Here is a 144,179-nt window from a genome sequence, read left to right as displayed (position 1 = left end):
TTGTGATTCGATGCAAGCATATCATTTACTATGGTTGATATTTTTTGATGAGGAATTAAGGAGTATCGGGTACTCTGGTCAACAATACTACCAAGAGATTGTAATTATATGAAGTGTAATTACAAATGTAAGGTATAATGATTACCAATTTTGAGATCACTAAAATCCATTGCTTTGCAAACATCCAACAGTCTATTACATTCTGTGGCCTATTACCAATATTTTTCTGAAATGCAAACTACTAGAAAACCAAAGTGTATGCAGTATTGGACATGTATTTGACTTCTCAGAATCATTAACTGGTACAGGATGGTTGGAGTGGTTGCCATAGAAACAAGAGTCTTTTTGTGTAACCAAGTAACGTTCCATTGATGGTTTTGACTTTTCTTTAGAGAAATTAAAGTGAAAAGAGTAGACCTTTCTAGCTTTGACACTCCTCAAAACAAAATTTTGCGTTTTCATCATTCAACATGTTTTCCTTTATGGTAGAGAACTTTTGTGAACAAATTTAGCGCTATCCTTTCTTGGGAAAAAGAAATACTCCTATGTTCATTTACAACTTGACTTTGTCAAATACAACAGCAAATGAAAACATCATGAATACAAGGCTGATTATGAAGTTTCTCACAGTGTGTTGAATTATTTCCAGGAGTGCAATCGCTATGCCTCATCATTGATCGCATAATGCCTCTTCTACATCAGTATAGTGGAGTTGTGCATCATCATCTGACAATGGTACTGGCCAGTCATCGTACTACCTGTAAACTCCTGTCAGTGTTGCTGGGCATATTCTCAGAACTTGAATCAAAGGTATTGAATGGTTGATGTAACCAAACCATGTTTGCTAAATGTCACTTCTTACTGACGTTATTTCAATAATCTCATTAAAATGAAAATCTGCAAGTCATACGTTTAACAAGGGCGGCAGTAGAAGTGCTTGATTAATATTCATAACAGACCACTTTTTGCTAAATTTCATTTTTTTAGCTTCCTGATTTTAATCTTTTCATTGAAACTGAAAATTTGTAAGTCATATGTTGAGCAATTGCAGCAATTGAAAGACTTGGATGGTGATATTTTATATCAGACCATACTACTCACATTTTATGAAGTGTTGTGGACCTTTGAATGATATTGATAAGAGATCGTTTTAACTGCTTTATAATGAATGATGCATAAGCTGTAACTTTTAATTTTTTTTGCAATTTTTGTTTTGTATGGTCATAGCAAGTTGTTTATTTACTCCCAAATCATGTTGGAACACCACGTGTAAATTCACTGTTATTGTTCACACTTGCATTCTAGTCTGGACCAGAATTCACTTGTCAACAACAGCAAGGCAGTTTACAAATAAATGCACAGGCTGAGTTGACAATCTAAATAATGACTGTGTATCCCCATGTGTTTTAGGAGTAGAACAAGAAACCATAGTTGATATTTAAATTAAAGCTACTAGCTCTTTAAAACTGAAAACAGAATAGCTATAAGACTATTTTCATTCAGTCTGATCACTTTGAAAGGCAATTAAGGGTTTTTCTGTCAATTCTGAAATGATCCCATGATACCACACTGTTATTTACTTTCATCTAGGGATTCTGTATACCTGCTGAGTTGAGTGATGAAGCAGGGTGTGAGAGCGCTACTCAGTTTGAGGACACTGCAGCTGGTGGTATTGGTGATGGGGAAGGTGTCAAGGATGTCAGTGATCAGATTGAAAATGAAGACCAGGTGAGACGAAAAATCCAGAAGAGAAGGATGATAAAATTCATTGCAAAATATGTTGACGCCCTCAGCCTTCAGTACAACAGAAATTGATGCAATTTGCCATTCAGGCTGCTGGGACATCTAAAAATACGCTTGATATTGCTTAACCTTTGCCTGAAATTGCAGTAATTGTTGGTGACCTCAAGCTATGCTGTGATGAAAACACCCCACACAGCAGGACTCACATATAGCATGTGTCAATACTGGCTTAAGTGTAGCACTACTTTTACTATATTCATTGATTTTATATCTTTCACTGGTCTGTGTGTATGGATGTGCAATAGATATACAATGTATGCCAGGGTTAAGGCTTACTCTGAAAAAGTTTTTTTTTCAAGATGGCTGCCAGTCTCAAACAAGCTGAATGTCGCTGATAATAGTTACAGTTTCAAGTAAACTTTCAGTAATTTTGAGCAAATATTCAAAATATTCCAGCCATGAAAATTGTCAATAGCTATAATTTTTGTGGTAAAACCAAACTTACGCATCAGTCTATTGGGACAGCTATGTCAGTTTATAAGATGAATTATTACAATAATTAGACATAAACATAGTGGTTTCCATAGATTTATTTAATGAGATACCTGAAATGCTGCCAGTTTGTAAACACATGGAAATCCATCTTACAAAATTTCATATAGGAAGTTGAAAAGGTCAAGAAATCAAGATCATTACAGTGTCGTGTGTTTCCACAGACAGAATGTTTTACAACAGAGGAAATGTTCTGTTTCAAGAGACTTCATCTAGCATATTGTGGGAAATATGCTCTGCTTCCTAAACGTCTTCACTCAATTTCAGGGGGGTGGAACAAAAATAAAAACATACAATGAATTTTCAGGTTCAAGATGTCAAAAAGCCAGGGGATGAAGAGAAGGAAGATAACTTTGATGATCAACCAGACATTGAAGATGAAAAAGAGGGTATTGAGATGTCGGATGACTTTGAAGGCAAACTTCATGATGTTGAAAAAACAGGTATTTTAAATAAAGTACCCTTTTCCCAGTACAAATCAAAGTTTACCTTTCATTGCTAAAACATCCAGCAATTCTGTAATCCTGAAAAGATTACATGATGATTCAGTTGTTATCTGTAAGGACAACTGTAATATCATTCACTATTGTAAACTGTAATTTTACCAGAACTTTTGCCGATGTGTTGGATTTGAAATGTATAATTGACATTGCAAAAAAGTCGTCAAATCCTCAGGACAAATTGACACATGTATAGGCTATGTAACCCTTCACTGAAATTCTTTAAGCACTCCATACAGTATTGCTAAGATTGTTGCACGTTTGATTTGTCATTTGTGGTCAAGAACAAGATGAAGGGTCAGAAGGTGAAAGTGAAGATGATGAAAATGAACTTGACAAACAGATGGGTGATGTTGGAGATGAAAACGAGAAGTTGGATGACAGAATGTGGGGCAGTGATGATGAAGATGATGGAGATGGTGACTAAGATGACGATAAGAAACAAGAAGATGGACCCGGTATGGATAAAGAGAAAACCCAAACTGTTGCTAAAGATGATAATCAGGGTAAGAGAACTCAATGATGTGATACAGCTAGAAAATAAAAATCTAAAAAATTAATTTTGTTGTGTAACCTCTCAACCACACAAGTTTCATTTTGTTTAACAGACAGATTGATTCTTGTCTTTGATATAACTGATTCTGTCATCAGAAAATCAATGAAGATTTTTCCTTTAGTTTGACTTTGTGATTCATTCAGGAATGTTAAGGAAATTGATATTTGATAAAGAATTGACCCTTTGAGTGCTGTAATTTTTCCCGCCAAAACTTCAGTGCAACATTTTGTCAATTCTTACAAATTATTATTACTGTATTTTTTAAAATAGTTTTGGAAAAAATGGATTAATATTTCATTGGCTACAGTTTTTTATCAAAATTTTGGCAAAAATCTGAAAAAGTTTGACTGAGGTATAATCTTTAAAGCCAACAAAGATTGACCTTGGTGCTCAAAGGGTCAACTCATACAGAAGACAATCTCCCTTTCCGAACTGTGCAAATTTTGGATTATTAACTCATTCAAGACTTTTACTTACCAATGTAAGATACCTGAACTGTCATCTTGTTTCATTCACAGACTTTTTACTCTAATTTCGAGTTGTTTCCTTTAATCTTAAACCCTCTGTAATAATCTACAATCTTCAACTGGATTTCGCCATTTATGCCCTTGCCCATGGGACTTGTGCAGTCACTGAAGCCAGATGAATGAGATCAGACTGGGCCTCACAAGCTCATACTACCTTGTGTATTTGTATTGTGCTAAGATTGTCTTGCTATTTGTGTTCACATCAGGTGCAGTTGATGATGATGATGAGAATAAGAAGAGACAAGATGAAGAGGAAGAAACAGAGGAGAAAGATGTACAGCCTCACAATCTTGAACCAAAAGATGAAGTAAGCTTTGTTTCAGTGACTTCTACCAGTATATTGCGCAAAAATTAAATTAGCCATAGGATAATTATCTCTGTTTAATTCAATTTTTCAGAGAAATAAATAAATCACCAGTATACTGATAAGCATGTAAGTTGTCAAGTGTAAAGAATTGTCTGCCTCATATGTCAATATGTAAATTTAGCCTGTTTGGCAGACAGCAACCAATCTAATAAATCTTGTAATTTTGTTAAAATTGAACCTTCCCTTTTCTTCCTTCAGAGCGAATTTGATGATGACAAAATTGATCCAAACAACACCAAAAAAGAACCTACAGAAGAACCGGAAGATCTGGACTTGCCGGATGATCTCAACTAATGATGATGAAAAAAGTGAAGATGACACTGAACAAGGTAATGATTGTATTATCTGTTTGTGAAGTCCTATGTTGATGAAAGGCTCGTGACACGCTCTTGTTTGCAAATGGTAGGATCACTCCTTGTGGCCCCCGAACATGTAGCTGTGGAAACGCAGCTATCTGTTGGCGGGGTAGCGGGGATCGCTATGCGGGTCAAAGGTCAACCCCGCCACGGATAGCTGCGGGCCAACTACCAGTGAAAGTGGGTCTATTACGACGACACAACATGTATCGGAACTTTGAACGGCAAAATAAACCAAAGTGAGCGTAACTCAATAAAATGACCTATACCTGCATGAACTCTGATTATTGCTCATTCCCTAACTCCTTTTGTGAACAAAATTTCTGGTTCGTTTACGTAATTCGGCTGATTTTCCAAGGAGTACTCAAGATTTTCACTCCACAGCGAACTTTGACTTCTATTGATATGCTAATAAGGACGTCGCTCGTTCGAACGTGACAGCCGTTTATTCAAAGTGCGCCTCCAGGGGCAGGTAAATTCTAAGGTAGTATGCGCTTCATTGACAGACTTAAACTTTGACTCCAGCTTTACTCAAGCAATATTTCAACCATGCTCTTTCAAAATTAAGAGTAAAAATTGGGGGTCACCGTGCAAACTTTTTCACCAGAGAAATTACAAATTACTCAAATTTTACCGATAATTTCAATTAAAAACGCAGCTCCAGAGTCAGGTAGACTTTAAGGTAGTATGCGCCCTCATGAAAGACTTAAACTGTCGCTCTATCTTCTCTCAAGCAATATTTTAACCATGCACTTTTAATCTCAAGAATAAATATTGGGGGTCACCGTGCATGTTTTCGCACTAGAGAAATTGCAAATCGGCAAAGATTTGTCGATATTTTCAATTGAAAGTGAGCCTCCGGCGGCAGCAAGACTTTAAGGTAGTATGCGCCTCAATGATAGACTTAAACTTTCATTCAAGCTTTTGCAAACAATATTTCAATAATACTCTGTCATTATCAGGAACGAAATTTGGGGATCACCGTGCAAAGATTCGCACTCGAGAAATTACAAATTACCGAAGTTTTACTCATATTTTCAATTCAGAGTGCAGCTCCAGAGGCAAGTAAACTTTAAGGCAGTATGCGCCTCAATAACAGACTTAAACTGTCGCTCAAGCTTTTTTGAAGCAATATTGTAATGATACTCTTTCATTATCAGGAATAAAATTTAGGGTCACCGTTCAAATTTTTGCGCTACAGAAATGACAAATTACCAAATTTTGCCGATATTTTCTGACATCACTGCTTTGTTACTGTGTTTACTTGTGTTTACTTTGTAAAAATCTAATAAGGTGGGTTTTCGTCTACACGCCACCAGACAATTATGACCACAAATTTAAGAGCGTCTTGAATCTGAATATTTGAGCAGAACTGATATAGAGAGAGGTTACTTAAGTAGTGAAAATATATTTGTGCTGTCATTCATTTGATCCAGGGTCAGGATCCTTCGAGCCGAGGCCAAGCATCCCTGACAACCGAATGGCTCCTTCATCAGATGGCTTCACCATAGAGGGCAGCAGACCAGCAATGTCTGGGAGACAGAAGCCAGGCAAAAAACAACTCTCATCTCTAGCAGCAGGGAAATACCAGAGACGACCTCAGAAACCCAGAATCAGGAATTACAATGTGCAAGATTACGAAAGTCAAAGAGGGGGAAGAGACTTTCTATTGATCCTTAGAATGAAGCAGGGACGTTGAAAATTTTTTATAGGTGGCAAAAATAAAAATACAGGCGGCTACAAGTACTGTATGTGCACATTAAGTTTGTCCAAAATGACCTGTTTTTTTACCAAAACTAAATTTTCACAGCTGGCAAACTTTTGTTGACAGCCGGTTGTTTTTGCCGGCTGCCAGCTATTTTTCTACATCCCTGGTGAAGGTAAATGTACCATATATATTAAAATGAAGCAGTACAGTTGCATTCAACAGTGAGGAAACTCAGAGTTAAGATTTATAACAGTTGATGTCAGACTGTGAAACAATTCAAAGATGTGAACCATCCTATGGACACAATCCATGTCAGTTATATGGCATACAGCGGCAGGTTCTTGTGTCTCTGAACATTTGTAGACCATTGTTCTCTTCTTTGGTAAAATTTTCACACCATTTCTTTTGAGCAGGTCCAAGATAACTATTGATATAACAGGTTTAGATCAGACTGTTTGTCATGAAAGGGTTCAAAGCAACAATAACATGTCTCAACCATGAGTGTGACACTAACCTTTGAGTGCCAAAGTCTATTTTTGTCCCCATTATAAAATAAACCCAAATTAATTTTTCTCAGATTTTTGCCAAAATTTTGAGAAAAAACTGTAGCAAATGAAATGTGATGTCGATTTGGTCCAAAATTATCAAAAATTACAGAAAATTCATAAAAATTGGTAAAATTTTGCACTTAAATTATGGCGGGAAAAAAATACAGCGCTCAAAGGGTTAAAAATAGTCTAAATATGATATCGGTGCTGTGAGTGACACATCAACAGTGTATAATTTTTAAGTCTGCAAAGTTTCAACATCATACCTGATGCCTGTGTGAGCAAACATAGAGCATTGTGCACAGATTTTACAAAGCATTGAATTGTACTGAAGATGTTTGTCTGATGTTTTGTCCATCTCAGATTTCTCTGTTCTGTTGTATATTTTTCTAGTCAATACTCTGAAAATTTGTTTCCTTTGAATTCTACTAACTATCAACATCAATACTTATCCCGTTCAACTGTATTTTTCCCTGATTTGCTCTTCATCATCTTACTGAACGGTTCACATGCAATTTTTTTTTCAACCTATTATGCAAGAATATATTGTACATTCTGTATATTCCTTTATACTCGTAATGGAAAATTTGTGAGCTTTCTAATTTCTGAATGCTACCATGTGTAATATGATATGAAATTTATCTTTTTTTTTGAATTATCATTTTTTATAATTGTCATTTTAAATGAATAATACGAGATCAGTATATTTGCCAATGATATAAATTTCTAAATGCAAAGATTACAAAATGACATTCTCATAGAAATGTAATCATATTTCTTGCGTGACTTTTTTCCAGAGTCCAAGTTGCTCAGGTTTGAGATATTTAACCTTTTCACCCCATTTCCCTGTGTAGAGGTCCACACTTACCATTGATAACAATGGGTTTGGACCAAACCATAGTGGTGAAAGGATTAAGGTCTTACATATACACATCACTATTTGATACAGCCGCCCAGCAGGTCAATTATCGGGTAAAAAGTCTCCAGAGCCAGGTTAACTTTAAGGTAGTATGCGCCTCAATGAAAAACTTTAATATTTGCTCAAGCCTTCCTCAAGGAATATTTCAACCACACTCTGTCAAAATCAAAAATAACCATTGGGGTCACCGTGCAAATGTTTATACAAGAGAAAAACCATGGATAGGGAACCCCCATTATTTAAACAGTACGGTAGTTTATACCTGATAACCACGTATAGAGTACTTCTGTTGTTTAAACACTCAGACATGCTATACCTCCAAACCACATGTAATTTTTTAGTCGTAGGGATATAAATTCAGCTGAGGAGAGCTTCACAAAATGCTGTCCTCTGAAGGAAACACAGTTTAACACTTGGCAGTGTGATTGCATTTCGGGGCATTTACCGCCAAGAAACAAGGTCCGCCGGAGCAGTCAAAGCTGCTAAAATCGGCCAAATTTTTCCATTTTTTCGCCTGAAATTCAATGAAAAAAATCGCTTTACTAGTCAACTTGTAATTCAAGCATGTAATTGACTTTTCTCGACATATAGCCGCCCAGCATGTTAATTATTGGGTAAAAAGCCTCCCGCGGCAGGTAAACTTAAAGGTAGTTTGCACCTCAATGAAGGACTTCATGCTTTGCTCAAGCTTTCCTCAGAGAATGTTTTAATCACACTCTGTCAAAATCAAAACTAAAAATCAGGATCACCGTGCAATTCTTTGTACTAGAGAAATTATAAATTACCCAAGATTTACCAATATTTTCAATTCAAACTGTAGCTCAAGAAGCAGACAAACTTTAAGGAAGTATGCGCGTCAATTAAAGACTAAACGTTTGCTCAAGCTTTCTTCAAGGAATATTTCAACAATGCTCTCTCAATATCAAGAATTGGGGGCCACCTTGCAAATGTTTGTACCAGAGAAAACCATGTATAGGGAACCTCCGTTATTTAAACACTACAGTACTCTATACCTGATTAGCATGTATAGGGTTGTTCCACACTATGTCTGCAAACCAGGTACAAAGTTTTACCCTTAGGGATGTATAGATTCAGGTATAGAGATCGCATCAGAAAAGTTTGTCCCCTAAAGGAAGCAGAGTCGAGTACTTGGCAGTGTGAAGGCGTTTTGGGGCAAACCAACCAATAAAAAAGTCTGCGGGAGCAGTCAGAGCTGCTAAAATCATCCAAATTTTTCCCTTTTCTCTTGATGTTCAAGGAAAAAAAAATCGCTTTGAATGTCCACTTGTAATTCAAGCATGCATTTTATTGACCTGTTCTCAACATACAGCCGCCAGCAAATCAATTATTGGTTAAAAAGGCTCCGGAGGCAGGTAAAAGTTATTGTAGTCTGTGCCTCAATAAAAGACTTTAACTTATAATTATGCTCAAGCTTTCCTAAACAAATATTTAAATCATACTCTGTCAAAATCGAAACTTAACATCGGTGTTCACCGTGCAAATTCTTGTAGCAGGGGAATTACAAATTACCCAAGATTTACCGATATTGTGAATTCAAACTGTTGCTAAAGAGGCAGACGAACTTTAAGGTAGTATGCGCCTCGATGAAAGACTGCAACTTTTGCTCAAGCTTTCCTCAACGAATATTTCAATTATACTCTCTCAAAATCAAAACTTAAATTAGGCGTCACCGTGCAAAATTGGTACTAGAGAAATTACAAAGCTATTAGGCGCTCAAACCTTATTTCTCGCCGACCTTTCAAATCTGAAACTCAAGTTAGGCAAGTGTATCGGTCAGGTAACAGACAACTCAAAATCAGGCACTGCTTTCTTTACGGACTATCTTCGTAGATAAATTACAAATAACAAAAGATTTACCGATAGTTTGACTTCGACACACTAAACCTGCAAACCACGTACAGTTTTTTAAGTGTTAGGGGTGTATAAATTCAGGTGAGGAGATAGCTTCACAAAATGCTGTCCCCTGAAGGGAGCTTAGTAGAGTACTCGGCCGTGTGATGGCGTTTTTGGGCAAACCGGATAATAAAAGGTCAAAACTGCTAAAATCAGCCGAATTATTCCGTTTTTACTCTTGAAATTCAAAGAAATAAACTCGCTCTCAAGGTCAATCTGTAATTTAAGCATTTAATTGACTTTTTCTCAGTATATAGCCGCCAGCAAGTCATTTATTGTCTAAAAAAGCCTCCGGAGGCAGGCAAACTTGAAAGTAGTATGCGCCTTAATTAATGACTCCACAAGGAATATTTCAATCATAGTCTGTTAAAATCAAGAATAAAAATTTTGGCAAATTCAATACAGCCTAACTATACATGTGCGTTGCAAATTCAAGACAGCCTTACATTAGGCTGTATTGAATTTGCAACGCACATGTATAGTTAGGCTGCTACGCACATGTATAGTTAGGCTGTATTGAATTTGCAACCCATAATTTGTTCTTTTCTACAAATACTATCAACAACAACAATAACAACAACAACAACAACTTTACTGAGTCCGATTATATTTTTATTTTTCTTCATTTTTAATGTTTAATATCATCATCGTCACCATCTGATCATCATCATCGGAGCCTGAATTCCCTATGATTATCGTAGCATTGCCGATATTTTAAATCTATAATGACTGCTATACCGTCCCTCTGTTTACAGCACGAGGAAAATATTAAAACCAAAAATCCAAACAAATAAATAAGACGGTAAAAACGTCGTTTACTAAACAGGCTTTAAAATTAAACCAAACAAGCAGAAAACGAGGCAAGTATTGTAAAACAAACACGGAGAGACACCATCTCTCCCTGGTGACGACCTTTGAGCTCAGTTCCGACGACTGTATTTCCTTAAAATGACTTTAATTATGCCTTCCATGCATGCAATGTATAAGTATCATTTGTAGAAACTGCCATGTTGACTTCCTGTATGTTTTAGTTACTTTGCTGTGTTTCCATGATAACATTGCCATAAGTGAATACGTAAACAAAATCACTTCATTCGTTTCTACTGACTAGAAAAAGAATGAGTTACATTGTAAACTTGAAGTTTAGTAAAAACGTTAGACTGGAAGATCCGTCGCTCGAGGGCGCTCTCTACGCTCCTCTTACGAGGGGAGCCCAGGGAGCGTCCTCGAGCGACGGACCTTTCAGTCTATGGAAACGTTTACTGATTCTGGAATTCTGCCGCAGTGTTTGCTGCACATTTTGCTCAATTGTGAATTTAGCATGAATTTATTTGTTGGACAATTAATCTCTCGTTTCGTACCGTGTAGCAGTGGAGTTTAAATATCATCATTTCTGTAAGTTTACTTTGTACTAACCTCTTTGTTGGTGGCAAAAAATCGAAGGAAAATGGTGGCGCCCTATAAGAAATGAGTGAAAGGTGTATGTTTAATCAATAATGTAACTAACACCCCTCCCTCCGGCCCATCTAATGGTGAAAGCAAACTTTGCACGAGCCGATTACATTACGGAGTGCAAAGTTTGCTTGAGTCCATTATTGGCCAGGAGCGGGTATGTTTATGCTATAATTATTTTGGTTTTGGTAAATGCCATTTAATTTATAGAAGTAGAAAATATATGGGGCCACAATCCTGGATAATCGAATACATTATCGGTAATAATGTGGTGGATGACGACACAATGTTTACTTGTATAAAGCTACAACAATAGATATCTTGGCGTGCAAAGGCAAATAAAACAGAAAAGTAAAATTTTGGGACATTGCCGATTGATAATTTAGTTTATAACATGAAAGACATATAAGATTAAAGGAAGCTTTAGACTCAAATATTTGTTCATTTGTTCAAATTGTCACCATCTCTCTAGTTTTAACAGGAAATTTCTTTCGCGTGAACTCCAGCATGCTTAAAAGTAATGTCAAAGCTGAACACTCCATGCTTTAAAACATGGAATTTCCAATTGCATCATTGTGAATGAGTCAACACTTTGCATAGGATACCATCCTCTATAATCTTGAAAGAGCTAAAAAGAATCACTACCTCAGCAAAAATGCAAACGGCAAACAAGTAGACAACCCGAAGCGGATTGTTTATCATTGCCACAGCAAGATGTACCACTTGTGTCGTTGAGAATACCACGAATGATATTATTGCAGATGCAATCTTCTCACTGCAAATGGAAAGCAGTTGGAAACGATATACTCTAAGACATACACCACCATTTCTATAGAATGAGGAACCTCATTTTTGCGGAACAGTGGACCCAGTAGTAGGAAAGGTCTCACTCTAAAATACCCCATTCTTTCTGAGATGGACTTATCCAAAGCATCCATATCATGGCTCCGGGGAGCAGCGGCTCAACTATGATGGATAATTTTCTAAATTGATTGGAAAAACTGCTCTCTAATGAAAACCTGTCATACCTTTGTCTGTCATGAAGAGTACATCACCCATTTATTATACAGAGGGGCTGCGTATACATCGGTATTTTCCAAGGCTGTGTTCTGGTAACGCACGGCCACAAGGAGGAGGAGGGGGGGGTAATAAGCGGCGCTGCTCACAAGAAAGAGTATAGGTTATAGGTGTTTCATAACATGCTAGGTGTTCATGCTGTTCTGTGTTACTTTTTATGTGCTTGGATGCATGCACTGCAACAATATGTTGTGAGAAATTAATGGGAGAGCTCTCAACACACTGATCATGTTGGGGTAGGGATTGGTTTCACCAATTTTTTGGGTGGCTTCACTATTTTCTAAATTTGATTTTGTTCACTATTTTAGAAATGATGGGTCCACTTTTTGTTTCCAACTTTTTTGTGGAGTGGGTCTTGGTCCAGTGATTTTGTTTTTCATTTTGGGAGTCCACTTGGTCAACCATTTTAAGAAATTGAGAGTCGCACTATTTTATCTCATTTTTTGGGTGTCCACTACTCTTCAGAAGTCGACAGTCCACTATTTTCTTTTAATTTGCTGGGTCCACTATTCTCTAGAAAAGGTAGGCCCACAATTCTATATAACCAGAGGTCCACCGTATTGAAATAAGGGGCCCGCATTTTTTCATTAAGTGTGGGATACCTTCTCTTCTTTAGAATGAGATATATCGTTAGATTGCAAGTTATTTTATTAAAGACGACCTTTATACCATTCCTATCGCAATATCTCCTCTTCCAGACCGCGAAGTATCTTTATCAAGTCACCACACAGTTTACAATTATTCCGGTATACCCATACCAGCTCCGTTGCCTGAAATGGAAGAAGCGAAATATTTTAATCATGCTGAGAATAAATACCGGCCAAGTCCGATAATGTGGTCATTGGTAAATCTTAGCCAATGATTAACAAACAATTTTTCAGGGACATACGCATCGCACTGTCTATATGGTGAAAGCATTTAGTCATGTTTATGATTTTGTTTCGAATCTACGTTTTTTTCTATCCCAGTAGTGTTTACTGAATATGTTGATTGTGTGGGAGAAACCTTTGGATTTCTCAGCTCATAGTTACCTTAAGTAACCTATGACCTGAAACGAGAATGTTGTAAAACGATTTCGTTACGTTACAGCGATGATACTCTATACGTACCATGGTTATCATCACTAATGCCATTTCAATGAAGATAACAGCACTCGCAGGATGTGCTTCTAGACAACTGTAAGGAAAAAGAACGAAAATACATAAGCCATCTAGCAATTGATTGGAACCTCCGACTATATGCACTGAGTTTGCTTTCGTTTGACTCCGTATCAAACACTGCTACATCAAGTGAAGTTACAATATTGTAATCTATTACATTTCTCTATAAACAAAATGTTCTACGCCAAACCTTGGAATTTTAATGACAGTTTGTCTTTTCCAAAACAAACATTCACTTCTCCGCTCAATAGTTAAATGTTGTGCTTCTCCGCTCAATAGTTAAATGTTTTGACCTGTTCACACATAAAATAAAGAACTGTAGAAAAAGAAAATTTAAATTTCATAAAAAATCCAAAAGGAAAAAAAACTGGCAATGACAGTATTCTGCCTGTCTTAACAGCCTGTGTGATTTGTTTTCTCTTTATTTGAATTGAATTAGACTGTAAAGCACAGTCGTGTGCGGGCGCTCCGTACCTCCGCCCTGAAAATTTTCGGAAGCGGAGGTACGGAGTGCCACACGTCAATTTTATCTGAGCTGCGTTCTTCCTCGACAAGCAGTTATGATTATAAAATATCATCTCAGAGATAGAAGGCATTTAATGCTAATTGTGATCACCTGTTCATGTGTCGATTCACTAGCAGCCTTTAAAATACCCAAATGCAACGAACGGTATTATCCAACCACTTATGACATAATAGATTCTGAAAGCAAATAAATGTATTGACTCATTTTTCCGGTATGTTATACAGCACATGAATGTAGATGTTATGTAAACTATTATGTAAAACGCATTTCCTAATTAATTACTGCAACTATATGATATATAAACAACATCAATTCGACATTAGGTGACACAACCTTGTTATAATATGCGCAGTACTATTGGTAAATACCCATCCAATCCATCTGAACTGTTCCATTGTTCATTGTAGTATGTGAAATGTGACGATCACCTTGCAGTTTTACGCCGATACGCAAAGTACTTGAGACGAATGAAGAATTGGATACTAAGTTTAACATCCAGAAGGCATTGCTCAGTAACACAACTTGATTGAATACCACTAGCAATTCACACGGTTTCTGTTGAAACAACAACAACAACAACAACAACAACAACAACAACAACGAAGTGTTTAAGACAGGACGAAAGTCGTCAACTTGTCCAGCCTTTGATTAAATAGAACTCGTTCACGGTCCTATTGAACCAGAAAACATTCTCACGTAAATATTTCACTTGACTCTAAAACTGTTAATTGCTGATGATATAAGTCTTCGAAGAAACTTGAGGTAAACGTTACGTCATTAATAAACAATCCACTTAACAAAGGGAGATGAGTGCGTAGATAACAGTCCAATTTATGGACGAATCGTATAGGAATTTATGACATCTCTGGTAAGTTCTGGTATCGCCAATCGCCGCTGAAACTTTTAAGTAATACTTTATAAAAACTACGCAATTTCATTGTGATAAGTTACTCTTGTCAACATTTATTTCTCTGTTCTTTCCTAACAAATATTGACAACATTTTACATGTAATGCACATGCGACCTACCATCGTGATCGTATTGTTGGCGCTGACACCAAAAGCCTTTTTCGCATCATCGATAGTATCACTGGCACAAAAGGCGCCCTGTCTTCGATCGTCCCGGACTTTGATCCGTCCACCTTGCCGGACACCTTTGTCGAGTTCTTTCGCGCAAAGATTTTAGAGATCCGTGAGAATTTGCTTTATGTTCAACCGACTGATCCGGTCATTAATTCAAGCTTCAGTTTGAGTTCCTTTGATCCACTGACTGTTGAACACGTTGAAAAGCTTATCAATTCTCTACCAGCAAAATCCTCGAAGTTAGATCCCATACCTACGATATTGATTAAGCAGTGCTTGCATCAAGTTGCTCCCACGCACTGTTACACTTATAATTAATTCTTCGTTTGCGACAGGTGAATTCCCTCATTCATGTAAATCTGCAATTGTACGTCCACTTTTAAAGAAGCCTGGTCTTGATAAGAATTCCCTTAACAACTACAGACCAGTTTCTAATTTAACAGTTATTTCCAAATTAATTGAAAAGGCAGCTCTTCTTCAAATTAATTCATATTTATGTAATAATAATTTATATGCGAAGTGTCAGTCTGCTTACCGAGAGGGTCACAGCACTGAAACTGCTCTCCTTCGAGTGCACAATGATGTGCTGTGTGCTCTAGATCGGCAAAGTGATGTCATTTTAATTCTCCTGGATCTCTCTGCTACTTTTGACACCATCGACCATGACATTTTAAAACACAGGTTACGTTGCAGGTTCAGAATTGATGGTACTGTTTTACAATGGATCATTTCCTATCTAAGTGACAGGACAATGAGGGTGTGTGTTGGGTCGGTGGTGTCAACAGCACAGTCGCTTGACTGTGGTGTTCCTCGGGGATCTGTCATTGGACCTGTGCTTTTTAGTTTGTATACAGCACCCCTCGAGGACATCATAGAAAAGCATGGTTTAGAATCCATGTTCTATGCTGACGACTCCCAACTGTACATTACTTGCTCCCGTGTCTCCACACCGACAGCTAATATTGAGAACTGTATCGAAGAAATCAGACACTGGATGTCTGCCAACTTGTTGACTCTGACTGATGGCGAGACTGAGGTGATTAGACTCTCGTCGAAATTTAGTGATGGATGTCAACCACGTATACGTACTTGTGATCTGCGGGTTGGGGGAGTTAGCGTTCATTCATCCCCTGTAGTTCGTGATCTTGGTGTTACACTTGATGCAACAGCATCTATGTCGGCTCATATCACAAATTTATGTAAGTCTGCTTCATTTGCTTTATGGAAAATTGGAAAAATCCGTAATCTTCTTGATACAAGTTCTGCAGAAAAATTAGTACATGCTTTTGTTACATCAAGACTCGATTACTGTAATAGTTTAATGTTTGGCCTTCCGAATTATCAAATCAGGAAGTTACAACTTATACAAAATTCAGCTGCACGTCTAGTATTAAAAATAAAGAAAGCAGATTCCATTCAACCAGTACTACGTAGTTTACACTGGCTACCTATTTATAAGCGAACAGAGTTTAAAATTTTATGCTTAACGTACAAGGTTTTAAACGACACGGCGCCGAGATACATAAAAGAGCTTATATGCGTTCGTAATCTGGGGCGCTCTCTTCGGTCGACTGCTGATGGTGCAGCGATCAGTTTACATCAACCCATCGCTAACACTGTGTTTTACGGAGATCGGTCATTTTCTGTTTGTGCTCCGCGACTTTGGAACAGGCTGCCATCGAAACTCAGATTTGTTGATAATTTTAACGTTTTTAAGTCTCATATAAAAACTTACCTTTTTAAAGAGAGTTACTTGTGTGACTTTTAACCATTTTCATTGCTCTATTTTTATAACTGAAATGTAATGCGCCTTGAGATGTCTTTTACATGGAAGGCGTTTTTAAAGCAATAAATATTATTAAAATATTATTATTATGCCATCCATGGTATCAAAGACATGCTGCCTTCCCTTGTGAGGACATCATTGTACTTGATGTAAAGTATCTGGTGAATCTGTACAAGTATATTTTTATCGTCTTTCGCTATTTGCAGATGATTGTTTTAGAAAAAGTGAGCTAAATGATACTTCAGTGAATCGGCTTTATATATGTTTCTCCTATTAAAACATTTTCTTTTAATTTTAGGACTTTTTTCTAGAGTGAATTCATTGAAGACGTTAAGTAGAAGTGGCAAATAAAGAGACAGTTGTGTGGATTTACAAAATTGGCATGTGTCGCCGTTTTGTGAAGTAAATTTTCTCATTACGGTCATATGACCGTACTGGTTACAAAAATGATCGAAATATACAAAATATGTGAAATATGCAAAAGGCACTGACGTCCACTGACCAGATTTTTCCTGCTGTCAAGCTGGGTATCGATCGGAATTACGAGTGGAAAGAAGGCTAGCGATAGAATAGCCTGTGTAAGCACCACGTGGAAATCTGATGTTAATCTGCATATTATTGAGAATGAAACATTAACTGGCTGTCCCCATTCAGATACCATCTGGATTTCGCTGAGTGCGTACTTGATAGTGCAGCATCCTTCCATATTTTGATTGAAATCTACACTATTACCGTTTACTTGTCATTTGAAAAGATAGCCTTGACTATATTTTATATGCAGTCACCTTATACATGTATGCTGCAACGGAAAGCCATCTGCTGAAAACTCTATCATGCTTTCCTAAAATAATTTTGCGGGAAAAGAGTGCGCGTATTTTGTGAGGAGCATGCGCCCTTTATCCGACCTCTAATAAGGTCACGTGACCTCAGAACACCTGGCCGTGTCAATGTACTCAGTTTGCCATGCACACGCCAACAAAACTAATGACGATCAGCATAAACGACACCACGCAGCATATTGTCAAAACAACTTCTACTGCAGCTTGAAGAAAAGGCTGTCAGGATGAACAAAGAACATTATTTCCTTCAAGCATCGATATTCAAATTTCAAGAAAATACGGTGTTTTCAATCGGTTCGAACTCACAGGAGCAAGCGACCGAGCGGAGAAGCAACAGACAGACCACTCGACCAAATCCCCAACCTCAAAGTATAGCGGTTCAATAACCGAGCTAAGATTGAGTGAACAGTGTTATTTGGACGTGTTTATTGACGAATCTTTTCCTCATCATAATTCGCAATCATACTGGTAAGTCAAGCTATGCATTCTGTGTTCAAAACATTTAACACGATTGGAATGTTAATTCGGGATAATTGAATGGTGAGGTAGTGTCGATTTAATCTGCAAATGTAGCGTCATCCACTTTTCTTTTTACACATACACTTATTTTTATGATTAATTTGCAATATTGCAACATTCAGCTATAGGGCACCAAACACTTTTGAGAAATTTGAAAAAAATAAAAGATCCAATTATCCCAAATTAGTTCCAATCGTGTTATTTCAGTATATCTCAGATGTAGCTGTCGGAAAACAGACACACGTACGTATTGTAAAAACAAACCTCCATGTACTTGCCAAATTGTCGTGGGCCTTATACTTCCCCCACAGTATCAATAACAACGTACTAAAACCCCAAATATTCATGCTCCAAGCATAATGAAATGTTTGATTGTCCAAAACGGAAGTATTTAGAATCTTGTCAAGTGAGATTTTCACCTTTGGTTCTTTTCCTATGGTCATAGTGACAGCAAAGTTGCCAAGACGGTCACACACACACTCCACAAAACTCCATTGGCTGTTTCGACCTTGTACGATCACTCTGCAACCGTCGGTACACCATATACTCTAGAGAGAGAGAGAGAGAGAGAGAGAGAGAGAGAGAGAGAGAGAGAGAGAGAGAGAGAGAGAGAGAGAGAGAGATGTTTAATATATGACTTTCGAATCCTAGACCATAACATTGATAACATTCTACAAGGACGCAGTGACATCACAGTTAGATCTCGGAAATCTTCAGTGTAACTATTTTAGCTGTCTACATACCCATGGCTAGCTCCAAGGTCCATGTATGAGCATTGTGGAGAGTATCCTTCCTGTGGATGAAGATCAAATCAATCTGTTTTTTGTAATGTTATTTCCAGCTGAAGTCCACAACTCGTTATTTAACTAATAGGCAATGATATTCGTACTTTCTTTACGACCTGTATTTAGTTCGTATTTTTTTTACTTTTGCCCTACACCCATGTACGTTCGTTCTCTGTAGCATTACACGTCACTGCCACATTTGAGTGAAATATTTGTTCCAAAAAACATTCCATGGTGTTCGTACCGTTTGAAGTATGAGTTTTAATGATAAAAAGTGCTATTTCCCCAATGATGTAACAGGGTGTCTTTTCCATGATACAAAAGACACAGACTCCACTGGACTTGTAGCCATGACAACACAATCAATGGACCCGTGAAAAGATCTGATACTAATAGATATCGTGAACTGAAATTTAGTCTGTGAATCGTGCACAGAGATATCGCATGTAATGTATGATTTGGAAATCGCCAGAAACTGATGAGTTAGCTGTTGGGAGACATCAATTTCAGAAAAGCATCGATATTTGAGTTGTAATCGTTTTTTACGACATCCTTTCAGCACCACGCCAATAACCGCAAGTAAGACAACTTAGATCAGCCTTTAAGAAGAAATATCCTGCTGATACAGTGAACCACTCTCATGATGTAAATAAAAATCCTTCTGATCACTTAGCTCTTTTACGCGCGAATAATTTGAAGACTTTTATTCATTTTTTAAATGACAAAATTATTTTTTTTCTGTTGACTTGACTGATCTGTAAAAGCTATTAAGGGTCAAAACACCATTGAGAAATTGAGTATTTGCATTTTCGATTTGCCGATGTGTGTTAGATGAGTATATGCTAATCTGCATACAGCCTGAGCCGCACCTACCGGTTACAACGACATCTTCGAATGACATCATTGAAATAGGAAAGTAAATACGTATGCACGAAAGGCTCGAATAAACGCGTGTTTCTAAAGTCACTGTTAACGCTACTGCTCCGTTGGTGATTAGTTTCTGAGAAACGGATATTTCCGCCGGGATTACAAGACTCCTTATGGAAGTAATGCTGCTTTTCACAGACTTAGATATCCCTTCCACTATATTTGAATGTTTCCTGTCTGAAATTAAGGTCTCAATGTACACGATAATCAAAATTTAACATGAGGAATCCAACAATAACCTTAAGCTTAACACTATCAGTCCTTTGTCCGGTATATTCTCAGGCGGTTCCACATGTCATCTTTAGGGCGATAGCCTTTCCATCGGACACGATAGTGTGTTTCATTGCGACCGTCCGAATTTGTAAGGCCGTAGCCCGGGGGGTGGGGGGGTAGCAATGGTTGCTGCCCCGTGGAACTTTCCACACTATCAATGTATAAATTTATGTAAATTACTCAAATCCTGGCAAAAGTTAGGTCAGGCTACGGTCCCAACACTATCTTCCCCATTCTATTAGACTGAAACTTCTTGATTGGAATATTACTGAATATAAAACAGATAAACCACAATTTCCCATAATATGGTGAGGAATAAGACTAGTGTACCTCTTTCTCGTAGAATCTTATCCGTACATTCAGCTTGACGTCTTCACGAATTCTTGGATATAATCTCAGTGATAGTACGGGTGTGTTCACTTTTTTGACTCTTTTAACTGCCGTTATTGACCTGACCCATTGGGCATGTTGTGGTCTTGGGAAAACTTTGAAATGTTCGAAACGAATATTAGGGTAAGATTGAAATAGGAAAGGTAATAGGTGTGAGTGGATGGACGGCTAAACATGTAGGAAGGTAGGGTAGCGTTAGCAGGCCTGATTGGAAGATTTTGCAGTGAAGTAAGTCCGCGTGATGTGTAGAGAGGTGTTCAAAAAAACTGAAATCGTATCGACGATAAACAACTGAGTATAGGTACATGTCAGTAATTTGGTTAATGAAGAGTGACAGTTATTATTATTATTATTATTATTATTATTATTATTATTATTATTATTATTATTAAATTCTTATAAGAAAAGCGCACTACACATACATCACAGTGTGCCTTACATGACATACAATGGAAGTACACGATAAAAGAACAATAGCAGTTCATTCTAAATAAGCACAGAGCATTCAGGGAAGACCAATGGACTGCCAGATTATAAAAATTTAAAAGTAATACTGGTTCAAAAGATAGGTTTTCAAGCCACGCTTGAAAAATTCAACATTTCTTGCAGTGCGGATCTCTGATACCAACAAGTGCCACAGTGTCGTATAGACATTAAAAGAGCCGTGCACTGCAAAGGTGGCCTGATTAATACCACAGGGCTGATTCAGGCGAATGCCTTACCTTTTGGTCACTGCCACTATACCATTGGTATAATGTCTCCTGGATTTAAGTAAACATGCACGATTATGACAAGTGGCCCCTCTATGATAAAAGAAATAGAGTGGAGATTCGTCAAACAGGCAGCAATGTCAGCTGAAAATACGACTTTTGGATACACAGATTCATCAAAATACTAGGTTTACGTCACAGGAGTTTTAAACATTGATTTATATACTAAGTAATGTACACGATGAGAATTTAAGTTTAAATGCATTATGAAACGCAAATTGTACCAGTAGTCTTCAAAGCGATTATCTTTTTCTAATGTCATCCTGGGTACTTGTATGAAACTATCTTGGATATCATCTCTCGGCCATTGCAGCAGACGGCGCCTCGTTGGGTTTTCCTTTCTGGTTAGCTTGATGATAAAACCTTCATTTGCCTCAACAAAGATTGCACGGAGTTCTGTTCAGACAGAAAATAATAAGTGAACGCTAACAGTCTCCATTCTTAGTTGAAGCATAAAAACATGGATTCAGTTGGTTGATCGAGCCATGTTATAACTTTAATGCCGTTGTTTGGTACTTAGTCGATAAAGTGTTGTTAATTATCAGGGAAAAATTAATTTCAAGATAGTTACGTACGCAATAAATCGACAAATTTGTAGTTTTTATGCATACAGCTACCGTTTAGACTGGATTCTTTCATTTATCATGGAATTTTAAATCGTCATATATTCGTATTTCTTTGTGATGAAAAATGAAGCTGTATGACATAAAGATTGCGATGCCAGTGTACAAATCGGAAATATATTATGATTTTGGGAGACCGTACATTCTTTATTTCGTCGTGTAAGACAAAACTTATTCTCCGTGTAATTCATAATACGCATCTAGAAATAGAAGATTTCAAATTTTTGATCAAACCTTCCCTACGAAAACTCTAAACCAGTCTTTCATAATCAAGAATAACAATCGTAGCTCACCTTTCAAAGTAAAGGATGAGAGAGCAACTTATCTAAAATTCATCCCATATTCGAATTGGAAAATTACAACAATACCATTTGTAAATCTTTAGGGAAAATAAAGTTTTAGATTTTCGCAAAAACCAGGTGATGAAAACTAGCTCAATAGGCTTTAAAGTGAATGCTGAAACAAGTGATGTCAGAATGCGTGTCCAGAAGTGCATTTTACCATGATTAGATATTAATTCTTGTCAAGCAAAAATGATTGGTCCGTGATGACTAACGTCATATCAACTTGCCGATTGTGTCACTTGCTATTGATACTTCCTGCCCGGAATTAGGAATGACGTCATAGAGAGAATCTTTGAATGTTGCTATGGCAGAGAATATCTCAAACGGTCCAACGTTTGATCCATATCCCTTAACGTAATGAAAATATAAAATGAGGACTGACTGCTTAGAAGTACCTGGACACTGTTCCTTTAGGGGGATCGTCTTTAATAATGGCTTCTATACTGTGACAATTATTTTTGAAATTATTCAAATGGTTCTTAGAGCTTTTTAAGCCGTAACGTCTAATGTGTTTTCTGTTATACATATTAAGTGAGTAAAAACGTCTCTTATTCTACTCTCCAAGTCAGGTCAAATGTCCATTGTTCAACGTGCCCTCACAGACTGTATCCATGATGCCCAATGCTATTGTTGACACCGTAAGCTGAATTTCAAATCGGACCAGAATACTCAAATCCGTATTTCATAAGTCTAATACTTTGTATTTAACTTTCTTCAGGATAGGAAGAATATGTAATTATTTTTGGAACAACAATAATGAAATGTTGTCAAAAGTTCGAGCTGTTATTTCTGTACATATAATACCCATTCATTTGCATGACTTGCCACAACATCACTCGTTCTTAAGAACGAAAAATATGTTTTTGTCTTTCGCTTCCTTAACCATGTTTGTCTCTATCGGTGTCTAATGCTCCTACCGAAAGTAATTATGAGGAAAGGTATGATGGCCCAAGGGTCAATAATAAGACAACTGTGTCTATATATGGCTACGAACATGTGTTATATAATAAGCAGTTGAGATTGTGGTCGCTCTGTACGATGCAGCATGTGGTCAACACTTTCTTTTTACCTAACTTCATTGCAAGGGAAAGCGGATAAATATTGTTTATCTCCTCTGTAATTGTAACGCATCACTTTTTTATCCAACCATAATTGAGCGATGGGAGAAATGGCGCAGTATGTGTCCATAGGATGGCCTACCCTTATCCCATAGCATACATTTCATCAGTAAGATTTCACAAGGTTTGTCTAAGAGGTCGATATACAGCGACCTCGATTGATGATGAAGGGAACCAGATTTTTCTTATGCTACATTATAGCTGTAAACGGTTAGATAGATAGATAGATAGATAGATAGATAGATAGATAGATAGATAGATAGATAGATAGATAGATAGATAGACAGACAGACAGACAGACAGACAGATAGATAGATAGATAGATAGATAGATAGATAGATAGATAGATAGATAGATAGATAGATAGATAGATAGATAGATAGATAGATGTGTTCAGGAGAGTCGCAAAGAAAGTGTCTCAGAAAAAGACAAAGACAAACCAGTCTGAAAAGAATGTTTACTCTAGTAGTTATGATTCCGGCTCCATAAATCGAGCCGCAGACTTTCTTTTGAACAAAACGTGCCCCTTACCTACGGAACCATTTGAACATGAGATCCAAGGTGAATAACGTCTAGATGGTGTTGCTTCAAAGGCTCCGTCCTCAGGGCAGAATTTACCCGTAGTCCCTGAAATAAACACAAAGCATGGATACATAAAGAATCCAATAATATCTATCGAAGTTGGTATTTGAGGAAAGTGTTTGCAGTAACTATCAATACCTTACCTGTTTCATCGTTGTGGATGTCATCTTCTGTCGACGACAATTTTGGAACACAAAGACCGCGCTCCTCTTTGTAGCCATGGTGACAAACAGATCTGTAGCTACCAACTGTGTTGCTGCACCGTCTTTTCGAATCACACACATTGTGGCCATCCACACATTCATTCACGTCTGTCAAAGACAAAAACCATGAACCGTCAATGGAATAAGCCATTCGCTTAATGTTCACCATTCAAACAGTTAAAGAAAACATGAATTGGCTGGTTTAGTCCTTACCCGTACACAGGTGTTGTTGATGAAAGTCAAAAGAGCCATCGTTATAACATGTACTTGACATTGGCGGTACTTGTCTGAAACTTGATGTAGTTTTCAAACACATGTCATATTGGCAGGTTTAAGCCCATCTGGACACATGAATGTCAAAGTCGTTCCATGCTGTGTTTCAATCAATATCCCAGGCGCGATCTTCGCAACATGTAGAGAGCATGTCTTGGCGTTGACATCTGATGGTATAAGACTAGTTAGTGGTAAAATCTCCGAGTGAGTGTCAGCAGATGCTACTTACCATATGCTGTCTCGTCTTCGCCCGCAATTAAAATTACATGGTCGACAGTGACGCTCTGTTCAAAGTCAAGTCGCACATACAGTATAGTTTGCTCGAAAATGATTGTAAAGTCAACACAATGTTGTAGCATTGCCATCTGTCAAATTTCTACAGTCATCGTCTTTCATCACAGGAAGAACGTTGACGAAACAGTGAAGAGCAATATTTTCTGTAGAAGTAGTTGTGGTACACATTTACCATTTCAAAACGACGACATAACGGAAATGCTCAATAACAAATCTGCAGGTAGTGTCACCGAACATGTCATTTTTTTTTGTATTAGCTTATAATAGTCATTTTAGATCTGTACCGATACAAATTTGTTTTCCTGAAGTGATTTCATTTAAATCCTAATTCAAGTATTGTCTTATTCATATCTTGTAGTGCTAAGCCAATGAAGGCTTGCTTTCCCTCTCAAGAAACAAACAAAACGGCCCAACAAAGTATTGGGGGGGGGGGAGTGTTGTACCAATATCACGTGACTTGTCCATCATCTCGTGTCTCCAGAACATAAGTCCAGCACACTGCCAAAGATGCAGGTGACAAAGATTTGTTTTTTAGAGGAATATGCCTTATGATGTTTGAAAGCTGTAGAGTTGATTTGTGATGTTTGGTAGCTGTAGAGTTGATACTGTGCCCGTATTCGATAATCGACTGATTAGAATTCACCTTGACAAATCTGTATTAACAGTAGCATTGTTACACGAGGCGGAAATACACATGTTTCCGTTCTGCTAGATCACTGTGGCTATGGCACTAGCCTTTCTTTGACCGCAACGCTACTTTTAGTGTGAATTTTTCAATCCACTTCAAGAAATCAGTTGTGAACGAGCGTACAGTGAACAAGCACATCAAAGAAGATGGAGGTTCTGAAATACGACTGACAAAATTAGACTGGAAGATGCGTCGCTAGAGGGCGCTCTCTACGCTCCCCTGTGGGGGAGCGTAGGGCGTCCTCGAGCGACGCATCTCTATGACAAAATGTGTCAGTGAAATCATTTTTGTATATACGGTTATTAATTACAGTGATCGACTAGAACCCTTGCCTATGAGTGACGTAGATATGAAAACCGTAACTTAACATAATTATAATGTTGTTGATTTGCTTTATTTAACTGTGAAAAGTGTCTCTATGGTACATTCAAGAATCTTCTAGAAGTTATGTCAGTTACAATCAAAGACATGGTCAATACTAACATGACTTCACAATAGGCATGCGTGCCCGCTTGGACATTGCGTGTCCTAAAAATTGATGGAAAATTACTAAAAAAGCTATAAAGTGCCACCTCATAATATTGTAAGACGTTTTTATTTTATCAATTGTGAAAAAAACCAAACAAACAAACAAAAAACAAAAACAAACAAACAACAAATAAAAAAACAGAGCCACAGCAAGAATCCATCTTTCAAATATTGCCAGTGCGTCATAGCTTGGCTGAAAATTGGAATGCCACTTTGTTTTACCACGTCGATAGAAGAAACATTTTTACGTCTTTTGATACCATCATATCAATTGTTAATCATGGCAGGTATACGATGAGTCCTTTGCTTACAAATTGGCATAATGTCGTCACATGTACAGAATCATGGATACAGAATTAAGTAATTATTGATCAAGTAAAATGTATCTGAAGACACACTGTGTACACGTAGGAAAATCGCGTTTTTTCAGCAATATTTTTCTCCTTTTGTGTTTTCTGTTTCATCTTTTTATTGTACCCGCTCGTTTGTCCAATTAATCATAAAATTTTCGAGTGTTTCTTTACGCCTGATAAAATAATGCGTGTAGAATCTTGTCCAAATGTCTGATACAAACACGCTCGTATTTGAAAAGCCGTAAAGAAAGTCGTTAAAACATTGTAAACTCACCGAAAGCTGTTGCTCGATAGCTGGATAGAAGGCCAAGTAAACTTATAATGTAACAGCAATTTGCCAGCCCCATATAACTCATTTTATAGTGACTGTCGGGACTTACGTGCTGCTTACAATATTATGGCTTATCGATGATCACGTGACTTTGATATGGGATTGCGTGCCGCGCGCAGTTAATAACATGTAGCAGTCTGACTAAAGATTTTTGTGCTCTTTAGCCAACATAGCTGATTCTTAAAGTTATCGATACATACTAACAGTAATTGATTGATCAACCAATCGATAAAATTATCTATCACTTAAATTAAATCAGTCCAATATTATTAGTTTATTAATTGGCTCACGTGTTTGTTAACTGATTGATACATTGATTCCATTTACGGTAGCTTATTTTATAGCCACATCGAACTGATCCCCTCAATGACATGCTACAAAGATTATTAAACATTATAGTTGCACAAACAAGTCAAGATGAGATACGAAGCACCGCTAGGTTGCCAAACTTTCACACCATGTAAACAGTTATCAAGCCGCGCCTTGATGGAGTTTTTAACTTTGATGCAGAGAAAACAAATGAACGCTTATAGATATTAATTGAAATGGTGTCTTGTTCAGACCTATTGATAGAGGAATCGCGACGGTAGAATAAATGCATCAAGAAAGTATCTAGAATTACGGCTTTCTAAGACTCTCGTCACCTATATAGTACTGGGATAGAAAGAAAGCCTTCAGCGAGCAGCTGCACAATGCTCATAGTGAGATTATCGCCACAAGCAGGAGTAATAAAATTAAAAGAGAGCTTCCCACTCACTTAAAGGATCGACATAAAGTATACTTTGTAAGAGAGTTCTTTTCTGACAGGTATCAATGATTTCATTGATACGATATTTTCAATTATTTAACCCTAACAGACGAAACGCATACACTAGGTGTACATCCTTTGAGGCGGTGCTCAGGTTTTGAGCGCCTTTCATTTTTTATTAAATCATACTTTGAAGATACCGACTCAGCTGCAATATCTAGCGGCCAAACTATTGCTATTGATCTCATAACTTAAAAATTGAAGTATCGCCCCAGAGGAATGAACAGTTACGCTCGTGGAAACGTAAAACAAATAACTTGTTGATTTGGTAACATACCGTAACAAAGTATCGACATGTTACGCTGTAGTACACGGCAAGATAATGCGCTGTTCCTAGTTCCAACCAAAATATTCCGAACGATTTCAAGTACATGTACTTTTAAGGCAAACGTATCCTTGACCATGACGCAAAGTGTCATGAACACCACAATATCCTTTTTAATACCACGATAACCTGTTGTTCAATTTTATTACATGTACTCATTTATTTATTTATTTATTGCTGATTAATTTAGTCATTTACTCATTCATTTGTCTACGGTCACTTTTGGGAAGAGTAACCATGATTTATCCATGGTCTTTGGGAAGAGTAACCATGATTTATCCATGGTCTTTGGGAAGAGTAACCATGATTTATCCATGGTCTTTGGGAAGAGTAACCATGATTTATCCATGGTCTTTGGGAAAAGTAACCATGATTTATCCATGGATCATATTTGCATGACAAAGGTTAACAAAAATGATAAAAAAACGACAACAATAATGACAACCAACAAAAAAGAGTAATTGTTTGCGGTTATAAATTTGTTACTAAATATACCTGCAAACACGTGACATTGGACACTGATGCTTAAAATGCGGGTAAATTTGTCAGCGCTGCATGCATGGCTGTTGTTGCCCCTTGCATTCTGAACCGTAAATGTGTTTAAGTATTCATGGTAACACTAGCAGTCACCTAACAGATTGTACTTTCGTCGTTCTTTCATGTCTTATTTCCAAAAGAGTACTCTATAAGTGTAGACAAATATTTATTTATTTCAAGCTTTCGGCACAGTATGACGTAAGCTTATAGGAGACCCTGGCCTCGATACCTTTGAAGTTGAGAGTATAAAACTTGACTCCACATTGAGACACGGGTTTGAAAATTTTTTAGAGATTGGCGCCGACTGAGTGCAATCTTACATCAAAAGTTTCCATGTGATGTTGCGAGGACTTGAGAATTTTTAAATGTTTCTACACCATTTATGCTCCTATCACTATTTTGGCATCCCGACACTCGCCTTCAATGTCCTTCATTTCATCATTTCATTTTTGCATATTATCACCGTGACTGCTCCTTGACCAAAACGAGCATAAAACAGAGGAGAGGTATTGTGTAAAAGGTATTATGTCTTAAACTCTTACATTTCAAATCTAAGATCTAAAACTATTAATTATAAGTGATGCGTTATTAACACCACCAGATGTCACTTATTCATTGCAATAACCTCCATCTCCAGTTATATCCACTTTTTCTGTGACGCTTTCATTTCCAACTGTTTTCGAACTGTTCTTCAACGATCTGTATCTCCGTTTCCCTAGTAAATTTATGAAAACTGAAAAGGCGCACCCGTCAGAGTTTACATTCGTGCAGCGCCCTCTTCTGGCAGTAGTATATGACATACCTAACGACAAATAGGACGATTGGAGTGAGTAAAGATGATTTTATATTATACAAGCAAAGTGGAAGGTGCAATTGTGCTTTATATCGAACATTTCTGATGTATCTTCATAATTTACAAAGTAATTCTTCTCCGAAGCTTAAAGTAAGGATATTCAACCATGAATAAATAACTCAATATAAACAAAACGATATCATAACAAACACCATCAGAAATGTAACTAGCTGTGTATTGAATTGTTACAATTGCAATTTATTATAATTCTTTGTGTTAAGCAATTTTGTAATTTTTCCTGACAGGGTTTTAAACTTCTGACGGTAGTCCTTGTACAGACGATAAAACCCATCACGCACAATGTTGGTGTGATACATACAAAATACATGGTTAACAAGACTTTGCATACAAATGTCACACCAAAGATATGATCATCATCAAACGCAAATACTGGATTATAAATTTATGTCTTAACTATATAATGCGTCAAATTTTTTCCACCTTAGAGCAAGAATGATTTTATCAAGTTTACTAATTTAGATACAATGTTTAGTTAAAACCATTAAATTGAGTGACATCTCTGGTATCTGCGAATGCGGTCACATTACCTTCCACGCTAAAATATTTAACATAACTAAGTTCACTTTATTATGCAAATTGGACGGCGCTTCTGTTGACTGGTCTTCTGAACAAACGGTCTGAACAGTCACCATCTGATAATTAAAACGACTGATCGGCTATGAAAGTAATAAATATCAGAACACAATCTTTGGCATTCTCTCACAGTGAAAATTTCTGATCTCCGAAGAATGTGTTCCTAAAAAAACATGAGTCTTATTGATATATTGATATGGTGAGCTGAAGTATACACTCTCTGTGCATTTTGCACGGAGATGGTGCTACTGTACAAGTCAAACACATGAAACTTCATAACGGAATAGTTTACCGTGAAAGAAAAACAGCTCTAGTGATCAAAATCACCATGGCTCTTGGCATAGTGACACAAACTAATGATCCCATCTAACAACTGATACGTCATGTTTGGTCAAAGTGATTGCTATGTTGCGAGTTTCCTGACTTCAATCAAATCCCCGACGTGTGAGCACCCTGTGTACACCCTGTACTTTGTACTCTCCCGTACATTTGAGTTAAGAATTTGTGAATAGCTACTACGGAAAATTGACAATGGTCTTCTGGAGTTAAAGCGTCTTCTATGTCTTTGTATAATCATTAAAAATCCTATTTGAAATTACTTGAAAATTAGATTATCTGTTCGTTGTCAGCAATGTTTGGCTAATGGCCTCGTCATCGTAATATTTTTACTAGAAAATTAACATCAGACATCGATCTAATCACAACACTTCACAGATAGCTGTAACGTCTTGTACCATCAGTCAGCCTCTAACGAGGAAAACCTTGAAGTAAAACCGATTGTATTCTGTTCTGAAAAGTCGGTAACCAACTCAAAAAATCTTCCGTTGATACTTCGCTCTGCCGTTGAATGATGTCACTGTGTTTCTAAGGCAAGAGTTTTGAACTTTTCCGAGGCGAAGCCTGAAATGTTCAATGGACGACCATTAAAGTAAAGCATAGAGAGATACAAAAGATAGAGAAGGTTACAGATTGTGCAAGAATATTTACTCTACCAAAATTGACGCTCTTTCGCAAAACGAGTTGGGTAAACCTTTTCATCGTACAGGGCCTGCCTACTTTCTTCGTCGTCTTCAAAGTATCGCACTCTTAGAACAACCAGAAGCTGTGAATAAATTAGTTTCGGATGTCAGTCGTTATCATAATATTATATCAGCTTAAAGTCTTTCGATAATTTGCAAGTAGCATGAACTTGTTTCCATTGTATCTGTTCAAACCATACAGCTTTTCATAGTTTATACGTTTTGGCCGGTTTTGTACACGAGGAACGCCAGCTATTCTTTGTGTAGCGCCCTCTCGCAGTCGTTTTAAAGCACATCAGCACGAATCATCAAGCAAGTACTCACGAAAATTTGAGGAAAGACAAGCCAAATACCAAGTTCACTAATTATAATAATTATTCGTTTATCAGGACAATTCCAAGTAGTATTATAGAACCCTAAGTAACGAGATTTTATAAAAGAGAAAATGATGCGTCAAAACGTTCCACGGGTAAGAGAGACTTTGATGAGACTTAAAGTTTGTGTGAGAATACTGATATTATATGATTAGAGTAAGTTTGTAAAGAGTGCGTGTTTCAGAAACATTCGTAATTTCTGATGTAAAAATTAAATTGCAACATATAACAAAGATAGAAAATATATTTAGTGACACTACATCTAACTCGACATTGTCGCTACCATGTTGTAAAACTGATTTTTATGCCATTCAGAGATACTCTGGTAGGAGGTTTCTTACAACGAACATCCACACCATTAAGGATGAAGTGTAAAAGTCGCCCTCATCCAAATGCAACATGCTAAGAGATAGACGGTTAGAAGATGATAGTCTGTGGTTCCCATAACAACAGTTCTTAGCCTCGTTATGATGAAGATAGAATGAAGTAAACTGGTCGATTCCATCTTCTCACTGAAACAAAAACAGATATTATAAAAGATACACAAATAATCAATAACACTCAAAAAAACAAAACAAAACTGTTATAAATGGACCTAAGGCCAGAAAGAAAAAAATAAATTGTTCATCGGAATCGAAGCCGCTTCTACTTTGCCCGATTTGGATTTTTTTGTTACTGCAAATTCATACTTCTGCATTGCAAATACTTTAGTACCGCCGCTGGCGGCGCCCTACGCTTCGTCAGGTTTTCGCCCAGGGTTTTCTCCGACATGTGGGATTCTGAATGAGACTTCCAACGTGTCTGCACTGAGCTCTGTCAACAAGTTGTTGCGACGTCTGAATTTTGCAAATTACGACACAAACTGGATCAGTTTTTAGCTGAAATTCCACCATTAATTCCACTATTAATTCCACTATTAATTTGAATTCCACTATTAATTTGAGCGCCAGCAAAAAATTTAAAAAAATTCGCTCGCCGCTCCTGAACCTTGGTCCAAAAAATCTGATGAACAAGATATTTCTCTGACCTAAACAATATCCTATATTTATTTATTTATTTAAATTTTGACATATTTACACTTTTACACTTTTTTACTGAGCGACCGAGTTACTCGTGGCTCAAATATACAGAGAAAAAAGCAGCGAATATCAATACAAAGAGCAAAAAAGTCAATACAAAGAACAAAAATAATTACAGAGGAACATTATGAATTGTTTCACTTTCACCTTAAACGTTGTTATTTATTTATTTATTTATTTACACTTTTTATGAGCGACCGTTTTACTCTAATGAGTAATATTCTTCGGGGCTCACGCCAATAAATACAGCAAACATAAATTGATAGGATACAAAAAAAATAAATAAAACAAACAAAAAAGCAAAAGTTCTTTTACAACGAAATGCGAGTCACAATAAAGTTTTTCAATAAATTTTTAAACTTATTTTCATTACATGCGAGTTTTTACATCAACTGGTAGGCAATTCCATGCTTCTGTCGCTCTATAATGGAATGTTCTTTTGCCAGCATTTGAAAAACAACTTGGACCGTAGAAATTTAACTCTGAAGCTGACCGTGTAGAATACAAATTTACATGACTTTGAGGAATAAATACATTACAGAGATAGTGTGGAGCAGTATTTGATATACATTTGTACACTTTAAAGGCGAGGAAGTAAAAAAAAAAAGCTGCCTTACTGACATCACATCAAACATAGAAAAGAGGTCAACAGATGGATAATCATAGGGTAAATTAAACAAGACACGCAATGCTCTCTTTTGCAAGATGAAAACCTCATCCAAATTATATTCCGTAGTGTTACCCCAAACAATGATACAGTAATCAATCGAACTTAGATTATTATTATTATTATTATTATTATTATTATTATTATTATTATTATTATTATTATTAATCTTTATTTCAGGCCATGAATGCCCATAATATCAAATAATAGAAGCAAAAAAATATACAGAAGTTAAAAAGAGCAAAAACTTAGTAAAGAACCTTTCTACAATGTTTCCAAAAAGCTGAATGAAAATACGAATCAGACTCTACACAGGTACGGATAACTGGGTTTTCACTCACGGACAGACGCTTGCAAAATGCGAACAGCAGTCTTCGGTGAAGGGAAGCAAAATTAAAGAAGAGCACCATAATATAACAAGATTCGATTATTAAGTGGGATAAATGGGCGAAGTCTGCGAATTAGACCAATCAGTTGACTTAGTTTCTTACATAGATTATCGAATGAATGCTCCAAGATAAAGTTTCATCAAGAACCACTCCTAATACAGAACCATGTCGTACACAAGATATTTCACAACCTCCCATCATTACAGATACATTGTAAAGAATCAGCATTTCTGATACGACCCAACTTATGTTGAGTTGTTATAATAAAACACTTGGTTTTAGAGACATTAATACGCATAGAATTAGAGGCTATCCAATTAGAAATTGAACGAATTTCAATATCTTTTGCATCATTTACTTCTGTAATATTTTGACCTTTAGCAAGAAGTGTTTGATCGTCTGCATACATGTGTTAACTTGAAATATTGACAGATAACGGCAGATCATTCATAAAAATAATGAACAAGAGAGGTCCCAAAATTGAACCTTGCGGTACACCAGTATTAACATTAAATCTCTTGACCCATGTAATTTACAAACTGCTCTCGATCACAGAGGTAGGATTTAAACCATTCAATAACACTACGTGATAAACCATACATTGACAACTTATCTAGTAAAATATTATGATTGATGAGATCAAAAGCTTTCGACAAATCTAGAAGAAGAGCACTATTTATATAACCATTATCAATATTGAATAAGATCTCATCAGTCAAACGAATCAAGGCAGTTTGACAAGAAAAGTATTTTCTAAAACCAGATTGATTGTCAAGAAGCAGGCCCATACCAGAAAAATAACTAAATACAGCATTGTGGATATGTCTTTCCAGTATTTTTGAAAGTGCCGGTAGCACTGAAATGGGACGATAATTAGACATATCATTAATATTACCCGTACCTTTGTAAAGTGGAATAACCCTGGCACATTTGAAGGCAGTAGGAAATACAGAATAAGTTATGCACATATTAAATAAGTATGTCAAAATATCAGAAATACAGATGCTCCAATTCTTAAAAGTTTACTATTCACATTATCTGCACCAGTAGATTTTGCTTGTAACAATGAATTGTATACAAATTCTTTCCTTGTAGGAGGTATTTCAAACAAAGGGAAACCTTCCAAGCGACTCTCTGTAAATTGCCTCAGTAAATCAAAATTATCAGTCCGACTGGACGGTGAAAAACAATCAGTAGAACGTGTGAAAAGGCGTACAAATAAATTGGCTATATCATCATATTTTTATAGCAAATATTTTCATTTGTAAACGCTGGGTTTCTCGAGTTATTTGAGTTGATCACACTATTGTAGACCCGCCAAATTGTAGCAGGTTTAGAGTCATTACTGGTCAACATATCATGAAAGTATTGCTTTTTAGCCTTAGTAATGAGGTGCACTACATAGTTACGGTTCCGTTGGTAATCGTTCCACAAAGCTGGTGATGATGACGTCTTGGTGTATCGAAGAGACACGTCTCGCATCTTAACAGCTCCCAGGATGTCACAGGTCAGCCAAGCTGGTTGTCCAAATCATCTGATGGGACGCTCAATTACAGGACAATTCATATCTCAAATCTGATTGAATATTGAAATCCACTTATTAAAAGGGGTAAGCCTAATTCACGTGCCACGTGCCGCGTGCCAGGGATTCGTGAGAAATTATAGGGAGGGGGAGGGCCTAATTAAAAAGAGTATACGGAATCTAGGAATTGCGTTAGTTTATACAACACCACAATACCCATCTCAACACTACCTTTGTTACGACAAACTTACAAAAGTCGGGGAAACAGCCTTTCACAACATGCGTTTCAAACACCGAAAAGCAGGCACCAATATCGACCTGAAATCTATTACAAAGTCCATGAAAAATTGACACAAAACCAAAAGTTCGGATAATCGATTTAAATGCCTAAAACAAACTAATCGTTGACAGATTAGTACAACATTTACTGTTAACATAACGAGCACTAGCAACGCTCAAAATATTTAAACAAAAAACCTTATCAGCGTCCGGAAACTCCGGTCGATGCTGGGTCATGTTAATTATAATATGACACCACACACCGGATCGCTCACTATAGAGTCAGTCAATAGTGGCTAACTCTCTCAATAACGAATCTGGCTTCTCCTCTTCGAGGACGAAGATGACTTCATCACACAACCAAGCGGAGGGGATACAAAACAAGAGAGCGACTGATGAAGGAACCCAGTTTTTGGTTCCGAAACACCGTTAAGACGAATCACTCAATCAACAAACCGGTTTACCTGGGACCCAGATCACATGACTAGGGTCAAAGCACTATCGATTCACCGATGTCTCGCCATATGTATTCCACACAAAATAAATGCAATGATCCTTTTATTCACCATATCGTAATATTAAACAAACTTGGTAGAGCCGATGTGTGGAGTTGCCCTCATTTTCCTTTATAATAAACCTGTTTGCAACGTTTTGATTGATACCTGTCAATAGGCTTACGCCCATACCAGTCACAGTTCGATAGACACCATAGGACCTAGATATTTGCCATAAAGCAATCTTAACATATGATCTACAAAATAAATGTACAGAATTTTGATTGATCAATTTTTAATGTTACAAATTTACGGGCAGTGTGATTTTGAAAACTACTGGCCCTCCCTCCCTCCCTATAATTTCTCTGGAGTCCCTTTCTGCATGTGCACATTTCGCTGGTCATTCGCTGATCCCCAGTTCATGCATTTAGAAGAGGGCGTTGAAGCCCGAATGTTGATTTATTCATGAAAATGAATCAATGAATTAAATTGAAGTGAAAATGCACCTACTTCTGCCTCGCGGCACGTGGCACGTGAATTTGGCTTACCCCATTAAAAGCAGCATTCACATCATTATCAAAATTCAATAAATACCATGGACCATCAAGAAGATCCTGAATGAATTTCCGCTCCTTAAACTTTTTAAAAGATCTATAGCGAACATGAATATGACTACCAGACTGTATGCGATGGCCATTCAATTTACGACAAGTTAAAACAGGAAAATGATCTGAGAGACCAATATCAGAAATGCAGGTATTCTCGAAATTTTCATCGTTTGTTACTTACATATAATCCAAACAGCTTTTAGACGCCGGGCGTGTAATACCTTACCCTAATTCTACTACATTAGAGACATCAATGAACGAAATAAAAATTTTGAGAACCCTGATCAGATAGGATATCGACATTAAAATCCCCACAAACAATCATTTCATTGCCTTCAAAGAAACCCTTTTCTAAGTTTTGAAAAATAAGACGATCAAAATCACTGGGAGAGCTTGGTGGAGGATAAATATTAGCTATGAGAAAACATTTAGTCTGAGAGGGCTTCATTTCAATCCACATGATTTCTAACTTATCATTTTCCAAATAATAACGTCTAACATAGTGGATTTCAGATTTGATATAATGTGATCAGACCGCCACCATGCTTGCCGACTCGGTCTTTGCGTTCCAAGTTAAAATTATCGATAAGAAATTCTGAGAGTAAATTGTTCTAGGATAGAAAACTTTCGACAATACAAAGAACATCAACATCACATAAAAAACTGTTTGTAATAGAGTCAAGTAAAGTTTGATCTAGTCTATCTTGTTAGGTATATGTTGAACATTCCACAAGCAAAGGGTGATGCCATTACTGTTAACACTGTATCCGGACTCGGCATGATCTTCTTCGCCAAGCATCTAATGGTTTTGAACTTCGTTACAAAATCTCGCTTTGTGTCCTTTCATACCGCAATCAATGGCGGCTCCATGTCGACACTCTCTGCACTTGACCCTCTTCTCCGCAAAGGAAACATTTAACTCGATGATTATTAGCGTTGTTAGAGAATCTCAGAGAATTGTCAATATGTCGACGAGTTTTATAAACTCTGCGTTGGTTCCCAACGCGACGCTGATCGAATATTTGTCGATCAGAGACAGTACGATTGGCATAACGAATATTACGAACGGCTTCCATTTTGAAATGAGCTTTCCAAAAGCTCAATTTGAAAACGTACATCTCTAACATTAAAATCGACATTCAAGGCCGCACACACACCGAGATGTGTGACTTGAACACTCAAGCCTATATCCATACATCACAATTGGTGACTGATTCAAGGCAACTCACATAGATCTAAATATTGAACGATCTAAAACTTTGAATAAATTAAGCTCTTCACACACAGAATCTAAAACGAGAACATTCAAGGCAGTGCAATCTGTGTATTAGACTTGAACATTTTGAGAATTTTGAGATTTGGAGCATTCAAGAAAGACTGTTCACACACATGGAAATATTGAGTTTTGCTAGTCACACATTAAGATCTGCGGCTTGAAAATTCAAGGCACTTCAGACATCAAGATCCGAGGCTTGAACATTCAAGGCTATTCACACATCAACATCTTGAGGCTTGACATTCAAGGCACTTCAGACATCAAGATCTAGAGGCTTGACATTCAAGGCACTTCAGACATCAAGATCTAGAGGCTTGACATTCAAGGCACTTCAGACATCAAGATCTAGAGGCTTGAAAATTCAAGGCACTTCAGACATCAAGATCTTGAGGCTTGAAAATTCAAGGCACTTTAGACATCAAGATCTAGAGGCTTGACATTCAAGGCACTTTAGACATCAAGATCTAGAGGCTTGAAAATTCAAGGCACTTCAGACATCAAGATCTTGAGGCTTGAAAATTCAAGGCACTTTAGACATCAAGATCTCGAGGCTTGAAAATTCAAGGCTCTTCAGACATCAAGATCTAGAGGCTTGAAAATTCAAGGCACTTTAGACATCAAGATCTTGAGGCTTGAAAATTCAAGGCACTTCAGACATCAAGATCTTGAGGCTTGAAAAGTCAAGGCTCTTCAGACATCGAGATCTGAGGTTTGACAATTCAAGGCACTTCAGACATCGAGATCTCAGGTATTTCAATCCAAGGCTCTTTAGAAATCAAGATCTTGGGGCTTGACATTCAAGGCTATTCACACATCAAGATCTAAGACTTGCACCATAGACAGTAGAGATTCTCTACTGTCTATTATTGAACATTCAAGACTGTCAACTCATGGAGATAGGTCAATCTTGCTCAATCACAGCAGTTATTGACATATTAGACTTCAACGTTCAAGATATTAACAAAGTGAGATATGAGACCTGAATATTCAAGGCTATGTGCTCTTGAAGATCACAGACTTGACCATAAACGCATGGAGATCTGACTTTCATATACAGGGCAGTACGTCATAGAGATCTAACACTTGAACATTCAACGCAGTACGCTCAGAGAGATCTGCCGTGATCTGAACAATCAAGACACTTATATGAAGAAGTGAGACTTGAAAAATTCAAGTAAAATATCATGAAAGTGATTTTAAATAAAAAATATACAACAAAATTTTATTATTGACAAAACAATAAAACTTTTGAAATAATTTTATCTAGGCGACATTGGTCATTGCAAAGATCTGCATTTGTGCAGAACAGTATTTGTTCAGGATATTTAATGTTTCTTTTTTGTATAGCAATTGCTTGTGATCTCAGCTTGAACATAAAAAGCAGCAGCCATGCTCAGTATTAAGCATTATGTAATAAGTGACAGTGCAAAGGCAGACAAGCTGAAAATATTTTATGAAGATTTTTATTTTTATCTACTTTCCGGAAAAATTCCACAAATGCTAGATCTTTTCCACATGACCAAAATCTGCTGCAAACACAAAAGTATTCTAGAGCCGATCTTTCTGCTACATTCAGGTTTGATTACAGCCCTTCATTCTAATAAGATGTAGTTTATGTTTGAATCTACTTTTTCCTGTTTATATTTACTTTAATACACTTGTAGCTCTTGCTGTGTATTTCAAAGTACGGGTACAATTATTCGAAATTTAGGACTGGTAATTTTTCCCTTTCGTGCAAGTGAAAATGAAAATTCACTTGTCCCAGAGCTAGTAAGTTTGAACAAGTGACCTAGCGGCCAACACACTCCCCTGCATTATGTAGATAACAACTTTTGATTAAGAAGGTGGAAATTTTCGATAGCTCATTTCAAGATGGCCTGACCAAAAAAGGCAAAAGTAGCTGCAAAAAAACAAAAGATTTTTGATAATCTAAACATTTCGCATTAAGATCAACTCTCAGACTGATTATCTAGAGAATCAATTTATTTGATCCAAAACGGTAAACATAGCCCAAAATAACCAGTTGAAGTTTTAATTTTTTTAAGTGTTCTACCTAACATTATAAGAAATACCTTAAAATATAAATTCGCATAGTCTATCAAAATTTGAAAAATCTGAATTAGGCGATCCCATGTGACCTATATACCAAAATATTAAAGCCGTTGGATCAGATGTTAAGGAGGAGATTTTGTCCAAAGAGCAAAATTAGCCTTGAAAAATTACAAGCGACCTAGCGTCCGATATAGCTGCTCTGTGTTATGTAGAGAATAAATATTTGACACATCTGTTAATAAAGAATGTGGAAATCTTTGATAGCTCATTTGAACGGCCTTTTTAAATGCCAACACATATTCAAAAGGGAGAGTTACCGTATCAACACTGTGCCATGCCTCAACACTAAAAATGTACACTATTACACATAAAATTACAAAATAAATAGAAGGGGTCAACATCATAAGAGGGCACAGAAATAGAGCACAAACTAAACATATTACATCAACAAAAATGTCGCATTACACGAGCACAAACCAAAATTAACATCAATACACATAGCAGCCTCGAATTCATCTGAATTTCACCTTCCTAAACACGTGGGCATGTGATCAAGAACACTATCAGAAAACGGTGAGATACCAATCAAACCGTTAGATAAAGGAAGATGAATGACATTCTACACACTAATAAGGAAGCGTCAAAATAAACTCGTCAACCCGTGATTTCACACAAAGATTACAACAGACAACTTATAAACACAGAAAAAATTCCTGCATTTTGACAGAAACGCACAACATTAAACATGTTGACGATCACATATATCTATCTCTCAATCTAGTAAACAAAATACGAACACGACCCTGAACACGATAGAACAAAATTAGACATCCTAGCTTCCAGAATGAAAGAACAAACTTCCAGTGGGACAACATAGGAATACATACCATCTGCCAATATACTACACAATTTATCCACTGAAGATGAACTTGAGGCAATTGATGAAGAAAGTTTGGCAAACTTCCGAAATATAGCGTCAAAGAATCGTAGTGTCTTACACAGTCTCTCCACAGACTGCACTGACACACGGAAAATGGAAAATGTAACATGAAAATGGAAAATGGAAAATTAGACAGATTTGACAGATTAGACACTAAAAACTTACTGTGTGTGAAAACTGGGAACATATAGAAAAGGACGAAACATTTTATTTCCTAAACAACCGATAATCGCATACAAAAGGAATACGAACATCAGCGACACATTAACTAAGGCCAAAGTCCATTGCATTAGAAACAAGTCAATGAACGAACGAACACACTACGATCCAAACATAAGCATTCTGGCCTCACTGCTAGAAGAACAGGAGATCAACAATATCGACATGACATAAAACAAAACAAGATATACATATACAGCATTCGAAACGTGGGGATAAAAAAGAGTCACTGCTGTCAAGGACACATCTGACTACGCCCACGTCTTGCCATGGCTTATTTTAAAATTAACGACTCGTTTGTTAATTTTTACACTAACAGCCAAAACACAACTCAGACACTAAACACACCAAAGCACATACAAGACGAGATGGCTGATGTGTGAAGCCACTTTCCCTTTATTACACTACTATCTACATTCTTTGGAAAATGCTGATGAAAACTTCTAAATTCGGTACATTTAATAGTTCAAAAGTGCATAGGCGATACAAACGTCTATTTCATTGTAGCCTAGGAAAAAAGTCAGGCCACATCGATATGACCTTTGTCAAACTCCTAGACGAAGCGGGAAGCGGTCACAATACTACACACCCCCTGTATAACTTTCCTTTCGAAGTTTGGTAGTGCTTAGGCCGCGTTCAAAAAATGGTGAGGGGGGGACGGCCTGGAGGAATTCAGGGAAGATTCGAAAGTTTTTGGGGTAGTCGAGGGGGGACTTGAAAGTTTTACTCTACCTATAGGGGGACCTGAAAATATTTTGACTCCCAACATTTTGATGTCATCCAATGGTTCTAACGTTAGTAATAATTAAACAAAATCTAGAACCGTTTTGTCACATTCTATGTCTTTAATCTCGAAAAAATCTAAAAATGTATGAATGCCATTAAATTTTCGTAAAACAAGTTGGCCTTGTAATGGGGCAGGAGCTGCAACTGTTGATAATTTTTCAATATTTCTATGCAATGTATCAAACACAGTTTCTTGGTGTCTCTCTACGGCATGCTGGAAAACACAATATTCAGTTTGTCAACAAAACCTGTTTGTCTAAATATTGGTGATAATTGAATGATACAAATGCATGGTACACGTAAACTGTGTCAGCAAGCTGAATATTGGACAGCTCAACATGCTGTAGGGAGTAGAACAAGAACGCATTTGTAAAAACTGAACAAAAATATTCTCAAAATAAAAAGTTAATACAATTACTGCCCTGCTACTTCATACTGGCAGTGACAGTGATACATGTAGCTCTGATTCTGATGTAGTTTCGGTCATAGGAGTCATAGGACACTCAATTGACAGTGAAACATACATCTACTTGTACACAAGATCCAGCCACAGAGCAATACATAGAAGACTAGGGGACTAACAGTTACCATGGATTTTTGAATTCTGGCATATGAGAACAATCAAATATTAGAGAAAAAAGATGGGGTCACCATACTTGATTTTACAGTAAGTTTTTCTAAAATCACTTAAAATCAATATATAAAACCATTCATTTCAAGTTCATGCAGTGGTAGTGTTGAAGAGGTAGTGTTGAACATCTGCGTGCAGAACGACACATTACATGTTTGTTTCTACTCTGCGTGCATTCCTAATAAATATGCGGCTATATGGTAATTGGGGGGGGGGCTTGAAAATTTTTGAGGGTATTGAGGGGGATCTGAATAAAAATAAGATTTCCTCCAGCCCCCCCCCCCCCCACCATTTTTTTGAACGCGGCCCTAAGCTTTCATCCAACATAATCGGTGATCTTACAGTGGCTTGTGACCTAGTACTTAAGTTGAGTTAAGTTGACACAAATGAATCAGTAACTGCAGCGAAATAGCCTTTTCGTATTGTAGTCATTTGTCCGTAATTCGGGGATATATGTATGATTGCAATTCTGATAAACTGAAAAATATATCACGCAAAGGAGGCTAAGGAGTTGACAGGAGACCGTACTCAACTCTCTGGCTACTAGTTTTTGTTGTACGCATCATGTAGCGAAATATATAACGGCCGATATGCATCACTGCGGCAAAACAAAAACTTGCACATCTGAGCTTTCTGCGACGTCTACAATTAGGATAATTCACAAAATATGTTACCTCTACGAAAGACAAAATGTTATTTATAGACCGACCAGCCTGTGATGGGAGGTACGTCACGGTGACATCACCATTATATCTTGATTCTAACACTTGAAACTTGACATTAACTCTGAGAAAAGAATTGGTGCAAAAATAGCCTTTCCAACCACCTTAATGCTAAATTAAACTTAGAAAAAACTAAGCGATTAAGTTTTGGTAAACCTTAATGAAATTTGAAATCCAAAAACGTCCTGAAATAATCATCATTGCAGAACAAGAATCAATAGGGTTGTTTAAATGCTCTTTTTCGTTGTACTTTAGAATGAGTTGACGTAGTTTAGTTTTACATCTAAAAGAGTGACTTTTACCTTTCAGTTTGTCTTGCATTTTGTGTTCTTGTATATTGCAACATCAATTCAATTCTAATAAAATACCACAAGCCTGTTGTTGCAAGAGGGGTTCACTGTAGCCTCTATGGAAAACGTCATTGTTATTTATAGACCGGTTAGTCTGAGATGGGAGGTTCGATCGTCAAGGTGACGTCATCAGTCCGAAATAATAGCGTAAACATATGACAATATCACTGGCCTGTGGTGACAGGTCACTGATCGCACTTTCGTTTTTTTTAACATGACATTGTATACTGATACGGTATGATTTTCATTGCTGCAGTAATATTGGACTCGGCTGAGTCGATGTCGGCATAGCCGAATACCTTGGCGGTTGAAACTGAAAACACAACAATACAATTTTCTGCTGTATCGGGTTGTAAATCTACGTTCTTTGGAAAATGCCAATATAAAACTGCTAAATTCGACACATTTCAAATGTTCGTCGGCGTTACAAACGTCTCCTACATTAAAACCGAGGAAACGCCTGTCAAACGCTTGAAGGAACCGGAAAGAGGTCACAATAGAGGTACACAACCCGTGTATAACTTTCCTTTGGCAGTGCGTGCATTCAAATAGCCTAGATTCCTTTTCCGTCCGCTTGCCTCCGTACCTCCGTCCCCACTAGTAGTGGGGACGGAGGTACGGAGGCAAGCGGACGGAAAAGGAATCTAGGCTAGCATTCAAAATAATCGGTGATCTTACAGTGACAATCATAGACAGCTGAGAAACAGGATGGGAAGCTGCGGTATTTCCTTTGAACGAACTATGCTGGATAAATTACGATTGGTTAAACGTTGGTTGGAGTGGAATTCCCGGAAACACGGAAAATGAAACATGGAAAATGGAAAATTAGACAGATTTGACAGATTAGACACTAAAAACTTACACTACGAAAAACAATCAAAATTAAAGTAGCAAACTAACCTACAATAAATATATGAATAAAACATATGGGAGAGGGCCCCTTTAGTCAAGCAGCTGAGGAAGGGTCGTTCATGCAGTGAATGAAATTTTCATATCTCATTGGTCGACTTCTTCAAGTAAATTATTCATTAAACTAATAAGAGAAAGTTTGGCACTATATCTTTCTCGGAAACGATACCGATGCTTATAGAAAACACCATGCATGTTTATTCAAATAGCCACCCGCGCTGAAACTGCCACAAATAAACGGCGCGACTGATCACAAATTTCAGTCGGAGGGGCAAAGTAAGTTTTTAGTGTCTAATCTGTCAAATCTGTATAATTTTCCATGTTCCATTTTCCATTTTCCATGTTTCCAGGAATTCCACTCAACGTAATCAGCTCTATACACAAGACAGTGTAACAAAAAATACAGACTACTTTGTATACATTTAACGCAAAACCACCAATATATGAACGATGTGTGGAGTTGCTTTCCCTTCACTAACTATGACTCTTACTTATTCCTGCTCTGCAAGTTTAAGTCGAAAGCTTACGTACACGAGAATACTTTTTAGGTATCCATCGTCATATACATACAAGCGTAACACTAGCTGTCCCAACAATCATATACGGATTAGGCAATACACAGCTCGATCGACAGAAAATATAAACATTAATGTCTGCAGATCAAAACCCAGTAACGCTAATGGAAAACACAAGATTCTGAAATCGCAAAAAAATACAGTGCCTCAGTTAACAGCCAATAAAATGCGACTAGAAAGAAAACTAACCAATCAAAATGAAAGCGGAAACAAGAGCAAACAACACCCTCAATACAAATTTGATAACAAAAACGTAACGGTTAGTATTGGGGCGCATAGACGCGGAGCGCTAGCGGAGTAGACCTCATGTGACTGTGACGAGTGAAAATCAGCAAGACAAGATCCTAGGCCGTACAATGAATCGACAAGAAACCTCACTGCAGCAACAGTAAACGTTGTGAATAACGTACATAAGGGGTGAACCATTTGATTTCTGGGGGGATGGAGGAAATGGGTGGGGCAACAATTTTTTTTTCCCCATGACTGTGACAGCAATTTTTTTTTCTATTGTCAGTCCTGCATCAAATTATTTTTTCTGTATGCAGTGGCAAAGCAAATTTTTTTTTCTCGCTTGCCAATTTTTAATACAATATGGTATACATACACGTTATTGGTTCACAACCGGATGTTTTAATAACTTGTTGTGTTCATGGTTCTGCTATTAAAATTTTATGTACAACAAATAACTAGTAAAAAACAAGACTGACAAACTTGACCTGCTGTACTCAAGCTGTGTAGCAGACGTGGAAAAACTCAACAAGAAATCTGCGTCATCTCAAGAAAGTATGGTTTTCTACCACTCTCTACAAGCCAAGGTCAAGGCAGTTGTGCAAATGGTAAATGAGACCAGATATGAACTGTAAATGCTCACGTGTTTCATTATATATTGAAGTTATGTGTAAATTTGAACCTTTGCCACATGTTTGCAACTTCATTGAAAGTATTATGATCAACATAATGAACAATATTCACCACAGATTAACTTTATAGGTCATTAAGTATTCAAATACGCAATTAGCTGAAATAGAAATAGTTAATTTCTTTGACTGTTGTATCACCACTTTATATAGCAAGTGTAATTGCATGCCTTTGGTCAAGTCCTTCAAACTATATATTCCAAACTTTGAAAGCTCATTAGATATGCGAACTATAATTAGCTGACACGAAAACTTAAGTGCGAAATGACTATCAATATTGTTGTGCCAATTTTGATCAAATAAATCAAAGTATATATCCCTAATTAGGAAAGTTCATTAAATACACAAATTAGGAATTGGCTGAAGCAAAAATGCTTAATGCCTTTCAATAATGTTAGCCTACATAATAGTATCTTTAATGTACATAGCAAGTTTTATCAATTTTGGTCATGTAAATTCAAATATATATCCCTAATTTCAAAAATTCATTAAATATGCAAATTAGGAGCTGGATGAAGTAAAAATGCTTAATGACTTTCAGTAACGTCGTATCATAGTATATTTATGTACATAGCAAGTTTCGTCAACTTTGGTCTAGTCAATACAGATAAATATCCCAAATTATGAAAGTTCATTAAATATGCAAATAAGGAATTGGCTAATGTTCAAATGCTTAATGACTTTCAATAATGTTCTATCATAGTATCTTTAATGTACATAGCCAGTTTCGTCAACTGTGGTCTCGTCAATTCAGATAAATACCCCTAATTAGGAAAGTTCATAAAACATGCAAATTAGGAATTGGCTGAAGTAAAAATGCTTAATGACATTTAATAATGTTCTATCATAGTATCTTTAATGTACATAGCAAGTTTCATCAATTTTGGTCATGTAAATTCAAATATATATCCTTAATTTCAAAAGGTCATTAAATATGCAAATTAGGATTTGGATGAAGTAAAAATGCTAATTGACTTTCAGTAATGTTAAATCATAGTATCCTCAATATGCATACCAAGTTTCGTCAATTTTGATCGAGTAAATTCAGATATATATGCCTAATTAGTAGATTTCATCAAATATGCAAATTAGTAATTATCTTTCACGTCACCCCTTAATAACTTGCACAGCTGATATATCTTGATGTGACAACATTTGTAGCAAATCTCATCAAATTGTGTGCAGTCGTTGTCAATATATCAGTTTTTTCTAAAATCATTAATTATGCAAATGAGCAAAAAGTAAGCAAGCCACACCCACCAAAAACTAATCAGTTCTTGCCATTTGCAAATTGAATCTATGTACCAGATTTGATTCTGATCTGATGAGCCGTTTTTGAGATATTGAGCACACAGACAGACAGACAGACAGACAGACAGACAGACAGACAGACAGACACACAGACAGACAGACATCGCTGCGACATATGCTCACGTGTGTCAACACGTGAGCAAAAAATGGCCACCATATCAGCTGGCATGAGAAATACAAAGAACTGTACGGAGCTAGCCAGCAGGCAGCAGCCAATAACAGGAGAGCTGCTAACGAAAAAAGAAGGAAGAAGAAAAGAGCTTCGATGTCAGCATCACTCAATACATGTACCAAACCACATGTCAAGGCAAATTGCCGAAGAGAGATGGCAAAGGACATCCACCCAACTGACATTGTCACTTTATTCAACAGACAAGAAAGGGGAGACAAAGGTAGTCATATCAGCAGATTATTTTGAGTGATGACTTTGTTTATGTTGGAGTAATATAAAAAAGCATATAAAAATCACCAATATTAACGCTTTGTCCCTTTCCAAAGTGAGAAACCTTTTAATCAAACACAAAACTACTGCAGACAATTTTTAATAAAAATAACAATTTTCCTTTCTTTCAATTTTCCTTTCTTACAGGTGCTCAGCAGGTACCTGCATGTACCGAACCAAAAAGATATGGGATCTGCCTACTGTCATCCATGAAGCCACTACCATAGTCTCCAGTAGAGTAATAGTAGCCTGGTTAAACCAGACGGCTGATCTGTTCCATCCACTGAACAGATCAGCCGTCTGGTTAAACCAGGCTGATAGTGACTAGTATAGAAGTGTAGTGATCATACAAAGTCAGTACTATAGCTGTGTTTAGTATATAAAATCAGTACTGTCAACTTCTCAGGAAAGAAGTCATGTTTTACAAAAGTTGTGTTTGTATTTCATTATTTGTTATTGTATTTTCATTGCAAGGAAAGACATATATTTTGAGAATAGTATATTGCTTTTAAAAGTAGTCCATTGAATCGTGTCGTTTGTTTTAAATTTTCAGTAGATACAGATCACAGCAAGTCCAATGGTTCCCCTTTTAATACTGACTGTGTCAATGCTTTATTGCAACATATTTAAAACACTGTCATCACAATGAAACTTTGAACATTGTGTAGTATTGAAGTTTATTTATATGCCAGATTTTTTACATCAGGATTAACTCTAAAATATTGAAAATATTAGTGCCGCCGTAGGCGGCCGCCCTCCAGCTTTTTTTTTAAAAATCAGTCCAAAATTTTGGTGATTTTAGCACATGGCGACAATTTTTTTTTCTCTCCTGTCTGTTGGAACAATTTTTTTGTCTCAAGCCATTGTTGGATCAATTTTTTTTTCTGTCCCTCACCTGCCGACAAATTTTTTTCCCCCCAGATCCCCCATCCCCCCCCAGAAATCAAATGGTTCTCCCCTAATTGGATACAGCATGAGCCAAACAAGGAACATAATATATACCAAACGGCCCTTTTAAAGGCCAAGACAAACTCAAAAGGGAGAGTTACCGTATCAACACTGTGCCATGCCTCAACCCCAAAAATGTACACTAAAATTACACATAAAATTACTAAATAAATACTGGGCGGTAACAGCCTGAGCCGGCACAGAAAGAGAGAACAAAATATGCATATAACGTCAACAAATATGTCGTATTACACGAGCACAAACCAAAATGAACATCGATATACATAGCAGCCTCAAATTCATCTGAATTTCCCCTTCCAAAACTCATGTCGAAGGCATGTCATGAAGAACATCAGAAAACGGTGAGATACCAATCAAACGGTTAGATAAAGGTAGCGGATGACATTGTATAGACTAATGATTACATAATAAGGAAGCGTCAAAAGTAAATCGTCAACCAATTATTTCAAACAAAGTTTACAACTAACAACTTCTAACACAGAAAAAATACGACATTTTGACAGCACAACATTAAACATGTTGACGACCACATATATCGATCTATCTCTCAATCTAGTAAACACAATACGAACACGACCTTGAACACTACTGAACAAAATTAGACATCCTAGCTTCCAGAATAAAAAGAACGTACGTCCAGTGGTACAACACAGGAATACATACAATCTTCCAATATACCACACAATTTATCCACTGAAGATGAACTTGAGGCGACTGATGAAGAAAAACAGGCAAACTTTCGAAACATAGCCTTAAAGGATCGCAGTGTCGTACGCAGTCTCTCCACTCTGGAGTACAGTCTGCACTGACACGCAGATTACAGCTGTGTCTCGCCGTGCCTAATCGGTTCTATACACAAGACAGTACGAAACAAAAAATACACACTACTATACATTAAACGCAAATCACTAATATATATGAACGATGTGTGGAGTTGCTTTCCCTCTACTAACTATGACGCTGCTTTTCATTTGTATGAAAATAAGGATTGTACGAAGTGACAACATCTTGACAGAAGGAACTATCTGGCAATATGTAGCATCCATCAAAGAAATAAACGGTGTTATCTTTGAAGACTTGGAGTCTCTACGCTGTTTCTGTGTCCCGACATCCTCTCGCATGGCGATTCCCCGGGGAAGATAATTGTCAATGGTAATAATAATTACATGCGCACAGACTTTGAGCAAGTCTACACCATTCTACTGAGACTGAAGGCAGACTAAAATATGTATCTGAGGTTGAATTGACCAATAGCCGGCGATTATTAATTTATGTAAATGTATATGCAAACTCACTCATCAGCAAAAGTATGCACAATATCTGGTATGTGTAGATGTGGCTAACATATGTTTTTCATATGCAAAATTCTGCATGCTCTGCAGCCACCAAGGGAAGAAATAGACCACACGTCTGTACTCAAAAGCTATCTTTAGCGAAATATTGGGGTTAACCAGAGACACATTGGAGGAAGTCGCTTTAATTATTAGACATCTACTGTATATAGTTCAACACATCCGTGACAAAAAGTGCAAAAACTTGAACATTTTAAAAATACAGACAAAAAAGCATATCGTGTAGAATTTATAATGGCGACATCTTTAATTACGGCAGGTCACTGTGGGTTTTACTAGGTGATCTATAGCACTAACAGTTTTTCTTTGTGTCATGTTCGCAGCAACGTATTGTTATCACCCGAAATCATTGTCTGTTAATGAAATTCTATCAAGTGAAGAAAAGGCAACCTGCTTTATTTGCAGTCGCTGTTATATACCTAGCAATGTTTTCCCAGGGGTGGGATGCGGGATGACTAAGTAAATTGGTTGCAAATCGCATCCCGGAGATACGCCCAGGAAGGGGGAAAATTGTCAATGCCGCAAAATTTATCTTTTATTTTTTCTATGACAGTCACCACGTTCTGCGGTGTTTGCCAACATTTTTCAAAGTGATGGTCAGTAGAACCTATCTGAACGTCAGCTCGTAGTTAGTGCAATCAGCTATTAATAAATAATATTAATAATTTACTTCTATAGCGTGTAAATCTACATAAAAACAGTGATCAGAGACGCTTAAAATACACTTTAAAAAAGTAAATGAACAAAAGCAATTTTAAAAATGTCTACAAAATTGAAATTTCAGACATTAAAAAAATTAAAATCATACACAACCTAAAAATCCAATTTAAAATGCAAGTCTAAAAAGGTAAGTTTTTAGTAAACGCTTAAAACTATTAACGTTTTAACATAAACGGATGCTCAGAGGAAGAGCGTTCCACAATTTGGGAGCACTGCGGCGACACTGAAAGCTCTGTCACCATATTTCTTTGTTCTCACTCTGACCGAACACAACTTGAAATGCTCTACCGAACGTAGATTACGCCTTGGGGTGTAAAGACTTAACATTTCTGTGAGATATTTGGGGGCAGAACCATGAACACATCTGAAAGAGATTATCAAGAGTTTTAAAGTAATCCTTTGATGAACTGGCAACCAGTGCAATTCCTGTAAAAGTGGAGTAGTGTGAGCATGGCGATTTGAAAGGTAACAATCCTGGCAGCAATGTTTTGTATGTGTTGGAAACGACTAATTGAATATTGAGGTATACCGTACAGCAAAGAATTACACATGTCGATACGGGAGGTTATTAGAGGATAAGCTATTGAGTCTCACAGCAAACAACTCACTCGTAGAAATTATTGCAAGAAAATAACGTGAACACCACGCTATTCCAGTAAAACAACTAAACAATATAGAGGCAAAGAAATCCGTATACTCGTACCACACTTTGTAGAATTTCCGATCGTATAGTGTCACTCCCGGACGCGTGATGCACAAACTACACTTTTTCGTACAGTTCTGCCGACACAATAAGATGACAACTCTTTTGAATTTTTTTCACAGGTCACCAAACAAGTTCCCTATATCTTGGTAACTAAAATTGTACTGCCAGTGCAGAATAAGACAAAAAACAAACACTTGCGGCAGACAGAAACCAGTCAGATTGAATATGTCATTACTAATATAAGCTGAGAGAAACAATTTGAAGGCTCTTAGAGTGTGAACACCATCAGAAACTGAAAGAATCGATCTTAGATGAACTGTGACAATGAAAGACAAACAAATACCGTATATGTGTGATTGTACAGTACTCCACGATAGATATCTATTCTCTTAATCAACGGCAATCATGACTTTCTTCATTTGGAAACTTTACAAAAATTGTGCCTTCGAGTATTGCAATGTTTATTTCTCATAAGTGAACATATAACATGCTGACACTGACAGACATTGTTAAATAGTCAGTTGCTGTGATATTGCTCTGTATCCATGTGTGTCAAGACTTGCGACAGTCGATTTCAAAATTTGAGTATGCAAAGTTTACAAGAACAAGGGGAGTGGAGAGAGATCGGAAGAAGATTGTAAACCTGCTTTTTATACTTACTTAGTTACTACAGTGAGATAGGAACATCACTAAGGACTGATAGGGACATTACGCTGCGTTCACAAATAACGGTGGGGGAGGGGGGCTGGAGGCATCGGGATGGAAAATCTTATTTTTTCCATATCCCTCAGTGCCCTCAAAAGTCCCCCCGTCTACATAGTCAAAAAAATCTAAGTCTCCCGCTATTATCACATAACGGCATAATTATTAGGGATTCACGGAAAATAAAAATAAACATGCGTTGCGCAGTTCTGCTCGCAGATGTTCGACACTGCGTGTTATTAGCAGTTGTAGAGCAAACGCATCAGTGGACTTTTTGAATTTATCAGTCTGAGTCAATTTGAGTTAATCCAACTCTGGCCAGGTCAATGGCACCTGTGGAAGCGCTCACATAATGACGATCATGAGAGAATATGCTGATTGTGAATTTCTGGCAACATTTTGCCAAATTGTGAAAACCTATCATAGTTAACCATCTTAAAATGTTTTTTTTTTTCAAAAGTGCAAGACATATATGACATAGATGTTGCTCAAAATTGACAAATTACTGCATACAATAAACGTTTAATCTCTGAAATTTTGGGTGAAATAAGCAAATTTGGTCCAAAAAAAAAATTCCTGTTAGTCGCATATTTTTTCATTTAAATAGAGTCTTAAATGTTCTAAGTTTTACCTTTGTGGTATTTTACTATAAAATGTTTAAATTTAGAAAATCAAGCATGGTAACCCCATCTTTTCTTAATAGTATTTGATTATTCTTATATGCCAGAATCCTGATATTTTCAAAGGAAGTCTCCCGGTCTTCCATATAATGTGTTGCTCTCTGGTCAATCTGATTAAAATCAGATGTAGAGTATGGCGACGTTTTCTTATGCTTACGCGGTATTCTCTTGCTGTCGCCTCTCACTACTACTAGTGAGAGGCGACAGCAAGAGAAAACCACGTAAGTAGACGTCGCCGTACTCTACATCTGATTTTAATCAGATTGCTCTCTGGCTACTCTCTGGTATGATGTTATGTACAAGTATATTTCACTCTCATGAGCGTCATTTAAACCCAAACTCTTCTTCAACTACATCAGAGTCAGAGCTATCTCTGCCACTGCCAGTATGCAGTGACAGTGACACTGTAGTAGAAGGGCTGCTGTATTAACCTTGAAAATTTTGTCAATGTTTTTTTCAGTTTATACAACTGTGTTCTTGTTCTACTCCCCACAGCATGTTTAACTGTAAAGCATTCAGTTTACCAACACAGCCTGTGTAAGCCTACTGTGCATTAGAATCAATTACAATTAAATAACTTTCAGTCTGGACTTCCATTGCATGAACGGCTTTGTCGACAAACTAAATTATAGCATGTTCTAGGGAGCAACAGAAATATTGAAAAAAATTACATGTATCAACAGTTTCAGCTTCTGTCCCGTAATGTTTTTTACGAAAAATCTTACAGTCATGTTTAGATTTTTCCGAGATGATGAAACTCATAAAATGTGACAAAATTAATCTTGATTTCGTTAATTATTACTAACATTACAACAATTTGATGACATTAAGATATTATGCAGTTTTCATTGCATTTTACCTCGGAATTGTAAAATGTAAAAAGTAAGACGAAATCCAAAACTTTTCGGGTCCACCTATAGGTAGATCAAAACTTTCTCGTCTCCCCTTCACTATCACCAAAATTTTCGAATTCCTCCAGCCACCACTCACACCTTTTTGCCCCAATCACCTTTTAGCTACCTAAACATGTTGTTGTTGGCTGTGAAAAAAAAATTGCATGAGATCGGAATATCTAATCGGAAGCGTGACCTTTATGTACTGCTGACATATAGTAATTGTAAATAGGTTTAAAGTAGAAATTTTGCTGGACTGATTGTTAGAGTTTAATCACACTGCATTTTTACTGCCGTAAGTGTTCCCTACCTTGAAGAAATGTTCACGATTGCTTGTGTGATAGAAGGTATAAAGTAGTTGCAGCTATTCTTTCATAAGTAGAACGTAAACATTCAAGCACACTTTCTTCGAAAAGATACATTATCCATGTTTTCTTACACTTATCGACTGAGTAATCGCAAGTGAAAATTTCTTATCAAACATGATGAACTTGCAAAGGAAACACACTGATCAAATTATTGGATATAAGACGACGGTAGACATAATTCGACTTAATACTGTTCAAAACTTTTAGAATTAGCTAAAATTTTGAACAATCCTAGTCGACAGAAATATAGTTCGCAACAATATATTCAGATATAAATAACTCGATCAACAATCGATCCCACCTTTAATCATTAGCTCATAGAACGTTGATAATTGCATTGTTATTGTTACCGATACAGGTGGTAATAATTTTCTGTCATACGACCTATGGTGATTTCTGTCATGGTTCATCCTCAATTCAGCTCAGACAAATTACAATCGCACTGTTATGCAATCAGAAAATCTGCTTGTATAAAGAAAAAAACCGATCCTACCAATTAAGTGTTTTAAATGAGACCCCATCACGATTGGCATCCTGTGTCCAAGATTGAGACACAAGATACTACTTCCATTCATTTAAAAACTCTACTCGACTTTGTTTATTGAGGCGATAACATTTGTAATGGTATCCGACTACATCACACAAACGTATGTATTCAATACACACAGTTGGTCTGGCGGAATCAAAATCAGCTGCACGTACTGGTTTTCATAAACCGAAAGAGACATTGTTATGGAAGAAAATACAAAATAAAGTTGGGTCTGCGCACATTTTTTTCCCGGTGGGTAATATGTAGATACAATGACAGATTGTCTGACCAAGATTGCTGAAAATGGACCAGCGTTATGCAACGTCACGTTGTCTCAATCTTGAACACAAAATGCCGATCGTAAACTCTCGTCAGCCCTCGGATGAGCTGATTTTGCCTTGGTACAAACAAATTCCTGAGTCAACGAGTGGGCTTAATCAACAGTTGAGACCACACCATAGAATTGGCTGACTGGCCTTACTGAAAATTACTGTTACATAACGCTTTCCGCTATCTGGTAAGACCGTATCTCATCCGGTCGGCATGATGCCACAGCTGGTCAGAGAACTTTGCGTTTGATAACGTAGGTCAAAGCCCTTGTACGTCTTTACAACTTGAAGTTGATCCAAGCGACATGAGGCGACATCGAGGATCGAAAGGCGTCCTCGGCCAATTCGCAAATCAAAATTGTCGAAGACGATCAAACGAACATTTAAGAAACAACGTAACAAAACCTAAAAGCATCACCATTCTATCACAATGCTAATAAACACTAGGTACTAATACACTGTAAATCGTTCCGTTGCAAGAGCTCGAAATCAATTCCTCTACATATCAGTGAAATTTGTTAATTCTCATTACTCACCGTCATAACTGATAATTTTTGCGCCATTTTCTCTCATACCGTGGGTTTGTATTCTCTCCCATCACGTCATAAAAGAGCATGAATTATCTAGATGTGTTATCAAATCGGCAAGCTTCCTTGAATGTCCACACGATAATTCACATTTAATGTTTATCATCCGAGTCTCCCTGTCCGTAAATAGGGTGACGTATACCGTGAAATTTGCTAGTAATTGACCTCTGCGGAGAATTATTGGCTGATGATTGTCTCGGTGATCTAGAATCATCCTCCGGTTAAGAATAATCCTATTACTGCTGACGTGTACTACTACAAGTACCCATGGAGGTATAAAATACCATATGCGTCGTCGTCAGCGAGAATGTGAATCAATCAAAGTATCGTACATCTGGATAGTTCGGTTTTTAGAGCCACATGCCACTTTGCAAGAAGCCCAAACTCTCGGGTCGTTTTAAAGTCCGTCTCTTTGCTGCAAAGAAATCGTTTCCAGTAGATTCGATCTCATCAATGTTATCTGGCTCAAGTGAAACTTCCATTCATTGTTCAAGTTCAATCTGATCTCTGTCCTCGGTAGAGCACGACAAGAAAACCGTTGAACGGCGAACGAAATACATACCGATGAAAATAACAATGGTATTTTACAGCGAAGGTTTCTGGCTTGACGGGATCCCATTTTCGCTACAGTTGTTGGCAATGGAGACTAATTTTGTTTGGCAAGACTGTGTAAACCGGCTGCACCTCCCGCTAAATAAAGCCTTGTCACTCAACCAATGTAATTGCAGATACTACTGGTTCTCGCACCGTTGCCTGGATACCAATTCGAAGGCCGATGCTTTATCTGCTACAAAGGTTTGACCTTTGATCGACTTGGACTACCAAGAAACCGATTGGAACTAATTTGGGATAATTGGATGTTTAAGTAATGCCGATTTAACCTTCAATATAATCTCATCTGCTTTTCTTTTTAGATTACACACTGTTTTTATGAGTAATTTGCAATATTGTAACGTTCAGCTATACGGCACCTAACACTTTTGAGAAATTTGAAAAATATCAAAACCAATTATCCCAAACTAGTTCCAATCGTGTTGAAGGCAACAATTTACGCTGCGAGGACCTTCAGCACATAGAATAAAAGAAATTTTATAAATAGAAGGGTTCAGTCTGACTCAATAAAAATTTGCCGTTGTTGATCGGCTAGCTACTAATACGCTCACTATGAAAATGTTTAGGTTGACAAAATCTCACTAGTTCGCCAAATTCCGCCAAAGCGCCTTCCCTATTTTAAAATGTGTAAAATCGTGCTTGGATTGAAATTTCTCCGTAGATCATATAGTCAAAGTTCCTCTGGTGGGAATGTATTTTGTTTTCTGAGCGAAAAGATTGAGGTTGAGATAAACACAACAGTAGCATACAACCTCAATTATCATATCTTGTGGGTTGCATAACTCTGGGCCATATATGGTGTTCCTATTCAAATCAACGTTATGAGCGCCAAAATCCGTTGGTGATGCAGCGTACGACCACAGTAAGACATTTGACGCTTGACTACATTTCGTCAACATCGTAACAGAATCTGCCAGTTTTTCGCCCAGGAAAAAAGAAATATATGGGCTGCAATGAAACTCCGAACTTGAATATAGAAAACATATTTGGACAATGTGCTGTCATGCAAACGGATCATTGGAATCGCGTATTATTTCCGGTGAAAATTAACCAGTCCACGTAATCAGAACGAAGTATTTCGTCAGTACAGCAGTATGTGCCCAAAAATATCTCAAGCAGCAGAATGTGACTCGGACCCTGCTAAAAGAGAAACAGGTAAGTTAATTTCCTTAGACATTCGTAGCTTGAAATGTACATTGACTAGAAAGAAATTTTCAGTCTTCCGTATTTATCCTATTTGAAATATGGCCTCTTTGGAAATAATTTCTTCTATTTGCACTTGTTGTTACTTCTCAAGTGAGTTCTTCGATATCCATAGGAAAATTCAGATTCCAAGTACTCTAGACGATGTGTTTTTCAATCGTATAAACCAGACAAAGTCTCAGCCTTTTCACTGTCAAATGAGATTGCCAACTGTTATACTGCTCTAACGAAAATCGTCTCAAGTCGTCACTAAACGTGGAGTCGACGACCTTCTACATCACATTGCATAGCAATATGTTAGCCGTTAAAGAGTTGTTTTTACAAAACACTGGACTTGTATATATTTTAAGGTAGATGGCTATCGTTTGTAACAACAGCATTTAATACTCAAATCGTTTTTCTGTCATAATCTCAAACAGTTTTGTAATCGCACAGGCCTAATCATGGACATATCGCCTACCACTTCAGACTGCCACGGACAACGTGAGCCCCACATATTACACTTATTTCAAGACATTAGAAATTTAATTTGTTTCGGTAAATGCAAGTTAACAAAAATCAACACCAGTGTGATATGAAGGAAATCAATTACGGGACAGTCGAAATAAACCTTACCTCGGTTCTAGCTCAGCTCTGCGTGGCAGGGCTGTGTGTTACCGGCGTTAGGCTTATACGCTTCCCACCGCAATGGTGGGATGCCGTATAAAGCTAGTTTTTAGCTTTGCTTGATACCCTTATTTTCGAGATATTTCTTGAGAATCTAGAAGCATGTTCAACTTCCCTGTTAAAAATCACGACATTAACGTGCACGCATGATCCCCCAAAATAGCAGAGTCATTCAAACACTGCTGGTGAGTGCAGTGACTGCAATGCTATCAGTGACGTTCTCCGGGACGTAATCCGATGAGTGATTGCCTAATCATGGAATTTAACATGGTAAAATGTAGCCGCTGTTCGAAATGACTTTGTGACTGTGAGCGTTGATAAGCTCACATGCCAGCTAAAGTGTACTTTTCCATGGAAATAAAATTTATGCGGGACCTTGGCCTAAAATACTTTAAATTTGGTCTACCCCTTTCTCGTAAAAGAGATGAGGTCGATAATCTATCCTCGATTCATCAAATTTTATGGTGTCTCGCGGACAGCCGATAGATATTTCATAACTTGCTAAGGAGTCTTATTCATAGGCATACGATCACGGTTACGTGTGGTTCGATACACAGCGGCCGCCGTGGCATGCATAGAAATGCATACCACGGCAGCCGCTGTGTATTGAACCACGTGTAACCGTGCATACGATGCATGTGTACAACGATAGCTTCGACAGATGGCTGGCCTTGACTCGTAATACTAGTGTCAGACCACAGGTGTACGGAACGTTTCGTAGATCGTCGTCGGATGGGAAGTGACTGACACTGTGAGGCCGAAGGCCGAACCTCGGTTCTGTATGAAGTGACTGACACAGTGAGGCCGAAGGCCGAACCTCGGTACTGTATGTTATACAGTACCGAGGTTCGGCCTTCGAATTCGGCCTCACAGTGTCAGTCACTTCCCATCCGACGACGATCTACGAAACGTTCCGTACGCCTGTGTGTCAGACAAAGTCACTGGAACTGACATCGACAAACATTAAAACCATCGAAACGTAACAAAAATAACCGTATGTATCCTCTGCCCAATCACATCATTTGTTTAAATGCAGTGTATTTGTCAAGTACTTTCTTTGATTCAACGTCTGAGAACTTCACCAATAGTTTAATCACTGTCCTTTCTCCGGATTTTCTGAGACGTGTTTCTAAGAATTTTGTCAAAATTGGCCAATCTGTGATCTGATTTTAGTATTAATTAATATATTTCGCATGTAAAAGCAAGTTTTATTTGATTCCTGAGAGGGTTTGCTCGGCGTTGATTCCATCGTTCAAAGTTCTCTCCATATCAATCATTTATGATGTCCACCTTAAAACTTAAGAAGAACAATAACAACGTGAACAATAGCCACTTGCCATTCCCTCACACCCGTTCACGCATTTACATAAAGAGATGGTACTTCCTTTGAGTATGCATGGCAAACAATTTTTCGTGAGTATAAAGTGATGTAAGACAATGGCAGTGATTTGTTCAAATTCATGGCATGTATAGGACCGTAGTAGTAACTGCATGTCATTTTGTTTGCATGATTTCATTCAAAATGAATGACTGACGGTAAAAATCAGATCAATTGAACACCCCTGTTGATTCTACAATCTCAATTTCTTCGAAAAAATAATTGAAAATAGTTCTATTATAGCTCTAACTTCCGACTTATATTGCATCGGAAACTCCTATTTCAAACAACTCGACCGGATAAAGAGACAATCATAAATATGTATACTTTAAGTTCGTAAACATATTTCGATGTATCGGAAAGTGTATGCGGTCGAAAAACCAACCATACGCTTACGAAGAACCACGGTCAATCTTAGACAAAAGGCAGGTGTAGGCTTTAAAGAATGTAAATAAGAAGGTAAACTTTCTGATTGTATAAACTAACCTACCTTATTATGTTATTGTATGTTCATCCCTTGTCGATTGAAATGGTCTGACTCAGCCTCCGTCTTTGTCGATCGATCTACCAAACACATTTAGGACAATCAACAATAGAATTTCCATGTGATTTTCTAGTATCATACACATTGTATTATACTGTCTTTCATAGGTTTACTAAGGAAAATTGCAGTGTCCTGATGAAGTACAGATTATGGTCAGACGGGAATATTTCCTCTTGGAACCCAGAGGGTGGTTTGGAGTTATTCAAAAGGGACCAGCTGGGGGAAATCATGGTGCCATCCGGCAGTCCAGGATTTGTGAAGCCAGTATTTGACTGGAAGAAATGGAATTATTACAAAAGAGCATTGAGGAATCAAGCCAATATTTGACAACTACTCAACAATTGTCCTGGGAACAGCTTCTGATGAAATTGAAAGATCCACATGCGTACAACCAGGTGATATGCCTATATGGCGATTTGTAGTACTTCAGAAATATCAGCAAGTGGAACAAGAATCACCTGCAACAACAGATGAAGAAATGGCTGCTATGGCAGACCTGCTACAGAAAGAGAGAGTGTGTTCTGAGGTAATTTGGTTAACTGTTTATCTTAACTTTAACAAGTCATAATGTGACAGAGTACATTCAGATACTACTAATTCACCAACTTTTGAACCGTGTTTGTCAATAAAGTAATCATTACAAATCAGCCAGTTTGAATTAAACCTATCAAGTAAAATGATAATTGTAAGGTGACCCATGTTTTATGAATGTACAAATTTAATATAAATCGTCAGTGATTTTGTTTCCACTTTGTCTCATACAATTACGTGTGGTACTCAATTATATTTAACAGAGTTCTCCAAAAGTGATAAGGGCAAAGTGCAATGATGTCATTTTTGTAGACTTTTGATCGGATTCAAGCTCAAAGTAAAGCAGCCGGTAACCTAGCGAAGACATCACAGTCACAACCCTCCCCCTCATTAACATTAATGATAATTGCTAATATTCAAATATATTTATTATTATTATTCTTCCTTAATTGGCACTCATTAAACGGCAAGCATTTGGTAAGCTATCTAAGCAAGGAAATTTTTTTATTCACAGGGAAATACACAAGGAAATACAAAATAAACACAAAAGACAACAGACAAGGGTTTCCAACTGAACATCGATGTCATGGTTGCAGCTTTTGTCAAAAGGAAGCTAGTTGTTGGGAAGGTTCAGGTTCTTCAAGGAGCAGATATCACATATACGCCATATATTGGTCAACTGCATGGAATATGGAAACAACATGGAGATGTGTGTATTTTGCCTATTGTACATGTCATTTCTACATTTAACTTTACAAAATGTGGCAGAATACCATCGTACGCCTAAGAAGAAATAAAACGAACAATATCTCACTGACATGTCAACGCTGATTAACCTTAGGAGATCATTATCTGATGTGTCCATTATATTATTATGTAATATGCTGATCAAAACTGCTAACATCGTAACAAATTTTGCAATGTTCTGGTGGCGTTCAGAATGAATTGTTTAAGTACTTCAACACATGTCGCCAAATATTTCTGATATAATACACATACCAAAGTCCCTTTCAAGTGCCTTGACAAGTAAAGGGAATTACTCAACCAATATCATGACCTCACGTAATGAATAAGGGTGACCTCTTCCTTCCGATCGCATCATTTTTTGACGTACCAGCGTATGATATCGCGAACGAGACAATACGGTATGTCTACTACAAACACTGGAAAACGGATGCATGTCTTCTTATAGCATTTGCTGGAAGATACACCTCGGGTAAGAGCTGAGTTGTGACGAAATTAAATAGATGTTCAAAGATGCAAACAATCGATTTTGTGTTCTCTATATTGTATGACTCGTTTCGTCAAATAATCTCTTTTCAAAAGCCTTTCATTTGCTGTTGTTAAATTCAGCCAGACCCTATTCCAGTATTTTAGGCAACAACGATGGTTAATATTTAATAAATTTCAAATGAAATAAGTTAATTACATTGGTTACATCAGTTGTACCTCGTTTTTTAAGATTTTAATGTTATTGAATATATTATATTTACTAAAGATGTGTAATTGTACTTAGAACGTGAACATTTGTTTGATTGATGAAAAAGAGGAGTCCCTTCATTTCATATAGATGGTGATACAAATCTCGGTATTTGAGTTTTTACAGGCAAAGATCATCTTTTTGTAGACTTATTTTATAGTCTCTAATCAAAATTAATTCTGATCACCAGAATGTTGAAGACTCAGATCTCTATGAGTATTGCCATGAAGATAGTGGCTTTAATTTTATAGCATTAAATCTAATGAGTATAATTAATTGAACTTGGATTTTAAAGTCGCTCTTCAATGTTCAAGACTTGAATGTTCAAGCCTCCGACCCAACAGAGTGGACTGTACTTACTTTAATGCAAAACTACATATCGCACTACATACATTCACTTGAATGTTCAAGCTAACTCACTGAGTGGACTGTACTTACTTGAATTTTAAAGTCATACATCAGACTCGCTTGAATGTTCAAGCCAACTCAGAGAGTGGACTGTACTTTCTTGAATTTCAAAGCCACATATCACGACACATACATTCGCTTGAATGTTCAAGCCAGTCATCCCCATGTGTATGGAGACTGAATACTTGTCGGTGAATATTCAAACCTCTGACCTCATAGAATGAAATATAATTGCCCGATTTTGCAAGTCACAAATATAAATGTGTGCAACTGCTTTCCGCACACAACAGAATTCATCAATACACTTCAAATACATCGTCTGTTTAAAAATTTAGCCAAAACAATGAAAAGGCTCAATTTCGACTGGAAAGGCTCAAATTAAAATGGAAACAGTTTACGATATCGAGTCTGGAAATCAATCGGCTCTCATTCCGCTGAGAATGTTGAAAGTATAGGACTTGCGCCGAGTCGCAAAGTAGGCTGATAGGTGACCATTTCGAAGGAGAGAATAAACACCGGCATAGGACAAATGAACACCATTTCGAAGAAGCAATGAAGGAGCAATAGCATTGTTACGATACCGAAATGACATGTCGTTATCGATGAAACAGCATCTTTCTTTTTCGCATAGATTTGCAAGCAGCACACTAATTCTTTCACAGTGGACTGAATAGCCGGATCGTCCACTCGTGGGCAAATGCTTAGAACTGTTACTTTACTGTTTATGATTTGAGAAGCAGCTTGTAATCAGCAAGTATAGCATCTGGGTCTTTCTTTGAACTACAGTCATTTGTTCCAACCTCCAGTACGACTTCGCTAGGATGCAAACCCCCTATCTCGTTATCACGCAGGTACATGCGCAGTTGTTCAATGGTAACACCGTGTATGCATATCACCTGGGAATTAGACTAACGTCACGTATGGTTGAGTCGCCAAGAAATATTATATTTTATATTATATTATATTATATTTGGAGCATGTCCTAATGCACCGGGTAAAGAATTCCAGACTTGCGATGATCGATATTTAAAACTTCTCTGACCCATACATATATTTGCTTTGGGAATATTAAAATCCATTTTTTTACAGAACGTGTATAATATTGATGAATATCTGAAAGATATTGCGGAGCATTACATGTCACACAGTTAAATGTTAAAATTGCAAGGAAATAATAAATTCTTTGTCTTACTGACATAACATTGAACACATGTAGGAAAATCATAGGGCAATTCAAAAAGTACGCGCAAAGCTCTCTTCTGCAGTATAAAAAAGTTTCTCGAGATTTTTCTCAGTCGTGTTACCACACACTACACAACAATAATCTTATGTACTTTGAATTGAACCATAGTATAAAATGATACGATAATCAATATGTAGAAAGGAACTTACCCTACATCCTGTGTTTTTATCATTTAAAAGACCGACGCATTTAAATTGATTTTGGGTTTACATTTAACGTAAACTGTGAGAATACATATCGCAAAATCTTTTCTCCAGTGGTCCCCTGAACACACGGACTAAAGCAGTCAATAGTTTGGTGTTGTAGCAATTAAGCAACGTGGTAAAATAAAACCCATGACATTCTTTTATGAGGATGTTACCTAATTTTGAAGCCTTGAAAGTTTTTTTATCCGAGTACAAGCTACATCGTTCCTGAAAAACTGCAAATGACGGAGTTGAAGTGAGTTTCTACCTTGACATGAGTTATACGTCATTGTCCTGTCAGTAGAGAGACAGTAGCTGTATGTTTTGATGATTATTATCATCGTATTTGTTTTGTATGTGAATTTTAATTTCTTTTCTACTCACTAAAGCATTTAATATGTAATATTTAGCCTGACAACTGAATTCGCTGTTATTGTTTATATTTAACACGATTGGAACTAATTTGGGATAATTGGATCTTCATATTTTTCAAATTTCTCAAAAGTGTTTGGTGATACAGCTGAATGTTGCAGTATTATAAATTACTCAGAAAAACAGGTGTGTAACTTAAAAAGAAAAGCAGATGAGCTTACATTTGCAGGTTAAAACGTCCTTACTTTACCATCAAATTATCCCAACTTAGTTGTAATCGTGTTATTTTAGTTCAAATCAGAACCAAAATACACTTGTCAACCATAAAACATGCGTTTACACACATGTGGAGGCTGAGTTGACAAGCTGAATACTATGCTTCTCAACATTCTTTGGGATAGTTGCAATAAAAAACGAGAAATAGCGAAAAAATTATGAAGACTAATCGACCTATTAAAAGACGATGGCGATACTCTTCATCATATTATCATTTTTTGTGTAAAGTGTGATAGGATGATAGAAATAGCCACACGGTACAATCAACTCTCTTTTTACTGATAAATATATTAAAATTTGCAAATTCTTTCTATGACGTTTCTATGACGACGGCGGGATAAACATACCGATGCTACCAATACTGTGGCTGCGTCAGCGACGATGAAGACTTATGTAGATTACACAGACAGGCAACTGTTGGCCGAAAAAACATCGAATTTTATTAACAAATATCGAAGCAATCGACGTTTGTCATTTTACAATCGTGTTCGGCACAATAAACTAAGACAATGAATTCGCTGTATAAAGGAAGGATATTTCAAGCAGTTTAGAATTCTAATGCGTCAATATTTTAACCCATGCTATGGCAACTGGACGAATGAGTATGGAAATCTTTGTGTCTTCCAAGATGCCAATCAAATGACATCCTGTGATAAATGCGTGACAAACTCATTCCACTGTGTGGCATCGTCTACGAAGCCTAAAACATAATACCTGTTATGAAATTGGTGCTCGTAAAAACGGTCACTCAAAGACAAGATTGTGAAACACGGTTATATCCATCCTGTTATCGAGTAGAACAAACTGAAAATTAATAGCAATTAAAAAATAATTCAGCAAATCACGGCATTTCATATCGAGGTCACGTCAAATTGATAACTGCATAGTTCAGAATCTGCTGATTTTCATTGAGAAATCATGGCTGGTACGTCGTATGATAATGGATATATTCAAATCTGTTGTGACTAAGTAGCATTATATTCTGCAAGTAAAAACACTAAAAAGGTTCAATCTGAGGACAAAGCGTTAAATTGACTGTCTGATACGTTACATCGATTGAAAACTCAAGGCAGAGTGGCTCGAAGAAAAAGTGACGTAAAATTGGTATTGTACCCGCCAAATACCGGCTGCAACTTACCTTGCACTTGAACGACGGTACACGTAGTAGTTCAGACGGAGGAAGAATGGGCAACTTAAGTTCATCATCCAGAAAGTATTACTAAGTAGCACAAGATGACCAAAGAGCGCCATCAGGATTCCTTGGCATGATTCCTTGACAAGGAAACATTGAAAGAGACAGATGCGATGCAGATTACCGAGGCTAAGGTAAAGGAAACTGATTAGATTCGACGTCATCGATGACCAACATGGACTTATTTTACTTGAATCGATTTCATGAAATTTATCCTTCTAGTATTCGTTTTTCAACATGTAGTTGGCATTTGCCAACGAAACAGAGAACTATCACAATGGATGTCCACAAAGACAACTGTTAAAGAAATTCAGCACTATGTACACTATTGTCCTGGGCACACAGATACTATTGTATTTTGTGTCCTATTGCTCACTGGGTATCAATTTTCTTAGATTAATGAACCCTATCGTTAAAGGTCCGCTACTGTCACCATGGTAATATGTGCCGAACTTGTATAATTGCTCGTTTCGATTAGTTGGAGATGCAATATGGTGATGACCTTAAATTACCTCGTTTTCACCGTTGCTAAGGCGCCTGTCTAATATAACCAAGACTGGAAATAAACTGAATTACAAAATAACTTGTGACATTACCACGTAAAAATCCGACGCCAGCCTAAACGGAGAATATGTAGTTGTTTTTAAACTTCCAGTTGGCCCTTAGTTGTTTCGGTTTGTAAGTGTTTCAATTTTTGTATCTATGTTGCGATTTTGTTTGTGTTTTGAACCTTCTCAATGTTTAATAGCGTCCCGTTTTACAGAATGCTCTTGCCAGTTGTACTATTTTAATCTGTGTATGATGAGCCTGAAAACATATTTCTACATGTATTTGTGGACAATAAAGTGTTTGAATTGAATTGAATTGAATTGAATTGAATTGAATTATAGACAAACTGTTACAGTTTCTTTTAAAATGTAATTTCAGTAGCGATTCGACGATTTTAGCGTCACCAAGACTTTACTAGTTTCCAAATGTGCTGACATGGACACTTTTGCAAGCACTTTCACAAGTGCTCATGTTGCATAAATGTTACACTCCAAATATTTGGATTTGCAGCACGGCAAGATAAATACTGTCATATCAGATATGTCGGTAAGGCAAACGCCCTCCACCCCAACAATTATATTTTATTATATCCTTTCGCAAGAAGATTCCTCGCGATCAGTCTATGTTTATTAGCAATAATGTTTCCACAATCGAAATAATAGTCTTCTGCACAAAATAAAAAAAAACAACTCAGAATTATCTCAAGCTATTACTTGCATGCTGTCATTCGAAACCACTCAACTTCTTGTATTTCTGCGTCTACAACTTGCCGTGAAACTTGCATTGTCAACCCACAAAGTGTAAAATCATGCCTCACCAACGTGAAACACCAAGACATGTTTACAATCACTAGGATGAATACACTTGCCTAGTAGTAAACTGAATATCAGTAGGATGAGTACACTCGCCTGGCCATGCAAACTAGCAGTAAACTGAATATCATGAAGACCAGGGGCATAACGCAACATATCATAAACACAGAATCTGCCTCTGTTTGAAGAAAAGGCTGTGAAAAAACATACACGCAAAATTATGTTTACATTTTTCAGGTCGACTTTACGATTCCGATTTCTCGTACATTGCTAATTCCAACAGGTTGCTTTTGACTTGAACTTTACATACTTTATTGCATATCACAAATGATTTTGGATCACCATGTCAGACCTGGAAGATACATTGCGGTTTGTTCTGTGTATCTTTACCGTTCAAACAAGGATTGTCAACTCATATAAATGAGTGTCCCCAGCACTAAATTATTTGAAATATCTGTAAGCTATAAAAACTATTGGTTCTTCCCTCGTAGTCATGATCACAGCAAAGTTTCCCAGGTGGTTGCAGGTGCATTCTACGAAGTCCCACGTTCACGTGTGTTCCGCGATGCTTCAAGCTACAGCCTTTGGTACTCCAGATTCTGACAAAAGAAGCAAACAGACCTCGGTGCCATGGACATACAATGTCGTGGTGTTTTTAAAATATTTACATGAAAGACAAAGCTGCGAATTGAAGATCCTGAGAATTAACAATAGAGGCAAAGTCTACTCAATGGTAGCTCGTAAACGTCATATAAAATCATTAATATTAAAATTAACTCGCTGAGAGAGAAATGAAGACATCTCTTTAATAAATAATGTGTTTTGTATACATGGCTTCAATACATTGGGATTTCAACTCACAAGTCATTTCGTACGCCATATCCTGACGCCGTTAATGTGAATTATCAGTAATTGTTTGTGCTGTTACAACTGGAACACAACTAGGAGTCCCATGAAAAGGCATAAAACCTTGTCCTTAATTGGTTTATCATCTTTTATAGACTGCTACCTATACTAGACAGCCGTTACACGTGAAGTGCTGACAATATGGGCTCCACGAGAATCAGGATGTTGTTGATTTTTGATAAACGTTAGAATAAAACCGGATGCGTTAAAAAACGCTTGGAACTGAGAAAAACGAAAAAGGAAAGCGGTTTGTATCCACAATCGTTTTGAATAAAACTCTGATGATGATTGAGGTTGCATCGTCCACCGGTGCAGAATAACAACCTTACAAGAGTACAGCTAAGAGACAATACCCGTGGGTAGCGCCATCTTCGATGAACGAACATTTTGGAGAGTATCCCTCCTAAAGATGGAGAGAAAATTAATTTTTGTTACCGTAATGATGCTCCCATTTGGAAAAAAGATAGAAAGGAACAATATAAGCAGTCTTCACCAAGGACGACTGGGGCAGATGGGAAAAGTTCAAGACACTTTCTCAGCATTTAATGGTTAGAAACGATGGGTATGAAGTAGTAGGCTTGTGCACAAAAACCCCTTGTCATGTATTGGCGTTGACTTTATGGATGGCGCAATGGACTAGCCAACACTCGTGAAATACAACGTTCAATGGAATAGCCCATACGATGGAATTCCTCGCCCTTGTGTGGATGCGCATTGTACAAAATTTATCTTATGCGTTGTAGTTGTATTATTCGAAGCCCATCAGTTCACGGAAGCGATGGATATCAATGCGGCTATGAAGCATAGACTGCGATGGCGGTGTATAACAATATCGAAATGAAGCATAGACTGCGATCACGGTGGATAACAATATGGAAATGAAGCATAGACTGCGATGACGGTGTATAACAATATCGAAATGAAGCAGAGAGCGCCCTCGCCTCCTTTTGGTAAAGCCTCATCAGTACGTATAATTCCAATTCTCTATAAAACACGATTGGAACTAATTTGGGGTAATTGGATTTTCATATTTTTTTAAAAATTTCTCAAAAGTGTTAGGTGCTAGATAGTTGAATGTTGCAATAATACAAATGTACTCATAAAAACAAGCGTGTAATGTAAAAAGAAAAGCAGATGAGATTACATTTGTAGATTAAGTCGGTATTACTTCTCCATCATGTCTGTACTGAAATGGTAATCGAACAAAAGATATAAACTTTAAAGGTATGTCTGCTGTATCACATTTCAACCAGTCTACCTCTCGTCCTTGAAGCATTGAGCTTTGCCATCGTTTTTGGTGTTAGTTGTAAGTAACTATCTTGGATTTCTGAGATGTTCCATTGCAACAATTGTCTCTGTTTTTGTGTAATTCCGGAAGGATAAACAAGATATAAACGAATGAAAATAAACAAATTATGTGTTGTCTCCGGCATTAATTCAACTACGAGGGACTGTGATCTGCACACGTTATTAAGGGAACACCAAAGAAACTCCAGACCTAAGCCCTCTACAAGCGGTGAAAAAGGAAGCATGTTATACTTAAACAGCTATCAAAATAGTTGATTTCGATTCACTGGAAATTCTAAAGAACCTATTGACTTTGTGTTGTACAACGGATTGTTATATATGGATGAAAGAAATTTACGATGCCAATATAAGTTAGGGTGTAACCTGCCATAGTGTTCTATGAGTAACACACCCTGCTTATACCCTACGGCTAAAAGTTCTAGGAGTAACTTACGCTTTGTATACCCTAGCGTGTACTCCACCATGGAACCAAGAAAAAACTAATGAGCTCATTTACTTTGATTTCATAATTTCTTAACTTGTTCTCACCGATGACACTACTTGACAAAACCACGTCTTGTCCATGCTGACGCATGAAGTCATAGACTGTATCACCGAACATATCGAGGGCGGAGAATAAGTCGACAGTTCCCTTGTTTGGCCCGCGTTTCTAAAACAGAGAGAGAGAGAGAGAGAGAGAGAGAGAGAGAGAGAGAGAGAGGAGAGAGAGAGAGAGAGAGAGAGAAATGCAAACTTATAGCAATGCAGAATGGTTGCAATGAAACATAGTTATTGTTGCTTATAAGTTAATGCCAATGACGTCAAGTGTCATGTAGTGTGTAAAATCCGTGTCCTGTGTCAGCTGCGATCTATCTCAATGGAATAATTTTACCTGGAAAATCTGTTTCCATATTTTTTCCAGATCATACGCCAGAAATCTGTCAATTTGATCCATGAACATCTGAAATGTGGATAAGTGAAAAACAGACTACTTATTAAATCGTAAACAAACACGGCAAATATTCTATCGCAAATCTTTTCGTATTTGCATCGAATATTTGAGTGGTATGTTGTTGCATTCGAAAACTGCTTGTAATATTTGGAGTTTTCATTACTCATTTAATGTATGCAAATTTGAAAAATTATATCTGTCTTTCTCTCTTTCGGACACTTCGACTTCCTACAGTCAACATTCTGAAAAAACATCTGAAAACCCATTTTTTCTCAAGAGCATTCTGACATTGCCACAGTTGTCCCACTTCGTTGATTCATTGAATTTTATCGTTTGATAGACAGTTTTATTGACAGACGGTTTTATTGATTGACTTTTAAAGTTGTTTACCTTTTTTTGTTTTTTTTTGTTTTTTTTAATGCAATTTTCATTTATTTTTTATTTCACTATGTCTTTATTGAGCTTTCCCTTTTGCTTACATGCAGAATGATTTTATTTTAGTTTAGTACAGAATGATTTCATATCATTTTATTTATTTATTTATTTATTTATTTTTTATCTATTTATTTCACCGTGTTTTTATTGAGCTTTTTCCTTTTGGTTACATACCCTTTTTACAGAATGATTTTTATGTGTAGCGCCTTTGAACAATTTTATTGGATACTGGCGCTTTATAAATTTTCTTGATTGATTGATTGATTGATAGATTGACAACAATGGAAGTAGAGGAATATATCTCACTTACTATATCCCTGAATTGGCCATCTTTAATAACTAGTTGAATAATTCCGATTGGTTTAAATCTGCTCTCTCACGCCAGTAATGGTTAAAATTGTGCAACTTACTATATAAGGAGCACTTCTAGCCTCACCGTTACTCTGAAACACACTTTGTATGGCACACATTTTGCAAACAAAACATATTAAATTTTATACTGATTATGAACATAGCAAACACTTTTGAATTGAAGTAGTTTTGAACGTAGAGCTTAGATATGTGAAACGTAGAGTGTTACTAATCGTTTTTTTCTTCTTCAAAGTAACGTAACGTTCACCCTTTTACTATTCGTTCTTTCATGTGGAGTTTATACGTTGAACTCGCCTTGGCTGCTGAGAGGTAACCTGGGGATCTTCAGTGTATTGACTACACGAGACGTTCAGAGTTCATTGGTACTACATAGACTTTATTTCTTTGTAGACAAGCTTGACAGTTGCCATCGCCCAAGATAAGCTTCTCCCATAGTCTAAATGTCTTGGGTCCGCTGTGTTCCTCTCTCAATGTTCCAATCTTACTTGTATTGTTTTAGAATGGGATTTTAAACGTTATCTTTAAGGCGGCTTTGATCATACGATAGACATGAATTAAAGATAAAATGATACATCCAATCATAAATATCAATGCAGGTCTTGATCTTAAATTGACAGGTTTCCATTAAGGTAAATCGCGCCTCGGGGACAGAAATTCGGACTCTCAAAATTTTACAATTCTTTACTGATCTACCACTTATGGGGATTCATTTTCAAGCTCTTGGTGCAAGAAAACTTTTCATCGGCTTAGTTTTCCGAAATTCGAAAATTTTATTTATCTCCATACAGTTAACACAGGGGTGACGGCCATTTTGAATTTTAAATATCGGTAAATCTTGGGTTATTTGTTTTCCTTGTACCAAAATTTGCACGGTGACCCCCTGTTTTTATTCTTGATTTTGAAAGACAATAGTTGAAAGATTCCTAAAGGAAAGTTTGAGCGAAAGTTTAAGTCTTTCACTTTCGAGGCGCGTTCTACCCCAATATGCAAACGTAATTGACTACCTTCATAATTCTTAATATAATTTAAATATATTCCAGACTTCCGTAAACATCCTCGTAAAACGTAATTAGCGTTATTGTTCGTTTGTCTTAAATATGGTTTGTATGTATATCGACTTATAATTGAGATCTTGTTGTTTTAATTCATTATTTTACTGGTATCAATGACCGTTAGGTTCAGTAACCTTTGTGTGAGATAAAATATCTCCGTAACAAGAGCTTAGATATGTGAAACGTAGATCTTAGATATGTGAAAGTTGGGAAGATAAACACAAAGAATTGCAGTTTTTGACGCAAACATGCTGAAAGTCAGTCTGTTCTTAACATGGGCTGCCATACAGCAACATGAACATCTGCCATTACCCTTAACCGACCTAGCAGATATTGAACTAGCCACTACAAATACTACAGTAATAGTCGGTCTACAACGGTATTACCGTTACAATGACCACACTACCCAAGCCCTTGTCCTTCTTGGCAAAATAACAAAAAAGCTGTTGAGCTTTAAGGGACAAAGTCGGCTATTTTTCATGAATTTTGTTTGATACGAGATACGACTTATATTTTTTGACATGATGAAAGATACTATATGAATGGATGACCATGCATATATTCGACCCTGGTTTTAGATAAATGAAATGAAACCATGGCAAAAGTGAATTAATGGTCATGATTTCACGGGTAAAATAAAGGAACTCAGTGATCATTTCTCTGCCACTTGCAGTCAGAATCAGAGACAAATTTGTGACATGACAGTTATTACTCTCAAATGCCTTATTGTCATAGACATCATATATTTTCCTGAGATCCTGAGTAATGAAAATAAAAAAATCTACAGAAATCACAAGAAAAGATACACCAGCACAAAACCTCCGAGACTTAGTGCTTTGAAAGACATTAACACTTTGGACAAAGCTAAAAATAGGAAGAATGACTGAATATCATACTATCTAGAATTCAACAATTGTGACAACACAAAAGAGCTCAGATCAATAGTTATGGCAAAGCTAGTTACCATACTGATGGAGCCACTGAGCCAAGATAACCTTAAGCTTACTTCCCGTGGTGCTGAGTTGATAGCACTTCAACTCGTGAAAACTTTGCAAGTATAAAAGGAGGGCACTGTAAGCTTTGGCACTTTCTTTATAATGACTCTGGTAATTTGAGGAAAGATTATGCGGATGAATTTCTGCCAGCATTAAAAATCAACCCTCACCGACGTGTTCGGGCTGAGAAAATGATCGATACAGTCTGTGTACAAGTCCTACTACTGGCGATACAAGTGTTACGGTCTCCCAGTGTGACTGTGCCATCATGAATGTTCCAGAGCCTTTTGATTTTTACTGGCATGGGTTGCCAGAATTGAAAATTCATCGTTACCATAGTGTTCTGCTACAGACAAAATGGTAACTGCAATGTGTACGTATACTGTCCTTGCTACCCACAGTGTGATGGCAATAGAAAAATTCAAGCATCTTTTGTTTCCCCCCCCCCCGGCTACTCAGCCTCTCTAGTAACTTGTTAACCACAATCAAAGTCATTGCAGTATGAAATATTCGCAACTGTTCCCCCACAATACCTACAACACCCTCGGGAGTTTTAGTATAAAATGAAAATAATTCTTATAAGTCCTGGAACAGCTGCTGCTGATTTGGCAACCAGTACCTTTGGAGACTGTCAAATAACAATAAAACGGAGATCTGTCGTATGCGAAAATGCTTGCAGCTCATCACAGAAACGGTTTAGTCCATCTATCAAGGTATAAGATACTCACATCCAGCTGTCCGATAACAACTATCATCCGATCTATGTAGTAGTTTTCAGCAAGATTAATGCAAAAATAAGGATTTTCAGTATTATAAGATTTCACACAAGTTGTCAAATCTCCATCGACTATGTAAGAATGCAATCTATTTTGTCTCAGAGAAGTGCCTGTCACGGTCTTGTTAAAGGCGACGTTGACTGAAAATTAAAAAATATGAAAGAAAGATAATATTTACTGATAGGTCATTTTCATAACGAAATTCAGCTATATAAGTCGAGATTCGGAGATGTGCGGTAAGTGATAGTGTTGTAGGGAATTATTAGATACCCGGAAGTGGTAGGAAGCTTGGAATAAAATGAATGTAGCCATCGAAATTTATTTCAAAATAACTTCACACATGTGAAACTTTTGGAAAACGTGTGTCACAAGTGAAACGAGTCTGCCCAATTTCTAAAAAATAAAGGTGAATTTTGTACAAGTGTGAAGTGCTAAAACGATACTTTTGGGCTGTGGACCATATTTGGACCCTATGTCCAACCACAGGAATCATGTGGTTTATGCGCAAATTGAGTTTACTTTCTGCTCCGAAAACTATGCTCTGCAAACAAGATCACAAGAGTCGGCTAATGTGAAGCGTATCGATAGCTTTTGTCCGACCGGTTGGATGAAAATCATTGTTCTTACTAAATTATTTCCAAAGCTCCAATCAGATAGAGAGTACCCTTAGTTTCGGACCTTTTAAGTTGCTGTAAATAATATCAATCTACTATAACCTTCAGAGCCGTGGTACATTGTCTACAAGACTTCGTTCCTGTGGGTACATTTCAGCCGAAACTTTTCTATCATTGTTGGTGTCACGCAATAGTCTTTACTTGAAACACCTCACCACATTATTTTTTTTTTGTATTGTTCAAGTCACTTGTTCATTGCTTTTCTTCCCTCATTTCGATCAAGGTAATTGTTCCCAGTGCATTGTGCAAGGACCGTGAACTTTTCAAAGCCCCGCTTATAGGCATGTGTTTTCCGCCAAACAGCACTCTCGTTCTATTTCTGCTAAAGAAAATTGCCTTCGGTGAGCATGACATAATGTAGTGCGATATTTTGTACTGTGTATTCTGCTTCCCTACATATATTATTATTCCTGTAATTTAAGGTTGAAGGTCGTAATATATCTTTTTGATGTGACTGTGTCACCAGCATGTTTTTGAAACACAGCCTTTCCTTAAAGGGCCAGTAGGCTAACTTTTGATAATTTTTTCACCATTTTTGTTTTGAATGTCAGCCATAATTCCTTGTTCCACTCCCCAAGGCATGTTGATATACACAGTGTTCAGCTTACCAACCGAGCACGTACGTGTGTAAACTGTATTGTTATTGTCGAAAGTGACTTCTGGTCCGGACTAGAAGTCAAATGTAAACAATAACAGTGCATTTTACACATGTAGATGTTAAGTTAACAAGCTAAATAGTGGGTATTTCAACATTCCTTGCGGAAAAGAAGAAGTTGCAATTAATGTACAAAATAAACATGATGAAAAAAATCATCAAATGTTAGCATTGCTGGCCTTTTAATAATGTAATACGAATTATACTGATGTTTTTTTTTTGAAATCCTTGTTCGGCAGTGACCGTGTTGAAATGCTGTAAATCCAGATTGACTGCTAACCCATTAAGAATAAATGTAGCCTGGCTTGTATCATTTGAATGAAGAAGCACGTTACATTTGTACAATGTTACTCTCCAATATGGCTGAACTTTAATTAGCCTAACATTTAAGCTGATTTTTTTTATCCTAGGCAACTCTTTTCCCTGCCGTATCAATTTCATTTTTCTTTGATATTTTGCCTTTCTTTTCTTCTACTCGAAGTAACAGTTAAGTCTGAATCATGATTCCATACAGAAAAGGGCGCATGATATTAAATTTAAATATAATGACGAGCATGCTGCGGTCCAAGCAAGAGATCTCATCTTAAATAATAAGAGAGTGTTCAGTCACTATAGCCGAGGTTGGTCCGACAAATTCTTCTTGCATCACCGTCAAAATAATAAGACCCCACAACCACTCGAAACACGTTTATTGCCCCCCCCCCACACCCGTTGAAGATGATATAAAATGTATGACGTCACTCTTCGCATGCAATTTTGATATTTCATAACTTTGTTCGTTGCGGAAAAGCTACCTGTACAGTAAATGTTTAATGTTTAATACATTTCTATAGCGCTTTTTCTACAATAAAATATTCAAAAGCGCTTTACATCAAGTAAAAAAAATAAAAAGTATGCATACAATAAAAATACAAAACAAGATTTAAACAAAAATCTCATAAAATGTCCAATAATATTAAAAGGTAATCAGTGCAGTTGATAAAATTGTTTAAAAAGAAATGTTTTTAATTTTGATTTAAAAGGTTGAATTTCTGTTATGCACTTTAATTCAAGTGGGAGTGAGTTCTATAACCTTGGACCACAAACTGCAAATGCTCGATCATTATACTTGTTGAAAGATCTTGGTACTACAAGATTCATACCGGAATTTATCCGCAGATTATACCTATAAACGCTGACTCTTTCTACCAAGTCACAAATATACTGTGGTGCCATACCATTTAGAGCCTTAAAGACCTGCAAGATAATTTTGAAATTAACCCTGGCCTTTACTGGAAGCCAGTGTAGTTGGATCAGTGAGTCAGTCACACCATCATACTTTCTCAGATGCATTACCACTATTACTCTTGCTGCATCATTTTGAACACGTTGTAATTTATTAAAATGCTGATTTGGCATGCCATATAAGATTGAATTGGTGTAGTCGAGGTGGGAGCTAATGAAAGCGTGAACAAGAATTCCTGTAGTGTCTTGATTCAAATAATGACGAATACGTCGGAGGTTGTATAAGGTGTGACTGGCTTTTTTACAAATCTGGTTGACATGGTGCTCCATCGACAAGATCGAATCAAGATATCCTCCTAAATTACGAACCTTGTTACAATGTAATAATTTTGATTCTGTCATTACCAATTTGAACATTGTCACAAGTTAATTTTGCGAGCTGTTGTTTGGTACCAAAAATCACAACTTCTGTTTTGTTATCATTAAGTTTCAACCTATGTTCCAACATCCAATTTTGAATATCACAAACACAGTTTTGTACACATTCAAGAGCTGTGGTTTCATCATCAGCTCTCGGTGCAAACACTTTCAACAGCTGTGTATCGTCTGCATAACCATGACTGTATAATAAATGTTTGTTTATGACGTGGAACAATGTACTTGAATAAGCTGTAAACAGAACCGGTCCAAGGCAAGATCCCTGTGGAACACCAAATCTGATACCACGCTTTTCAGACAAACTATCAGATATCAGTACTCTTTGTGTTCTATTACTCAGATAAGATGCAAGCCAATTCAAAACTGTGTTATCTAATCCAAATTCAGCCTTCATGGTGTAGAGCAAGATTTGATGATCTACTGTGTCAAAGGCAGCGCTGAGATCCAGCAACACCATCAGTGCCACCTGTTGTTTCCCCCCATACACTGAAATATGTCAGAAGTTACCCTGCTGAGTACAGTCTCAGTACCATGATATTGCCTGTGTGCAGATTGACACACAGGTAATGGGGCATTTGCTTGCATGTGAGCTGTTAATTTGTCAACAACGACCCGCTCAACAAGCTTTGATACAAAACTTAAGTTACTGACTGGTCTGTAATTGGAGAGAATGGTACCAGCACCTGACTTTTTCAACAATGGTATTACAATAGCTTCTTTCCAGCTATCAGAAAAAAAGCCATTTTGAAGAGAACAATTTATCATACAGGTGATAATAGGAAGTAATTCTTCAGCACACTCTTTGAGCAACCAAGTTGTTTTTCTCGAGGGTCTATGGTTGGAATTCAATGCAATTCAATTCAATGGAACTTTATTTATCCCAAACACGGGCAATTAAAAAGCGTGGCTCAAATACAACATCAAAAATATATAATACAAATTTACAAAGGGGGGAAAGGGGAATGGGGTCACTCTTACAATGATTTGATGGTGATCTTAATATGTACTTCCTTACTTCATCAGCCGTGACTGATTGGAAAATTTCAAATTTCCGAGTAATTACTCTAGAAGTACACCTTCCTGTCAGTACATATCTTCCCATTTGACAATCAAGATCATCTATGATTTTGTCAACTTTTTCTAAGAAATGACTGTTGAATCTATTAGCTAACTCAAAATTTGTGGAGTGATCTGGTAAAGGTGTAATACAAGCTGGTTTTAGCAATGAGTTAATGACACCGTAAAGCTTTTTCTGATTACCATGACAGTCATTGACTTTGTTTCTGTAATATTCAGAGCAAGCAAAATCAAGCTCCCGGCAAAAGCGATTTCTAAACTATTTAAAAGTTTGTCTGCTGATTACGGTTTGATGCAGCCTCCACTTTCTTTCTGCACGTCTCCTCAGTCTTCTGACAAGTGTAATATGCTCATTTAGCCAGGGTAAACTCTGTTTAGTTGTTACTCGATCGTTTCGAAACCATTGGACCATGCTTATCTAAGAGTTTGCTGATACTATGTTATATGTGGAAACCAAGGTATCCAGATTACTACTCTGCAAAATAACTGGGTCGTAAAGAGCAGACAATAGCATATCATTTCTGAATGTTGTTAGGTTGATCTTTCTATAAGCACGAAGTGTAACATATTTGTTGTCGATACTCCTGTCAACACGACTCAAGTAAGTATGAACAAACTGTCCAGTTGGTACTTTTTCAAATTCTATAGTTTACCGTATGACTGAGAAATGTAGAAATCATTTCAGTGATAATTTACGTTCTGCTTCTGTGCACAATCTGCTGGAAGATTCAAAAAGGGCATTGCCAAACATAAGTCGTTCTATTCATATCCTGAATGACGCTTTAAAGGTAGCAGGTGCAGATGGGCGCATTCAGACGAGCTCTCAGAAGAAACAAACGACTTTTCAGCCTCCCTGGTTTGGCGATCTTTGCCAACAAGCTAAACATAGCGTTTATGATAAATTAAAGTTTTTTAGACAACTGGGGTGCTCTGATTCACTATAAATCACTATAAAACTGCAAAAAATCTTTCAGGCAGATTTGCAAGAACTGCAAGGCAAACTAACAGGCTGCATTAAATAATTCGGGTGAATTTTGGACCATTTTAAAGTCAGTGTCTGGCCGTAAGAAAAGTTCTACGAGTGATATTGACATCCAGACATGGTTTCACTATTTCAGTGATTTGTACAGAAAATGCAACGATTTAAAGTCGGGGGGTTTGGAGTTCTTGCAATCTGTCGAAGATCAATTGGCTAATTATGTAAGCGGGGATGGGCCAGAGGAGATCGATCATGATACAAATGACGTTTTAAATACTCCAATAACTGAAGATGAAGTGTTAAAATGTCTGAAAAAGCTGAAATCTGGGAAAGCGCCCGGTCCAGATGGCATACCCAATGAGTTTTACTGTTCTTACTGTTTACTGAAGATATAATTTTACCAGTGCTTGTAGAATTATTCAATCTGATTTTCGATTCTGGTATTTTCCCTTCCGAAAGGTCCTCTGCCATTGTGATCCCATTATTCAAAAAAAGAGACACGGGGGACGCCAATAATTACAGAGGTATTTCCCTCCTAAATTCTCTTGGTAAAGTCTTTACCGCAGTCCCTAATGTTCGTTTAACCACATGGTCCGACAGTTCAAATATAGTGTCAGATTGCCAATTAGGGTTCAGAAAGAATCATAGTACTGTTGACAATATTTTTGCTCTGCACTCTATCATTAAAATATTTAAGCCTAAGACGCGGTAAAATTTACTGTCTCTTTTTCGACTTTTCAAAGGCCTTTGATAGAATATTAACCACTTTCTTTTGTTATATAAACTTTTGTCACTGGGTATGAAAGGCAAAATATTTAAAATCTTGCATTCTATGTATAGTGGTATCAAATCTTGTGTGCGGGCTGGCAATGTATCGTCTCAGTATTTTGAATGCTCAGCTGGAGTGAGACAGGGATGCATTCTCAGTCCAATACTATTTAGTTTCTTTATTGAAGAACTCAATCATATGTTCATGTCATCTGGTCAAATGGGTATTCAGCTAACACAAGATATGTGCGACCTTTTTGACCTCCTGTATGCAGATGATGTGGTAATATTTGCCGATTCGATTAGAAATCTCCAGCGTCTAATTGATATTCATTCTGCATTGAGGTTAACCTCGACAAAACGAAGGTTATGATTTTTCGAAAAGGGGGTCATCCCTCTCGTTTAGAAAAGTGGTATTTCCGTGGTGAAATGCTTGAAATAGTCTCGTATTACAAATACTTAGGTCTTCTTCTTTCTTCAAGGAATACTTAGTCGAAAGCGGTGTACACTTTAGCTTATCAAGCCAGTATTGTCCGCCTCCAGACGGAAATTAGATTTTCTGGATATTAATGCTCATTTTAAATTATTCGATGCAATGATTGTACCAATTTTATCATATGGGGCAGAAATTTGGGGATTTCAATATTTTGAGGTTTTAGAGAATGTACAGAGGAGGTGGTGTAGGCTCCTGTTGGGAGTACCTAAACACACTACTACAGAAGCAGTAATTGGAGAATGTGGACGTCTCCCTATCTATTGTATCACCATAAAACGCTGCATCGCTTACCCGGGGATCGCTTACTGGTTAAAACTCCTCGAAATGCCATCCCATAGAATTCCAAGACAGGCATATTTGATCCTGTGTAATTTAGACAGCATGGGTAGAAATACTTTGGCAACTTCTGTAAAGGATATTTTATTTTCATTCTGATTTGGGTTTGCCTGGGTTTCCAAGGAAGTTGGTAATAAAAATCATTTTCTGCACATCTTCGAAAATAGAGTTAAAGATGTATACAAACAACGTTGGCTCGAAAAGGTTTCACTGAAACCCAAACTCCGTACGTATATCAAATTCAAAAGTTTACTAGAGCCGGAGAAATATATGTACCTTCGTTGTAATCACCAAGCTATCCGAATGTTTACATATTTTCGCTGTTCAGTACTCCCTCTTGCGATGGAAGAAGGCAGAAGAGATAACATTGCTCCAGCTTTTAGATTTTGTAAAGTTTGTAACACAAATACGGTAGAAGATGAATGCCACTTTCTTGTAATCTGTCCACTGTACAATAATTTGAGACTTCGTTACTTGCCAAAAGATTTGTTTCTGGAACCAGATTTCTGTAAATTTGTAAGGTTTATGAGGTCATGTCTTTCAGATGACCTACTCACTCTTTGTAATTTTGTCCACAGAGCTTACAGACTTCGAGAAAAAGCTGTAATGTACGTACGTTTACTCACAGTGATGTGATCTGTGTATTTTGTTAGTTGCGAGTCTATTCATAGTCTTTTCTGATATATGTTGTTATGCACTCTACTCATATGTTTTGTAGTATTTTTCTTTTGGAAAAAATTCTAAATGTACCCCCTTTGCATATACGGACCGGTGGCCTTGAAAAGCAAATAAAAGATTATTATATTATATTATATTATAAGTATACTGAGAATTTCAGCACTTCAAATATGTGGTGATTGTGCGCCTTCACAAACACCTCATAAAACCACTTCTTGTATGAAGTGTGCATAAATGAGGCATAATGACCGCACTTCGTGTACTTTGAAATGGGCGGTGAAGTTTCAAGAGATACTGTATGCGATGTATAAAGCTCGCCCGATTGTGAAACTCGTCGTTAAATTTGGTTAGATTAGTATACCTTTTTTGGTGTGCTTTGTGGCTTCTTATTGTGATATCCCTCGGCTGATATACATGAGATTGGGGTACAGTGCGGGACGTATAGCACGAGTAAGTGTGTATGCGTGTGTGTTGAGTGATACCGGTATTCATGTATTACATCTAAGCGATGTATTCATTGCTTCGATAAAGTTCGTGTGCGATGTGTGATAGTGAGTGTACGAGCATGAAAGCTTCACGAACTCTACAACTTGTTGAGCGGTTGCAGTCAGAAAAACGCAATTATATAGCCCATAATGCTTAAGGAATAAGATTTGAAAGAAGTGTACATAGATAATGGTATCGCATTCATATGGCCCTGGATGTAAGAGGGAAAGTTATGAGAAGTCGAAAGATGATTATGTGTAGATAATTATGGAAATTATTGGCAGCAGCTCATTACAAATCATAAAAGAAGAGATTTATTTGAACGGCCGTCCCCAAATGTCTCCTCAAAAATCATGAATTTCAAATTACAGAAAATCTTGTTTTACGATTATATAGTAATTGAGTCGCACACTAGAGATATTTCCCTCATATATGACGCCCATCATGCATTGTTAAGAAACGAGGAACCAGACTTGGAGTAAAGTAAAAGTTATATAAGCCCTTTGCCTTGACTGATATATTCTTTAATGCTTATATAATGGACGTAGCAAAGCTCGAACAACAGCTACGAGAGATTATTCCAATCTTGAAAGAAGTTTTCATGGAGCTGAAATAGTGTACAGAAAAGCACAAGACAGGGTCTAAGAGTTACTCCTAAGTATGTAAAAGATAGTTCAGACTCAGCTGACAGATACACTGCACAGACCAATTTGACGTCATACGATCAGCCGTAAAGGTTTCATGACAAAGACAGATGTACAATTCCAGTTGTCAAGTATACTTTCTCTGAAAATAATCATGATAGTAGGTGGAAAATAAGAGTAAATAAAAAGGATTTTCATCTTCACCTTATTTTTGTATGCCGGTGCAATAGATTAACAATGCACTGCTCAAAACCGATAAATGAGTTAAGATTACTACCAGTCGATGGGATTTCTGAGAGAAAGAAAATGTAATTATGGAGAAGCAGACCGTGCAGAAAGTTGACCGACTGCAGAAAAAAACTAGAAATGACATATGTTGAGTTCCTGTCATAGGCCTTTCAAAAATGATGAATCATTGTTTACCAATACAATGTTGGCGTACATGTATCCAATGTAATGAAAACATACAAACGGTTATCTCTCGGTGAAGATGCGATCCCTTCTTCGAAAAGGCACCCGTTGTGTAGAGAACAGTATTTACGCACAGCTTGTATAATAATAACGTAGGTCATCCTCCTCACTACAGGCAAGATGCATTTCTATGGCAACCAGGAGTGGAAATAAACCAGATGATAGAATAGTCTGACACAGAACCATTTATAATTCTGACTTCAACCTTGTAATGGTCAACATAAAAAGCCTACTCATTATCAAGCACATGCCACCTAGCAGGCCATTTTGGATCAAAAGCCTGCAGTCTAAAATCTAAGAGTGTTACTTTCTTTGTAGAAAGCATATATCTATGAAACATCGGACAAGCTTCCCTAAATTAATCGGGGCCAAAACAGCAAAGCCTGACATGCCTAAAACTATTTTACTCCAGAGTACTTGCAAGGTCAATGACCTTGAGTGACCCCCGTGTCAAACCAAAGTGTAGAAAATTGTTTGTTTTACTGCTTTGTTTTTGTGCCCTGTCTGAACTTTTTTCCCAAAATGGGTTGATCCTTTGTATAGATGAGCTAGTTGACTGTCATGCGGAGTGCTTTGGTAACCCACGAAGGCAGTCCGTAAAGAAAGTAGTAGCTGATTTAGAGTTTTCTAAGCTGAGCAATGCTTGCCTAACTTGAACTTCAATATTGAAAGGTTGGTGAGAAATCAGTTTAAGCTCCCTATATGTCATTCAATGTCGGTGGAAACTCTTTGGAAATAAGTTAGTTTACTGACATGCTGAGTACTTTGGTGATCCATACTCTGCAAGGAAAGTTGTGCCTGAGTTTGAATTTTCTGACATGCAGAAATTCTTGTTGAACTTGAGATTAACATGTGAAAGATACGTGATAAAAATAGTTTCATACTCCAACGGATGTCTAAAGTGAGGTCCGGAGTTGACGTCACAAAATGTCCCTCCTTAGGAAACAGAGTCGCTCATTTAGCCAGGTGGGGGTTTTATGGCATCATCAACAAAAAATATTCCGCCTAAACGCAAAGATTTCTCAAGTTACCGAAATGTCCCGTTTTTCACTTGAGATTGAAATAAATTAATTTCCTTTGCAGATTTAGCTTATGTTTTAGCATAAAATTGACCCTTTTTCGACATACATCATCCTGACAGGTCATTTTTTGATGAAAAGCCTGCACTGGTAGGTAAACCTTAAAGGCGGAGCCTCCCTTTAAAAGGACGCCAAGGTATGGCGACGTTCATTGTGTAAGTAGACACCAAACAGGCAACACGCGGGCACACGCTCCAGAAAATGTCACTTTTTAGTTTTCCCCGGCCGCAAAAACACAGACAGACTGCCAAGCGGTCAGCGTGAAGTTGCTGCCAATCGAACTCTGTGATTATATTCAAAGTTTAACGTGACTGGAAGACAATTTTTTAGAAAATTCGAGCGTTTGTGGTGGGGAATCAATCCACTTATGATCCACTAATGCGAGAACCTGGGATTGAAAAGTGCGGCTTTAAAGTTATCCCCAAAATAATCGGGACCAAAACAGCAAAGCAACGCATGCGTCAAACTCTTTTACTCCTGTGAACTTATAAGGTCAAGCCCCTGAGTGACCCCATTATTTCAAATTCCCGAAAATTGATTTCTTTGTTGTTTAGTTTTTTTGGCCTGTCTAACTTTTTTCAATCTTGTGGAACCTTTGTGGAGATTAGTTCACTGTCATGTAGAGTACTTTGGTTACCAAGGAAGATAGTCGGCAAGGATAGTAAGCATAAGTTTAACTTTTCTGACATGCAGACATTCGTATTAAACTTGGAGATTAAAGTGTGCAAGATACGTGATAAAATCAGTTTTATATCCCTACGAACGTTTTAGGTGAAGTAAGGAGTTGGTGTCAGAAAATGCGGTCCACTGCAAGGAAACAGAGTCCAGTAGTCGGCCGTGTGAGGGCGTTCTTAGCCCCCAAAGTCCAACAGGAGTTGGTGTCAGAAAATGCGGTCCACTGCAAGGAAACAGAGTCCAGTAGTCGGCCGTGTGAGGGCGTTCTTAGCCCCCAAAGTCCAACAGAGCTCAAAAAGTTCCCAAATTGGCCGAATTTACCCTTTTTTCCTCTTCAAATTCATGTGAATAAACTAGCTTTACAGATATAGCTGATATTTAAGTATATCATTGACCGTTTTTACATAAGCAGCCGCCTATCAGGTCAATTTTGGGATGAAAACCTCAACAGGTACGTAAACTTTAATAAAATCAAAGAACTAAGAGTGTTAAATTCTTTCTAGAGGACATTTAGCCACAAAGCAATCGGACATCGGTTCTATATTATCCTCAAATTGATTGGGACAAAGAACAGTAAAGCAAGGTATGCATCAAACTCTTTTACTGCATTGAACTTGTAAGGTCAATGATCTTCATTGTAGAAAATTGTTTGGTTTGGTTTGTTATTTTGTTTTGGAGCATGTCTAAACTTTTTATAAATATCAGTGAAACCTTTGTGGACATGAAATCTTTGCCATGCGGAGTGCTTTGATTATTCATGGAGACAATTCAATTCAACTCAATTCAATTATACTTTATTCATCCCATTAGGGCAATTCAGTTTGGCTGACAACACACAAAATAACACAACAAAACAATAATTACTAGACTAAAACTAAAATAAAATACAGTAACAACTCACAACGACCATTAAGACACATCATTTAGAAACCGCACAGAGGTAGGGATAAAAGAATTCTTGTTGGTTTGTCAAACGGGATACTTAAAACATCTTCCAGAGGGAAGCAGTTGAAATTCTGAATTTAAAATATGATCTGAATTTAAAATGGAACGTGCTTTCCTCAGACAATGTTGCTTGTAAAATGATAAAAAACTCCTCTGTGGTGCGCAAATAATCTTTGAACTTACAGTAATGTTGACTTAAACTCTGGAACCAGCTGATAAATGAGAAAGTTACAATACTTTCCATAAAAGACTTAAAAGAGGGATAAAATTGTCTTATTTACTGAAAGAGATTCCAATTTCCGTAGAAAAAATAAACGTTGTTTCCCCCTTTTTTACAATCGCCTCTGAGTTAGCGTCCCACCTCAATTTGTCATCAACAATCGAACCGAGATAGGTGTAATTCTGAACAATTTCAACTTCCTGTTCAGGAATAATGCTCTCCACAGGTTTGTTTTTCTGTCTCCTGAAGTCAAAAACCATTTTCCTTAGTTTTGGCTAGATTCAGATTCAGCTATGAATTGTCACACCAATTAACAAACTCGTCTAGGACGGGACCATATTGTTGTTCTTCAGGCCCTACGAGAAGCGATACGAGAGCTGAATCATTCGCAAATGTTTAAAGTGAGGTGAGGAGTTGACATTGCTGTCTTCAGGCTTTTTTGGGAATGTTAAATACATCTCTTCAACATACATTTCTTCAATGTTGTAACTTGGATCAATATAAAATCAGACGGTACACCCCCCCTCAATTGTACATCAGATTCTGCAAGGATTGAGAAACTTTGTGCTGTCATGGTAAATCTATGATTTGCCGTAGAGGGCAGTCTCTACACAGTCTTTGGTTTCAGTGATGTAACTAACGGTTCCATGGGGTCAGACTTGTAATCCACCGTAGTGACTTCATAGATGGCTTGCACTGATGGACGTGGTTTACTGATACTTGACAGCTCCACTGACAGCTTGAGATTCTTCTTGACCAAAGTTTCCTCAGTGAAATTTCCAGTCATTCTTCTTACAAATCAAGGACTCAATGTCCAAATCCCGAATAAAAATCAGGGGTCACTGTGCAAAGTATGGTACAAGAGAAACAAGTTAGCTAACATTAATCAATATTTGAATTTCAAAATGGCTGCAGCCCTGTACTCAATGGGGAAGAATAAAATTTCGGTCTTTGAAAAATTAAGATGGTGAAAAATAATTACTTCCACTGAACTTTAATTATAAGCCAACCAAAAGTGTTCAGTCAGAGAAGAAATGAAAAAATTTGTGAGTCTGAATACCCGGTATCTCTCCTGAGTCCACAAAAGTGTTAGGTCGAAAAAGAATTGAAAAAATTTGTGAGTCTAAATATCTGTCCCTGAGGCATATTCTTTCCTAAATAATATTGATATTCTAACTTACTTGATACTACTCTTTTTATCCTTTGGTTTTATTGGTGTTGAAATGTCTGTGTAGCAGTCGTATGCCCCAAGACTAGCTAGGTCCTTGTAATTGACACACACTACCATGGTGATGATGACTATGATGAATGCTGTTCCTAGGCAACCACTGACGATGTACAACATCTTGATGTGTTGGCTATGATTTGGGGGAAGTTCTGTCACATTAGGTTCACTATCAAATGTCCTTTCAATTTGTGCAACAACAAAAAAACAAAAACATTAAAATTTACAAGTTTTGAGGACAGAATGTCATACAAACAAAGGCACAGAATATTATTAAGAATCAACCGGTATCTGTTACAATGACTTTACTGTATCAAGTGTATTAATATAGAAACATATTCTACAGGAACAAACTATGAGATAAAGTCCTACAGGAAGCTAATTTGGACTCATCTCGAATAAACTGAATTTTGGTGGCAATTTTTGACAAAGTCATAGTCCTATTATCGTGTACAAATCCAATAGCAATCTTATGGAACAGTTTTGTGCCAGATAGTAATTGCTTGCAAGGATATCCTTTGTCTTACAATTCTGAATTTTCAGTCCATTAAATACATATGGAACAAGTCTGATGGATCTCATATGATTTTGACTTACATTTAGCATTCCATGTTTTCATATGATCTTAATAATAAAGGTTTGAATGTTGTAGAAATCAATCATAACATTTTTCTTTTGGTGTTTTATAAATACGTTTATTCTTATTGACATGTGACATATTACTTACTGAAAATGAATTGACCGATAGAGGAACAATAAGCAATTCTGCAAGGAAAGCAATGCTGTACTTAAGCAAATGCTGTACAATCCTGAACACGGTGAAACTTCATTCCGAAAACAAGTGTGTTCTATTTCAAATAATGCATACTTCATATAACGTCAGTGTTTTTCATATCATTTTAGCAAACATTTATTTTTTTTCACCTGAACACATGAGTGCTGTGAATTTGGAAGGACAGTAGCACTTGCTACCCATTGATGAGGTCCTTAATTGTCCCACCATTATGACAGGGGTTGGGAGAACAGTCATTGATGTTAATTTCACATTTCACTCCTGTGATGAACCAATGATGTTCAGTTATTGACAAATGAGTGTCTCCCTTGTTGAGTGTGGTATTGCACTGAGGAAATGCACGATATGAAACCTTTATCATGGAAAAAACTTATAATATTCAATTTTTATCGACTTGTATCTGTCTCTCAAGCTGGTAAAGTCTAACTTTGAATTTATGTGAATGAAGGTGCAAATCATTTACTCTCGGCAATTTTAGATTATATTCAGTAACAAATGTGACAAAAGAAAAATGTGTGTGTACTTACATGTATGTTTACACACACACACACACACACACACACACATGCACACACACACACATACATTATAGGGCTAACTTTTTTCCCTGGTAGTCCACTTGGGCTACCATCTTCTGAAGTTGGTAGTCCAGTGACAATGGTTTGTAGCTCATGCATATTTTAGTTCAGTGATATCGTTTTTCATTAACCTGATGAGAAAGAGCTATGTAGCACTTGTGGTTACTGAGTTATGGACAAATATGTATATTTCAGGTCAAATGTCACTGAGGTCATGTGACATTTTGTCAAAAAATTGAATTGCTAAGTCATCCCTATATACCAAAAATCAGACCTAGCTCTATTGGCTCGCTCAAAATTAGATATGCACATAATTAATGAGGTACAATATGTGGCGTCATGCAGTGTCCCATCATACCATATATGAAGGGTGTAGCACTTGTGGTTACTGAGTTATGGACAAATATGTATATTTGAGGTCAAAGGTCACTGAGGTCATGGGAGATTTTGTCAAAATATTTGATATATCTGCGTGAACGGAGGGACATGACCCCAATCTATAAGGCCCTGGACTTCATCCATGGGGACTAAAAACTGTGTCACTGCATCGTTTTTGCAATATTATGAATATGATGAGAAACTAAATTTTTATTTTACTTGGCCTTATACATGGGATTCTATAGACAGCTGACTTATACATGGTAGTCTATGGTGGTGTAAACTAAAAAGTCCTCTAACATGGCCAAATTTGATTGCATTGTGAAACAAATCGACGTGCATCTGTATGGGGTAGGGTACTATCCTTGTGCAAAGTTTGAAAGAAATTGACCAGGGCATGTCTGAGATATCTGCGTGAACAGACGGACGGATGCACACACGGACGCAGGCACGCACACACGGACATGACCAAACCTATAAGTCCCCCCCTCCCCCCGGACGGTGTCCGTGGGGACTAATTAGACAGACCACGAAGTCAATGAGCAACATACAGCTGAAAGACTATTTTTCACATTGCGATTTTAAGCCATGTTTATGAGAAAAGGGACATGTATATGTATATGGAGAAAAAAGCAGAAGACATATTTGTAAATTGTTTGTTAAGTGACAATCATATATGCATCTCTTGAAATTTTGTGGTTATAAGGTATAACAATAGTGTAAGAATAATGAGGTTAGAATTAGTAAAGCTAAGTTGACAGTAATTAAGATTACAAAATTATACACTAAGCTGAGGAAATCTGAATGAAATAAATGTTGAAAAGTAGCAAAGTCATGGTCATCTTTTGTCTAATACCTTGTGTAAGTTCATGAACTTTACATAAATCTTGCTATAGATTTGTTGCTAATGGGCAATAACTGTGTTTCAGATCATTTGAGAGCAATCCATCCATGACAGGTTTAAATTGTAATATACTTCTATTTAAAGGAGAGAAACATCTCAAATAATTTTTTTCCCTGTAATTTGCTGTGACAGCACATGGACATGCTTAGGACTCTATGCTGGTGCTACCTTGATAACTAACCTACAACTTGTAACGGCATTGTCTAACCTGTTCACCCCAATTTCCTGTAGACAGGTCCACACTCACCATTGATAACAATAGGTTTGGGCCATACCATGGTAGTGAAAGACTGTAACATGTGAGGTCGTGGATACTTAATCTCAGGAATGTCAAAGTCTGTATATTGACTCAAGGATGTTTACATAACAAATGCTTAGGGTCATCTCAAAAGTGAGAATCTAAACTATGAAATATGGTTTTTTTTATTGCTTTTGATACCCAAAAGAGCATAGAAATCTCTTATACTTTGAATCAGCCATCCTGCATATTTTTAACATTCATCAAAACCTCATTTCTGTTCCACAACTCATAAAACAGTCCACAATGCAGGATTGGTGTACATTCCAAAACTACATATATGAAAGACCCCTAAAATCAATTAGTTAAAAAGGGGGGGTAGAAATTTCCCAAAACTAAATAACCGCCGCTCCGTTTGGCTCCATTTTTCGGAATTGGAACCTTGGAACCAGTCTGAATATCGGTACCAAATATCAACACAGTCTGTTCAGCAGTTTTTGACTTTTTGTCGTTTACGGAAAGGGACGACATCAAACACCGGTTGAAACCACCTCTATATCACAACTTCCAGTTGTGATAAAAATGAAGCTAAAGCATAACATTAAACTTTGCATTTATGCATTTGTATATAAAATATATGATCAAAAATAGTCCTCCTTGATTTTAATGACTGTAAATTGTGATATTGCACAACGAGACAATGTCATCACTGTAAAAACCAGTAATTCTTTTATGAAGAAATGTTAAAAATTTATGCTGTACTCTTTCGATTCTATCAGACTGGTGTTTACTTATACTGTTCCAAATAACAGAAGCATATTCAAGCTTAGACCTTACCAAGGTAAAGTACAATAATTTTAAAACGTGCTCACTGTTAATACAATGGCTATTCCTCATAATAAAACTGAGAGCTTTTCTATCACCTTGAATCATGTTATTTACATAGTCACAAAAATATAATCTTTGGTCAATAATAACACCGAGATCTCTCATGCTACTGACTCTACTCAATGCATGAGTGTCGAGTTTGTAAGGGAAAATATGAACATTTCTTTTCAATAAAACAGTAAGAACTTTACATTTAGTAGGATTAAGATTCAATAACCAAGTGTCGGACCAGCTGACAATTCTATCGATATCAGATTGCAGCAATAAAGAGTCATTATCCGAATCAATGATACGATAAATCTTCATGTCATCGGCAAAAAGTAACGAATCTGACACAAGATTATCAGAGATGTCATTAATGAAAAGAAGAAATAAAAGTTGACCAAGGTGAGAACCCTGAGGAACACCCGAAAGGACGGAGTCCACTCAGAAAAAGCATTTTTTATAATCACTCTGTGTAACCTGTTATCAAGATATGAATTAAACCATTTCAGATAAGTGCCCTGGACACCAAAAGAAGTCAACTTATGAAGTATAGTTTATGATTTATACTATCGAATGCTTTAGCAAAATCGGTATATATGATATCACATTGTGATTTGCTGTTAACTGCTGAGAGGAGATCTTTCATAAGAATAGATAAATTAGTGATACAAGATCTACCTGAAACAAAGCCATGCTGATTAGTAGATATGGAATTGGAAACATGATGTGAGACTTGTCTGTGAAATATCTTTTCAAAGATTTTAGACAGACTTGGTAAAATGGAAATCGGCCGGTAATGTTCAACTTTTGAACGACTTTTCTAATTTGAAAATAGGGATAATGTTTGCACGTTTCCAGATGTCAGGGAAAATCCCCTCTTTAATAGACCTATTGAATAAGATGGTAATTGGTATAGCAAGTTCATTTGCACATTCCCTCAAAAACATATTGGGAATGCCATCACTTCCTATAGCTTTGCTGGTGCTAATGCAAAGCAACTCTTTTCTGACACTATCGACATCAATATCAATAGAAAATTCGTCGTCAATTATAGTAGCTACATCGGGAATATCAGCAACAATATTGTTATTGAAAACAGAATTTAAAAATTTACAAAACAAATTGGCCTTTTCAAAATCAGAGCTCGCCTTTAAATCATTATTGTACGTAAGAACAGATGGAAAACCTTTTATACGCTTACGTGACTGCAGCAATGTCCAAAAACGCTTAGGATTGGTAGGTATATCATCTGCAATTGAGTTAATGTAAAGAGCATAGTTGTCTTTGACCCTCTTTTAAAGGAGGACCTAATTTGATTATACCTTTCACGGTTGTGCAAGGATGGATTTTTCTTTAAAGATCTCCAATATGCTTCCTTTGTTTTCAAAAGGTCAAAAACCTCGTCATCAAACCATGGTGGAACTGTTTTTTTTAGCAATGGATAAGAGGAACATGATCTTTTAGAGTAGAAAAACAAATGTCATAGAATATATTACAGGGTTTTACATCACTTTTCACTTTTGAGAGTCCCTGGGACCCCTGGTGTCAGAAAATGGGAGTCCTACATCAAAATATGGGGGTCCCAATTTATTTCAAAAGAATATTTTATTGTTTATCCATGCCATGGTCTTCACTGTGTTCAATTAGTGTTATAACACACGGCAAATGGTTGCACATTTCTTAAATTATTCTTACATGAAAATTCTAGTTCATACTGCTCAGGGCCCTCATTGATCAATTCAAAGAACACTATTCATAATTGAAATGATCTCATAACTTTAATGACAAGTTCACAACGTTGTGAAATTTGAACAATAGTACTCAAATTTGTCAAATTGACAAGAAGGTAAGTAATTCCATATTCTGAAATGGCATTCACCCATTAAGTCCAGTAGGTTTGAGTTCACACTCTGCCATTAGCTCCTTCAGCAAATAACCTAGCAGTGTTTATGAAGTCAAAATCATCTATGGTGGGGCCAACCAGTTTGATGAACATTAATCTATTAAGCCTTTGAGGATTGAGTCTATTTCGTGCCCTCTGTTTGATGGCATTTTGTACTGAAAAGCCCCTTTCACATGGGGCAGAGGACACTGGTATGACAAGAGCAATTTTAGCAAGAATGGCAAAATCAGGATACTCCTCTGTAAAATCAGTCAGCAACAGCTTGATATACATATCAAAATTCAGTGCGTCCCTATGAGATCTTGTGAAGTGTTTGTAAAACAGAAAGTGTGCCCTAGCTCTATCAGCATCAATACCTGGTGTATTGTTATAATGATTCAACAGTTGATCAAGCTGGTTGACCCCATAGTCAGGTAGGTTGGCCAAATTTTCAGGATATCTGTGTGGGTTGAGAATCACATCAAAACATTCCAGAATATTCATCTCATCATCTGGAAATCTGCAATCTAAATTCTGCAGCAGTTTGTTGATATAATTTTCTCGTACACTACAGAACCTCTGTCTGAGTGGCTGATTGTCAGTGATTTGAATGTTTTTGTATGTGTTTTTCTGACCATTGCCAGGAACATCACCCAAATCATTAAAGACTTCTCTGACAGTGTGTGAATCATTAGTCATTGTATTCAATGTGTCCCTAGTAGACTGAACACTTTTTTTGATATGGGATAGAATGACAGAATCTTTCTGAAATGTAAGGCTCAAAATTCCAATCACAGTATAAGGACATCAATCAATAAGGCAGTGAATTAGCAGAAACAATGAATTAGAGACAAATTTCAACAGCCCATCAGCCTTTCCCCCTTTTTGTCACTTGCAAGTGCCAAAGCAATTGGCTCAAAACTGATGAAAATCATCTTGACAGCTGATTCAATCGACAAGCAGCGAACAGATGTAGGCTCAGTAATTTGTTTTGCCTTCCCGTTCAACAGAGTTTGAATTTCTCTAAGTTTGTCATATCCTCAGAGTCATTAAAGTATTTATACAATGAATGGATTATATTGTGATATTCTTTGCAATATTCAATATCTCTGCCTGCTTGAGAAGCAGCAAGATTCAATTCAATCGATGTGCAACACAATGCACTTGAACAAGGTTCGGATTTCTGGCTTTTAATTTTGCACCCAACTCGTTCAAACGACCGGTCATTGCGGCCGCCCCGTCTGTTCCCAGTCCATATATTTTGTCTACGGCCGCGTCACAGATTTCTTTCCTAGTCAAAAATTCAATCAAGGCGTTTTCGATCCCTGCAGCAGTGGCATCTGTAATTAGCTGGTTACCGAGGAAAGAAACATTCGCCTCGCCATTCTGAATATATCGAACATATATGGCAAGTTTCTTATGAACGGTTATGTCACAAGTCTCATCCAACATTATGCCGATGAAATCACTTGCATGTATGCTATCAATCAGGGACTTCTCGATCACACGTTGAATACACTCTTCAAACTCCATAACTATCTGCGGACGTTTGTAATATTCAACGTCTAAGCCGTTCAGATTCTGTAGATGCATGATGTCAGTGAATACATCGCATATGGAAGGTCACGTTTAGCGATCAGATAAACATACATGCAGCGTACGCCTCGAGTTCGTTACTCATACCCTGCACCTGCCGGTCCTCTGCAGATTTGCGAGCAGTAGTAAATTGTGACCTCAAGCTTAGGACTTGTGAGATGACTTTTCGAGTCCTGATGACGAGTGAGAGTTGAATGTTGAAAATTAGAACAACCTTCCGTGAACGGGCATGCAACATTCGCTTTCAAACATACATCGCATTCCATGACGTTTCGCTCTTCAGAATATCGAAGCCATTTAAATCTATTGTGCTAACTTCTGTTGAACGTTCGTAATTTTGCTGACTTGGCCGGGGGACCTGATGTATCAGTATCACATGGCGTAGCTGCTGTTTCGGCCTCGACCAAACCTGCATCGTGCTGGTTGCTGCGGCCGACGAAAAACTTTCGCAGATCGGCTTGTTTTGGGTATTTGACACGACCCGCCATGATGCATGAACATGTGTTGATCGCCGCAAACAAGAAATCGACCAATTAAGAATCAGTTTACATTTTGAAAGTCACTTTTTACGGTAGTAACATTTGTTTCCGCGGGTACCATTGGTCATCAAACAGTGGAGGCCAATGCACTACGGAGCATTCCATTAAAGTATGGGGTCGGTAAGGTTTACTGGGATGTGTTTTACGTGTTCAGCAGCTTCGCGAGATACACACCAGCAACAGATATTTCTGCGTCCGAAGGGACACGTAGTTAATTTTTAGGGGTCCTGCGTCCGGTTTTATGCGTAAAGGACGCAGAAATGCGCGTCATGTAAAACCCTGTATTACATGCGCTATTTAGAGAGTCAGACAACAAAGAACTCCATGGCATGGCATGGAGGTCGGCTTTGATGTCATCCCAGTTAGCCCTCTTGAAATTATAGAATTTACGGTGTGTCGGAAAGCCAATGGTGGAATGGTTATATGTGGGAATACTCAATGTAAGAGAAGAATGATCAGAATCAAGCAAGTTCTCACCAATATAAATTGGAATGCACTCAAATGAAGACAGAACCAGGTCAAGGATATGTTACCCCTTGTTGGTTTTGAAACATACAAGAATGCAAGAATGACAGAAGTTTGACATGCTGCTACAGAGAATTAGATGTTTTGATCAAAAAAGAGGAAAAATTGTCCCAAAAACAATAATTGAAATTTCACTACATTTTTTGCAAACAGCTTCTCAGCTTGTCAAAAGATGATCTGCAACATTTAGCGAAATCTATCAGCAATATAAATCACTGGGCCATATGTATGTTGGGGTTACAGCACACAATCTTATTTGCGCTAGTGATATGGATGTACATTGTATCCTCAGACAGTGTCAAACTAAAAAAAGTTATAAATCTAAAAATTTACTCCGAAAAAAAATTAGTACAGCATTTCTCATTTGGAAAAATTTTTTTTAGAAATTTACAATTGTAAAAAAGATGTTCACAATTTCATTGTGACCACCCCCCTCCCAAGATCTAATGGTCCATCCTTAGTTTGAGCAGGTCTGTTAATATGTAGCAGTTCATAAACAATGACAGGAAATGACTCAAGGTTAGTGGAGTAGCCTGTTTCAGTCACTGGCATGCTACCACTCCTGCACATTTGCAGGATTCCCTTTTTCTTACCTATGATTTGCACATTTTTGACACTGACGTATTCATTTGAACAACGTCACATCTCAACCCTTGCATCTACCTGTATACCAAATACTGAAATGGTAGCCCTTAGATGGTATGCGAGCTTTTGCATGTGACGGACATACATCCACAAATACATACCCACATACATACATACATACAGACGCCACCGACCTCACCATATAAGCTCTTTTTGGTATTTATATACATACTACCGGTAAATATGAGCTAAAGGTGACCCTTTTTTATTTGTTTCTCATCTCCAGAGGAATCCTCAAGCAGGGTGGGCGGGCGAAAAACAAGACCAAAAAATAAAAATTGTTTCAGTTCAATGTTTTGTCCATTCAGTCAGTGCAATTTCTTATCTTTCAGTTCAGTGTTCTCTAATTTTAGTCTCTACAATTTTTAAGTTCATTGCAGTGTTTCATCTAGGATGCTACACCAGGACAAGTCAACTCTACAGGAATTTCGAGGGGGATTTAAAATTGGGGGAGGGGGGCTTTAACTGAAACATTTACACATGTTAAAGTTTTAATGTTGCAATGATGTCACGTGTGATACACATACTACAAGGCATAAATCACCTGCTTACACAATCTAAGCTGCTTGCTGCAAACACCACCCTCTATAAGATTTTTTTCAAAAGTCAACAAATTTGAGTATCACTGTTGTGAATTTACAGGGCTTCCAAGAGTGACGGATGGCTCATTCATATTCATAAGCAATAATATTCCTGAAAAAATTGTAGTATATTTTGTATGCTACAGTATTCAGTATGTTTGTTTGTAAATATTCTGTATGTTTGCTTTCTTAAGGCTTGAAGGAAATTCAAGCATAATAACAACAGCTAACCATTTCCACTGTACCTGCAAGGGATTGTTTTTTCATTTTTAATTGAACTGTGTGCACTTACACAAAGCAAGAAAAAATCTTTAGTAGTTATAAAGGAATGTTTTGTAGCTTCTGAAAAAAATTTTCTTGTTTGTCATGTTTTTACTGTGCTTATATCATCCCTAACCACTGTAAAGTTTGGATCGACATTGAATGGAGAAAGAATGGAGTTGTTATCTTCTTAAGTTATGGGCGAATTTTATCATTTATCTGTCATCGGGTAGCTTAACTTCGGCAATCTTCGGATATGACGCTGAAGCTGACACTGAGCAGCGTCATTTTCAGCATCAGCTAGAAAGTTCACCTAAGGATGAGGATGAGGATGACGCCAACTTGACGCTCGTCCAACAGATAGCTGCATTTCCACAGCTAACCAAAAAGGGGGAATCGCGCAATCGCGCAGCCCAGATGAAAAGTACATGCTAGGATGATCGCCTCAGAGGCGGCGCAAATAAAAAAGTTTTTTTATTTTCATGTCGGAGCTGAAATTTACGGTCGGTCGGGAGATGAGAAACACAGAAAATAAAAATGTCGCCCTTACAAGTGTTACTTGGAATGCATACTACATTCCATCTATGTAACATTCAGGAGGGTGGAAAGAAGCAACTGTCGTCATTTTGTGTAAAAATTTCACATTCAAAAAGTCTTCAAAATTTGATATTTGTCAACTTGAGGCATTTTTTGTGGGTGGATGATCTATTAGACCCACTTCTTGAAAGGGATATGGGACTATTTACTAATGACATCAATGTTCTCTCATTAAAGGGACAGAGTTGACCATTTTTCATGAATTTATTTGATACGATACTACTTATATTGTTTGACATGTTGAAAGATCTGAATGAATGGGTGACCATGCATACATGTATATTCGACCCGGCTGTAGACACAATACATGAAACCACACACACAATACTCAATACATGAAACCATTGTGAAAATGAATTAATGGTCATGACCATTAATTCATTTTCGCGATGGTTTCATTTAATTTGTCTAAAACCGGGTCGAATACTGTATTCCTCCGATTCTAAGACCCCCTTTTCAGAACCAAAGATGACGAAAAAGATATGGGGGGTCTAATAAACGGATGTCACCGCGAAATCGAACGTCGAAGTTAATTTATGCTAATTTATGCGATGTTATGCAAATTTTTATGCCAATGATTTTTTTATTCACGCTACAGACAACTCATACTTTGTGATATCGACTCATGGCCATGCTGTGTAGATACTGGCAGTCAAATCTGTACAAGTATAAATTAATGGAGATCCACAAGTCTTGAAATATAACGTATTTGCCATACCTTCTTTTACTAAACAATACGATAGCAATAAATCTTTGTATTTCGTGAATAGATAATCACCACGAAACTTTGTACAACAAGTACGTTCCTCAGCAGCAGCTAGCTCCCCATAGCAATGCATAGCATGGCCACAAAGGTCAGACAATGAGTGAAGGGAAAGTCCCTGAAGTTCCGCTGGCTGTGATTGGTCAATTTACGCAATAGGTCAAAGGTGTCAGTGCATGAGGTCAAGGTAAAATTCTGTTCAGTGGGATGTGTCCGTCCGATGTTTTCTATGTACAATTTTCATTTACTGTACTCCTTAAAATAAACGATCAATTACACGTCGTGAGTTTTATTATTTTGCTCCTAGTTTCAAAAGTCTAACCGTATCTCGAAACGAAATGTGATCTTACGAACAGGCAGGCTCGAACAAGTAAAGTGTTGAGGCATCGGCTGGCCGAGACGAAAGATTTCAGCGCCAATCTGCTTTATATTTGATGTGTTGATTTTTGGCAATACACCCGAAGTTTTTTTATTACTTGTATCGATGACCGAAATGTCTCCTGATGTGGAATTCAGTCATCTATGATCAACTGTTCGGAATATGGTACGATCATGCACGTTTTTGTTCTAACTGTAAGTGTATAGGGCCGTTTAAGCTTATGAAGTTGGGTATTTTTCCCTCGCAAGACTTCGAAAGCGTGCATAATCTTGAAAATCTGTTACACTATCGTTCTACTCATTGATGGGACTAGTTCAGGAAAGGACACACACAAATGCCGTTCAAACAATTAATACCTTCATTACATGAGAAAAACTACAAAATTGATGAAACATAAACGGAAGAAATTCAAAGAATTTTCAGTTCATGCGCGGAAGAAACTTTGGATATCGCGTTTCGTTTGTCAACACAATAATTGCCCTCTTCATCTAAGTCAAACCAGTCGAAGTCGATATCGTCTTTTTGAAAGATTTTACGATGCCAATGATATTTCTATTTTCACTGGTTGCTTATACGGTAAAGTTGAACGTAAGAGAAAACTTGCAGCTCTTCACAATGATCACGAAAGAAAACTTTTATACGTGATAGAAATCTGTTGAAAAAATCTTCTTATAGGCCTACTTTAATGGTAAATTTGAACGTAAGAGAAACGTGCAGCTATTCACAATGATCACAAAAGATACCGTACCTGATAGAAAACTGTTGAAAAAATCTTTATAAGCACACCATTTAAAGAGCAACTTTTTATGTGCCGTAGTCTTTTGCCTCAGTAGTATGAAAACAAAAGTGTAAAAGTTGAGTGAAGCAAGTTCAAAGCTCGTGTCATTCACACGTCCCAAATTTTCTATTGATAACGGCAACAAAAGGATTTCCCGACATCGTCACAAGATCCTATAAAAATGCGTCGATTTATCGTAGACTTTATTTTCCGAAAAGTCATAAGACAGTGCATGGTCGTCATGGGCAAGAAAAAAGTAATTATTAAAAACATTCTCGCTGTCGGCATGCCTAACAACCGTCGCAATCAGCTAGAACTTGGTTTGCCGCATGGACTTCGCCGAGATGCAGACAACATACACGATCGAAATGCTGTAGCCGTTGTTCAAGATGGTTGCAAAGTTGAAAGTTTGAAGCAAGATGCAGCACGGTTACTTTCAAATATCATCGATCGTGACATGTCAGTCAACAAAAATACTACTTGAAGGCAAAGAAGAAAGCATTCATCCATTCTCCAAGAGTTGGCATGGCAGAGAAATGTCACGTCGGTGTTTTGGCAAATAATGCGGCTGTACCTCTGCTAAAGCAATCAGGTACCGTGGCTGTTTTCACCGTACATATTCACTAAAACAGACCAAATCATGCCGCTGACCAAAAAAATGAAACGGCCCTTTTAAGGGCGACAACAGTCTCCAAAAAGAGAACTACTGATACCCAAACTCTTTTGTGTTGTATGAGTGTAAATTGTGTTTGTTTGATCGTGATGAAATGAGCGAATCGTACTTGATCGACAAGTCCGAAAACCCGACGATCCTAAATGTTCATTTCATGGTAGCCAAATTGCATCGAAATGTTCGATTCGTACATAATCAGATGTTGAAAAATCTGCTTATTTTGATGGTAGCAAAATGACAGTAACGAAAAGACGACATTGTACTAGATCGAGACGCTAAAAATCCAACTCCTTATATTGTTCATTTAGGTAGTGAAATCCAAGTGTAGTTTTATCGCCAGGAAATGATAGAACTGTTCCCGATTGACATGTTCCAAACCCCAACAATAGTGTGCGTGTATGTGTGTGAGGTTTGATACTTCACTTTGACACTTGTTTGTAACTTTGATAAGCAAAGTAGGTGTTGTGGATATTCTGGTGCCATTACATGACAATGGCTCTATTGTTCCAGTCAAAATTCGGGTGTACCCCCCTGGGGGGTCTTATAAACGAACTAACAGCTAATTACGAATTGATAAAATAATCCTGGGGGGTCTTATAAACTGGTGGGGTCTTAGAATCGGAGGAATACGGTATATGCATGGTCACCCATTTATTCAGTATCTTTCAACATGTCAAACAACATAAGAAGTATCTTGCATCAAACAAAATTCACGAAAAATGGCCGACTTTGTCCCTCTAATATGGAAAAATAAATATTAGTCCGAAAATTTAGGTTATGTTTTTGGAAATAATGCATGCAAGGAGACTGAAAATACCAGTTTTGGCGACTGTCAAGTGTCAATTTAACAATGAACAGCAGAACAGACATATTAATGGCTAAGATTACAAGCTACAGCAGCCATGCATACATCATTGACAAAAGTTGTCCACATTTCAAGAAGCAGTGTCTGATGTCACACACTTGCAGCTATATTCAGTAACAACCTGTAAATGCAAACAGCTCTATTGTGCAATAAATGCTTGGCAGGTAACAAATAAACAGAGCATGGATTTGTTTATTTATGTCTCACTGAATTCAGAAAGATTTTCTTGACTTCAGTTTTTCAAAAAATCAATATATCTTTTCCTCTCTGGGAAAGTAAACGGCAAAAAATAAGGATATGGGGTTTTATAATTATTTTACGTTTAATTTATTTATTGATAACCATGTACTGGTATATGCTTATGATAATTATCAAAATATCAGAATATCATATCAAAATTTTAAATAATGTACCATTTATGAGAAAGACACAGAACAGTTATACAAAGTCTGACGGAGAAAAAAATGAGAATTTTGTTGTGATTAGTTTGAAGCACGAGAATCAAGTGTTCCTCAAAATGACCCCTAAAATGCAGTGGTAAGTATACGGATGAAAAATTCTGTGTATTTGCATCTGGGATTGGATCCTCCTTGTAAGAAAACATATGACTTTTGATAAAATTTAGTCTGGCCAGCAGAATTATGGGCAATCCTAGGGAGTTAAGTACCAGTATATTACCTTCTCTGGAAATCCTGCTGTGCTCTCTCCACTGAGTTCTCCATCTGACGCATTTCATTCTCCAGTTCCTGGATCCTGTACAATAAATAAATATCATGTAACTGAGATGTAATGATTTAACAAAAGGACTGACCCTTTCACTGACATGGTTTCAACAATTCCATTGTTATCAATGTTAATTGTGGAGTTGTTTAAAGGGAATCGTGGGGGGGGGGGGGAGGTGGGGGTTGAGCAGCTCAGTGTGATCATCATTACAATTACATGACCATTCCTAACAACTTTTAAACAATGTTTCTTGATATCAATGGTCAATACTTGACCTTGTAATCATGTTATGATTTGCAAAGTTGAAAACTAGCAATGGTGTTGTGGACAGGTTGGCCATTCACTAGCACAGTGTAATTTCTGTCCTGAAGACTGATAGTGTTTTCAACCCATTCTACAACTTACATGTTCACACTGTAGTTAAAAATTTGAAAAAATGCTGAAAAAAGCCTTGACTACTGATTACTGTTGCTGATGTTATCTTACACCAAAGACAATATAGACGTGTATAGTATCATGCTGGCATTTTCTAGAACTCAAGGTATATGGTGATTTATTAATAACGCCAGAAATTTCCAACATTCAAGGCACTGAAGAGGTTGAATGACACTGGATGAAAGTTCAACAATGGTGTACAATGAACAGCAACGGATGAATCAGAGCTTGTCACTGACTGATATACAATATATTGTGTGATGTATCATGTTTAAACTTGCATGCAATGGAATATAATCTCAACAAGATGCACTGGGGAGCTCTTGTCACAAGAAATAATGCCCCTGGAAGAAGATCATGGAACGTACCATGCACATGGCCATTACAGTAAGAAAACTACAATAAATACATTGACAGATAAGGCCAAGAAAAATAAAGTTTTTTTCTCATCCTAAACATATAGCAAAAATGACGAGGTGACTTGAGTTTTTCCTCTGAATTTTTTTTATTCTTCAACCAACAAGAATGCACAAAAAACATGAAAACAACTGGGAATGCACACAGAGATATATGCACAGCAGCGTTGCTTTACTATTTTTGTATACACTGCAGCAACATTTTGGCGGTTTGACTTTTAGTACAGCAATGCAGTTTTGACATCTTGATATAATAGTGACATGTGTGTACAGTTCTTAATGGAATGTTAGTGTCAGTTATCTTGTCTACAGTACTGTTTTATACAGCACTGTGGTATGCACTATCGTCGCATATTTTTGCGCGTTTTTTTTCATTTTATTTCCTCATGAGCAGAATAAAAGGTTGATGTGGTGGGTCTGAATTGACTTACGCGAGGATGAGAAACAAACTTTTTATTTTTCTTGGCCTAAATCTACTGATCCTTTGAAATGATTGTCTGACAAAAGAAGACGATGGCATGGCCATGTCACCCTTTGTCACAGAAAATAATGTGGTTACACCATTATCTGATCATGAAGGAGTTGACATTCAAGCTTACCTTGCGTCTTTCATTGCCTTAGTGTCGGTCAATTCCCATTCTTTTTCTTTCAGTTTCTTTTCCAGCTCCCTGGTGGTACAGTCTGCGTGTTTCAGATCCGTGGATGTGAGTTCTCCAGCAGCTTTCACCACCTCCAGTTCTTTGACAAGTAACTTGGCCTGATAAACAAATCAAAGGACTTTATATCATACCTCATCCGCAGTCTCTGTTCAAATTCGTCAATTGATAGTCACATGGGGTGCGTTCTTTTGCACTGATCCATGTAAACGACGTCATTAGGTATCATTTGTTGGAACTGTTGCCTGCCAGGCATCAGTTCCGAAAAATGATGCCTGCTGACTTCAAAAATGACATTAGAGCATGCGTGAACTGGAATGTAGACAAGATTCGTCTGCAGCCGAGCGAAGAGATGGTCAAGAAATTTCTTGGTTTATCGTAAGAAGAACTGAATGCTCTGGTTTTCCAACAAGGACTTGAAACAGACGAAAACGATAATCAAAGGTGCATTGAACATTTTGCAGAAATATTGTAACGATGTCAGGAAAACCTTTTTCTTGCTGAACCGCTCCAACATATTACACGCACCAAGTTTTGTATATGGTATGTTCTTATTGTTATGTAGGTCATTTACCCCACACTCATCATGACCTGAGTTCAATTAGTCTAGAACATTCTCAAGGTCACTGCCCTTGATGACCTCACAACCTTGAATTCAATTAGTCATGTTTGGAATGTTCTGGAAAGTTGATTAGTTGTGTAAGGGAGATAATTTTAGAACAGTAATTAGCATGTCAATAAAGTTCTAGATTGTTCTTATATGCCTTTATAAAAGGGACGTGCTCAGCTTCCAGTCAGACTTTTGGGATCGTGTCTCTTGTGTGTTACTAAACTCCAGCAGTAGTCATTCTCAAGACTTTTCAAGACCTTCACTGCCAACGCTGGATTTATACTGTGGACTTTGTGCAGCTTCAAGCCTGCGAGGACTGTTCATTCATCCAACTGACTGTTACAACTCTGAGACTGGAGCTTTGCCGTCCCTGCTGAGATAAGTAGTCTGTACACTTTTAAAGCTTGTACTCTATCCCTGACTTAGCAATTAGTTTTATTTTCGTAATAAATTTTGTTTAAACGTTAACTGCTGAGTTCACCCTTTTGTTCGTTTTCTCTGCACGTAACAATTGGGGGCTTGTCCGGGATACGAATATTTTGAGCCGTTTGACAACATTTTGCCTACCTTTTCAAAACTACTTTACACTGTGAACTCAGCGAAATTCAATCATGGCGGAATTCAAGCCAGACGAATTTATGGATGACCTCGATCAGGACACATTTAATTCCCTCAAAAAGACAACCTCATAGCACTGGCAAATTTCCTTAAAGTAGATGTCAAAAGATCTATGCGCAAGCGGGAAATACAGTTCAAGATTGCAAAACATTTAGTTAATTCTGGCCATTTTGAGGAGTCTGCCTTAAAAGATTATGAGCCTGAGTCCTCCTTCGAACTCAAAAAATTAGAATTAGAAATACAGGCAGATTTGGAGCTTAAGAAATTGGAATTAGAAAGGAAATGAAAGAAAAAGAATTGCAAATGGAAGAAAGACAGAAAGAAAAAGAAAGGCAGGAAAGATTAGAAATGGAAGAAAGACAGAGAGAAAAAGAATTGCGATTAGAAGAACAGCGATTACAGGTAGAAATAAAACGTTTAGAGCTTGGACAGTCAGGAAAATTCTTCCCTTCAGACAAGTTTGACATCACTAAGCATTTCAGGTTAGTTCCCCCTTTCCAAGAAAAGGATGTTGACAAATATTTTCTCCATTTTGAGAAAATTGCTCAGAGTCTGAATTGGCCTAAGGAGTCCTGGTCTATGCTTTTGCAGAGTGCTTTGGTGGTAAGCCAGAGAAATTTACATTCAGTTGTCAGTAGAGCAGGCTTCAAATTATGATTCTGTGAAGGAATTAATTCTCAAGGGTTATGAGTTGGTGCCTGAAGCTTACCGTCAGAAATTTAGGGATTGTGAGAAGGTGAAGGATCAAACTTATGTTGAATTTGCTCGAACAAAAGAACAACTGTTTGATCGCTGGTGTTCTTCTGAAAAGGTCAGTCAGAATTATGACAAATTACGACAACTTGTTTTGATTGAGGAATTTAAAAGGTGCATCCGGAGTGACATCAAGACGTTTATCAATGAACAAAAGGCAGATACATTGGAGGTTGCTGCACGTTTGGCCGATGATTATTCATTGACCCACAAATCTTCATTTCTCAGCAAACCATCCCAGTCCTTTTCATACAGAAACAATGCAGGTAAATTTAACTCGTCCTTTTCATCCAAGAATTTTTCAAAGGACAGTAGGAAATCAAATGACAACAGTTCACAGAGTTCAAGTAACACTCCCACATCATCAGATCCCAAGTCTCAATCTCCTTCTGACAAACAGTTTGGTACACTTTCTTGTAATTATTGTAAGAAAGACGGCCATTTAATGTCAGAGTGTTTCAAATTGAGAAGAAAACGTGAAGGTCAAAGTGGTCAAAGTGGATCTAAGCCCACCGGCTTTATTTCTTCATCAACTCAATTAGAGTCTAATAATGTGTGCAACACATTTTCTGAGGTTAAACCCCTCTTATCCCCAATTAATGAGGTCAAGGTCAATTCTTCTCAAGATAGCATTATGGGTATTTTCGAGCCATTATTCATAATGGTTTTATATCACTTTCTAGTGATTTCTCTTTCGCTACCCCTGTCAAAATTTAAGAGATACCGGGGCTTCCCAGTCTCTTTTGTTGGCAGATACCCTGCCGTTTTCTGAAAAGTCATTTTCAGGTTCTAAAGTTCTTATTAAGGGGGTAGATTGTAATGACTAATTCCTGTTCCTCTCCATAATGTCTATTTGTCTTCGGACTTTGTTTCTGGACCTGTGACTTTAGGTATTAGGCCTTTTTTGCCTTTTGAAGGGATTCACCTTCTTCTTGGAAACGACCTTGCTGGGGACAAAGTCATTACTAATCCACTTGTGACTGATAATCCTAGTTTAGATCAAAATCCAGAGCCAATTGAACAAGAGATACCCGATTTATTTCCTTCATGTGCCATTACTCGAGCCATGTCAAAGAAAACTTCCGAGAATCAAAATACTCTCAAAAATAATGTCACAGATGTTGACTTAAATGACACCTTTCTCAGTCAGGTGTTTGACACGGATCATTCCGTTATCCCTCGTGGATTTGAAACTTCCAGTAAAACTTCTGCTGACAAAAGTCAGACATTTTCTCGATCAAATCTCATTGCAGAACAACACAAAGACCCAGATATTTTGTCTTTGTTTGACAGGGTAGATGATGAAGGTAAAACTTCAGATAGCTCTGTTTCCTATTATACAAAATCTGGTATTCTCATGCGTAAATGGAGACCTCCAGATGTTTTGGTTGATGACGACTGGGCTATAAACATCAAATTGTGGTTCCAAAGCCCTACCGTGCTGAAATATTGCGCCTGGCCCATGAAACCCCCTGGGCTGGTCACTTAGGAGTCAGGAAAACTTATCATAAAATTCTCAGTCACTTTTATTGGCCTAATCTCAGGCAGGATGTAGCACATTTCTGTAAAACTTGTCACACATGTCAAATGGTAGGAAAGCCAAATCAGACCATTCCAAAGCCCCTTTACAGCCAATTCCTGCATTTCAAGAACCATTTAGTAGGATACTAATAGACTGTGTTGGGCCCCTACCAAAAACAAGATCAGGAAATGAGTACATGTTGACAATTATGTGTACATCAACTTGGTTCCCAGAAGCCATACCACTGAGAAATATAAAGACAAAGACTATAGTGAAGCTTTAGTCAAATTTTTCACTTTATTTGGCCTTCCTAAATGTGTCCAGTCCGATCAAGGCTCCAACTTTATGTCTGGAATTTTTCAACAAGTCATGGATCAGCTAGGCATTAAACAGTATAGGTCATCCGCCTATCATCCAGAAAGTCAGGGTGCTCTTGAGCGATTTCATCAAACTTTGAAAAACATGATTAGGACCTACTGTTTTGACACAGAGAAGCAGTGGGATGAAGGAATTCATTTTTTGCTCTTTGCTGTTAGAGAGTCAATTCAGGAGTCTCTTGGTTTTAGCCCATTTGAGCTTGTATTTGGACATACAGTCCGTGGCCCACTTAAGCTCGTTAAAGAGAAATTCCTATCAGACGATGATGATTGTCTGAATATTTTGCAATGTGTCTCAGATTTTCGTACAAAGCTCTCTAAAGCATGTGAATTAGCCAGAGAAAATCTTGAGTCATCTCAGCAGTCAATGAAAATCAAATATGATAAAAGCACCTCAAAACGGAAGTTTGAACCAGGTCAAAAAGTTCTTGTTCTACTTCCAATTCCTGGCAAACCACTCCATGCTCGTTACTTTGGGCCATATCTAATTGATAAGAAATTGAGTGATTTAAATTACATCATAATAACACCTGACAGGCGAAAACAAAAACAGCTATGTCACATAAATATGCTTAAGCCATATTTGGATAGGGATAATCCTACTATAACTCAGCCTGTCAGTGCAGTCAGTTCAAACCATTATGAAGATAGTGATACTGAAACTGACTTGAGTGAAAATACTCTAAACTCAAAGCTGGGCTCGGTCAAGCTTCAGAACTCAGAAATCCTGGAGAAGCTGGAGTCTACAAAGTTGGCACACCTCCAGCCAGAACAACAACAACAGCTGAAAGAACCAATCCATGAACATTTGTTTCAAGATGTTCCAACAAGGACAAACATCATCTATCACAACGAAGATGTCTGCGACAGTAATCCAGTGGAACAACATCCAGACAGACTGAATCCTGCGAAAGCGGAATATCTCCAAGAGGAAGCCATGTATTTGCCGAACAATGACTTTATCGAACTCAATAAAAATAACTGGACTTTGCAATCCATACTTTATGCCAAATTCAGTGCCATTTCGAGTTTTCCAATATCCAATTGCAAGAGGATAGTCATGGGACAGATCATCCTGTTTGCTATTTTTAACAAATTTAGCAAATTTAACAAATCCCAGAGAAACTACTCTACAATTGAAAAAGAGTGTTTATCTTTGATATTAGCTTTACAGCATTTTGAAGTTTATGTTACTTCTTCAAATCAGGCAATAGTGGTTTATATTGATCACAACCCTCTTGTTTTTCTGCAGAATTTAAAGGCAAAAATCAGAGATTGCTAAGATGGAGTTTAATGTTACAGGAGTTTAATCTTGATATTAGACATATCAAAGGCAGAGACAATTTAATTGCAGACTGTCTCTCTCGTATTTAGAGTTTATTGTTGTTCACTTTCAAGAAGTTTTACTTTAGAGTAAGGAAAAAAAATTGAGTACTTAAATCTTTTTCAAGATTACATTTGCAAAAGAAAGATTTTTCTTTGAAAAATTTTCTTTTTTTGAAGAGGGGGTGTGTTATGTAGGTCATTTACCCCACACTCATCATGACCTGAGTTCAATTAGTCTAGAACATTCTCAAGGTCACTGCCCTTGATGACCTCACAACCTTGAATTCAATTAGTCATGTTTGGAATGTTCTGGAAAGTTGATTAGTTGTGTAAGGGAGATAATTTTAGAACAGTAATTAGCATGTCAATAAAAGTTCTAGATTGTTCTTATATGCCTTTATAAAAGGGACGTGCACAGCTTCCAGTCAGACTTTTGGGATCGTGTCTCTTGTGTGTTACTAAACTCCAGCAGTAGTCATTCTCAAGACTTTTCAAGACCTTCACTGCCAACGCTGGATTTATACTGTGGACTTTGTGCAGCTTCAAGCCTGCGAGGACTGTTCATTCATCCAACTGACTGTTACAACTCTGAGACTGGAGCTTTGCCGTCCCTGCTGAGATAAGTAGTCTGTACACTTTTAAAGCTTGTACTCTATCCCTGACTTAGCAATTAGTTTTATTTTCGTAATAAATTTTGTTTAAACGTTAACTGCTGAGTTCACCCTTTTGTTCGTTTTCTCTGCACGTAACATTATGCATGACTGTGGATGAGGTGTGTTATAAAACACACATTGATTGGCCATGAGGCAACAGCACACGTACAATGTATTAACCCCTCAGACCTGTGACTCTTCAAAAAAACAGACTGTTTTTGGGGGTGACTCACAGTCCCTCAGGGTACAGAAGTATGCTCTTGCCCTCATGGCCAGTCAATATGTGTATACTGAGTCACATTAGAAGCAAATTGGTGCAGATACATGTAACATCTGTTGACAGTACATCAGATAAAGATGTTCTGGAGTAGCAAGTCTACCGGTAGTTTTCAGACTTCTCCTCAGATAAATAACAGGTGCAATGGCACCCTCTGGTACAGTTTGAATGCCCTCTAGTGAAAATGCTATGCACCAGATATTTTTCAAATTATCTTAGAATTATTTTAGAATTAAAAAATCCACAAATTGCCACAGGACAAGTCATCCCACAAAATGCCAAGGACTCTTGTAAATATTTCCAAGTGAGAACTGTGTTTTTGTGGGGGTGTGGTCTCCTTGACATGTATCAATTGTAAATCTAGTTATCCTGTTTTCATTTTTTTATTGTAGAGTTACAATGATATTTGCTGGCCCATACTTAATCAGAAATTGACAGATCCAAAAAACCCTAAATAACAGGTGCATTCCTACACCACAGATCACTTATTTATCAAATATACATCTTATAAGGTCTATATGTACAGGGTATCTCCTAAGCTTTCTGTCATTAATAAAAAATTTATAACTGGATTAATGAAAACAAATTTAACAAACAATTATGAGGTCTTTTGGAAAAATTTGATCACTGATGAAAATAGTAAACTAAGAATGTATGCCAAAATAAAACGTAATTTTAGATTAGAACCCTACTTAACACAGTTACAAGGTGAGAAAAGAAAATTACTCACCAAACTTCGCATTAGCAATCATGATCTAGCAATTGAAAAAGGGAGACACACTGTTCCAAAAACCCAATTACTGAAAGATACTGCAATCAGTGTAACACCAACAGTATTGAAGATGAAACACACTTTTTATTTGTCTGTCAGAAATACAGTCAAAAGAAAGAACTTTTTCAGTGAAATCAATTTTCCAAACGACAATACTGAAATCAGCTTATTTCTCTACTAACAAAACAAGAGTTATCTTTTAATGAACAACTTGCAGATTATATTTTTACTTTATACAAACAAAGAAATACCTAGTTATATTTATTATTAGCTGCTATTATTATACTGTAATACTTTATCTTTATTGAAGAAAATTTTAACTTATTTTTGTATCACACTTTTATTGCCACAAATGTGATGTAAATCCTATATTTACAAGCAAGCAATAAAAAATATTATTATTATTATTATATAAATAAGCAACATTGTCACTGAACAGAATTTTGTTTTATGAAGTGCTTTAGAAATTGTACATGGGCAGGTCAGCAAGTGCATCTGGCACTAGACTCTCTCACAGCCCCTCGTCCACTACACAGCTCTATCCTCAACCATATGGTGAAGTGCCCTCAACGGTCTTTCTAGCAAGCGAGGCTCATCGAGCCAGCTGGGTTATAGCGTAGCAGCTTGACCGGCTCGCTGAGCAGAGCTTCGCTCAGCTCACCTGCTGAAGGCAGTATTATGGTCAGAGGTGAAGCCAGCGAGGGGCTGTGAGAGAGTCTAATTTGGCACATGGTGGTGCCATGACCAGCTTCAACTTTAAACTCCAGAAATCCCAGTCTAGTCGCTAACCCTGCATTCTTGATCACATTTTACCAGGATAGCATTAAGATATGATGGTCCTGGACATTCGGCCACTAGTTGTGGTCACCCCTGATGCACATTCTATATTTTTACCTTCATTTCATAGCATAGGGTCTCCAGTTCCTCTTCGACTTTTTGCAATTCACGCCTTAAATTTCTCTTGAACATTTAAGTTCATCTCTCTCAATTTTCACTTCAGCTTCTTTGGAACTGCAAAATATTGCATGTTGTATTTTATTTCTTTTTCATTGATAAATAGTTGTTCTTATTAGTGAACTCACAGGCAGTTACAGTTTTGGCCATTAAAGATAATTTATCCCTCATCTGTGCTCTCGCTGTCGCTCGTAACGTTCGTAAATTACGAACAAAAATGAAAACGTACGAAAGAAAATAAATGTCCATTTGGCCATTTACGAACATTTGTTAAGTTTGAAGCCTGGCTTTCAGTTAAGATTGTGAATTCAGGGAAAATACTGTCATACAATGTATCTCGTCTTTCAAAACCTACTCTACCCTTGTCATCGGTGCATCGACACATGGTGACAGCTAGCTTTGGACTTTGACCTGTGCTAACATGAGCATGCGTGAAATGGTTTCAAAATCCCCAGGTCTGTGTACTTTGATACTGGAATGGTGTGCCATGCATTATGGTAGTTTCGAGACACCAAAACACTCACACGCTGTCAACTTTCTGAATGGACGGTCGAAGCAGATCGAGGGAAGCGGGCAGTTACGAGGGCTTTAGATGGCTAGTATCCACAGCTCGGAAAGAAATTTAGGGATAAAAACGGCAACTGATATGAAAAATTGAAAACAATGAAACCGCTGAGAAGAGATCAAGAACAGTCAGCCTGAAAGACAGTAGAACAACAGTCTGGACCATGCATGGTTCAGATGGTTGAATGACGTACCACAAAGTGTTTGTCTGTGCAGGGAGGTAGAAGTGAGCCGGAAATCTTAGTTGTCATAGCTTTGTCATTTGACGATATGCAGATTGAATTTTCAGTGAACTTGCCAATTTTGATAAGTTTACTTCAAAATATTTTACAAGAAACTGTCTCAGCAAATGTTATGAATACTGATAGTTTTCTTTGACACTCCAGAGACAATGCTGTGCACAGTCGCATGGCGAAAGTTAATCCAGACCAAAAAAATTGACAATCATCTGCACTCTGCAGCATTTCAAAAATCAGAAAAATGTAACTGTCTCTAAGAAAACATTAGCAGGATCACCAGTTTCAATTTGCGCACTTAAATTTGCAAATTAAACGAGACAAAATTTGTGCGAAACCACAGACTGCCAAATGTTCTGATAAGTGGTTGTCTTAAAAGAAGTTTAGAGCTGAACATGGCATATTGACTGCAGCTATAGAGGCACCACCTAGTACCTATTGATAACATGCATACTTTCAAGGTATCAGAGCTTTCCAAATATGAAAAACAGGAACAAATTTCTGGCATCTAAAACTTGTGCAAACCTGATAATATTAATGACCACTTAATATATTAATATATAATCATCAAGCACTGAGAAATAAAGTAATAATGAAGATTATAGTGGTGAGTATCAAGTGGGTCAGTCCAACCACAGTCCATAGGTGAAGTTTGCAGTCGGTACTTGTAGATAATGGATGCACGAGGTGTGAAAAATAGTTGACAAGACCCATCTGCTACTAGTAGTCTTGTCAACTATTTTTCACACCTTTTCACACTTCAATGAAGATTGATTAATTGAATAACATTCATGTTCATGAGCTGGTTGACCAAAATGACACACTTTATTGAGACAAGGAAGAAATTTCAATTTTACAAGCATTCATGATCCTAGCTGTGGAAACGCAGCTATCTGTTGGCAGGGTAGCGGGTATCACTATGTGGGTCAAAGGTAACCCCGCCACGGATAGCTGCGGGCCAACTACCAGCGAAAGTGGGTCTATTACGACGACACAACATGTATCGGAACTTTGAACGGCAAAATAAACCAAAGTGAGTGTAATTCAATAAAATGACCTATACCTGCCTGAACTCTGATTATTGCTCATTCCCTAACTCCTTTTGTGAACAAAATTTCTGGTTCGTTTACGTAATTCGGCTGATTTTCCGAGGAGTACTCAAGATTTTCACTCCAGCAGCGAACTTTGACTTCTATTGATATGCTAATAAGGACTCATGTTCGAACGCACAATAGGATTTACTATGCAAAACCACTTTTGTGGAGGGACTGTGGCAAAACTATTGGACAAATAATGTGTTTTATACAGAAAATAATTACACATGAAAGAAACAATCTCTACATGTTCTGAACAAGACATCTGAATGAATATCAACAGGCAATTCAGGGATTGAAAACATTGTGGCCTGCGGGTATTGATTCTATTTATCTATTTACATATATTTATTTATTTATTTAGTTTATTTATTTACTGGTGTTTTTTTTGTTTACTAAGTAACTCTGCATTCTTAGCCATGGAACTCACCTTCTCAACATATCAACTTCTTTCTGTTTTTCCCTAAGACGTTGTTGGTAGTGAATCTGCAATTCCTCCCTAGCCTTGTTTTCCCTGTCCAATGCTGATCTCATTTCGTCTATTTTGATCTTCAATTCGCTGATCTCGGCATTCTTGGCGTCGATGTGGCCTTCAAGTCCAAGAATTTTGAGTTGTAGTGTTCAAGTTCGAGACCCCTCTCTTGTAGAAGTTTGTAGTTGTACTTGAAATCCTCTTTAAGCTTTTGTCAGTTTTGAATCTTGACTTTTCCTCGCCAAGCTGCCTCTCCTTTTCTTTCAGAGTTTCTTCGAGGGATTGGGTAATTCGGAGTTCCTGAAGCTCTCGCCATTCTTGCTCTTTTGCCCGGCGAGTTCGCGTAGAGACTGGTCGTGCATTCTGAAACCAATGACTGCTTTACACCCTTTTCCTGCCAAGTCCATATTTCACCACCAGGTCAAGATGATTAAAATTAATGAAACACAACGTGTTCCATATGATTTATTTTAACATAATACTGTACATTTGAAGGCTGTTGAAAACATAATACTGTAAACTTGATTTTTTTTGGACAAAAGATGCTATAACATACCAAGCCAAGCGGGTGAAAAGAAAATACGTCATGTTTTGGCTCAATACCGCTTTTTACTGACTTGGCTGATGGGAAGTAATACAGTTATTTAACTGTCTGGCAGGAAAAGGGTTATATGTAAATTCAGGCATACGTGTCTTGACAAATCAATAATTCAAAACTCGTAATCCGGAAGTGTACCAGCAGAAGACCGCCTAAAAGTGTCCCTTCGAGGAAGGCGTGCATTGACGGCAGAATAAACGTTGCAGTAAAGATGAAACAACACTTTTATCGAACTTGTGTTCAGGTTTACCTGAGCTATGGACGTAGATTTTGTGTAAAGGGCAGCCGCCTCGTTTACTCGGATACGATCAGTTTTGAACTCTCCGCCAACTGCCAACTGCCCCTGCCCTTAGTAACCTCTGACCGCCCCGCGAGAGGGCGCGCTACTTCCCGCGGCAGTATAGCAAAATGCGCAAAATGTACTACAATCATGGTTAACAGAGAGAGAGTAAAAGTTGAAAAGCAAGAATGAAACTTGCCAGACTGATTTTGCGATGCAATTTCAATACGATAGAAAAACTCAAGTTATGCTATATTACATGGTTAATATTCCATTTTCTTCGAATTAATGTTTTCATTTTGACACAGCCACCGCAGTGTTGAAAGCAGGCATGCACTCCTATACTCGCAGTGCGCCTAGGTAGTCTGCACTGTGTTCTGAACAAATAGACAAATATTCTTTTTGTCAAATTTCGTTGTAAATCAAGGTATTTTATTTTTAATAACTGAGGCGATAAAACCGGCATCTTGCGACTAAATTTGCTTAAAATAATGATTGCTTTAAAAATCAAATTTTACTCTCTCAAACTTTAAAATTACCGCCGTTTCGCAGTAGGTACAATAAACTATTCCACACAAAGGTTTGATGGAAACGTTTACTGATAAACTTGAAGGCGTCGCTATGTATGCTGCAACTCTGCAGAAATGCCCCAACACTGAGGGCAGCCTAGCCGTGTCTGACTAAAATCGTGATAGACAGTTTTGTTTACAACCTCCGTTTCGACATGTACATAACCTGATAATCATGATCGTGCAAATCGAACGCGCCCCTGTTAAGCTGTTGTTCACAACCAATCGATTCAGAAGTGATATGGCGAGAACTGCAGCATAAACATTTTATATCTATTTAGGGTTCCAGACTAGCAAACCGATGGAACAACGGCGATTTGAACATTGTATCAGGACACATTTTAATTCTTGTGAAATTATCCTCCTGAACTACAATTTCGTCAAGTGCACTGCACTGCGCACGTTGAACTTTCGTTCTCTGCCAAGTGCGCTGAAGGCGCGTTCCCAGTCTCCGTGCGACTAGACTACGCAACTCAGTGTAAGCAAGGGCATTCTGAAAACCCTATACTTTCAAATTACTTGTATAATTTAAATTATATTATATCATACTACCATGCGCCATTCTGACTGGGCAGGAGCTCATTCCACCGATGCTAAAATACTGTTTTAGCACTGATAGCAGTGGAAAAACAGGCCGCTAAACCAGAAATTTCGAAAATTGCCTAGTCGGTGCATTTGCAGTGAACGTATCTATCTAAACCATAGACCCTCGAGAAAAACTGAAACAGTCCGCTTTGTTTCAAAGACCAAAGTCCGAATTTTGATACACAGATAAAGTTTGGCTCTGTAACTCACCTCTTGGTGAAAATAATTTTGGGTCGATGGTGAAAGACATATCTGAATCAGCACATTCATGTGATGTACACAAATTATTGCATTGGGGCGACAACGCATCGTGCACGTGCACTTTGCTTGACTCAGCGGGAGTCGAGACTCAATATAGCCTACGCACCGCTCTTTAAAATGAAGCTAGTATTCGTTCAATTAATTTTATGTTGGAATTAATTTTGTGTAGTCTAGAACTAATTTTATCAGTATATCGGAAAGATTTCCATTTTCTATTAAATTGAACGTGCTGAAATATTTTTTTTTCTTTTTTGACCCTTTTTAAACTTGTTTTCCGCTATTTACTTACCTACTGTTATTCAGTCCGAGCCCCTGTTGTGTTACTAGCTATTATAGGCTTCCTACCACATCCCTCCTGACCGCGCTGGCGCCCGCGGATTTTGCGGCACGCAATTTTTTCCGCCGAAAACAGCCGATTTTTAATCCAAAACTTGCAATTGTCTTCGTTTTCGAGCACATCCGCGTCGCCTAGGTACACGATGTGCTAAGCTACGCCTGTAAACTTACGCAAAGCCCACTTTACTATGCGAGAGAAGTGTTCGTATCCGCCTCCATTTGATGAATAAGAAGTGTGCGCAAAGAACTGTGGAATTAGCTGTCAAATTCCACGAAACACAAAATTAATTCTGCAACCACTAACCAATTAATTCGAGGTACTAGTAAAATTAATTCAAGATCTCACAAAATTATTTCAGCACGTTAAGCTAAAGAGAAAATATAATGATGATAAGACATATTTTCAGAGCCTCGTCCTAGTACAAAACTTTAATATATCAGACATATATAAATCTGAGATATCTGTATGTTTAGAATTTTTCGACGCGTCCTTTGGTGCATTTCTTTAAAATATCAAACAATATTTTTCAGCATGCCCTCCAGCTGCATGACTTTCATATATATATATATATATATATATATATATATATATATATATCAGAGATATCTGGATGTTTGATATTTTTCGGCGCCCCCTTCGTGCATAAAAACTACACAGGCAACCATGACTTGCAACTAATTTCCCCTAATTTCGCCTAATGCGAATGTTTACATACAGCATACAAACTCTAAGTCATATAAATATCATTTTTAAACATGGCAACTTATTTTATGAATGTTGATTGATTGTGTGACGTTCTTCCGAATACACAGAGTTGATAATTCTAGCTCTGCATGGCAGGCTGTAAGTTGCTGTATACCGTAACAGGCGTTGATCATTCATTTGCCATTTTCTCTCTCCGGTTTGGGAGCCTTCAGTATTTACAGTGGGGTTTAGCGGGGGGGTGGGGGGGGGGGGGGGGAAATGGGGTTCACTTTTAGAAAACTGTCCAAGGGGGATGGTCTTTTTTATAAACATATTTCACAGGCCAACTTGAAACTAATAGTTTAAAATATGATATTTTTTCATCATCAAAATAAATCTTAATTTTTATTATTAAAAATAATAAATCTTAATTCTGAATATTGATATTATATAACCGAGTTCGCATAATATTTCATCCGCGTTGTGCTTCCTTTATGGGGAGGAGAACTCGATAAAAACGCTGTATGTGTATGAGTTGTGTATTACAAAAGCGGCCGGCCGGCGCGCATGCGCGCCCAGGCCGTCCTCTGGCCGAGCACGCGTTTTTTGTCGAGTTCTCCTCTTAAATAAATTCTAATTATGAAATCGTTTTTTCATAATTATTAAAAAAAAAGTTAAACTGATGGACATAAACATATGGGACAGATTTTAAAATGTATATAAATTATCAAATGTCTCTAAATGCACAGATTTTGTTGAATTTATGTTTTATATTGGCAACATTTTTATCATAGTTCTGTCGTCTCTCATAGACGACCATGTACAGTAAAGCAGCATTTCAGTGAAATTCCAAAATTCCTTTTATGCCCACAATCCTTTAATAACCACCGTAGTATTATCAAATATGTCAATATGAATAATCGAGCATACATAATACACAGATTTACCTTTTTTTGTATTGGAAAAAATTATTTTTAGTTTCGTCAAAGTGCAATCAGAGAGCTGGTTCGAGATCGCATAATAGCCTGCAGAACTGGCGAGGTCAACGTTCCAAATCAAACAATGTTTCAATGTTTTCTTTGTAAACCTTTGTGTTCAGTACAACTATGTAACCATTTCTGTTACCAAAATACCTCAACATCAGACAGTGATCTACGACGTCTCTCTGGCGTGTGTCTGAACCATCGACTCTTTTGCGGAGAAAGCGTAAATTGAAAATCGAGCCTGTGGCGAGGCACACGACATATGACAGGACGCATTGGACACGCAAAATGCCACGCGCCTCGCACCTCGCGCAATGCGTTCATTCCGGCACGCGTACGCGACGATTGTGATTCCCGGACCAGTATAATCTATATGTGTTTGGGTGTATGAGACAACAGCATATGTTTTGACTGAACAGCTTATCGAACATATTCAACATGCGACGGCATTACAGTTAGTAGTGGTACTGCGTCGGATGTGTTGCATGAGCTTTTCAGTAAATCATTTCAATCTATTTTTGAATATATATTTGCTGTTGTCTCATACACTCACACACATCCATATATATATATATATATATATATATAATATATATATTATATATATATATATATATCTATATATATATATATATTATATATATATATATATATATATATATATATATATATATTATATATATATATACCCGAGTTTTTTCTGTTAAGGCTGGTACCGGTAAATGTTACTGGGGTTCCCCCTCAGTACATCAATGCAATCAGGGGAGTCAGCAGATATGTTACCAGGGTTCCCAAATCATTTACCAATATTCCCCAACCTTAGCAAAAAGCACTGTATACATACAAATATGTATTTGCATGTGTGTATACATTTGCTTGTATTTTTGTAATTTATTCAACTTTCTATGATATTGTATGTTTGTTTGTTTGTCTATTTGTATTTGTTTGTCTTTGTGTTTATTATTTACTATGAATTTGTACGCTTTTTTTGTATATTTGTTTTTTTTGTTTATTTGGGGTTTTTTTTGCTGCCCCTTTACGCCCTGTGGTGTGACCGGCGGAAACTTCAGAATTTATTTTAAGGGGGCCTGGAGGATTTTCTATTTATTGTAATTTTTCCATGGCCCCCTTTGCAAATTATGGCGAAAATCAATGTGTGTGTATATATATATATATATATATTATATATATATATATATATATATATATATATATATATATATATATATATATATATATATATATATATATATATATATATATGCTTACGTACTAAGACATATGCAATCTAGCAAGTTTATCACACTTTGCAGGTACAATACAAAGGTCATTCACATTGTAATGAATGATATAACAAAACATTTCAGAGTTACAATTCAGTGGCCATAAAAAGCTCGTTTGCCCCGTATATCATGAAATAAAAAGAATTTTTGCCATCCTTTTTTATGGTTTACCAACAATAGCAAAATTTACATTACTCATACATTCACAAAATCATAATACTCCGTTTAGTCTGTCGAAATTCATGTTTTATGGCTTTAAGAAGAGAGAGAATTTGTTCCAAAATATGCAATGAATGTCCCTTTTGTTTATTTGAGATGCACTGTAAAAATAGCTTGCAAGTAATCTTCAATTCCCAAATGTTGTCTGTTAATATATCCATTTATTTTCATGAAATGTAAATTTATGAAGAAAAGTTAATTTTTAAACATGAATACTTTTTTTGTTATATCCACTATAAATGATTCATTTTATAGCCCTTTCTTGATTATTTTGACGATTACTTTGTCCAAGATGTTGTTATACCAGTGGTCTATATCAACACTTTTGTTTTAAACGTTGCCAAGCTGTTTTAACCTTACATGCATACTAGTAGCAAGCACTCAGAGGAAGAAATAATATACTAATTATATACAAAGCAAGTGTGTTCAGTGACTAGACAAGTTGTCTCACTTTTTCAGAAGTACCCTCCCATAGGTGGAAATTAATTGAAAAACTTTGCAAATGTTTGGCTGTGGCTGGTACAGACTTTTAGCATGTAAAATTCTGTTTCTCAATCTACTATTTTAGATATGTTTACATTCAATTATCCATTACCCCATGATTTTGAGCTTGACACATGTTCAAATTTGACCTGTTCAAAGAAAACAATAGCCATGGTGGATAAAAATATTGTTACTTCACTACACTCTTGATTCTTAAGTATCATCTACATGTAGTTTTTCCGGTATAAACATCATGTATGAAGTTACTAATGCAATAACAAAGATGCCTTCCTAATTTAATGTAATTACCAGATGTGAATTGAATGCACATGTTTTACAACAGGTTCATTAATAGTAGTACCCTTCACAGAACAATCAGATATCTATTATATCATTATGTGTAGCAGGTTTCATCATCTTTCGCACAGTACTCTGAGAGTTAAATCACTAATTACAAAACTTGATTTAATATGCAAATGAGCTTTTTATTAACTGGACACTACTAAATGCTTCATGGGACATTTAGATATCTATCAGATTAACAAATGTAGCACGTTTCATCAAAGTTAATGCTGTAATTCTGGAGTAATATCACTAATTACAAAGTTCATTAAATATACAAATGAACCCTTAATTAACTTGACACTGCTCAGTGATTCACGCGACAATAATATATTTATCAGATCAATATCTGTAGCAGGTTTAACCAAATTTGGTGCCGTAATTTTAGAGTTATATACCTAATTACAAAGTTCATTAAATATGTAAATGAACCCTTAAGTAACTTCACACTACTAAATGCTTCACAACTAAGTCAGATATCTGTCAGATCAGTATCTGCAGCAGATTTCATCAATTTGGTGCATTTATTTCGGAGTTATATTTCTAATTACAAAACAAATAAAATATGCAAATGAGCTATTTATTAACTTGACACTGCCCAATGCTTCTCAGTAAAATTAGATACCTGTCAGATCAATATGTGTAGCAGGTATCAGCAGAGTTATATCACTAATTACAAAAGTTTATGCAAAAGAGCAGATAATTGACATGACACTCACAGTATCTACATAATGATTTGAGATTGTCATCAGCAAAACGTTTCATGAAATTTTGTTTGGTATTTCTTGATTTATGTCTATACTGTCATTATTGTCTCCATAGGAAACAATTGTATGAAAAAAAAGATCTTTCATAACTTCATTAATGTGCTAGCCATACAAACCAAAATCTAATCAGTTCTTACAACTAGCATATGGGTTCCTATGTACCAAATCTGACTTGAATCCGTCCAGGCATTTTTGAGTTTCGTTTAAACAGACAGACAGACAGACACACACACACGGACAGACAGACATTGCTATGACATTAGCTCACGTGTGAACACGTGATAGCACTGTAATATGGTATTTGTTATATATTTGTCATTAAAGCACCTTTCAGTGGATAATTTGTGAAAGTTTTATCATAAACTGACAATATTCCTAGTATGGTTTCTGGCATTTCTACATGTATGCAATCCCATGCAATGACTAACTTTGCATAGCACGTGGGAGTCTTCTACCTTATGCCAAGAAAAATCGCTATTTACATCCAAACTTAGAATTATTTATCTCATTCAGAAATTGTTGGAGCACATGATTGGCAAAATGATATCTATCTTTGAAGTTTAATGGTACACAATTTGCAAGTCTCCAGATATTTATGGAAAGTGAGATGTTGCATGCACAAATCCAGCATTCATTTTCATCTGATGATGCTGAATAACTTGCAGACCCATGGTGAAAATTGGAGAACCCAACTAGTGTTTTTTCTTCTCTTTTTTCAAATTTGGTTGCAAAACAACAAAGTGGCTGCCACTTGTTCTATTTCCTGCAGTGTGTTGAAAACTGATCAATTCATTAAAATCTAATTTTATGACAATGACTTTCTGTCATATATTTTGTTGGCATGTCCTGTCATAAAAACTGACAGTAACAAAATCTACATGTATACTCAGTAGGTAATCAACCTACTAATTTTCCAACCCATCCTGAAACTTTTATTTATGTATATGTTTTGCTTGAGATTCTACATAAAAATTACCTTATTAGTACAAAGTTCTATCCTGGATTTCGTGGATATGTGTCAGAACTTTCCCTCATTCAATCTTTGCTTCATCATCATGTTGTTTTTTGTGAGTTGTAATTTATACAACATTTAATCAGTTGAAAAAGGATCAATTCATTAAACCTAAGTTAATGACTTTCTGTAATATATGTACGTTGACGTGTTCTGTCATAAAAACTGATGGTAACAAAATACTCATAATATGAATAATCAAGAGTACATAAATAAACAGATTTACCTATTTTCGAATTGGAAAAAATTATTCATCATTAGACTGCCATGTAAGTATGATGAATAAACATTTTGGTGAAATTCCAAATCTAATTTCTTGCACACAAATGCACGTTTCTTCCAACTTCAACCAAAGTACATAATAATACAAATATATTATCAAACATACATAAGAAATCAGTTTTAAAAATGATATTTAGATGACTCAGAGTTTGCATTAGCGGGCTTTCCAATTCTGATGGCAAGTTATTAATTAAAAGGTGAAGAAAAAAACAGCTTGATGGTAGTAGGATAGCAGTGGTGTCTATTATTTTTTCAGTCAAATGTTCTAAGCCCCTATACTGAGCGCAGGTAAAAAGTAATGAATTATATTTCGATTTGACCAGGGGATCGGACCAGTTTTAGTCTTGCCTTCAGTGCCAATGATTTTTAAAGTTTCTGGCCAAGCGTATTTTGTTGGTCTTGGTTTTATCGATCGCGATCGCCGTCTGGGTTTTGAGATATTTTAGGAAAGAAAAAGTTACAATGTTGCATTAACAAAGCAATGGAACTTTGACCTGGATGGATGACCCCTTCGATTACACAGTCGAACGTCTTGTGGCCCCTGCTGTGTCCTAAATCTACAATTCCCTGTCTGGCATTGCAAAAAATGAAAAAATATTAGCAATAATGACCCTCTTCTATTCTATTTATCCTAGATTGTTGATATTAAAATACCTTATTAGACTACGGTGGTTAAAAATGATTGTGTGCAAGAAATTGAATTTTGGAATTTCACAGAAAATGTTGACTCTTTATACATGGTAGCTGTGATATCGCAGCGAACGCGCTCGGGTCAAGGGTCACCGCACACTAATATTTGTATATAATGTTTACAATAGGAAAGATAGAAAGTGTTGCTATCACATTTACAGATCAATTTTCAAGATAAAATGCAGCAGGTTTGTGATCCTTTTTGTGAATCATAATTATGAAATCATGACAATAAAACTCAGGCCTGAAAGTGTTAATGATAATTCTGAAATGCATTGTAGTACCAGTATTTGAAAAATTGTAATTATGAAAATTATAAAATTTGCATGACAAATAATTATTTCCGTTGTTCTTTCGTTTCACCTAATAAGCAGATCTGATAAGCCCATGGTCTCGGAGAACGTTTACCCCAAATCGATGCGCTGCGCCAACAGAGACCGACGCGTTGACTAATGTCCTGGAATCGATCTTGTAGTAATATTCTTGTACTGGTCTGGAGACGTGCTATAGTGTTCGCGCGACACTTTCGCAAACAACTAATGTGTAGGTCAACCTCATTAAACGTACCACGTAACGTTTTTAAATCTGCTGAAACCAATATGCGTGTTTTTTTCCGATTTGGCGGGAGCTCAATTAAATATGTCAAAATATTCTGAATAACAAAAGTGTTGCAGATTTGGACAAATATAGCAAGTTGGAATTTTGCGGTTTGTTAAATTTTCATATGGGCGAACAGTTCATTTACTTTGGGGACAGGCCAACTGAAAATTAACAGCAAAATATATTTTTTCATAATTATTAAAAATAATAAATCGCAATTATGAAATATTGATATCACATAACAGAGTTAATATTTCATCAGGATTGAGCTTCCTTTCTGGAGAGCAGCACTCGATAAAATCACTGTATGTGTATGAGTTATGTATGACATGGGTATTCCCTTGGTCAGAGGTGAGAGGCCGCAGCAAGAATACCGTAAGTAGACGTCATTGGGTTTTGGGACGTCACGAGAGAAATTTTTTTTCAGTCTGTGAGCGATTGATTTATGCGGGTAGAGCGGAATCGAGTTGATTTCGGCCGAAAATAGTTAGAAAAGGTAGTTTTTCGTGCGCGGGTCAAAATCGGCACCGCGTCCGCCGGATTTTCCAATGAGAGTCAGCAGGGCTGTGTGGTGGGAGGAGGCCGTATTAGTATAATGCCGGGAACGTACGCAGGGCTACGTAGTAGCACAGGTATGTAATCGTCTCAAAACGGACGAACTACGAGCAGACCTACGAGCTCGTACGGGCGAAGTACGAGTGACGTAATGTGCCGTACTTTCAAAGGACGAGTGACGTATGCAAGCTATAAGTCACACATGCCTTTTGACCTAATTTTTATGAATACGCCTAGGACTATGTTGTATTCCATGGATGAAAGATTTTTGTTTATGTGAAAGGATTTTACGACAAACGAACGCTTAGACACATTTTCTGTGTATATTCGAAACTCGGAAGTAGGAGCGGGTGTGAACTTCGTATGATTATTTTGTTGGTCGTGAGAGCGGGTTCAGTGCAGTGCAGAGGAATACTTTTAGCAGGGCTCGAACTTAACGGTTGCCCTAGCTGCAATAATTGTAGCCCTTGGTTGGTGGGGCAGCTACGGTTGCCCGCTTGCCCGGGGCAAGTAAAACCTGACATCGGGCTGATAAAAATAAGGGACTGGTCAGTTTCTTCAGCTGGGGGGGGGGCCGGTGGATTCATGGGGGGGGGGGGGTCACCCTGTTTTTGACTTTGGTGATAGGGGGGGTCACCATGTTTTTGAAATGCCCAATAGGGGGGGTCAGTGTGTTTTTGAATTTTGACACAGGCTCATCATTGCCTAAAATGCTAGTGTCAGCCACAAATTTCATCATTCGTTGTATTTTTCGGCGCGCCCTTCGGGCGCGTGACTTTAATAATCAGTCATATTTTTCAGCTCGCCCCACTTTAACATATCAAGCATACATACATCAGAGATATCTGTACGTTCCATATTTTTCGGTGAGCTCTTCAAGCTCATTACTTTAATATATCAGACATTTTTCAGCATGCCCTTCATGTGCATGACTTTAATATACAAGGCATATATATCAGAGATATCAGGATGTTTCATATTTTTCGGCGCGCCCTTCGGGCGCCATACTTCAATAAATCAGAGATATCTTGATGTTTGCTAAGTGAAAGTGTACCGTTATGAAGTCTGCATTTCATATGAAAAGGATGACAAATTCCTGATACTTTTCTTTTCTCTCTATGAGAATTCAGTATGAGAAAGCAACATGGACAAATATTTCACATATATATATTTGACACAGTGACTTATTTTAGAGATAGAAAATGACAAGATATCTTTCCTTCTCATTAATGCAACTATTTTCCTTTTTGTCACAGGTTTTCTGTAGAAAGATGCTTTTTTATGAACAAAATAACAGTTAAAAAAGGCAGTTTTTGTCATTATTAGCTGTGCTTCTATGGTTTCAATGTTACAAGAAAAGGTCCTCTCAGACACTGTACACATCAGATTTGGCTAAAACAGCTCTCTTTGGCTCCGCAGGAGATTTAATTGGATGGTTGGCAAGTCTTAACACCAATCAAAGTCTTTTGATTCACTGCTTTTTCCTCTTTGATATTAATGATTGACATCCATTTCTGTACAACAGTTCAGGACATCTGGTTAAGCATAGAAAGTGTGAGATACATTCACAGCTCATTCAAATACAGCTCATTCAAAATGTACTGTATTCAAACTTTAAGATTGACACTTTGAAATTCCTATCTTACAACTGACATGTCAACAATTTCATTAAAATATAGCATGACTATTTAAATATAAATATATGTAAAATGTATATATATATATATATATATATATATATATATAATATATATATATATATATATATATATATATATATAATTTATGTCCACCTTTTTGTTTTACCTATGTCGCGCACCGGGGGGGTCACCCTGTTTTCAAAATTTGGAATAGGGGGGGTCAGCCACTTTTGACGTTGGCAAAAAATAATCCACCGGGGCCCCCCCCCCCCCCCCCCCCCCCCGGCCGAAGAAACTGACCAGTCCCTAAATTGCACTTGCCCCGGGTCCGGCAAGTGATAGACTTTGATAAATTTACATGTTCTGGGAATAAAAAACTCAAGAAATTTTGTTAAACAATGTTCGCTGTTTCAAGTCACTGAAGCGGGTATCACAACCGACAAGCTGGCCATGGACGTCAACATTCAGCGAGTGATATTCAGCTGTTGTCTTTCCTCCCTCGGGAAGTCTCACTTGCTTGTCGCTACTGACTCTAAGGGGGTGTTGGTCAGTAATTTCAACAGCCACTTTGCACGCGGTGACCTGACTGAGACAACGCAGACTGTACGTCATAGCGAAGCAAACTACCCTGTTTTCATGTAATTTTTTGAAATCTACGCCTGACAAAGTCACAGATTCCGGAACAGGATCTGTGTCAGGGGATACAATACGCGTTCAACCGGCCGGCCACTCAGAAATCGACGGTGATAAAGCTATAGCGCGGTCGCAGCATCGAGTTCAGTGGAAAGTTAGTGAAGAAGCAGAAGTGCGACATATATGAAACTTTGAAAGGAAATGACAACGGAAGTTTCAAAACTTCTGGAAAAGAAATTTGCTGATGCGAATATCGATTGATGGGCCACCCTTCAACTGTATGACCCCAATCCTGCACTAGAATATTGGTGGACGAGTGGGCAGAGATCACGAAGACCAACACGATTATCAATACAGACAAAACGGAACCTGCATTGATATGATGCCGTCAGCCACATTTTGAGATTGCTTGGTCTTCGTGATCTCTGCCCAAACAATGCAAACAGACAAAAAAATCGGGCAAGTAAGTTTGTTCCTCGGACAAGTAAAATTTCTGGAAACTTGCCCGCAGGGCAAGTAGGTAAAAAAGTTAAGTTCGAGCCCTGCTTTGACTTTCGGACGAGTCTGTACGTACGGGTCAAGACTGGAGACGACGCGACACTCTCTGACTTATTATACGCCACGATGGTAGACTTTTTTGCAGTCTATTTGAAAATGACCTCTACTCAACAATGATTTTAAAGACTAACATTTTTCTGACCTCGCATTCAACTTCAAGTTTTGAAAAAGCACATTATCGGAACCACACTATTATTGGTGTGTATTGTTGAGAATACGGCCCCGCCTATTGAATAATGGTATAGTCAGGTCACTGTGGGGTCAATATTCCTGTTTGTCATCGCGGAACTTGCAGAATTAGAAGCCGTACAAGATATCGATGCTCGATACTTCTATATTCAATTCGTTCGTTCGCGCTCCTGAACAGAAAAAAAACATCACTCAAACCAACTCATCACATTCCAAACTTACCTAGCTACACTCAGTTCGGTAGATAAGTTCCAGGCATCAGTCGTAGTTAAATGCTGACGTCGATTTGTCGACGCGACGTCAATGAAGTCGGCGTCGACGTAATATTTTTACAAATATATTTATTTATTTGGCGTTAATTAGAGGAAAATCACATCAGAGGGTGGATGACGTATGTATTACAATATCGTGGGTAGGCTAAACTGGCCGTTTTGTTTATCGCTATTATTGCCTACTCCCACCGTACCGCCCATCGTCTGTAACTTGCACGCGATGTTTGCACGCGAACGTACGAACGCCCAATGCCAGTCACTAAGAGTCGTCGGTTTTCTTGCTACCCAAGTTGAAATATATGCAATTATGAATGTCATTTTTGAAAATTCACTAATGCATGCAATACCAATTACGATGAACCCACAATTTATTGTTGTTGAGATTTTGTCAACAGTGTTATAAATATAGCAAAGTCAGTAGTTGGGCCTACCCAAGTTAAATTCATCATCACCACTTAACATTCAAGTTGCAGGAGATTTTCTTGAACAGGTTACGGATTTCAAATATTTAGGGATTTGGCTGGACTCTAAACTGGATTTTTCCATGCATGTTACAAAAATTGCAGCAAAAATTACGTCAAAGCTGGGGTTTTCTATCTAGAATCAGACATTTCTTGCCTGTACATCAACGTAAAGTTTTGTTTAACAGTCTTGTTCTCCCACATTTTGACTATGCAGCAAGTATTTGGAGTAATACACATCAGAAGTATTTGAACATACTTGAACTCCTCCACAAAAGAGCCGGTCGACTAATACTGGAGGTTCCACGGGATACTAGAACAGAATCAGTGTATGAACGCCTAGGTTGGATTAGTCCATCTATTAGATGGAAGCGCCAACTAGCGGCTCTAACCTATAAAGTCATTAATAATAGTGCGCCAGTTATTTGACAGAAATGTTCAATCTTTCAAATTCCATACATAGTCACAATACGAGACATGCTAGTAACGGCAATATTTACATTCATAAAGTGAAAACTGAATATGGCAAGCGAGCATTTTCATATTATGGTGCTTGCATATGGAATAGTCTGCCTACTCAAGTTAGATCGGCTCCTAGTTTGGCGACCTTTAAATATAAGCTTAAAAGGTTGTTCACTTTTAACTTTGTGTGAGTGTGAGTGAGTGAGTGTTTGAGTGAGTGATTTTGTGTATGTGTTTGTGTTTGGTGCTTTTATGTAAGTTTTTGTTCTTGTTTTATTGTGTTCTCTTTCTTTTTTATCTGTTGGTGTAATTTTTCTCTTAATTGTTGTGGTTTTTGATTTGTACATCTTGCATGACAGGAGATATTGGAAGAACAGTGTTGGACACTGAAATATCGGCCTGTATATGAATGACAAATAATAAAAAATAAATAAATACCCACGGTACGTTTTGAACTCGTTCCTGTACTTGCTATATATTCAAGCTGAAATCAGTCAAGTCATTACGTGTTTATTTCGCATATTTGCTATAATTTAGCACCCATACTCAGAACCCCACTTTGACATTCTGTTTGGCATGTTTCTACGTTCATTTCGAATCCTATTTTGTCTTTTTTTTCAACGCTCAGTTCGACGCTGTTTTTGTTTTTCCACGCTCAGCTTGACGCTCACTTTGTCGATTTTGGACATGCATTACGTCACTCGTACTTTGAAAGTACGGCACATTACGTCACTCGTACTTCGCTCGTACGAGCTCGTAGGTCTGCTCGTAGTTCGTCCGTTTTGAGACGATTAGATAAATGGAGGAGTAGCAGCCAACAAGTAAAGTGCGATTGGTTCCATAAAAAGGTTTCGTTTTTTTTTATAAAACAATAGAAAAGCAGAATATTGAATGCCCAGCACACTATATTGAATGCCCAGCACACTATATTGAATGCCCAGCACAACATATTGAATGCTTAGCAAAATATATTGAATGCCCAGCACAACATGAATTAGACCATATAAGGCAGTCATGGCTTTCCATTAAAAACAGTATAATGAGTACTTGTACACGGTGGTTCTCCTGGTAGCATATCGTTTTCAAACTATCGACCAATCAGTCAGCCTCCGCCCATAGTATTATGGGTAGGATTTATGTCCATTGACCCCTGACATCCACGTGCAACCGACAGTTGTGCACATGTGCTTCGATCGAACATAATAGTATTTACGCATATTGAAGTTGTTCGGACATGGTTTCACATTGACAACGATCACATTGATACAGTGTTTATACTTCTTCGAAGCTCAAGCTATTCATGGATAACCTGAACATCAATATTCGCGCAGCCTTGGATTGCTCGTTTCCGGTCTACGAGTATTTCAGCAAAACAGGTAACAGTACATGTAGTAACAATCACAGGTGCTCAAATCAACCAGTGATCGCGAAGCCCCCTGTAAACGTACATAAATGTACGTTTACAGGGGGCTTCGCGATCACTGGTTGATTTGAGCACCTGTGGTAACAATTAGCTACGGAACACCATATTTCTTGTGCTATTGCTCGCAACTTTCACCAGTAAACTCGTACGTTTTGGTCAATAGGCCTTGAATTTGAAATGCGCAACGTCCCTGTGTAGGGGTATATCTACGAGCTACAACATATTACGATCACGAGCTCCGATAGCTCGGCGTGGCACTGACAGGGCTGTGTGTTACCGGCGTTGTTTGGCCTCCCACCACAGTGGTGGGAGGAGGCCGTATAACGCCGGTAACACACAGCCCTGTGTAGAAAAGTGCTCGCGTTTGCCAGCGGTCTTTTCCACGGATAACACTACTTGCACCAATGAGCCTAAACGGCGTTAATATTAATGCAAATAATAATTGCTCACCTCTCGTTAGCCTTGAGCGTCGGACACAAGATGCTGTTCATACGTCGGTCAACGGGAGAGTAGGCAGACTTGCCCCAGGGCATGATGGTTGTTGAAGCGCCTCCTAGCGACCAGTTGGCAAGGTCCGGTCGATCCGCATTCACCACACTCCTCCCCTTTCTGTTTTCAGGTCCGGACACTGGTACCTGCTATCTGCACCTTTGGTACTTGTCACCTCCGGTGTTGGGGGTAATATAACTCCTCCAATCATTAACCATTAACTTTAAAATCCCAAACGCTCAAAATTCAAAATTCGAAACATGTTTTGTTCAACTCTTAAAATTCAAATTAACTCTCAAATTTTTTTTTTTTGAATGAGATGTCACTTTGTTCCCTTAGCCTTTTGGAGCATCCCCCCGGAGACAGGTGCTTATACTCCTTGGTGTCCGGACTCCCCACCAGACCGGCTGCCGTAATACAGCTGCCGGGCATTAAGGGTAGTTGCTTGACATACCTCTTCAATCCGCACTCTACGCACTCGAGCTACTATCTGGGCCACTTCCCCCAAGTACGCAGGTGTGTCCACCCATGGTCCTGGTCTTACTTGGTGATGTGGCGAGTTCGATTCAAGGAGGAGTCGGTGAACCGACACCTCCCGCAGAGCCATCTTCTGCACGTCATCAAAACCCTGCACAGCTCCCGAAAAACCAAAATAGCATCGCTGGAAAGTGGTGCTCCACCATCTCCGCATCTCTGGACTTCCGGAAAAGCTGTGCAAGACCATAGGTTGTATTGCGGGACACCAATCTCTCATCTTCAGCAGAGCGTAGCTGTATGTTTCTTCTGCATATTTATCTCCAGGTGTTCCCACAATATGCAGAATAACTGTTTCTCCGGCCGGATCAGCTCAACCATCTCCTTGAAAACCCTTGTTTGGATACCCCATTCCTCAACGGGACCAGATCTATCGAGTCCAACTGGACCAAAAGCCGCCACTTGTGGTGCTCTCACCAAATAGCGAAGTACCCCCTTCTTCTCTGGTGTGAGTTCCTTCGCTCGGCTGGGATGGACACCCACCGCAACCTTCCATTCTCCTCTCGGGTCAGATCTACTGGGTATTGGTTTGGATCTGTGTACACTTCCAGCCCTCCGATGACGGTAACGGGTGTGGATGGTAATCGGCCCACCTCGGCTTCAAGCAAATCTGCAACAGATCGTTCTGACCGTCTGCCCCAGATCCTGGTACTTGTTTTTTCTCTGTCCCAGTGCGTATCCCATACCCGAAGACGACTTGCCTCTTTACCTAGTCCTACAGATACCGGATACCCTTGTCCTGCAGGTGGAGCAAACTGTCTTCGCTGATCTTCTGTCACCCAACAGAGCAAGATGCACACAACACGCCAATGTATCAATGCGGCAGGTGAGTTTAGGGGATGAATGGTAAATGGGGCGGTTCCTTCCACCTCATTTCTACACACAATACTGACATCATCCGTATGTTGTCAGCATTCACCCTGGCTGTCTTGGGAAGCAGTGGTACGCCATCTTGATTGAACTTGTCTAGCAACCCCGCGATGGTACCCCGTGGCCCTAGAATCCACCGAGCTAGCTTCTCCAGTGCCAATCGCATCATCTTGGGATCGAGTTGCTTTCTTTTTTCCCGGAGGTGGACATTTATATGTCTCTTTAAACAGTGCTCTTTCATTTTTCTCGTAACCTCACGGCACCCGGTAACCGGGCACCGCATGGCTGCCCCCAAATCACCTCCTCGTTCCTCAGTTACGCTTGAGGGCTTTTCCTCCATAGCGCAAGATTTGACTACTACCCTGAGCTTGCTGTGTTCTTCCCCATTTACGCTTGAGGGCTTTTCCTCCATAGCGTGTGATTCGGCGGCTATCTTGAACTTGCTGTGTTCTTCCCCATTCACACTTGAGGGCTTTTCCTCCATAGCATGTGATTCGGCGGCCATCTCGAACTTGCTGTGTCCTTCCCCATTCACGCTTGAGGGCTTTTCCTCCATAGCGTGTGATTCGACTGTTGTCCTCTCTTCTGCCTTATCCATAATTTCTCCCCAGGAGGGTTGGTTCCCAGGAGATGGAGATTCAATCTCCTGGGAATTGTCAAACTCCAATTCCTCACCAGATGGCAGCTCTATTACAGCAACATCACCAGAGTCTGCTGGATTTGCTGCCTCAATACCTTTGGTTGATAGCTGTACAGTATCAAGCTCCGGAGTCTCCAGTGCTTGACCCAGTGTTGGCATCATCTCCTTCCGCTGACGTTTTATCTCACCTTCAGCACCTGCCGGGATGAGCGCTTGAGTCGTGGTTTCCTTCGCCCATTCCGGATGTTGCAAAAGGCGAATATCTCGATATGCAAATGGAGAGTCCTGCATAAGGGTCTGGTATTCCAGCCCCTTGTTATTCTTCTTCTTAGACTTCCTATGATGAGATGTTGAAGCGGTGGAAGCCATGGTTCCTGTAAAATAAATAAACAAAAATTGATTATTAGTCAATATGCACCCCCATGGTATACCATAGGAATACTCTCTGCGTTTTAACCTTAATCTGAATTTATTTTTCCCCTCCTAATATTACTACCCTATTGCTCCTTGCAATTCGGACAGTAAAATGTGCTTGTGGGAGTCACCTCCCGGGGTTCTACTCCGACACATTCAGAGTGGAACCATTCATAACATGAGTCACACTGCACCATGTGTGTCCCAATATCTGGCCCTCTACAGATGCAGTAACGGTCACCATCCTCTGCCCTATCGGTCAACATAGCCACTTTTTTGTACTTCTCTATCCATCGTGGTAGTGGCTCGTCTTGGCATAGTTTCAACCGATCGTGATGTGCGGTCAATACTGCTCGTGGCAACTTTACCTTGTATATGTATGGGGTGATTTTAGCTATGACAATGCCTGGTCCTTTCCAAGGGGAGTGCAGCTTTTACTTCCCTTTGGTAGCTGGTGTATTGAGGACATACACACAATCTACTTTGTGATAACTCTTAGCATTGACCCAGAGGTCATAGTCACATTTCATCCATTCCTGACTGGCTCGGGGTGTCCCTCGTGCCACCTCATGGGCCTTAAGTATGGACTCTTCAAGTTGTGCCATATATTCGTCGGCTGTACGAGATATCGGCTCGCCAGCCAATCTGAACACTAGATCAGCGGGAAGGTTAACCTCCCTACCCAACATCATTCTATTGGGAGTGCGGTCATCCGGTTCACTGAAGCACACATCGCTCCTGCAATCTGCGGCAGGTAGCGATCCCATGTATGCTGCAGCTTACCAATATAGCAACGAACGGCGTCCATCAGCACGCTATTCTGCCATTCAACCTGGCCGTTCGCGGATGGACGATACGACGTGGTGCGTTTTTTGTGGATATGCAGTAGTTCGCACACTGCCATGAAAAGCTGGCTTTCAAATTTCTTCCCTGATCAGTAAACACCTCAAGGGGTACCCGAACCTGGCGAAGAAGTTGTTAATGGCTGCCTTGGCAGTCATTTCTGCTGTCTGCGATGGCAATGGGATGCATTCGACCCCATTTAGTAAACTGATCGACCATCATCAACACGTATTCGTTTCCATCCTCAGTCTGGGAAGCGGTCCTAGGAAATCTAGGTGGACCCGTTCCATGGAGAGCCCACATGGTATTTCACCATCTTGTACCTGTTCTTCTTGTTCTGTTTCTTGTTCAGATTGCACACTGAACACTTTGCCACAAATCTCTGTATGTCAGCTACCATACCATGCCAAAAATATTTCACCCGAACCTTTGCCAGAGTCCTCCCTTGGCCCTGATGTCCTGCTGATGGAATTGTGTGATTGAGGTCTATAACCTCCTGTTTCATTTCATTTGGAATCACCAGCTGCTCAGGACCACCATCCACACATTTTCTCCATATTACTCCATCCCTGATATGAAACACCTCCCGATTTGTCCAGTAGTATTTTACCGCAGGACTGGCAAGTGCCAACTCACTCTGTTCTGCCTCTTTCTGTTCTTCAAGCCAGGCCCGCAGAATCTGCAATTCCGGGTCTGATACTTGTGCATCACTCAACTTTTCTAGGCCATACCCTAGAGTGGCGGTGTCCTCCTGACTTTCACTACTTCGGGTTACCACATAGATTCGATGTTCAGCTGACTCCTTTCCATTGAAATTATGTCTATGTGGGATAATGGTGTTTCCTCAAAAGCTCTTTCTTCAGTCAGGTTTGACTCTTTACCATTTGGAGTCAACTCAGTGCAACCCACATCCGCGCTGTCTTCCGCCATTTTGTCATTCATCGGTGGTGAATCAATCACCTCCGATGCGTGTGATGGTTCAGCTTTAGTACCTGTTGGTTGGAAGCATGAAAGTGGCTTAGCCTCTTCACATCCAACCATCCTAGCTAGTGGGATTATATCGTCAACATCTTCAATGAAGTCACCCCACTTGGCGTGTGCTCGCTCACAATATCGACAGCCACCACATGGTAGTTGTTGCAAAGGCACACCATGCCGATAGGAGTAGCAATTGACACCTGCAGGTCTACGTGAGAGTGCATCTGCATTGACATGATTGCGGCCAGGGCGATGTTCCTCCGTCATATTGTACTGGCTGAGCTCCTCCAGCCATCTAGCCAGCTGCCCTTGTGGTTCCTTGAACCGGAGTAACCAGATCAAGCTATTATGATCGGTCCTAACAGTGAAATGATTCCCTAGGAGATAATGCCGGAACTGGCGGGTGAATTTCACCACTGCCAACAACTCTTTTCGGGTTGTACAATACCTCCTTTGTTCTGCTGTCAGCGCAACACTAGCAAATGACACCACCCGTTCGACTCCGTTCTGGACCCGGATTAACTCAGCTCCAATTGCCAAGTCTGAAGCATCAGTATCTAGTATGAAAGGATCCTCGCGGTTGGGTAGAGCAAGTACTGGAGCGGCAGACATAGCGTCTTTAATAGCTTGGAATGCATTTTCCTGCTCTGATGTCCACACAAATGGTTTTTTCCCAGTCACTGCATACAGCGGTGCCGCTAGTTGTGCGAAATCTTTGATGAACGCCCGATGATAGTTAGCCAAGCCGGCAAAACTTTCGACCTCTTTGGTATTTTGAGGGGTGGGCCACTCCTGTACGACTTTGATAGATTGCCTTCCCAGGAAAGACACTTCTTGCTGGAATAGCTCACATTTCCGAGGTTTTAACTTGAGTCGGTATTTCCGCAATCTCTGGAAGACAGCATGTAGATTCTGCAGATGATGTTCAAAATCTCGTCCTAGTACCAAAATGTCATCTAGGAAAGCTAACACTACTTCCCACGTCAGACCCCGGAGTACCAGGTTCATAACGCGACAGTATGTTGCAGGTGCGTTGCATAGCCCAAACGGCATCCTTACAAATTCAAAAAGGCCATATTTGGTTGTGAATGCCGTTTTCTTGCTATCCCCTGGTGCAATACCGATTTGCCAATACGCGGAATTGGCGTCTAGCTTTGAAAACCAACAGTTTCCTGCGAGTGTGTCCATGCAGTCTTCCACTAACGGCAATGGAAATACATCCTTTATGGTATGGTTGTTCAAAGCTCGGTAATCAACGCACCAGCGAACTGAACCATCTCTCTTCCGAACCAGCACTGGCGCAGATGCCCACTCAGATATTGACGGTCGAATAACTTTGGCATCTAACATTTTCTTCAGATGTGACGCCTCTTCCTCGCAAAACACATGGGCGTTCTCCGCATACGTTGTTTGATAGGTCGAGCATCGCCTGTGTCTATTTTGTGGTGTATTGCTGTGAACTCACCCAGGTCGAACTCATTTTCTGCGAAGACGTCCTGGTACTCAACCAACAAATCCTTTAACTTCTTGCTCTCGTCTGGTTGGAGTTGGGTTGAAGATTTGTTGAACATTTCCTCTAAGTGATTGGGCAATGCTTTCGTATCATTTGTGAGTTTGACCTCGCGAACTTGAAAATCAAGTTCAGAGTCAGCATCTGGTTCCAATGGGTAATCAACTACTTGTATCTCAGTAGCAGTAGCGACTTGTTGACCTCTAGGCAATACAATGGTTCGGTCAGTTGGATTTACTAGGCAGATTTTTGGTTTTTCCCCTGTCGCATGCACTGTCCGTGGAATAAGCAGTTCCAATCCTTCCACCGGCTCTACCAGATACTCATCTAATTCCAATTCCAGGTTGCAAGTGGTGCGGACTACTGAATTCGGTGGTACCCTAGTTTTCTCCGACAAAGAGACTGTTGCCGTTTCACTCGGTTTTCCAATTCTGCCATATGCTAGTGGTATCACTTCGTCATCAAACATTAGGAAATTGCTCTCCATGTCCAACCTTACTTTTCTTGCTCGCATAAAGTCAGCCCCCAAAAGCATATCATCACCGATTGGAGCTACATAGATATTTTCTCGAAAGCAAGCTTGACCAAGCTGTAAGGTAATCGGTCCAACCATCTGTGCTACCATGGTTTTCTCTCGGCTTGCAGTCTGCATGGTGATTTCCTTAATGACCGGCAACTCGACACCCAAAGAATTGTAGAAGTTGTCTGAAATGATCGTCACTTCCGCGGCGGTATCCACTACGGCCTGTACTATTTTCCCTTCTACTTCGATAGGGACACTGTACATTGATCTTGACACTAACAAGCAGACAACTGGATCCTCTGACAAGCCATTGTTGACCTGGCAATTGTCAGATGTCCCAGCCCCTATGACGTCCGTGACACTATATACCACACGGACACCGGGATTATTCCCAGTCTCTGTCTGGACATCGGATACAGTCCTACTAGTATTGGGGATAGAGTTCTGTGATCCATGGTCATTGTACTTGTCGACGAAGGATACTTTCTTTTCAGATAAGTTATCTGCTCGTTTCCTTGGACAATCCTTGCAGAAATGCCCTCGTTCTCCACACCCAAAACACGCACCTGGAGACGGTGAACGGCTAGTCGCTCTTGGTCTCCATGTTGTGGTCTGCTTGAGTTCCCTAAGCTGTGCGGTAACCAGTTCGAGTGCGGCCCAAACTCCAGCCATCTGGGTACCTATCTTCGCCACCTGTTTCTCCAGTCGTGACATTCTGCCTTCCCCATTGGAACTTTGATCTGATCGGAACCGATCTGTTCGCTCATACCTCCGCTCCGGTGAGGGTGACGTTTTTCTACTCTCGTTGGGTTGTGACTTTGTTGCAGATCTGATCCTCATTGTATCTTCATCCCCAGAGCACGGACTAAGACGGCGGACATCTTTTCGGGTTGTTTTTGTACAATATTTCTTTGTTGTTGTACTGGTACCAGCGCACACCATCAATGGCATCTTCCATTGTTTTTGGTCGTTGTGTGGCTGCGGATAATCCCGCGTCCCTATCCAAGCACCCTTGACAGAACCTCATCACCGCTTGTGATTGAGTAGCTTTTTCTGAGAGCTCCGGAAATGCATGAGCAGCAAGGGTCAATACCCTGTCTGCCCACTCCTCCAGTGTCTCATCGGTTGATTGTCGAGAGTGTTGAAATTTCATTTGTGCTGCCTGTGGTAATTCGCTGTACCCAAAACGTTTTTCCATCCTCCGTATCAAATCAGAATAACTAATATTCTCTTCCGTTCAACCAACATTGTATAGAAGTCGCTAGCGGCACCCTCCAAACACCAACATAAATAATCTCTACGTTCGGAATCAGACCACTGCTGAGCATCGGCATATCGTACAAACTTCATGAAGAAAGTCCGCCATTTACCACCTCCAGAGTATATCAACGTTTTAGGGATTGTCGTCGGACCACAGCGTCGCCCCCCGGTTCCACCAGTGGGCGTATTGTCTCCTGGTTCGTCATTATTATTCCCATTTGATGTGTTGATGTTCCGACCTTGACGGCCCATAGGGTCAACACCCCTGGGATGGTCTGGGCGGACATCACTTCTTCGATAATCCATTAATAATTCTCTGTTTCCTGAATTAACCCTGTTGGAATATCAGCCTTGCCTACCCATAGGGTTAGCATTGCCATCAGATTGTCTGTTGTCAATACCAGGCCAATCAACCCGGCTATTTGACCTCTTACCTGTGAAAGGAATTTCCTCATGACCTCCAACGACAGGCGGTTCCTGATATGGTGTTTGACCAGTCCCACACACCTCTGGGAATTGTCCATGTTTTGACCTTGATAATAATCTACCACTGAGGGCGCTCCGCCAGTTGTTTGTTGACCATAGCCCTGGCTAACATTTCCAACGCCAGCTGTGTAGTAAGTGGGATTGGCCGCTAAAGGGAATGGAGGCCGAAGAGAAGGCATCATCATATAAGGCCAGCCTGAATAGCCAAGAAATTCCCTGGCTAAATACGGAGGTTGATGAGTTGGTTGTCCCAGCCCAACGGTAGGCTGATTAACTGACCCCTGTCCACCCATGTATATACCCTGTTGGACCCCTTGATCAAGTTGTCCGATCATCCTTTCTTGATTTCGGTCAACCTCAGCAAATCCAGGTCCTCTATTTGAGGGTACATTGACTGGGGTCTGTGCCCTCCCGTCAGAAACAAATTCTCGTCCTCTATTGGAGGGTAAACTGACTGGGACAAATCCTCGTCCTCTATTGGAGGGTATACTGACTGGGGTTTGTGCCCTCCCCTCAGAATAAGTACCCTGGGGTGTCCCATTGAACCTATATCCTCCATCAGAATCACTACTCCCATCCTCACTCTCCCCCTCAGCTAAGAGATCACAGGAGTTCCTCCTCTGGGTACTACTGGTCTGACCCTTACTCCTGTCATTAGAATTATATTTGTCCTGTAATTGGTCCACAATTTTTGCCAATCCTGCAGGACTTACTTCACCAGCTATATTATCTTGAGCAGATTGTACGTCAACAACATCAAAGGTCACCTTCTCATAAAATTCATCCGATGGACAGAAATGTTTTATTTTATGAAGAAGTGATGATGTAATGGTTCCATGCTTATGCCTTAACTTCATTATCTCTTGGGCTACTTTCTTACCCACCCCGGGCAAACTTTTTAATTCCCTAATATTACAAGTGTCAAGTTAACTTTATCCATGTTTAGACTATTATCTAACGTCTAATATTAACTAAATATTGAAATATTTCTAAACGCAGTTATATAACAGTGAAGTTTAATTTATATGGATAATAAAAATCTAGTTAATATATCTAGTAATTTTGGAACAATAGACCAGCAAAAAATCACTCCAGTCTATGCAAACAACAATTTGTTAATTTCCTACTTACTTGTAAAATCGCAAACAAGACCTGAAATTGTTTACCTATTCTTCTAAAGCACACCAAAAATGAACAATTTCCAATACGAATAGAAATATGTCACTACCTTCCTGCACTCACTATTTAAAAATTGAGAAACCTAGTGCCGGGAAAATGTAACGGTAAATTTACTGCTCAAAAAGATTTTGTTTAAAATTCACTTTCTAAAAAATGCTATGAATAAATCGGTTTAAGTGAACACTTTTTTTCTTTTAATAAATAAAATCGTTTATTTTCTGAAAATTGTTCAAACAGAAAATTGAATAGATTCTCGTGCGCGCGAGCGAACACCCACACGCAACGAGAGAAATCAACGGACGACCGATTCTCTCACCTGTCAATCACGAGCACAGAACAAAAGACGTTAAACTTTAAACAAAGGAAATGGTCACGTGAGCAGATCGCGGGCTTTGCCGCACGCGACCAAACGTCTAAAAATTTACACAAAATTTCCCGATTGACAAAAAATTCACAGAAAATACACCCAAAACTCTCTAAAATTCACAAATAATTCAAATGCAAACAAATTCAAAAAGATTTAATATCACCACTGACGTGCAAACGGTAGGTACGGGACGCTTGTTGATTCGCCTCGAACGAACTATTTGCAAGTTAACAATGCCTCCCCGTCGCGAGGCCACCGAGAATTTTTTTTTGGAAAAAACGCTATTTATCCCCAAAATATATACGTATTGTACGCTGGGTTAGTTAGCTGTCCCAATAAAATTTCTCAAATGACGAGGGCCACTAGTTTCAGTCACGAAAGTAAAATTAACGGGTGTTTTCGGGTCTTGACCAAAACGTTTGGCACCCCACTATCCTTTTTGCTGAACGACTAACAGCTCGCGCTGCGGCTTACGCCAACACTGTCGATGCAAAAATTCAAAATTTTACCAAACGTAAGGGAAAATCCCCTAGGTTTTGTGCTCATACAAGCTGGTTTTTGACGAGTGCTTCAAACCTTAAAACACTCTTTCCCTTCCTTTTTGATAAAGAAAGAGCGGATCGCTGGAAAGAAACGAACGGTGGATAAACCACCAGTCGGGTAGGAATATGTATTTCAAATTCCGCGGCTGGAAATTATCGCACAAAGTTCGGATTTCTCGCAGCGCCAATGTAGAAAAGTGCTCGCGTTTGCCAGCGGCCTTTTCCACAGATAACACTACTTGCACCAATGAGCCTAAACGGCGTTAATATTAATGCAAATAATAATTGCTCACCTCTCGTTAGCCTTGAGCGTCGGACACAAGGTGCTGTTCATACGTCGGTCAACGGGAGAGTAGACAGACTTGCCCCAGGGCATGATGGTTGTTGAAGCGCCTCCTAGCGACCAGTTGGCAAGATCCTGTCGATCTGCATTCACCACACTTGCCACGCAGGGCTAGTACCCAACATCGTGTTCATGTACCTATGGCATGATCTATTTTTTACATCCATGATCCACCGAACAGGTGAATATCGCGTCAGGGTACACTGTTCTACACATAGAAAATGGGGACCTTGTCAATTATGCTACCACAGAAGTACCAACTTGGGCAAACGTGCTGTCTATCGGCTATATTCAGCCCTTTACACCCGCCAGACACCCCTAAAAATAATGATACAGTCCGCTAGGTACTCCCGTGGCAGCATACTTGACAAGATCCGAAAATGGTGGCTGTGGATATGAAGACTGGCCATGATGCTTTGATCATGGAGCTAAAAAAAGGATTCTTTGATGTAGACCAGGGTGACTGTATGAAAACAATTGATAACGGGTAAACGGTATAGTGAACGACAGATAGACGTTCATCACACCCGTTTGGTGTTTATTGAGGCTGTGTCTAGTAAAACAACTTCGAACGAGTAACGTTTATGCAGCATTGCGGTAATGCCTTTTCACTGTTCAGTTCCATGATTGTAAATCAGTTCATATCCCACACGTGTTTTCAATCCTGTATAAAAATCAAACACACGCTGTAATTCAGTGTAATACATACAACATAGACATGCTAGAGAGAGAATTTTTTTTACTTACTGGTAACTTGAGTTTTAAAAGAATGAAGTTAAAGAAAGTTCAGCTGCTCTTTATAGGAAACTGTTGTATCCCAAAGTTTAGTTTAAGAGTTATCCAGAATTACTTGGAGATTTGTTCCCTGTTTTTACAGTCAAACTAGTTGTGGGTCCATAGCTGTGGTGTTTTCAAACTGGATTCCTGCCTAATACGGGCTGATTTTGACTTTTATGATATTTAACTCACCACCTCAGTGGCGAGTTAAAAATCGTAAAAGTTAAAACCAGCCCATAAAAGGCAGGAATCCTGTCTGAAAACACCACAGCTATGGACCCAAAGCTACAGTCAAACTGAATTACGTATGGGATATACACATATACAGTGTTCTCACCAGAAAAAAAAATTTGTGGGACATTTTGTCCCGCTGACCAAAAAAAAGCGGGACAACAGATGATTTTTGTGAGACAATATATAAATATGTTAAAAAAGTCAAACTGCAAATACGAACCTTCTTCTATGCATGGAAAAAATAAAGGACTCAACAACTCATTCAGCTTAACAACTTTTTTGTAAACATTCGGTAAACATATCAACTGATATTGAATATCAGTGCCTTTTAATGAAAAGTCTATGGGACTTTTGTTCTTTCCAGTGTGAAAGTCCATTTTGGGACCCTCTACCATAATAGTTGCTAGAGTGTCCAGCCGTTCAGCACCAAGTTGATTTCTGTCATAAGTTATGTTGTTTTGCACACTAAATCCCCTTCCACAGTCAGCAGAAGGAACAGGCCTAATCAGTGCTATGGCATCTACTTTAGATTAGGAAACATATCCCTATGATGTTTGTAAATAATCATCACATTTTGACGTGAAACTTTGGTCGCCAGCCAAGGCTACAAATTTTGTCAATTGATCGAAGCATGGAAAAAAGACGTCCATGTTCTCACGTATGAGTTTGCCTGGAATAATATACTTATCACATGCGCAAGCCAAGAATTGATAATTTTTTGCATAATAAGAGAACTTTCCTCCAACAATTCCACGTTTAAACCTCTGAACTACTTTTGGAATATAATATTATCAATCGGCAGTGGGCCAGTTGTCAATCATTTCCAGTCGTAGGTACTAGGTCGCGTGGGCGAGGAACGGAGCAAATGCCTGATAACATCACACAATGTACCTCCCGCGAAGTTTATACATGATTCCAAACATAGCAAAGACCTAAAAATTACCTCAGACAAAGTTGCGTTATTTTTCGAGAACAAAAATTCACTGAATCTCAACGGCACGAACACTATAACGTCGCGCCCGTCCAGACCCTGGTTGCCATGCGGAAATCACAGTATAATGCTACCAGCTTCGAGTTCGTTGTAAATGTTCATGTAATTCCTTAGGGACATACAAGCTTTACATCTTGTGTTTTCGTAGTTCGGATTATTGTTGTCGTAGCCTATGAAAATATCTATCGTGCCCATGACGCCTCCAGCTTCCGCGAATTCCGTGGACATGTCCCGGTATGCATGCAACGCGAACACGTCCAGTGTGTCAGACTATCACAGTCTCGTGTAGTTCAATACACGACGGCCGCTGTGTGGTATACGTAATGCATACCACACATCGGCCATCATGTATCGAATCACAAGTGACTGTGGTTTAAGTACGCCCTCTGACGGGTATTGCTTCCAGATTGCCTCGGTTTCAAGCAGGAAGTGTAATTACTCGCGTCAATCATTTACGTCCATTGTGAAAAGTACTGGCTGTATGATATGGCCGGCCTGCCATACCGCTTCCAAGAAAGTTTATAATTTCAAAGGCGCGCCACTATTGGCGCGCACGCCCAAGAAATCCGCGACAAAACAGAAAAATACGCGAGAATGTCGCGGAATCGCGGCCTGGTGAGAACGCTGCATATAATTTAAATACATACCATGTAACTAACAATCTCAGTCATACAGTGAATATAAGTTGACATACAGATTACTTGACTGTCTTGCCAATGATGTCAACTTTAGTAATTGTTTCCTGTCTAACTTGATCTCAGATATGGACACAGCATGACAGACATGAGATATTGGAAACTCTAGCCAAGTACTTGATTGTCCCATGTTGTACCATTGGTATCAGCATTGCGTTCAGACCCCTTCTACTAGATTTGCTGGAAGAACACTGAGTAAAGCATCCAAGGGAGACATTGGAAATTTGACCATCATGAACAATTATGTATTGCCCTTGGAAAGTTGGTGCGCATAACTCAAGATGCTCTTGGGTGAGTATTGCGATGATTTAAGTCTCATGAACATGTTGTTTGTTATGTGAAATGTGCCCCTGTTCAGACAGGCATCTTTGGACCACTGCTGCACCAATGTATATCTGAGGGTGGCGTGAAAAATTGTACATGTGAACAGCGGTCACTAGCTGTCTCCAGGGCTTGCCCAAATTAGGGCCATTTTAGATGGCTTGATCTCCGAGTTGGAGTTTTGATCTAAATTAGAGGTATGTATTGGTGTGAGACGCCCTTGTATGGAGAGCCATAATGTTGAAATATCTTATAAAGAAAGTTAATAGTGATAAAAATGTAAGATAACTGTGCAGAATATACATAAATACCCTCCAAGAGCAATAGCAATAAAACTAATGAAATTTTTCATGAGTGATATGTTTGTTGAACATGGAGAGTATTTTAGATACATTCCATTCTCCAAACCTCAAGGAATCTCATCTGGTGCAAGTGTACATAACTACATGTACATTTCCATATATAAACAGTGTTCTCCACAGCTTAAAGAAACAGAGGGATGGCTAATTTACATAATAATATATAATTTGCATATTCTTTTGTTGTGAAAATGTATTCTTTTCTACAGTAACATGTATGAACATTTGAATAGATTGCTCAAAAAAACAGGGGGAGGCCACCGCTAAAAGTTCCCTTGTGGAAAATGCTGATAAAAAAATATTGAAGGCCTACTTGCAGCATAGACCTCTTGGGAGTCCATGTGTGCAGACAATCATAGACATTAGTCACACCTTATGTTACAAATGAAAGGAGAGAGTTGTGATGAGAATATGATAACCATTCGCACCCTCTGGAGAAAATGATATGAATGGTTCTGTGAAGTGAGGTTAGACAGTGTACATGATGACAAATACAGAGATTGAAAATTTGACTGTAAGTGATGGTTATGTTTGCACGAGAAGACAGTTACCTGCTTATTTCATCAGATGCATTCATGAAAGTATGCTGAAATTTCTCTGAAAGTGTTCATTCTTATTCTTTTTCTTGGTCTAAAGTTTTACTGTAAAGTATTTCCAGACTGCTCCACCATTCTTCCAGCGGCTTGTAGATGAATCGAATACAGGAAGGCCACCACCACGGAAGAAGGAATGTAACAAACCCTTTACCATGACAACGTAACGACAACGTAAAATATTTTTAGCAAATGTTAGCAGGGTTATCATTGAATTGATGACATTCGTAGACATTCGTGATTGATTTGAAATAACAGTTAGTTTGTAAGACTACAATTGTTCACAGAGCCTGGATAGGTGATACTAACTTCAACAATTTTCCACTATATCTCTC

The 144,179-nt window shown here is 38.0% G+C and overlaps 4 protein-coding genes and 3 long non-coding RNA genes across 7 annotated transcripts in view; 3 read left to right on the top strand and 4 right to left on the bottom strand.

Annotated features, from left to right (window-relative positions):
* Positions 1-4,537, top strand: part of LOC139129134 (midasin-like) — a 5,116-nt gene extending 579 nt beyond the window's left edge. Inside the window, exons 3-7 of the mRNA XM_070694785.1 lie at positions 1,591-1,728; positions 2,603-2,738; positions 3,080-3,301; positions 4,085-4,185; positions 4,444-4,537. Of these exons, the coding sequence (XP_070550886.1) occupies positions 1,591-1,728; positions 2,603-2,738; positions 3,080-3,222 (417 nt within the window). The 3' untranslated portion in view covers positions 3,223-3,301; positions 4,085-4,185; positions 4,444-4,537. The remainder of the gene's footprint in view (positions 1-1,590; positions 1,729-2,602; positions 2,739-3,079; positions 3,302-4,084; positions 4,186-4,443) is intronic.
* Positions 4,538-4,540: 3 nt separating this feature from the next.
* On the top strand, positions 4,541-7,626 carry LOC139129144 (uncharacterized). The gene is made up of 2 exons (XR_011551532.1): positions 4,541-4,574; positions 6,038-7,626. It is a non-coding gene; the product is annotated as an uncharacterized lncRNA (long non-coding RNA).
* A 48,549-nt stretch (positions 7,627-56,175) lies between these two features.
* On the top strand, positions 56,176-61,876 carry LOC139129125 (uncharacterized). Its single transcript, XR_011551524.1, has 3 exons — positions 56,176-56,893; positions 59,637-60,055; positions 60,575-61,876. It is a non-coding gene; the product is annotated as an uncharacterized lncRNA (long non-coding RNA).
* A 22,928-nt stretch (positions 61,877-84,804) lies between these two features.
* LOC139129130 (uncharacterized) lies at positions 84,805-86,602 on the bottom strand. The gene is made up of 2 exons (XR_011551526.1): positions 86,379-86,602; positions 84,805-86,039 (listed from the first exon to the last, which is right to left on the bottom strand). It is a non-coding gene; the product is annotated as an uncharacterized lncRNA (long non-coding RNA).
* A 686-nt stretch (positions 86,603-87,288) lies between these two features.
* On the bottom strand, positions 87,289-129,887 carry LOC139129129 (coiled-coil domain-containing protein 57-like). Its single transcript, XM_070694782.1, has 6 exons — positions 129,347-129,887; positions 112,687-113,091; positions 110,303-110,419; positions 102,444-102,601; positions 100,949-101,023; positions 87,289-87,476 (listed from the first exon to the last, which is right to left on the bottom strand). The coding sequence occupies exons 3-6, from the start codon at positions 110,375-110,377 to the stop codon at positions 87,464-87,466; spliced, it is 321 nt and encodes a 106-aa protein (XP_070550883.1). The 5' UTR covers positions 110,378-110,419; positions 112,687-113,091; positions 129,347-129,887; the 3' UTR covers positions 87,289-87,463.
* Positions 129,756-130,139, bottom strand: LOC139129133 (D-aminoacyl-tRNA deacylase-like). The gene has a single exon (XM_070694784.1). It carries the CDS (start codon positions 130,137-130,139, stop codon positions 129,756-129,758), a length of 384 nt encoding a protein of 127 aa, XP_070550885.1.
* An 85-nt stretch (positions 130,140-130,224) lies between these two features.
* On the bottom strand, positions 130,225-139,937 carry LOC139129139 (uncharacterized). Its single transcript, XM_070694788.1, has 2 exons — positions 139,825-139,937; positions 130,225-131,803 (listed from the first exon to the last, which is right to left on the bottom strand). The coding sequence occupies exon 2, from the start codon at positions 131,796-131,798 to the stop codon at positions 130,752-130,754; it is 1,047 nt and encodes a 348-aa protein (XP_070550889.1). The 5' UTR covers positions 131,799-131,803; positions 139,825-139,937; the 3' UTR covers positions 130,225-130,751.
* Between the last annotated feature and the right edge of the window lie 4,242 nt (positions 139,938-144,179).

Source organism: Ptychodera flava, unplaced genomic scaffold (genome assembly GCF_041260155.1).
Source record: "Ptychodera flava strain L36383 unplaced genomic scaffold, AS_Pfla_20210202 Scaffold_94__1_contigs__length_393698_pilon, whole genome shotgun sequence".
NCBI classification, from domain to species: Eukaryota; Metazoa; Hemichordata; class Enteropneusta; family Ptychoderidae; genus Ptychodera; species Ptychodera flava.
This window is presented reverse-complemented; position numbering and strand designations above follow the sequence as displayed.

Bases quoted from the DNA above. Each gene is read 5' to 3' on its own strand.
- LOC139129129 (XM_070694782.1), bottom strand. From the start codon at position 110,377: ATGTTCAAGAGAAATTTAAGGCGTGAATTGCAAAAAGTCGAAGAGGAA. The intron at 102,602-110,302 runs GTAAAAATATAG...TTTGTTTATCAG, and splicing joins CCCTATGCTATGAAATGAAG to GCCAAGTTACTTGTCAAAGA. The intron at 101,024-102,443 runs GTAAGCTTGAAT...TTTATTGTACAG, and splicing joins AAGGCAATGAAAGACGCAAG to GATCCAGGAACTGGAGAATG.
- LOC139129133 (XM_070694784.1), bottom strand. From the start codon at position 130,139: ATGAGAGATTGGTGTCCCGCAATACAACCTATGGTCTTGCACAGCTTT.
- LOC139129139 (XM_070694788.1), bottom strand. From the start codon at position 131,798: ATGGCTTCCACCGCTTCAACATCTCATCATAGGAAGTCTAAGAAGAAG.